This window comes from Lissotriton helveticus, chromosome 7 (genome assembly GCF_964261635.1).
Source record: "Lissotriton helveticus chromosome 7, aLisHel1.1, whole genome shotgun sequence".
NCBI lineage: Eukaryota > Metazoa > Chordata > Amphibia > Caudata > Salamandridae > Lissotriton > Lissotriton helveticus.
In genome coordinates this window covers 129,301,479-129,445,657 of record NC_136068.1, presented here as the reverse complement: position 1 = coordinate 129,445,657, position 144,179 = coordinate 129,301,479, and the positions used below count along the sequence as shown (strand labels likewise).

General features: G+C 46.0%; 1 protein-coding gene across 1 annotated transcript; it reads left to right on the top strand.

The window, feature by feature from the left end:
• Nucleotides 1-51,088: 51,088 nt before the first annotated feature.
• STK35 (serine/threonine kinase 35) lies at nt 51,089-126,673 on the top strand. The gene is made up of 3 exons (XM_078651699.1): nt 51,089-51,765; nt 67,743-68,498; nt 122,503-126,673. The coding sequence occupies exons 1-2, from the start codon at nt 51,270-51,272 to the stop codon at nt 68,462-68,464; spliced, it is 1,218 nt and encodes a 405-aa protein (XP_078507825.1). The 5' UTR covers nt 51,089-51,269; the 3' UTR covers nt 68,465-68,498; nt 122,503-126,673.
• Nucleotides 126,674-144,179: the final 17,506 nt, after the last annotated feature.

The following is a 144,179-nucleotide window of genomic DNA, read 5'->3' as shown; positions in this document are numbered from 1 at the left end:
TGAAAGATTATGAGGCTTTTGTGCAGCAGCATACCCTTAAACACATGTTGGCTACTTTGATTGGGCTTTGGGAGCAGTGTTTCAATGAGGCAGCACCGAGGTTATCTACGATATTAAGGGTCATGTCTACATAGCTGATATGGCGCCAATTCAGGTTTTTGGTAATGTTGCAAGGTTGGTTGCTTAATGGTGTAGGCTGCTTGAGAAGAGCCCGAAGAGGGTGTCTCCATTTCCGATGAGGGAGGTGCACCCCATATATCACCCTGAAATACTAGAACTATGGGATCAGCATTATGTTGTTACTAGTTCAAGGGTGGAGGCCTGTTCCAAGAACAATGGGTTTATACTCCATGGAAAAGGAGTGAGGTTTTGTCCCTTAAGATTCAGCTACCTGACCCTAGGAAACATCCTACTGCATTTGATAAGGAATTGACAGAGGCTGCTTCATTGACTGTGATGAAGCTTGCGGATATTGAAATGTTCTTTGCTTTACCGGTGCCCATTGATATCTGGAGGCAGGAACAGACACAGGCCCACGTTGTGGAATTGGGTAGTACCTGGGATCAGATTAAAGCCTGGGACCAAGAAAGGAAGCCTGGTGAGAAGCCAAAAGCTGAGATACTAGCTTTGCCTTGCTGAATTATTACATATATGCACTCTCTCATTCCACCGAGAAGAGTAGATTGGGACGGCATGTCGTCAGAAGAAAGATGAGAGTCTGTCTGACTTTCTCATTCGTTTTGAAGGGGTATTTTTGGATTTTAGAGGACAGATTTTGTCGGTGGAGGGAGGCGTCCAATTGTTTGTCAATAGATTTGTTATATGAACTTGCTTCCTGAGATTGCAACTAGGTTGCAGTCTTCAGAGAGTACCTGGACTACTTCCGCCCCTTCTGTAATATTGAGTATGGCGCAGTATTATGAGCACAGGAAGAATGAGGAGAAGGAGAAGGAGGAGTAAAAGAATAAGGAATTGAAGACGAAGGTGCTGTTGCAGCAGGCTTCTAGGGGGAATGGTAGAGGACGAGGTGGTTTGGACCGGCAGGTTCCGCGGACCAGCCGGAATGCTACACATGTAGGGCCAAACCAGTGTGCATATTGTATGGAGGAGGGACACTGGCCTAGCGAGTGTCGAGTGTTGTTGCAGAAAGTCACAGCCCCTAGAGGACGAGGTTCCCGTGGATGGGGACGTGGCGCTGGTGTACAGGACGGAGCTCAGCCGTGTGCGGCCTCACAGGATCGTCCAAACATTAACTAGTTCTTTGGCAACAGGGGTGGTCCGTACTATCACGACGACTATGATATGGATGAGGTGACGGGGATGTCCCACAGCTAGGACAGCCAGGGTTCGGAGTGAGGGATCAGTTCAGATACCTGTAGATCAGTGCGGTCCTTATGTTACAGCAGATTTGCATGGCTCAGCTAAGGAATTTTTGGTAGATACAGGTGCAATGAATAGCTCTATTTCCCACTCACTGGTCCCCGGGGCAGCTCTGTCTGGCCATAATAATGTTTTGGTAGGCTTTTCTGGTGTACCGGTTGTAAGCCTCATCTCCGAGCCTCTCACGCTGACTATAGGTCCTCTCACTGTGGATTCACCATTTTTGTTGACATCTAACTGTGGAGAAAATATGATGGGCTTGGATTTATTAAAGAAGTTGCATGCTAGCATTTATTGTTCCCCGGAAGGTGTTTATATGACAATGGGTCCCAATGTAACAAGCACTAAACAGTACCTGTCCAAAGATGCACTCCTTCCTGTGGAATTTAAGGTTGTGCCGCACAATTTGTGGGCAACGGGTGACACGGATGTAGGACTACTGCAGATACCCCCTGTCTCGAGCAAAGTTAAAGGCAATGCTATTTTGCCTTGTATTCCCCAGTATAAAATACCGCAGGCAGGGGAGCGAGCCTTGTTGCAAATAATACAGGATTTGATTAAGTCTGGAGTGGTTGAAGAGACAACAGCTAATGTGTGTAATAGTCCTATTCTTCCTATTCTTAACCCCTTCGACGCTGATGACGAGCTGGGCTCGTCATGGCGTAGCCTCCTCGCACGCTCATGACGAGCCCAGCTCGTCACGTAAAGTGCGCTTTTGAAAATCTCAGCGTACGAGCGGAATTCCACCCGCACGCATGCGGTTAAGAGGGCACCTTCGGGTTCCTTTGACGATAATGTTGATGTTTATCGCTTTGTGATTGACGTCTGCGAGGTTAACAAGATAGTAGTTCCCCAGTTTCTGGTGGTTCCTGACATTACTGCTCTCTTGACGATGATTCCTTCTAATGCCAAATACCTTTCTGTTATGTATCTCAAAAACACATTCATTAGCATTCCATTAGACCCAGACAGCAGGTACTTGTTCAGTTTTACCCTAGCTGGTAAGAGCTTTAGAATTTGTCGAGCTCCTCAGGGCTATACTGAGAGCCCTAGTATATATAGTCAAGCTTTAAAAGCCCAATTGGACTCCCTTATGGTTCCCTCAGGTAATATATTACTTCAATATGTAGATGACCTTCTCATTGCCTCCGACAATGAAAAGGGTTGTAAAGACAGTATAGTTAAATTATTGCTGCATTTGGCTCGACACGGACATAAAGTGTCCTTTTCTAAATTTCAATATTGTCGACAGAAGGTCACCTACTTAGGTCACCTACTGTCGAAGGAGGGTAGGCGATTGACCCCCGAACGCATCAGTACCATTGTTAAAATGCATATCTCCAAAATTGAGAGGGAGGTGCACACTTTCATTGGCATTACTTCCTATTCTCGTCAATGGCTCCCTAACTACTCGCTGGTAACAAAGCCCCTGGTAGCACTAACCACTAAAGATGTGCATGAACCCTTGCCCTGGACGCATGAATGTCAGCAGTCTTTTGAGCAATTAAAAGTTGTGCTTTGCTCTGCTCCTGTGCTTGGTACGCCTGATTATATGAAGCCGCTCGTGCAGTACGTACACAAAATAGCTGGCTGTGCGCTCTCTGTCTTAACACAGGCGTTTGGAGGTAAGCAACGGCTGTGTGCTTATTTTTCTGCCATCTTGGACCCCGTCGCAAGAGCCCTCCCAAGCAGTCTGAGAGCGGTCGCGGCTGTGGCCGTCTCTATAAGACAATCGGCTGGGCTTGTACTTGATACTGACCTCACAGAGATGGCACCCCATGCTGTGGACACCCTTATGAATGAGACTAAGACGCAGCACCTCACCAGTGCGTGTCTGACCAGTTATGAGCTAACTAGTTTTGCACCACATGTTATGATCAAAAGATGTGTCACTCTGAACTCAGCCATGTTCTCCCTTCTGAGAGTGGGGAAATTGACATACATGATTGTGTTTTCCGGACAGAGGCTAGCCGAAAGGACGGGTAGACCTGTCTGATTTTCCCTTATCTGACCCCCAAGGGGAACTATATGTCGATGGCTCTTGTTTTAAGTTACCAGATGGCACTACTGCTGCATATGCGATCACAACACTGCACACGGTAGTTGAGAAGTCACGAGTTCCCTATCAGTCAGCACAAGCAGCAGAACTCGATGCCCTTATACGAGCCTGTGAGTTGAGTGAGAGATTGGCTGTCAATATTTATACTGACAGTCAATACACATTTGGAGTCGTCCATAATTTTGGATGGCTCTGGGTAGAGGGGATTTCTCACTACCCGCAGGATGAAGGTACAACATGGCCCCATTATTCATAGGCTTTTGTCGGCTTTGACAATACCCAAGAAATTAGCGATAGTGAAGTGCAGCGCCCATATGGCAATTACTGATAATATGGGTAAAGGGAATACAGTTGCAGATCAGACAGCTAAGGAGACCGCCAGAACGCAGATGAAAACGATGTTTGTAGCAGGTCCTGCTAGGTGGGTGCCCGAGGTTACCATATTTGAGGATTCACTGGAAAGAGTCAAGGAGATACAAAGTGAGGCAACTATTAAGGAATTAGCGGTATGGCAGGAAAGCACAACACATTTGGATGAAGATGGATGTTGAACAGATAAGTCAGGAAAACAGAGATGGATGCTGCCAGATGCATATGTTCTCCCCGTAGTCACCATGGCACACACGCCATCTGATATCGGTGCTAAAGGTATTTGTAAGCTATTAGACCCTGTATGGCAAAACAATAACATCCCGAAGACAGGCGCCCATATGGTAAATATCGTATGGTGTGTATGACGCACAATCCTGGAAAGGGTACCCTTACGCCACCTGGCAATTTTGCACCCCCTACTTTCCCTTTTGATGTCCTCCAATTATATTGCATAGAGATGGATCGAGTCAACAATTTAAAATATGTGTTGGTGGTTGTTTGTACGTTCAGTAAATGGGTTGAGGCTTACCCCACGAAAGAAAACACAGCAATAGTGACTGCAAAAGTACTCCTGAGGAGTTTTTTCCTCTCTTCGGCTTTCCCCATTTGATTTGGAGTGACAATGGAAGTCACTTCCATGCTAAAGTGATTCATTTGGTGTGTGAGGGACTACATATCAAATAGAACTTTCATGCTGCAAATCACCCCCAGTCAGCATGTTTGGTTGAGAAGTACAATGGTACTCTCAAACTGAAATTGGCAAAGATTCAGGGGAGTACAGGGTTGCAGTGGCGAGCTGCTTTACCATTAGCCCTCTTGTCTACAAGAATGACAGCTTCCTCTAGAACAGGATTGTCACCCTACGAGGTTGTGTTGGGGCGCCCGTCAAATGTCTGGGGCGTCTGAAATTTTCCGAGATTGAATATCCTCTGTTGGTGGACTATTTGTATGAGTTAACTAAAAGTCTGCGTTCTATTCACCAACAGATCTAGGACACACTTCCGCCAGCACCTGAGGGGCCTGGGAATGATATTCGGCCTGGAGACTACATTCTGATGCACAACTTCCAGAGGAGGAAGGTGAAAGGGGCCAGTCCAGGTGCTCCTCTCCACCTGCACCTCTGTGAAGGTTGCCAGCCGAAAGAACTGGATTTATTGCCAGCATTGCCGCAAAGTGCCTCTGCCCTTGCCCTACGATCAGAGGGTACGTGAGGGCATCGGGGACTCTGAATCTGAGAGAGTCCTGCAGTTCATCCCATTTTCGGATGCCCAACTCACGTGGACCCAAACGTAGGATGAGAATGATGCAGTGTTGAATGCGCACTGCCCCCTGAGGTAAAGGCCATTCAGGAGCCCCGTTCTACTGGCCCATCTGTGCTTGAGTCCCAGTCAATTGGACCCTCTGTGTCTGAGCTCACTGAGCCCCTCTTTCCTGACCCCTCTGCCCCTGGAGCAGTTAGGTACAATTTGCGCCCTGATCGAGGAACAGTGCCCCAAAGGAAAAGTCAGATTAGCAGGAATGGACTCGACAAGTCAGGCAACAGTAGCGTAGGGTGAGATGAGATTGGTGCATTGTTCGGACACTAGACAGGGTAGCTCGAACGTGCTCCCTTTGAGGGGGGTACTTTAACCTGTACAGCATGGGATTTTCTTAAAGAGCTGGTCCGACTGCTCCACCGTCGGTGCACAACAGCAGCAATGTTGATGAACAATAGGAGTCTGCCATCCAGGCTCTAACAGACGCTGGGAACATTTGCCTTTTGTCCATGGTTTTCTTGCATTCTTTCCCCCCTTGGTTCCACAATGTATCTGTTTGGCCGACCCATTACTCAGGAGGAACAGCCATTTACAATACCGCATATAGAGTGGGATGAGGCTAGTTGGTCTGGTTGTTTCATGAAGAGCAAGATCGTTTTTGTAGTGATTGATGTGATTTTCTTAATAATAGTACTTGGAGTAGCATGGTTCTTGGAGGAGAAATACCCAGTACATTCCCTGGTTGGTACAACGCCTGTTCCCCCAGAACACATTTGTTACTTTGGCCCCTCACAAAGGGGAACATAGCAAAACATATGTAGACAATGTATTTTTGCAAATGTTGCATCAGGCCCATGATCAACTAACGCTACTAATTGCTGGATCTGTGGTTTACTCCCCTCAGTAACACATAAGAGTGATATCCCGTTATAGATGCCATTATCCAATCTGGAAAGTTGTGAGGGGTGGTTTGAACTGTTTACTATGGTGCACTATCACTTTCACTCTTCTGCTATGAATACGACATCTGCTGATTCTCGCTCAGTGGTAGAATATATATGTTTCCATCAAGGGTTTATTTCCACGGGGTCTTGAGTACAAGGGACAGCAGGTATATTGTCCCCTTCAGCTTGTATAAATATATATGAGAAGGTAAAGAACAAAACATGGCTTCGAAATGAAATGTTGGATTTTCAAGGGTTCAATGCCACTGAATATTTCCGATCATTCCAAATACGTAATATTACTAAGGAAGAGGCGATGCGGGTTTCAGTAGTCAACACAACAGCTGGTTTCTGTGTCCAGGGAATAGGGAAGGTAAAAGTAGGAGACTGTGTTGGGCATTCCCAGTTTTTTCATCCGCCCGTCGCCAACATCAACAGGGAAGGATGTGAGGGCGATCTGGCTGTGACATCTGTCACCCCATTGATCGCTAGGGTTTATTCAACTGATCTGGCTGGCTAGGCGGGTGTCCCCTTCCTCCCTCACCGCTCCATGTGTGTCCCTCCTGAAGATGTGCGCTCGTTCGCAGAGGACGGCTCTTCCCCGATAGAAGAACCGGTCTCCGGTCTGTCTCCTGGGTATACCAGTAGCTGCGCTACCCTGTTGGAACCTCCAAACAAGTCTCAACAGTCTCCAGGGTCTTCTGGACCGATTGGGAGAGTGACCACCCCCTTCACTTTGGGGTTAGTATCATCCTAGTCTGCTGTGGTACTGGTTGGCGGGGAGCTTCCTCCTGGTCCTCATCCAATGCCTACGTCTCTCCATTATTGAGTAACGGTACAGGCGGTTGGTACGTTCACTAATGGTCTGAGGTGAATCAGGATTAAAAAAGAAAAAAAGTAGTAGAAAGCAATTGCAATTACACCTATACATTGAGTACGATTAGTAGCCTGTCTTTGCTCCCACCACATAACGTTTATTTTGTTTGTGGGTCTCAAGCTTATGTTTGGCTTCCTAGAGGGTGGTCAGGTACATGTTACCTCTCTTTCCTTCTTCCCCAAGTGTATATAGCACCGTCCAATCACCATAAGGACCATCGATTGCAACGTAGGAGTACATACCTATCCCGAATCAGAAGGGTTATTAACACAGAAGATATAGATCAGACAGACACCACTTTGCAGCAGTTTACAGATGCCATGAAGGGTAATATACCCTTTTGGGGCCCTATGTCCAATAGCCTTAACATTCGTCAGCTCACAAGAGTTGTGGAAGGGATCGATAATACAACAGCTGGAATTTTGACAAATATTACAGCTAAGCTCCAGGCTACGAGGCTTGTTGCCTTACAAAACAGGGTGGTGTTAGACGTCATCCTTGCTGATCGAGGTGGGGCTTGTCGCATCATTGGCAGTAGTAAAGTTGTATATACATACCTGACCATGCCCCTAATGTATACTCTGTCAATCAGAAGCTGCACCGGCTCGCGTCTGACATTCACCAAGAGAACGGTACTTGGACACTCTCTGGATGGTTCTGGGGCCTATTCGCGTCTTGAGGTTGAAAGATTCCTATTTTTCTAGATGTAGTTGCTTGTCATTGTCTCCCTGCTTGCTGTGCTCATTGTGTAAAGACTCTTAACGACCAAACCGAAGGTTCCGGTACCTGACACTAAGACAATAGCCATGATAATGCAGGTTATACAAGATCTCATGTCACTAGACGAAGGCATTTTTGAGTATTGATACAGCCGATTAACTTGTAGTGATGATATGTATCTCTTCATCTATGATGTTATTTGTTCTTAGGCAGTAACAAAATGCTTAGCTAATGCTAAAAGGAGGGTCTGTTGGACTGGAAAAAATGATTTGCCGAATTCTCTATGCACTGTACGATTTAAGTTAGCATTCGCTGCACCATTTTGTATTTAGCCACCATTTTGAGCAATGATCAAAACTAACTTCTGTCTCATGTTGTGTCTGCCTCACCGAAAAGCAGCTGCCAATGTATTATTTGTTTGTGTATATTAGAAACGGGTAGCTTGGTGCAGAGCGGGTGGGCCAAACTCCGGCGGAAATGTGTAAAGCATCCGCGCAGCACACACAGGCGACAAACAAGGCACACTACAAAAAGAGACTCCACACCAGGTTGCAGGAAAAATAACTTGTGTATTTATAAAAACACATTAGAATGCAGCACACAGGTGCATAACTTCCGTGCCAGCCGGCACAGGGTAACAATTCACGGGAGACTCTTTACAAGGCAGGGCCAATCGGGCCGCTGCCAGAACCAGCACAAGGTACAATTAGAATAAAGGTAAGTGCAAAGAATAAATGTAAAGTCCATCAGCTTTAGGGGAAGGCATTAGACATCATCCTGAGCATAAGTGCATTATACATAAGACAAAGGCCCATTTTGCATAGACATATTAGCACCTTAGGGGTAGAACACCACCTTAGGCATAGCATTAGGCATAAACATCTGCATGAGGCATCATTAGGACGTAAACCACCCATCCTGTAAAGAGAACATCATGACATCACAATAGGCAACATCACATGCAGTAGGCATCGCATGTGCCCAAACACCTCAGGCTTTGTCAGTGGGCAGGAAAACAGTAGGCATATAACAGCAGGCATGAAAACTCATTATGCATCCGAACCCATGAGGCCTAGAACATTAGGCATAAAACCATGAGCAGGGGCATCATCATTAGGATAAACACATTAGGCACAGATGCAGTCTGTAGACATGATGACATTCCTGGGAGTGGCATATTCTGCACAGGGTCCTCAGTGTAACTGCATCATATCAGCATGCGGCATAGAATAAAAACAGCGTTGCTGGACATTAGTATTAGGCGTCAGATTAGCATAGGCCACCCTGGGCATAAACAATCCTGCATGCGCCACATTGGCATACAACACCTTATTAGCATGGCTGCGTTAGGCCTAGATGATGAGGCAGAAAACCCCTTATGCCTAAAACCAGCAGGGGAGCTATATCTTACATAAAATCAGCATTCAACCCCCTTATGCTGTAAATCATATGGGGCCTAGCAAGCATAAACACTGTGTGCCCCAATCGTTGCCACTGCCCACTGTCCAGCGGGGCAGTTGTGTCAAGTCAGTCCTGGCCCGAGAATGTCCAGTGGGGAGCCCCTACTCTGGGACTTAACCAATATTGACCCCAAAAGAACACTGGGCAAGCTGGAGTCCCCTTCTCTGGGGCTCAGAAGTCAGAAACGTCCCTCTTGGTGCAGCTGCCCACTGTCTGGTGGGGCAGCTGTGCAGAGCGTTGCCCGGGCCCTCCTGGTGCCCCTCCCGGCACCCACGAAGCTGCCCGGAGCCCCCACTCACCGGGACTCCTCTAGTGGCCTCCGCTTCTTGGCTGCAGGCAGCAACTCCTATCTGCACCCGGGTCCCACTCCCGGGGGCCCAGGACTTCGACAGGGAGCCGGCTGGGCTCCAGCTGCATGCGGGGCTCGCCACATTCCTCCGGGAGCCCCGCCAATGCCAGCAGCACCTCTCCGCTTCCTGGCTTCACCCGGGCCCCCTCCTGGGGCCCGGGACTTTAATGGGACGTCCGCGACTCGGGGAGGCAGGGTAGGCCTCCGTCCTCCTCCTCGGGTCGCCAGCGCGGGGTGGGCTCCCACCTGGCTACTCTTCAGACGCAGGCTTCCTCAATGCGGAGTAGGCTCCCGCCAGCAATGCATCCTATTCTGGGTGCCATATGGCAGGGTGGGCTCCCGCCTGACGGTCGCTGCGCCGGCGTCTTTCCTTCTAATGCGGGAATCCCACCGCTCACGGGAGCCCCGCTCGGCCTCGCTATCACTTCCTGCCTTGGTTCCGCCCACGCCAGGCAGCTTGCAGGTCTTCCAGGTCGCCGCGGGCAGAGCGGCGGCCCACTCCTTGTCAACAGCCCGGGTTGCGGCTGTGAATTCTCAGCAGTTCTGAAGTGCGGGCTAGGCTCCCGCTGGTTTTAAATAGGCAAAAGGGCAGCAATACGCGGGGTGGGCACCCGCTTAATTCAAAGGCATGCAAAGCACCGCCACTATGCGGGGTGGACACCCACTGCAAAAACAAAGTACACAGGCTGCAGAAACGTGGGGTGGGCACCCGCTAGCAAAACTAGGCAAACAAATGCAGGCAGTTGTGGTGGAACTCAAATATAGCGCCTGGACAGCACAGTGCTGCAGGAATCAGCTTCTCTCTCCTGGCATTACAAATATGGTGCTCCTCTTGTCTGGCATTACAAATATGGCGCTCCTCTCGCCTTGCATCCAAGCAATTGGTGCCCACGAGGCGCTAGGGGAGCAGGCAGGGAACAGTCCATTAAAGTATAGCACTCACCAGATATAGCGCTCACCTACCCCTGGCAACTTGACTATAGTGCTCTCCTTATGCAGGGAATGCAGTCAGGGTCCCACGAGGCGCTAGGATGCAGGCAGGGAGTACAGTCCCTTAAGTGTAGCGCCCACACTCCTCACCTCCTGGACAGTCAGGCGGACAAACTAGAGCGCTCACGAGGCGCTAGGGCGGGAGAGCAGGCAGGGTGTCCTGGGTCAGTTCAGCAGTCAGGGGGCACTCATCAGTATAGGACAGCTGTTCCTGGAAATAGGCATCCCTCATAGCGTGGCACTCCTCCTGGTATACAGTCTGCCCTCCAGTACAGGCTCTTACTAGCCCTGTGGACAGCAGAGGGGTACAGTTGGGCACAGGGGCCAGCACACAGGACCATGCGGCGCTACCTCCTGGCAGAGTGTCCCTGCTCATTCAGATCCACGCCCAGTCTCAGCACATGGAGGCACAGCCCCCCTATTTATATGCCCCTCACTCCACCTACCACAGTGCCAGAAGCTTGTAGAAGCGTCTGGGGATACTGGTCCTAACTGGTCTAGGGGGAGGCGACTAGACTGGCAACCCAGCTTCAGCAGACAGGCACAAACACACAACAATGGCGTCCATTTTAAAAGGAACCCTTCTGCAAAGGTGAAAATAACTCTGCGCACGCCATTGCCCAGCATGTATCACTGCATCTCGCACCACACATGGCCTATACATTTCTCTACCATGGGGGAGATATCCTCTAATGGGGGGGAATTCCAGGAAAAATGGCCATGTCCAACAGTGTATTTCTCCACGGTTGAGTTTTGCTGTGCTAATGAATAAACTGTTCTTATTATCGCATACCTTTCTGACTAGATAGACCTGCTCCCTCCGCTCAGAGCAGCGAGAGCAGGCAGAGTAACCTTGACTGCAAGATAATGTGTGCCCGGTCCCAGGATTGCAACCCATCCTTCTGTATCTCCTTTGTTCCCCAGCTACCAACTGGAAAATTCCAGTCTGAGCGTGTCTTTAGGGGTATTGGGAATGTACTCTATGCATTGCAATGTTGACTGACGTCAGTCTCTCTGCAGCAATCTACGGGGGCTGGTCAGACCAGGCTCCACTCGAGTGTACTTTCGATAAACGTCTTGTTTTGTTTGTATTCTCTATTGTCTGACTGACGCTTCATTTGTATGGAAGGCTGAGAGGTGGTCGTGAATAACCCGGGTGACCCTAATCAGGTTAATTCCTTCACCTCAGAATGTCATGGTACATGTGTTTGTTTACATAATCCGTAGGTAGCAGCTGTGCCTTCTTCTGAGGCAGGCTGCCTCCTGTGTTATAATTTCACCCTTTGCATAAAACAGCTATTTTAATTTCAGGTTGTATCCTCACAAGGCTTGTTACATGTGCACCACAAACCCCGGCGTCTGCCCATGAAGCCTTGCTTGCACCCCTTGTTTGTGGTGGCCTCCTCTGTGGGTTGTGGGGGGGGGGGGGTTACATATACTCGAGGCAGCAACCATTAGCTGTTATATAAAGCTGAACATGTTTTTGCATTTTGTTTCTGCGGTGTAATTTGGAAGTGAGTCCAGAGCCCTGCTGAAAGAGTTAAAAACCCCAGTATGGGACTATGCCCCACACTAGACGTATTGGTTTCCTCGGGGTACTATATATATATGCTAATGAGCAAAAACGTCATACAGGGGACTGTGTGGCAACATAAACTATGATTACACAAACTTGTGTTTAGCTACCTTAAAACAGACACTGAATGAGTTTTGGAGATTTGCAGAGATGTCACTACTTTATGTCTGCAGCGCATGCTAATGTGTCCAGGTGGCTATTTATGCCTATTCGGTACAACACAATTGCTTTGTTGGCATTGACTAGACACACTGCTTCAAACTACATTGGCATACACAAAATTGCCCCCTTACTCAATGAGTTAGTATTTAAAGACTACATAAACAAAATCGTTAAATCTAGTCCAGTATATTTATTTATACCTTTTTTTAGAAACTATTTAAAAAGTTTTTAAATGGCGAAGAAAGAATACACAATACAAACAATTACAAAAATTTGCTACACAATTAACAAGACACACTTCCAAATTATACAAATGGAAAACATCAAGTGTTACATCCAACAAACAATACACATTGCAGTGTCACAGTTTTGCAATATATTAAACCATTTCATAATCAAGAAAATTATTTTCATGAAGAGAGCCAATTCAGTTGTAAGAGCATAAAAGCATGTGGCAGTTTTGTTTTGAAACACACTAAATGTTGTAGTTAGCTCTTGCTCGATTTGCCGACGCGTTTCAAGTTCGGGCCAGAAATGTCCAAACTATCATCAGGGCTCTGTTATTTCTCTGCATGTTTCTACGAGGTTGACCTGTAGTGATTTCTATTCATGGACACAGTCCTTATTTCAGGTATCAACAGGGGACACTTTTACACAAAAATAATCTTAATAAAAACGATCTTGCAATATAAGGAGGGGCGGAGGAATATCTTTTCTTGCCTTTAATCCTGTAGTGAGCACCAGTGTGGGAAAACGTTGTCTTTTCGTCAAAGGTTTCACGTGTACCTGTAGTTTTACCAAACAGGGTGCCGCCTCACGCCCCCAAACCACAGCCCCAGCTGGGGCTGCGGAACGTCGGAAACGCCTTTCTTTTTACTCTTCGCGTATTCCGATTCCTAATCCGTAGATCTCTTTAAGAGCGGTCTGCTTCTGCTGCGACGCATTTCAAGTTCGGGCCAGAAATGTCCAAACTATCATCAGGGCTCTGTTATTTCTCTATTGGGATGTAAAAAAACAGCGTTTTAATACAACCTGTTTGCCTCTTCTCAAGGATAACACCGTTTGGATAAAAAATAATAAATGTACCTGTATGTTTCTACGAGGTTGACCTGTAGTGATTTCTATTCATGGACACAGTCCTTATTTCAGGTATCAACAGGGGACACTTTTACACAAAAATAATCTCAACATGTTATATAGCATTTCTCCTTCCCCCTACATATACTGCTCCTGCTGATCACCATAGAAAGAGATTCGGTAGAGGAGTTGTAGATTCTGAAGACACATCTGGACAAGAGGGAGTGGATTTTCTGAAAGTGTTTCTTCCCTTTTGGGGTCCAATGATCAATAGCAGAAACATCAGACACCTGGTTCGTATGGTCGATGCTACCATAAATGTAAGTTCTGGAGCATTGAACAATTTGACGGCTGAACTTCAGGCGGATCGTCTTATGACTTTACAGAACCGGATGGTTCTAGATATTGTTCTAGCACATAGAGGAGGAGTCTGTAAACTGATTGGGTCTAGCTGCTGCGTTTATGTTCCTGACAATGCCCCTACAGTATACCAAGCCATCTCTAAGCTACATGTCATCTCTGAGTCCATTCATCAGGACACTGGAGATTGGTCTGTGATGGGATGGTTCTGGGGACTACTGTCCACTTGGGGATGGAAAGTGTTAACTTTCCTTGGAATGATTCTACCAATCATCTTTTCTTGTTGTCTCTGTTTACAGTGTGGCCCAGCTATTTGTGGACTTTGTGCCACCGTCTGTGTTTCTAAGCCAGTAGCGCAGAAAACAGTGAATATTAGGATCATGTTGCAGCAAAAACTCAATGACCTCATGACCATTGATATTGACTCAGACTAACGTGGGTCTCTTTGTGCTTTGCCTGAGTATGGCAAAAGAAGGGTCTGAGGTTACGTAGTTTTCGATTTCGCTTCATATTCAGCCGCCATTTTGTGCTTAGCCGCCATTTTGTGTTGCCTCACTCAGTCAGCACGGCTAACGCGGTAAACGTGGTGTTTTTGCCTTTTCCAGCTGCTACGTGTCTTTCCTCATTAAAGAATAACTCTTGCTCATGTTTACGAAACCGATGTCAGGGTCTGGCCGAGTTCGTAAAGTAATGTCTAGACTGATTAATCCATGTCATACTCCACTGTTTGAGTCCCACCATTCTTCTCGAGGACACCCCATGGCAGTGCCCTTGAATTGCATATAGAACCGATCGTTGAATGTAAAGTAGTTCTTCTGTAAAGCTATCGCTGCCAATTTAAGGATAAATGCCGTCGGCACCCTGTGTGGTTTTTCCCTTTTGTCTAAGTACACTTCCATGACCTCTAATGCTTCTTCCTGAGGAATTTGTGTGTACAGGGATGTAACGTCCATAGTCGCCATGATATGTTTGGATGGGTCAAAACTAGTGCCCTCCACCTTTGTTAAAAAATCTGTAGTATCTCTGAGATACGATTTTACCTCCGTCAAGAAAGGCTTCAAAAAGAAATCCACGTACTTGGATATTGGTTACAAGCAAGAGTCACAGCCCGACACAATCGGGCGCCCTGGTGGTTCGGCTAGGTTTTTATGTATTTTTGGTAGTAGATAAAGAACCGGTATGCGCGGAAATTTCTTATTCAAGAATTCGAATTCTTTACTACCCAAAAAGCCTTCTTCTTTCCCTTGTGTTAAGACCTCGGTGATCAATTCCTGGATATGCTTTGTGGGATCCTCATTTAGAGCTCGACCGATTGTGTCGGGCTGTGACTCTTGCTTGGAACCAATATCCAAGTACGTGGATTTCTTTTTGAAGCCTTTCTTGACGGAGGTAAAATCGTATCTCACATGCCCAGACATTCTGCAATGATATGATCCACAGAGGATACCCACGCAAGCTTTTGAAAAATTCTTACAAAAGGGCGAGATTTACTCCTCGGGATACATTACTACAAATCAAGGAGAAGAAAGAATTGGAGAGATTGGTATGCGTCACGACCTTTGGGCCTGACACACATAAGCTTAGACAGGCGGTGCTTAAAAACTGGCACCTGTTAGAAGATCTAGAATGTCCCTTCCCGCGCCCCATTTTTGCATACAAAAAGAATCAGAGTTTGGGACAACAAATCGTGAGAGCAGATCTCCCAAAGCCCCCACCAAAGCACGATTTGCGTGCATTATGGGACATGAAACCATTAGAAGGGCACCATCGGTGTGGCAATTGTGTCTCGTGTGGCAGCACTATCAAAGGCACCAAATTCCAACACCAAGGAACTAAATGGAAACATCCTGGTTTCTCAAATTGTAAAACGAAAAACGTAATTTACGCTATTATTTGCCCATGTTCTAAGATTTACATAGGCAAAACAAACCAGCAGGCCAATCTCCGAATAGGACAACATAGGTCAAGGATTAAAAATAAAATCCTCACAGCCCCGGTGGTCGAACATTTCATTGAGATGTCCCACAATGAGAATGATTTCAGGTGGACCGTCCTATACACAATGAGTCACGTAAAGCGCCCTGCGGATATTGACAAGATGCTACTCGAGAAGGAAGCATACCTCATTTTGAAATTTAACTGTACAATGACTGGCTTGAATAACATGTCAGAATTGTCAAGAATTTGAGACTTTGCGACATACTGCTAGGTTGTCACTATCAAGACGATTTTTCGGCGATATCAACTAGGCCACATTATTCCTCTGATTGAGGTTCGTATTTAATTGCCAGAATGCGTGGCTGTAGTGGAACATGTTTGCACCTCGTCAAGTTTAAATGTGGGTACCTACAGATCAATACTGTTATGCCATTCATTTTGTGTATGTCAATATTACAGGGTCCAGCCCTCCCTCAGTCCCGCTAAGGACCTATCTCCTTTCATGTGCCTCAAACTACATTGGAGCAGTGCTGCTGTCAAGCCTGAAACAGGCAGTTCCTGTTTCCCTGTTCGGTCTCTTGCAAATCTAGGGCCAGATGTAGGTAAAATTATTTTACCACCTCTTAAATACCGAATCATACCGATTCGGTATTTAAGAAGTGGTAAAATATAAGTACCGAGATGTAGGTAAATACAGATGTGCATTTACCGAATCGGTAAAATTCGGTATTTACCGATTCGGTAAATACCGACCGGTAAATGCCCATTCATTCCTATGGGCTTTGAAGCCCATAGGAATGATTGGGCATTTACCGGTCGGTATTTACCGAATCGATAAATACCGAATTTCACAAGGGTGCAGGGGGTGTCACTTTGACACCCTCTAGCACCCCCAAAACGGGTTCAGGTGCCATGTGGCAGGCATACCTGCCCTAAGGGCAGGTCTGCCTGTCATATGGCATAGGTGTGCATGCACACATGTGCATGCACACCTGAATCGGTATTTTACCATCAACTTGTATTTGATGGTAAAATACCGATTTTGTAGGGCTTGTGGGACTCAGAAGAGTCCCACCTACATCTCGATTTTACCGATTCTGTAAATATACCGGTCGGTAAATTTACCGACCGGTATATTTACAGATTCGGTAAAATTACCGAAATGGCCTGTTTTCAGGCACCTACATCTCAAAAGCCAAATACCGGTCGGTAACGGCCGAATTCGGCCGTTACCGACCGGTATTTGGCTACCTACATCTGGCCCTTAGTCTCCTCCCTCAGCAGCCTTTCATTGGGGAAAGTTATTGCTTGTGTGTGTATGTGATGGCAAAGTGAGTGGGGAAACATCTTGGGTTCATGTGCACTGCAACAAAACACATCTGTACCATAAATTAAGCCAAAGATTTATAAAGTCACGGGAGAACAGGCAGCAGCACTGAGATCTTTGAGATGCTGTATTGTACACTCAATCAACTATAGGAAACAAGATTCAACATAAGATAGCAAAGGATTTTAAAATGCATTGCTGTGCAAAAAAAGTCTCTTGAGTTTTGGTCTTTGTTCGAGAGAATACTATAAAACTTTTAAAAGTATAATTTAATAAGTAAAATGACAACTGGTACTGCGACCTTAAAGAAAAGACTGCAACTATAGCTTGAATTTTTCAAAAAACAATTGTAAATTAAACACTCTTCCGATAGCGTGAGTGTTCTACAACTTTTATCTTGTGTTTTTTTACAGCCTTAGTGAAACCCCCACCCTCTGCCTGTGTACCCTCTCCTCCATACTGCTTTTGTGTGTTGGTGGTTTGCAGTCCTTCATATTGCGCTCTCACCAGTGTGCCTTTCACTTCTGTTATCTCATTCCCTTCATGCTTCTCTTGATCCAGTCTCTCTTGGTGCTAACCTACAAATGTACAACTTATGCTTACAGTAAATTTACATTGTCCATTTTAGTTTTTACTATGTAATCCATAAGTAAAGTGCACTGATTCCTTTCAAAGCTGCGTAGCACTATTTAAGAAACTGTAATTAAAGAAATAACATGTTTTTCAGGCGCTAGATAATGCTGCAGTAAAAAAATACCACAGCACAAATTCAGCACCTGGGGTCAAACACCACCTTTCGATGCTCACTAATAATAGCAAGATATACATCTATCTGTGCAACCCACTCAATACCACTCTAGACAATGCGACTCCCTCCACAGCACAGAATGCCACACCTCCCACTCAACTCCACACCACTGCACTCAAACAAAGCCAATAAATATCACATAGACCTCCACATAATTTCACTACATTCAATACCACATAATAACTAGCCACATAATTTCAATGCACACCATGCCACATAAGTGGCATTGTGTGTCCTCATGTAACGTAACTGGTGCTATGTAAAGCGCTCTGATACCCGATTCGGGTCAAGTTCGCGCTATATAAAACTCTGTAAAAAAAACAAAGTACACTACACATAACTCCGCTCAGCACAACAAACAATTCCACTCCAAAGCACATAATTCCACACTACATACACTCACTCAACTCCATAACAGTCTTTTAGGTACGTGTCTCTTCACACGCTTACAGTCTACTGCTGGCGCAGGGTCGTCTTTCGGATCCCTCTGCCCGCCCTTGGGGGTTTATTCCCGGGGCACAAAAGGCTACCGTTCAGCTACCTGCGGACATCCCGAACGGGTGGCTGCTGTGGGGGACGATGCCCTGATCAAGAGGGTATGAGTCTTGCGCCCTAACTCGGCGGTGATCGACCAGTTTGGACTCACTGCCCCGCGGAACGCGCTGGCGGCCGGGACTAAGATGGCGGGCGAGGCCAGGCATCAATAGACCCTTTACTGTTGCCGCTCTAGCTGCTCGGGAACGGACGCCCATCTACACGGTGTGAGCACAGACTGGAGGTGAGCTGCCAAGAGAGGTCGCCGGTGCTAATGGGCTCACCCCTCACGGCTACATATGCAATCATTCTTCACACCTGCCTGACCCTAAAATGGCGGCCGCATCGCGCTAACTGGTGGAGCTGACAGACCTTTGCGATCAGCCCCGCTGGACCACTCGCCTTCTTCTTCTTCATGGCCAGATCTGCTGCTGCTTTTTTAGGTCAGACTGGGTCGCTCGGGGGGAGGCCATCTGCAAACTTGTATTCCTGCCACCTGTGTCATTAGTCTTGAAAATGGCGGATTGGGACAGAGATCCGATCGGGAGCTGCTACATGTCAATAAGATCATGAAGGACTGAGCCAGGTATCGTTATAAGGCGCTGGTGCCTTACTACATTCCCCGATGAGGAATTGTGCATCATTTTAATTCTGGTGGATCGCTCGCCACGACTTTTAACTTTACTGCCTGACCTCAATATGGCAGCGTTGTCGTTTTGCATCCTGTTTTCCAAATCTATGTGGGTTCCTTAATGAGGTGCGGAGAGTGAATGCTGATATTTATTGCAGCCTGGGCAATCAGTAAAGTTATTTCTATAGCGGGGTTGCTTATTGTGTCAGCTTTACCACCGTAACTCTGTGCCCCAGCGTGAACTGTTGGGTCCTGTGTTACGGTGAGGAGCTCCACTTTGAATGAGGCGTGGCACCGATACATCGCAGTGCGGTGGAGGCAACCGGAGCTTATTGAGGTCGCCACTTCAAACGACAGCCCCCGGCCTTCTCTGCCTGTGCAGTAGGAACGGGTCCCTTTGAGAGCCAACGGTGAGTGCGGGAGCCGGCTGCCAGAGCCGTATGGGTACAAACGGCGGGGATGCGAGGAATACAGGCAGTGTCTTGGGACTACACAGTTGTGTACCCGAAAATAAAACTGGGTTGGTATCATCATCTCGACACCATCAAAATGGCTGATTTCTGAGCAATCCTCTCCATTACCAACCAAGATCTGGCATCCATTTTGTGCTTCCTCTTTCATTATCAGAAATAGAAGAGGTATGCACTCATGACAAAGTGGGCATGGAAACAGAAAGAGGAATGTTCTTTCAATCTTTGGTGGCCATCTTGGATTGGGCAACCCTTTTGGTGCTTCCTCTTCCACTATGGGAAATAGAAGAGGTATGCACACATGACACAATGCTGCTTCTCCCCTCTACCTTTCTGCCTGTTTTTAGACTTGTTAGGTATCTCCCTTTGGTCCTGTTTTGACCTCTCTCCTATCGGTTTTATTCTCACTTGATTTCCGGAATATGCGCACCCCTCTTATTTTACTTCTGTGTGCTATCACTACCCTAGTGGCCCCTTTTTCTATCCACCACACCACGTCTTCACCTCATCTCCTTATTATGGCTCTCAATCCTTGCAATCGAAATCGACAAGGTAGCTCCACTCCAAAGCAAAAAGAAAAGACCCACCCCATCAGCTCCTTGGTTCAATAAAGCTCTCTATGACGAAAGGAAAAACCTTAGAATCTTGGAGAAACATTGGAAACAATCTCATTCCACCCCAACCTCTCTCTTTTACATTCAGCAAGATCCAAATACCACAAGCACATCTTCCAGGAAAAAACATCACATTTCAGATCCCTCCTCGATTCAGCTAAAAACAGACCCAAAAAACTTTTCGACCTCATCAAAAACCCAAATAATTCTCCCCAAACCATCAAACCTGAGGAGGGCTCAAAGAAAGCAACTGAGTTCACTATATTCTTTGATCAAAAGGTAAAATCTCTGGTGGAACAGGTCACCCACCCCTCGCCCATTGAGGAGCGAAAATCCTTAGTCACTTGGCAGAACTTTGCCGCCATCCCGGAAGATGATCTCCTCAAATGCATCCTCGAAACCAAACCCTCCAACCATTCTTCTGACCCCATACCCAGTGTCATCGCCATTGATTTCTATACCAGCACTCTCTCTTATTGGACCAGGCTAGTTAATCTCTTCCTCAGTCAAGGATCCCTCCCAGTTGTCCTCAAACCAGGACAGGTAATCCCCTTCTAAAAAAAATTCTGCAGATGCAAACGACCCCAGTAACTTCTACCCCATCACCAATCTCCCTTTTCTTTCAAAGATCACAGAAAAATGCATTGCAAAACAACTTTCCCAACACATTATGGACAATAATCTTGACATGTTCCAGTGTGGCTTTATTCAAAATTGCAGCACTGAAACAGCCCTGCTGCGAGTGATCGATGTGAGGTAATGGGTTTTTAGGAACCCGCTGGTGTCAGGGGATAACACCCGAAGACCTCTGAGTTCCCTTGTTCCGGACCACAGAAACACGTAGTCTTCTAGTCGCAGTCAAAGATCAAGTTTTATTTGTAGCTACCAAGTAACACGTGTCCCAGAAGTACACCACACAGAGAGTAGGTTCTTGGGAGACTGTTCGTTTTTACAGAACCAGCCGTCTCCTTATATATCAAATATATGGCTTCAAGCAAGAATTCTTGAGTTTATGGTATGGCAACACACATATTTCTACAACAATACAAAGAGCGAAGTCATGTAAGCAAGCCCATATTTTAGATGTCCAGTTTGCTGATAGATTACCCAGTTGGATCGGGAACTCCCATCAGATATAGATGAACCACCAATAGAGGAAGGTACAACCCAGCCATAAAAGGGCCATAAACAAGATACGGGGACAGGTGCGTGTTTGAAGGAAACATGGGCTGTATGTAGTGAATGGTTCGTGGAATGTTATGCGTAGATGCTATCGTATTCGGCCACTGGGCGAGGAGCTGCCTAAACAGGTTTGGCCGAAGACAGTGGAGTCAGTTGGGACAGGTCAGGGGAAAGTCACGAAAGGTGGACGTGTCTATTTGGATCAAGCTCGACCTTTAATTGACTTATCATGAGGGCAAGATGCAAGATGGATGCCGTTCACAAAATGGAGTTTAAGGGATGGGACGGAAACTGTGATTTAGGGGTGTTGGCAACCCTCGATTGTAACGCAAATACATAGGAATGATGTCCTAATCATTATCGGTTCGTAGACACCAAAATCGTCTCGGTACGTTGAGGTTTCGTGACACGGGTATTGGACCTCGATATCGGGAAAACCACAGGGTCCGGATTTTGGGAACCACAGACCCTCCTTTTGCCCTCATATAAGGCAATAACTCATGCTAATCTGAGTCCAAATCGGTATGAAGAAATTCGTGGAGATGTTGCTGGAGCATCATTCTGCTACTCAGCTCGTCCTGTGACACAGACTTCCGTACACAAGAGGTAGCACAGAGGCCACATAGTGCAGGAGCACACTGTATACACAAGCAAAACATGAACAGAAGTGCCAAGATCATCCCGATGAAAATCAAAGTTTTCCATCCCCAGGCAGTGATCAGTTCCCAGAACCACCCCAGCAGGGACCAATCCCCTTTCTCAATGTGAAGGGAACCAGATATTTCGTGTAGATAATTCCTGACCCGCGGTGTCGTCTTTACTCACGACACCTCTAGCTGTCCTTGTCCGGTGGTAATCTGCTCGGGCCGTGTAGGTAGGAGGCAGCAGAAATGAAATAAAACATATACCTGAGAAATCAGGGGGCAACCACGTGTAGGCTTGGTCGTGGCAAACGAAATACGTGCCTTTAGCTGCCAAGAGTATCGGGGAAGTTCGGGAAGCAAATACATATGTTTCCGTGCTAATGCTCTTTCCTAACTGTGCTGTGGGGTTCCTACCAATACCCTGTAAGCATAAGTGACCTCGGTGGGGAACTATCCAAACTGGGCGAGATTTCTGTGCTGCCTGGCTCTTGACCAGGTAAACCCCATGTTTGGTCACGTTCCAACGGGTGTAGGGACTCAGTTCATCTTTGGGGATTGTCAGATAGGTGTCGATATCCCTACTCATGTTCCTTATCCCTGCAATTAGTGCCTTGTTACTGGAGTCGCTCGCAGCGGAACGGGTCGGGTATGGTTCTAGGGTGAATAGGAACATGGTCTGGAAAGCCCACAGAGAACCATAGTAGCTAAATGGCAAAACGAAGTATGGGATACCCTTATCGGTTGTGTGTGGCATAAGTCCGCATATCCAACAGTTTGACGTGTTCATTATGGACTGGTGTTGGTGTAGAAGCTGGATGAAAGAGTTGTTTACAAATTCGAGTCTTCGGGCAGACTCGTGTTCAGGTAAAGGGTGAAAGTAGTGTGGAGAAATAGTGGGAGGAGGTGGTGTCTGGGTGTCATTCGAAAAGGTAACTTTAAATACGAACAAGGTATAACCAATAAAAAACACAAGTATGCTACATAACATTAAAACACATAATATCAGGAATCTTCTTCTAGACAGTATCGTGCATAACTGTTTTTCGAAGTTCGTGAGTCTGACAGGTCTCTCTACCCTTGGAAACTCCATCCTCTAGTTGCTGCCCGTGGTGGTTGATTGATTCTCCCAGGGAGCGCGCTCTGCTCAGTCCGGGGTAACTCCCGTGGACCAATCAGAACCGTGGACCTAGAACTTCCCAGTTGCACTCCCCAGACTTCAACCGCGACCCTAGCAGCAGAACCGGATGGCGGTTCGAAAAATCAAAAATGAGCTAGTTCCCTTGGGACGAGAGAGCTGAAAATTCAAAAATAGTTCTTAGGGGAGAAGAGGAAATTACATTAGATCAAGCTTTTATTAGTTCTTTTGTCTAGACCGCAGGTTGTATCGTCGTTTCCCAGGTACGGTGTGATCTTCAAACAGCGTTTCAGGGTCAGTAGTGTCCAATTGCATAGATGGTGACACAAGTCCTTGCAAAATATGATCACTCTTCTTTTCGGTGCTAGTTTCTTTCAAACGGGCATCGCTGAAAGGGATGAAGCGAGGTACGGATTCTGTCTCAGAGTCAGCAAGTCCTTTGTTGACCCACTGGTCGTATGGAAGGGGTAGAGGGACCCGTTTGCAGTGGGTCCCATGTACCCAGTTCTTCTTGCCTTCAACCCGAACAGCAGATCTTGTTGAAAGTAGTACCAGGTGCGGTCCGGTCCACCTCGGTTGTCCGTTGTTGGTGCGCTGAAAATTCCGCAACAAAACCCACGAACCGGGTTCGATGAGGTGACCTGGATCGTCAGAGGCTGGTGGAGAAGAACTGTGAACCTGTTGGTGTAAAACACGCAATTTAGTTGTCAATTCGCACAAATAGTCAAGCAGTACGGGGTGCTCTATCTCGCTCAGTTTCTTGGGTCTTGGCACGCCCCAGACGTTGGCTGGGCGGCCAAACACGATTTCATGGGGGCTAAGTCCTAACCTGGAGTGGACAGTCGTCCTGGTTGACAAAAGTGCTAGAGGCAAGGCATCAGGCCATTTAAGACCTGTACTGGCTTGGATTTTGGCTAGTTTGAGTTTCAGAGTGCCATTGTAGCATTCTACTAATCCAGCCGATTGGGGGTGATTCGCAGAGTGGAATTTTTGGTGTATGCCTAGACACTCACACACTCTCTTCATCACGCATCCTACGAATTCACTTCCGTTATCACTCCAGACAATTCTAGGCATACCGAATCTAGGGAAGAACTCTTTGACAAGGGCTTTGGCAGTCGATAAGGCGGAGTTGTCCTTAAGGGGGTACGCTTCCACCCACCTTGAAAAGGCGCAAACAACAACGAGAACGTATTTCAGGTTGTTGCACCTCTCCATGTGGATGAAATCTAGCTGCAAAACCTCGAACGGGTACGTTGGAGGCGCAAAATGACCAGCTGGAGTTGGCGTTCCCCTACCGGGATTGTACTTCAAACATACCATACACTTTCTGACCACGTTTTCTGCGTACTTTGGGATATTGCTATTCTGCCATACTGGGGCCAATAGTTTACATATTCCTCTCGAATTGATGTGTGCCATTCCGTGACCCATCGTTACCACTGCAAGTACGTATGCATTAGGTAGTAACCATCGCTGGTGTTCCGATAGTTCGACCCAACAACCATTCGCATCCAATCTACCTGTGCTTTCTCTCCATTCATTCATCTCGTTCTCAGTGGCCTCGGCTTGTATTGATTTTACGCTTTCAATGGTGTCCTCACACATTCCTACATCAGCAGTCCATCTAGCGGGACCCATGGCATACATCCGATTCATTGTGTTCCTTGCAGTTCCTTTCGCAACCTCATCTGCAAATGCATTTCCGCGGCCAACATCATCCTGAATCTTTCTGTGTGCACTACATTTTATAATGGCGACTTGTAGGGGCAAGGTGAGTGACTCAAGGAGCTCATTAACTAGCTGGCCATGTTGTATCTTTGCACCATGGGACGTAAGGAACCCACGTTCACGCCATAATCTCCCAAAACTGTGAGCCACACCAAAGGCATATTGGCTGTCAGTGTACACATTCACTCGCTTTCCTTTCGCCAGCACACATGCTCTAGTAAGCGCTATCAACTCTGCAGCTTGTGCAGAACTGTGGGGAATGCGTGCAGTCTCTACAATGGTGTGTAACGTCGTTACGGCATATGCTGTAGTCGTATCACCATTCGGCAACTTGAAACATGAACCATCAACCCATAGAGTATCATTGCATTCGGGAAGGGGAGTGTCCTGTAAGTCTACTCTCCCTTTTGTCTCTTCCTCTGTCCTGAAACAGCAGTCATGCTTGTCAATCTTGTCTGTCTCTGTCGGGATGGGTAATAACGTAGCGGGATTGAGTGTATCACACCTCTTTATATGGATGTGACTTGCTAGCAGGGTAAGTTCGTAACTGGATAGTCGAGCGCTAGTAAGGTGTTGTGTCTTTGTCCTATTTAGTAAAATGTCTACTGCATGCGGAACCATAACGATCAGAGTGTTATTCATGACTAATCCAGCAGACTGTCGAATGCAGACAGCTGCTGCGGCTGTTGCTCTTAGACAACTTGGCAGTGCCTTAGCCACTGGATCCAGAGTTGCCGAAAAATACGCGCATGGGCGCTGTTTGTCCCCAAAGAGTTGCATTAAGACTGATAATTAAGCATGGGCGGATTTTGCGGATCCACGATTCGCGGATTCAGCGGATTCACGGATCGTGGATCCGCAAAATCCGCGGATTCAGCGGATTTGCGGATTTGGGGGCGGGGCTTCCTCGAGCGTGTGGGCGGGGCCAAACGGACGGGGCTTCCACGCGAGCGCACATGCCTCTTGTGTGTCTAAAAGGTCAGAGACCGATCAGAGCAGCAGATTAAGAGACAGAAGCCCCTGGTCACAGGAACAGCACGGGGGTTGCGCTCGTAAAAGTCAAAGATGCCCAGCCTCCCAACGCTCACGTTTTTTTTTGGGCTGCTGAATGAGTCACTGCATTTGCGCTTCAACTAGTTCCAGCGACCAAGTGTGTGTCACTATGCAATCGCGCCGAAGTGCGCAGGGGTCCCTTGAGTGAAATGTCCATCATAGTGGGTAAATGGCGGGAAGACGGTGCACACCTCGAGTGTGTGGGCGGGGCCAAACGGACGGGGCGTCCATGCGAGCATGCCTCTTGTGTGTATAAAAGGTCAGAGACCGATCAGAGCAGCAGATTAATTTTTGGGCTGATGAATGAGTCACTGAATTTAAGCTTCAACTAGGGCACATGCTTTATTGATATTTGCAAGTGTTTCCTGTTGAGGTTTATTTTTTTGTGCCAGGACCGTCGTGCCCGAATGAACCCTGCCCTTCATATTTATTCAAGAAGACACCACTGTTGAAGTAATTTACGATGGCGCCGGCAAGCTGCCAGCGCCATCCTGCAAAAGTTACTTAATTAGCTTCAACAGGAAGCTCCAACTGCTAAAATAAAGCAGGCGCTCGAGCCCCTGCTGTATCTTATCTGTTAGAGCTTCCTGTTGAAGCTAATTAAGTAACTATTGCAGGATGGGCGCTGGCAGCTTGCCGGCGCCATCGTTAATTAGGCGCGCTTGAACTTTTGACCGCAAAATCCGCTCCGATCGCGGATTGCGGATTTTCGGCAAATCCGCGAGAGTTCGCGGATCGCGGATTTGCCGAAAATCCGCAAAATCCGCGATCGGAGCGGATTTTGCGCTCATGCTTACTGATAATGCACAACCTTCTTTTTCGTGGACATACAATGTAAAAGGCTTACTGTAGTTGGGGTTTCCCAACACAGGAGCCGAACACAATGCATCGCGCAACTCGCGGAAACTCGTCTGACAATCTTCAGACCAAGGCATAGGTTTAGGCGTGTCTTTGCGGAGTAGTGACAGTAAGGGTTTGGCTAGTAGTGAGAAATTCGGTATCCATTGTTTACAATACGATGTAATGCCCAAAAAAGCTCGGACACCTCTCAGTGTCCTTGGGGCACTTAGTTCTGTGATTGCCTGTATTCTTTCTGGTGTCAGTCTCCTTCCCTCCTTCGACAAGATGTGACCTAGGTAGGTTACTTCTTGTCGACAAAATTGCAGTTTTGAAAGGGAGACTTTGTGCTTCATGTCACATAGGTGACGTAATAGCGACAACGTAGCTTCCTTGCAAATCTCTTCAGTGTCTGCAGCGATCAGTAGATCGTCTACGTACTGAATCAATGTTGACCCATCTGGCAGTACAATTGTGTCTAGTTGTGTTTTCAGAGCCTGACTGAATATTGATGGACTTTCGCAGTAGCCTTGAGGAGCGCATTTGAAGCGGAAGCTTCGTCCTCCTAAATTGAAGCCGAAAAGGTCTCTACTCTCTTCGGCGATCGGGATGCTGAAGAAAGCGTTCTTCAGGTCAATCACCGAGAACCAAGCTGCTGAAGCTGGAACCATTGTCAATAAAGCAGTAATGTCGGGGACGACTGGAAACTGCGGTATAACTACCTTGTTTACTTCTCGGAGGTCAATCACAAACCTATACACAGGGGGCTGTGAAGGATCAGTACGTTTCAAGACCGGTAAAACTGGACTGTTACAAATGTTTCCTGTTGTTTCCTCGATAACATCTTTATCGACCAAATCATAAACGATCGTTAACAATGCCTGTTCGCAGTCGTTAGAAATTTTGTATTGGGGAATACGTGGCAATCTGACGTTTGCTTTCAAAGTTATGACATACGGTGCTATCTCTAAACGACCTACATCGTTGGAACCATTAGCCCATAGTATATCTGGAAGTGATGACAATTCGGTTGGGATACCTTCTTTTGACAAGTATATTGGAGAAATGACTTTTCTCCCTAAAGTAAGCTGTACTCCCGAGGGAGAACAGTACAAAGTCGCGTACAACCTCTTTAGCAAATCCAATCCTAACAAATTTTCACCGCAACCTGTTGTAAGAATGAGGGGTGCTTCTAATTCACAGGGGCCAACAGAAACGGAAACAGGACTAGAGATCGGGTTTCTAACAGGGGCGCCAGAGAAGCCTACTGAGACATTCATTTCGCCAGACAAAGGTGCGCCAGGAAGTTTTGAGTGCATAATAGAACTTTTTGTAGCACCAGTATCCAGCAGAAATGGCTCTGACACTCCTGAGGTAATTACCTCGACATAAGGTCCATCCTGATCTACTGGAACTGAAACAACTCCCTCTCTTTGTCCATGGCTGTCCTAGTGATCGTTACCCTCATTGTCGTGTTCGGTGTAATAGTCGTCAGCATAGTACTGAGCTGACTTGGACGATGAATTACCCTGTTGATCAAAGCTATTCATTGATTTCTGAGGTGGAAAAGAAGTTATATTCTGAGTGAAATTTCCACGGCCTCTACCTCTAGAGGCATGCTGAACACCTCTTTCCCTTACACCTTGTGCACCGTTTAAACGTCGTGCAAGAGCCGGACAATTATTCCTAAAATGGCCCTCTTCTTTGCAATACGCACATTGATTCGGGCCATACGTAGGACGCTGATGGGAAAGCTCGTTTCCTTGCGCGTCTCTAGAGTACTGCAGATTCTGTTGATAATTAGGCTGGCTAGCCATACGAGGCTGATAGGCCTGTTGGAGAAGAACTTTAGTTTTCAAATCTTTCGTCTTTTTGTTTGCCTTGTCTAACTCGTCTTTACGCCTATTTTCATAGTACTGGGCTGTTGCTAGAATCTGCGCTGACGTAGAGACAGCCCAAGCACTTTCTGAGTCTTTTAGTTTAGCACACAATTCAGGAAGCAAATTGTGTACAAACTTGTCTACAAACAGTCTTTGGCCACCCTCGGTAGCCATATCCTGACCACTATGGTCAGTGAAGGTTTCCTCAAATCTCGTGAAGAAGTCAGACACATTCTCGTCTTTCTTCTGCTTGCACGCGGATAGCTTGTCCCAGTTTACACGTACTTCAGGCATAATTGTCTTCATGTATGCGATAATTCTACCAGGAAGTTCAGCTATTAACGGCTCAGGCTTGAAACCACCGATTTGTCTAGCATCTGTAGTCGCAATGTTTGCCCATGAGTCACCTAATTCTTGGTCATGATCCGTATGACGTATCTTACTCCATAAAGGATGTGGAACAATGTTTTTTTTTTTTTTTTTTTTTTTTAATTGTGTAAGTCGTTTATTGCACATACAGCTATTAGAATTACAGGTGTTATGCCTACAACCTCAGCGGGCCGGCCTTACACTGTCCCAGTAGGAGCTGCCTTGTGTTGTACACAGCCATTTAGCCGACATCCTCCGGACCGGCGGCACATTAGCAGCAGACATGTTTTAATGTTCACACAGTGCATCTTGTTTCTCATAGCATATATTTACCCTTACATTTTACTTTTTCTTGTCCTCATTCAGAACTTTAAGGACCTTAACCAAACCAAGTAACCCTACAAATGTAGTCCCTGTGTCACAGCATTCTCCACTCCTTATATCAACGCTTCCAATACATCCACATTCTCTCAAACTGTAAGATCACAAAGTGCACCATTAACATCAATCAGTTCCTGCCGATGCCTGCACCTGCAGATAATCCTTTAGATACATCCAGAAGTCCGTGGGGCAAGATCCAGTCGGCAATTCCTCCCCGTAAGTTGCTAGTGTATCTTGACAGTAAGTCAAATCTGTTAGCCAGTCTTTCACTCTTGGCCCTTGTTTTACATTCCAATGCATTGCCACCCGCCTCTTAGCCATTAATAAAGCAATCACACAAAACTTTCTCTTTTGCGCTCTGAGCTGCGGCACCAGTCCCAAAAGACAGACCAGTATCGTGCAGTCCAGTGTTTCCCCAATCATCATACCAACCTCTCGCACCACCTTCTCCCAGTACTCTCCAACTAGGGGGCAGCGCGAGGCTAGGTGTAGGAAATCCGCGTGTTCCTGCCTGCATCGCACACAATTCGAATCTTCCCGTAACCCATATCTGTGGAGCCTCTCAGGTGTATAGTACACCTGGTGTATGTATTTATAGTGTATAATCCTGAGGTTCCCGTTGGGTGTCAGCATACTGGTAAGAGAGCATGTTATCTCCCAATCTTTCTCCGATACTGCATCATTCAGTTGCGCATTCCATTTATTTCTCATATGTTCAGTGTTGACCCCCACGTCTCTCTGTAAACTCGTGTAAAGTCTGGACACCAGGTGTGTGGCCGCCGGGGCCGTAAGAAGCAATTGTAGTGTGTCTAGTGTTTTAGGCTCTTCCGGGAACGTAGGAAAATGATCTTTGACCGCTCTCTGCAATCTGTAATATGTGAAGCTGAATAATAACGTCGGGTGGCTTATGTAATGTAGGCTGTTTAGTGTTCGGAAAACCCTGTCTTCGTATAGGTCCCCCAATGTGTCGATGCCTGCACGCCGCAAGAGATCCATCCCCACCTGTTCCTGTGTGACCGATAGAGCTGGGTGATTAGCCAGTGGCAGTTTCGGCGCATATATCGGCAACTTTCCGGAAGCCCTCCCCATCTGTCTCCAGGCCTCAATCGTAGTGTTCACTGGATTGATGTCTCGATCATGTATTCTAGGTCGCCTGTGTGTCAGTATGTTAATCAGTGGTATCGGATCAGCATCCCCCGACTCCACTGCTACATGAGACAGGAATGGTATTTCATGAAACCAGTGATGTGCAAATTGAGCTTGGGCGCAGAGGTAATACAAATACATATTTGGGATCTTAAAACCTCCCTTTTCGTAAGGTAGTGTCATCGTTTGTAATTGTATTCTAGCATGCTTACCTGCCCAGAGTAGACTCAAAATCATTTTAGTAATATTTCGGAATACCTCTGTTGGAGGTCTAATGGGGATGTTTGTAGATAGGTACAGAAGTTTGGGCAGTATTACCATCTTCACTATTGCAGCTCTATCTGCTAATGACAATGGCAGCCTGTTCCAACGTTTGATTTTGTCATCTAGAGATGATATCACTCTGCCGTAATTAGTTCTTATTACTAGTTCTGGGTCCCTGTGGAACCACACCCCTAGATATTTAGTGGGTTCTTCTTGCCATTCCAGTGGGTAATCTAGTGTAATCGGGGCAGTGCTGTCTGTCATAGCCAAGACTAGGGACTTCGACCAGTTTATTTGTAGTCCAGAGTGTTGCCCGAATTTAATGTATTCGCGTATTAATGGGTTGAGGTCTTGCGCAGGGTTTTTGACATATACCACCATGTCGTCTGCGTATAGTGAAATGTGAATCGGACGGGACGGGAGTTGAATTGCAGATTCGTGATGATAGTGTTGTCTAATTTTGCAGGCTAGTGGCTCCAACACTAACGCGAATAACATGGGAGATAACGGGCAACCTTGTCTTGTTCCCCGACATATGGCAATCGGCTCTGAAACGTACCTGTTTACCCGAATACGGGCCGACAGGTTCGTATACAGCATCACTATCCATTGCGTGAATATGGTTGGGAAACCCATCCTTACCAATACCGCGTGTAGAAAAGGCCAGGCTATTGTGTCGAATGCTTTAGCCGCATCTAATAGCACCGCTACAGCTTTGATGTTAGGTGCCAGATAATGTGCCAGGGCAAATAGCGTCCTTGTGTTGTGCGCAGTGGATCTGTCCGGAATAAAACCTGACTGGTCCGGCCTGATCAGTAATGGCATTAGTGGCTTAAGTCTCGCGGCCAATAGACTTGCTATGATTTTCGTGTCTACGTTAATTAGGGACAAGGGGCGATATGAGTCACAGTGCTTCTCGTCCTTACCCGGTTTTAGCAGGGCTATGAGCATTGCTTCCCTCATGGATGTCGGTAATGTTTGTGCTTCGTGTGCTGCCCCATATAGCCTGACCAGATGTGGCGCCAGTGTGTCAGCGAAAGTTTTGTAGAATTCTGCCGTGTATCCGTCTGGCCCCGGTGCCTTGTTGTTTGGTAATAGTTTTATCGTGTCTAGAACATCCTCCACTGTTACAGGGCGGGCTAAATAATCCCTATGAGCGTTCGATAGCCATGCAATTTCAATGTCAGCCATATATGTCTGCATGTCTGCCTGTGTCGGTGTGGGTCTCGCTTCATAAAGAGTACCATATGTGGACATGAATTCCCCCAGAATCCCATTTACGTCTCTAATGAGTGCTCCCTCTTGTGTCTTAATCTCTGTTATATGGTGCTGTGGTCTACCCTGGCATATTTTTGTCTTGCCCGGCCTCCCTCCTTCTCCATAGGCTCTCGCTGTAGTACGTTTGGAAAGATAGTTTAGCTCGTCTGTCGCGAATTGTTGGTGCTCCTGCAATAATGTTTTGATGCGTGCTAATAGTGTGACGTCCCTTGATTGCGCGTATTCCTGTTCAAGCAGTTGTATCGCTTTTTCTCGCGATGTCAGCTGTTGTCGTATGTCCCTCAAAATCCCCGCTGTGGTGCTGATACATACCCCCCGTATTGTGGCCTTGAATGCTTCCCATATGAGACAAGGATCATCCGAAGTTGGGCAGTTTAATTCAAAGTATTCCACAATTGCCTTATGTAGTGTGTCCGTGTATAACGGGTCTTTCAGAGCTCCTGCATTAAATCTCCACGTGTAGGGCGGAGGTGTGTAGCGTGGTATCTGCAGCTCTAAGAGCACCGGACTATGGTCCGATAATGTTCTAGGTAAGTGACTTATCCCGACTGTCCATGTTAGTAGTTCACTCGTGCCTAGCCAATAGTCCAATCTGGACCAGCTATTGTGCGCTGCAGTGATATGTGTTGCCGCCATCACCCCCGGGTTCCACGTTCTCCATATATCCGACATCTGTAAGTCAGTAAGTGCGTCTGTAAGCTTCAGTCTCGCACGTTTGTGTGGTTCTATTGTGTTGTGTGATCTGTCCAATTCGTCTTGCAATGCTATGTTGAAGTCTCCACCCCACAGTACGTGCTCTACCTGGAGTTGTGTTATCTCCTGCCATATTTTTGTGTAGAATCCAGGGTCATCTACGTTGGGGCCATACGTGTTTACCAACGCTAATCGTTGGCGTCTCACCAACCCAACCACTATTATGCTCCTCCCCTCTGCATCTCGCTGTATAGTCGAAATCTCAAAGTGCACTCCTTTACGTATGAGAATGCTGACCCCACGAGAATATGTGGAATAGTTTGAGCTAGAGATCGACTCCGCCCACCTTGCCCCTATCTTACTGTCTGTGCCAGCCGCCTGGTGCGTCTCTTGCAAGAACACTATGTCTACATGTAACCTATCCAAGTAGGCAAAAATCTGTCGTATCTTCTTTGGATTCCACAGTCCCCGAATGTTCCATGTCATGTATGTAAGGGTGGCCGATGATGTCATGTTAATGCTAGTGGAAGGCATCTTGGTGTAGTGAGATACAAAATTCCCTTGGTGCATACATTCGGTTACGCTCTGTTTCGGAACGTGGCGTATCTCGCCAATCATTTGCCCTGATAATTACGGAGGTCGCAATGCTTCTCAGACACAGTGACAACTGTCGAACAACTCTCATTTTCCCATCTCTCCCCCCACCCACTTCAGCGCCCAAACTTTGCCAAAGCCATCCCTTTAATACAACTAAATAACCTGTAGAACTGTAATAGGGGCGCACCCTCTTGGGGGTGTCGCCAGGTGCACACTTCTCCATCCACATGGTGGATGTGGACAGGTGCCTATGTCAAAATTAATACTTTTGTTTGTTCAACCCGTGGTAGCACTCCCCGCCCCCCGTTACCTCTTAGTTTTGTACCACCAGCTCTGGAGTCTATCAGTACATGTTACACCATATGTATCCCAGTGGTCACAGTCTTGGGCTACTTCCCGCTCACCTCCTCCCCCCACTTCTCCGGTACCTGTGACCATCGATTCAGTTACTCACTGCTCCAAGCTTTTGGGCGGCAACGGATCATTTCACAAGTCTGCTTGCTGCTGTCCATTGACCATAGTCCTTTCAATTCCCACATCGTGTCTCGCTCACTGCCGTCATCCCGTCGCTGTAGGAGTCCATGGGACACGTATATTCCGTTACATTTGAAGTTGGCCAGGTGGTAGCAGCGTGTCACATATCCCAGTGTCTCATGTTGCCACCGTCTTGCAGTTATTCATCGTCGCTACCGTGGTTTTCCCGCTCCTGCGATTTTCGCCGTTTGCCCAGTTTTTTAACATATTCATGCGCTGCTTGGACTGTGAGTAAAACAGTGGGCTTACCCGCCGTGACTACCCTGAGTTTTGCTGGGTAAAGCATCGCATACTCAACACCCAGGTCCCGCAACTTCTTCTTTATCGGTGCGAATTCTTTCCTGGCCAGTTGAACTGCCATGGTGTGATCTGGATAAAATTGTAGTGCGTTGCCTTGATGGTTGATGACGCCCTTTTCTCTTGCCAGTCGCAGGACAGTGTCTCTATCTCTGTAGTTTAACATTCGGGCTATTATCACCCGAGGCGGCGCTCCCGGCTTAGGAACAGGCGCTAGAGAGCGATGTGCTCTTTCCACAAGAAAGACTGACGATAAACTATCCGCTCCGAACAATTCCTTCAGCAGTGTCTCTACGTATTCCTCCATTTTCCCTGTGTTGGTGGTCTCCGGCAGGCCCGCTATCCGTACGTTGTTGCGCCTGGACCTGGCTTCCTGGTCTTCCACCTTTGCGCGTAGTATCTCCACGGTCTTTTCCAGACCTCCACATACCTTTGAAGTGTGGGCTGAGGCATCTTCTACACTTGATATGCGTTGTTCCGCCTCCACCAACCTCTCACCGTGCTTATCAAGTTTGGCGGCCATGTTGTCCACCCGCAGCACTACATTGTCTAATTTGTTGTTCATGTCGTGAAGGCTTTGTTGGATAGCACGTAGAATCTTCTCCATGCCTGATCCCTCTCCTGACTCGCCGTCTCCCTCTGCGTCCGACAGCCTCGTAGCGCCGCTTTGTTGTTTTTTCCCCTAGAATTGCAGTTTCGATTGTTGCTTCTCTGGTTTACCCATAGCGCAGGAACGAGGTGGAGCGTTGCGTCGCGTTTTTTCAGTGGCGCCACTGGTTAACTCGTTAGTTGTCTGCTGCTGCCGGTTCCTGGGTGTAGTCGACCTGTTAGGTCCTATGTTGTTCATCTGTTGCACACCAGTTGAGTGAGTCGTCCCTCTGGCGTTTAATTCTCTTGAGTAGACCCTTGTTTGTGCGAGTCTCCCTGGAAGGGCACCTGGCTTTCAGTATGTTGTGTAGTTGGAATCTGCCCTGAAAGCCTACTCCCTCTGTTTCCCCGAGTAGGCGGAGGGTCAGCGCGGTAGTAGCCACAGCTGTGGCACCTTTAGAGTTGGCCGCTGCCTTCTCGTTTGGTTGTGTTTGGCGTCCTTATTGTGGTTTTCCCTCCATTAAATGACAAAACTGGCGCCCCTCCCCCCTCACTCCTGGCGACACAGCCTTGCTTTATGTGTTTCCTGCCGTCTCAGTCTCAGTGCCCGCAAGTATTCCCAAAGTGCCGCCTGTCTCCACCTCCGCGCCGATTATTTCCGCCCACCGGCGATGTACGTCGTTTCTTGTTCAGCGGTAGGCTCTGGACCGGGTTCCGTGAACGCTCGCAATTATGCGTTCCACTGCAGCCGCCATCTTGCCTTTGTTTGGAACGCACGCCAACTCACCGACTCCCTGGCGCTCCTGGGCTAACGTTGTGCTCGTGTGCCTCACTCGATTTGTCCCTCCGCCTCGGAGCAGTCAGCGGTGTGTTAATAATCGCTCCCTGGTGTCCCTGTTGGGCTCGATGTCCGGACGTTCAGATTTCTTGCGCCCGCCATCTTGGCATCTCGCTCCGTCCGGAGCCGTTTTTGAGGCATAATTGTACTGTCGTCGATCATTCACCCGGTTTCTCCGCACCAGTTTGCAGACATGTCCCTCCTACCTCCTCGGTGTCATTTTCGGAGGTTTCACGGCGGTGCACACGGGTTTTTGTCACATGTAAGGCACCTGTCCGGCGGAGCTGACTCACGAGTCAACCATCCCGCTGTGCGCCCTCTAGCGCCCCCCAAGGATGTGGAACAATGTTCCCAAACAACATGTCTATATCCGCTAAATTCATTATACATGAGCTTGCAGTTTGGGACAACTCCTTATAATACCCAGTCGGGTTTTTACGGGGATCGGGTAGTGTCTGCTTGAGTGCTAGAACTTCGGATCTTTTCCAGGGGACATGTACCCATACACGCTGGAAATGAGGCAGAACCGGTGGAACTGCGTTTGCATCACCTTCCCTCCACACCGGAGGAACCTCTCTCATAGGGTACTGTCTCGCTCTTTTCCTACTATACGTACCACTGTCAGAGGATGACCCAGAATTACCACCTGTACTTCGATGTGATAATAATATCTCTACTGCTCTTTCAACGTCGGGACCAACTATCATACCCTCCCCAAATTTAAATCGTAACCTACACAACTCCTGCAGGTTGCTCTTCTGACCATTATCTTCCAAATCCTCACACAGGAAAACACACATCTGCTCAAAGACGTATCTTTGCGTTGGTTCATCCCATTGACGGAAAACGTTCATGACAGACTCTACATCATATCTCGCTGTATCCATAGCCCAATTTCGTGCTAACTTATTCAATGTTTCCCTTTCCTGATAATCAGGCATTTGGCTTCGTAATTGTCTTCGTTCCGTGTTAGGGGTCGTTTTAGGCGACCGAAAAAGTGGTGAAGGAAAGTTAGTAACAATGCTGGCCATTTTATGCCAGACGAAAGGTGAAAGTGGAGGAATAGCTGGTAGTAGAACAGAGTCACGCAAAGCAGAAACAGAAATGTTCGTAGAACGAGTATCAGAGAGACTAGAAGGTGCGCTAGGCGAAATTTTAGAAGGAACGGTAGGAGAAATAGATGTGATCGGTGAGCCTTGAGGAGGCTGTGCCAAAGAAACAGGAGCCAGCTGAAGAGTAGCTGGTGAGTGCGGTAAAGGAGCCTGTATTACAGCTACCAAAGGTGCAACGAAAGGTTGCGGAGGTGCTGTGGCATTTTGTGCATAGGGTGGCGGAGAATTTAATAGGTGGGACATCAATGGATCTTTCTCGGATCCTTCCTGTTGACCTTTTCCTCTATTTGGCAGCATTGGGTAACATTTATCTATCGCTAGTTTCTTGCTCCTAAGCATCTGTTCGCTCTCCTGCTCTTCCTCGTTATCTCTGTATGCAACGGCAGCTTGCACCATTGACATACCTCTTTTATTCTTTTTTGCTAGTCTTATTTCTTTCTGTTTGGCTTCCTTGCGCCATAAGCGGAAAGAGTCAAACATTGCCGGCCGGGCTTTCTTCTTGAACAATTTGACCTCTAAGTTATCTAATATTTCTTGGTCGAAACTACCATATTGGGGCCATTTTAAAACACCATCCTTGCGGGTGTATTTTATCCATACCTCGTTATATGTGATAGGACCTACGCCGTGCTTCACATAGAGTTCATACATTGGAGTTCCAATTGGAGGAACCGGACAAGAATCTTCCAACTGGGAGTCCTTACTACAACCAAGACAAAACAAGTTTCCAAGTTTGCTAAAACCAGGCATCTTCGCTCACTGGTCTAGCTTCAAACTTCAAAGGATTATCTGTTATGATATTTCTCGTGAATACACGAGTCCTTCGGCTTTGGGGCTTGCAAGTTCCAAATCAAGTCGTATCTCAAGGATACCAAAAACTAAGAACAAACTAAGGACTAGGAGACGCTCCACTTATACTTAACTGAAGTATTTGAAGATCGATGACGTCGCTAGAAGACTCGTCTATCGTTTCGCTCTACCAAGGATCACTGGGTCCAAAACAAGGCGATAGTCAGGGCAGCAGTCCTTCGTAGCCGTCGGGACGCGGGGAACCTCGCAGCAAAGACCTTCGGAACCACGTCGACATACAGGGGTCGCTGAAGTGGCTGGCCGTCCTCCGGAATTTTCACACGAAGCTCCTCACGAACATCTGGCTTGGACCGTCACCGCTTGATATCGCCCCGAGTTGGGGTCCAACTGAGGTAACGGGTTTTTAGGAACCCACTGGTGTCAGGGGATAACACCCGAAGACCTCTGAGTTCCCTTGTTCCGGACCACAGAAACACGTAGTCTTCTAGTCGCAGTCAAAGATCAAGTTTTATTGGTAGCTACCAAGTAACACGTGTCCCAGAAGTACACCACACAGAGAGTAGGTTCTTGGGAGACTGTTCGTTTTTACAGAACCAGCCGTCTCCTTATATATCAAATATATGGCTTCAAGCAAGAATTCTTGAGTTTATGGTATGGCAACACACATATTTCTACAACAATACAAAGAGCGAAGTCATGTAAGCAAACCCATATTTTAGATGTCCAGTTTGCTGATAGATTACCCAGTTGGATCGGGAACTCCCATCAGATATAGATGAACCACCAATAAAGGAAGGTACAACCCAGCCATAAAAGGGCCATAAACAAGATACGGGGACAGGTGCGTGTTTGAGGGAAACATGGGCTGTATGTAGTGAATGGTTCGTGGAATGTTATGCGTAGATGCTATCGTATTCGGCCACTGGGCGAGGAGCTGCCTAAACAGGTTTGGCCGAAGACAGTGGAGTCAGTTGGGACAGGTCAGGGGAAAGTCACGAAAGGTGGACGTGTCTATTTGGATCAAGCTCGACCTTTAATTGACTTATCATGAGGGCAAGATGCAAGATGGATGCCGTTCACAAAATGGAGTTTAAGGGATGGGACGGAAACTGTGATTTAGGGGTGTTGGCAACCCTCGATTGTAACGCAAATACATAGGAATGATGTCCTAATCATTATCGGTTCGTAGACACCAAAATCGTCTCGGTACGTGGAGGTTTCGTGACACGGGTATTGGACCTCGATATCGGGAAAACCACAGGGTCCGGATTTTGGGAACCACAGATGATGCACTGCATATACTCGATTCGGGGGAATTGTGCCTTCTGATTCTTCTTCACCTCTCTGAAGCCTTTGACACTGTTGATCACAACACCCTCCTTAACACTCTTCAACAGAGAATGGGCGTGGAAGGCACAGTACTCAAATGGTTTGCCTCATTCCTCTCAGACAGATCTTAAATGATCAAGATTGCGAACAGTCTCTTGGCTCCACTGGTGGTTGGTCAAGGCGTCCCTCAAGGTTCTATCCTTGCTCCCACTCTGTTTAATCTCTATCTTGAACCATTAGGGAACCTCCTAAGCAAAACTGGAATCCTCTACCATCTCTATGCGGATGACACCCAAATCTACCTCAAGGTGTCTTCCTCTCATGATCTCTCACTACTCAACTCTACTCTCAACTCTATTCACAACTGGATGTTAGTTCACCAACTCATTCTCAATCCCTCCAAAACTGAATTCCTCCTCTTATCTAGCTCTCTCTCCCCGACTCCTGTTCAATCCTGGATGGGTCAGTTGAATTTACTTTACAGTAAACCCGTCATTCTTGACTGCGCTAAATCCTTAGGTGTCATTCTTGATAAAAAACTCAACCTAATCTCACACATCAACTCCATTGCCAAGAGCGCATGTTATCAGCTGCGCCTTCTATGGGGGATTTGTCGGTTCTTCCCGTAGAATTACCTCAAAACCTTGGTCCAATCGCTAGTTCTCTCTAGACTGGATTATTGTAATTCTCTTCTGACGGGCCTTCCCAAATCTCACCTCTCCCCCCTCAAATCCGTCCTCCATTAAGAAGTCCGCTTCATTCCATGGTCCAAACGAAGTGACCATATCACTCCTATCCTGTCTTCTCTCTGATGGCTTCCCATTGAGGCTAGAGCTATTTACAAAATGACGTGCATCACCCACAAAGCTTTGCACTCTTCCTTCCCTCGCTATTTGGCGAATAAACTGAAATTGTCTGGAGGCTCAAGACCTTCTCGGAATGCGGAAAAGTTCCTGCTTGAGTCCCCCCCTTCAAAAAGGAAAAATTGATGGCGCAATCGTTCTCAGGTAACGGTGAGAATCTGGAACTCGTGTTTCCTCCTTTGCTCCGTGCCATCACCTCCATCCAGATCTTCAAAGCGGACCTCAAATCTCTTCTATTCCAAAGACACTTTCAGAACTAATTCCCTCATTCTCAGACCCCGCCAGGAAGTTCTTTAGTCATTGTAAATTTGTCATATATATTTTTCTTTGTACATTCTGTGCTTGCTGTGTTTGATATTGTGTTCCTTTTGCCTGAGCTGCGCGCTGACCGCGGCTAGGGAGGACAGTGGCAGTGTCTCCCCGATCCGCTTGACGCCAGATAGCTTTCACCAGGTCAGCTAAAACGGAATGAGCATTTATGTTTCTGAATTCTGGAATCTAAGGTTTTAATATTCACGCTACATGCATCATTTTAAAACGCATTGGTTTTGCCATATATTTTTAATAATCCTTTCACACGCTGCTTGGTGTATGGGGGGTGATTGAAACTCACTTGCACTTGAGGAAGTCCGTGCTCGATGGTATAGCCTGCCCGCCTCGTTCCAACTCGGCAATTAGTGCCGTAGAGCGGAGGGCGGACAGGTAAGAGCCTGACATTCACTACACTTCCGCTAGGTCGATCCGGTAGCGGTCTAGTCTCCCACAAGGAGGGGCTACTTAGGCAGCGAGGAGCTGCGCGCTGACCGCGGCTAGGGAGGACAGTGGCAGTGTCTCCCCGATCCGCTTGACGCCAGATAGCTTTCACCAGGTCAGCTAAAACGGAATGAGCATTTAATGTTTCTGAATTCTGGAATCTGAGGTTTTAATATTCACGCTACTTGCATCATTTTAAAACGCATTGGTTTTGCCATATATTTTTAATAATCCATTCATACGCTGCTTGGTGTATTGGGGGTGATTGAAACTCACTTGCACTTGAGGAAGTCCGTGCTCGATGGTATAGCCTGCCCGCCTCGTTCCGACTCGGCAATTAGTGCTGTAGAGCGGAGGGCGGACAGGTAAGAGCCTGACATTCACTACACTTCCGCTAGGTCGATCCGGTAGCGGTCTAGTCTCCCACAAGGAGGGGCTACTTAGCCCTCTCGTCGCCCTGAGCGTGCAGCGGTCGCGCGCAGGGGAGCGCCAGAGGACGCGCCGGAGACAAGCCAGAGAAAAGCCCGTCTGTGCCCGTCCGTGACTGGACGGGACTAAGGGCCATGGGCTCTGTCTCAAAGGGCACAGACGCTATTATGAGCCACTGCCTTAGGTATTCCTCCCAGGCGCTTAGATATCTACAGCCAGACCCTCTAATAGGTTGTGTTGTGCACTCCTCCCTATGCCCTGAAGGTCCTTTCTCATGTTTACATTGTTGCTTCCAGGCTACTTTAGACATTGGTGGTATTACTGAGGAAAGCAAGCCACCTACTAGGCCCTGTCCTCCTATCTCTCCCCATACCCTTCCCTCTAACTTCAATATCGAGGATACTGTGCCTGCGAATAGTTTAAAGAGTTTTCTTTTAAACATTTGCTCCCTACCAAAGCACCATCTTGAATTTTGGGATCTGGTCAATACTGTAAATCCAGACATTTGTTTCCTCACAGAAACTTGGTTAAAGCCCCATACAGTTCCTGCCATCACGTTGGGGGTCCCTAAGGGATATAAGGTACTTAAACTCGATCGTCCTGTCAAAACGGGGGGAGGTATTGCTATTGTGTATAAAGAGGAGGGCCTGAAGATCTCCCTGTTAGAACAAAGGAGCTGTCCCATGATGGAAATTATGGTTTTTAAGATTACTTTCACTCCCAAAACTCACTGGACTGGGGCACTAGTGTACCGCCCCCAGGCTCATGTGTGGGCTTTTCTATTTCCCTAGTGGAATTTCTGGCTCCTTACCTAAAAGCCAAAGAAGATTTTATTCGCCTTGGAGATTTTAATATTCATGCGGACCTCCCTAGTCATCCTGATACTGCATTATTACTTTCAGATCTTAAACTATTAGGGCTAGAGATCCAAAATAATGATCCCACACACATTGGTGGACATACGCTGGACCTAATTTTTACCAACCGCTTGAAAATTAAATATTGGTTAACATCTCAAGTGTGCTGGTCCGACCACTATATGGTGGAATTCTTCTTCTGTGGTTTTGCCCCTTTACATCAGAAGTCTTTCCCTGATGCTTTGCGGAGATCCTGGCGCAAGGTAACACTGGATGAACTTCAGAGGGTCTGGAAGGAACCCATATTTACAGAGATAGATGATGTTGAGTCTGGCTTAGTCAAGTACAATGCAGCTCTTTTAGAAGCAGTGGACCTACTGGCGCCACTGAAGCTTTGTAAACAGCATTCAGTAACCAAACAAGAGATATGGTACACTGAAGAACTTAGAGGGGAGAAGCAGAAGTGCAGAAAGCTCGAAAAAGCTTGGAGGAAATCACACATGGATACGAATAAGAAAGAGTATACTGATGCCCTGGCCTCCTATCATAACAAGCATTGGAAATGCAATAGGTCTCGCAGCATTAGAGTTAGTGCTTTTAGAATTGTTTATGGGTTTTTTTTGTAAATCTTTAGCATTTTTGTTTCCTGTAGCCAATGCTAAAGAATTACAAATAAAAAAAGCCATAAACAATTCTAAAAGCTCTAACTCAAATGCTCCGAGACCTATTGCACTGTGTGAGGGTGAGTGAGGGTGAGTGAGGGGTTGAGGGTGAGTGAGGGGTTGAGGGTGAGTGAGGGGTTGAGGGTGAGTGAGGGGTTGAGGGTGAGTGAGGGGTTGAGGGTGAGTGAGGGTGAGTGAGAGTGAGGGTGAGTGAGGGTGAGGGTGAGTGAGTGAGGGTGAGGGTGAGGGTGAGGGGTTGAGGGTGGGTGAGGGTGAGGGGTTGAGGGTGAGTGAGGATGAGTGAGGGGTTGAGGGTGAGTGAGGGTGAGTGAGGGTGAGTGAGGGTGAGTGAGGGTGAGTGAGAGTGAGTGAGAGTGAGGGTGAGTGAGGGTGGGTGAGGGGTTGAGGGTGAGGGGGTGAGGGGTTGAGGGTGAGGGGGTGAGGGGTTGAGGGTGAGGGGTTGAGGGTGAGTGAGTGAGGGTGAGGGGTTGAGGGTGAGTGAGTTGAGGGTGAGTGAGGGTGAGGGGTTGAGGGTGAGGGGTTGAGGGTGAGGGGGTGAGGGTGAGGGGGTGAGGGTGAGGGGTTGAGGGTGAGGGGGTGAGGGGTTGAGGGGGTGAGGGTGAGGGGTTGAGGGTGAGTGAGTGAGGGTGAGTGAGGGTGAGGGTGGTGGCCCGATGGGAGAGAGCAGCCAGGATGGGAGAGAGTGTGAGAGAAATGGCAGGATGAGAGAGAGATGGCAGGATGGGAGAGAGAGATGTCAGGAAGGGAGAGAGATGGCAGGATGGGAGAGAGAGATGGCCGGATGGGAGAGAGTGTGAGAGAAATGTCAGGATGTGAGAGAGATGGCAGGATGTGAGAGAGATGGCAGGATAGGAGGATAGGCGAGAGGGCGTCAGGCAGACAGAGAGAGAGAGTGGGAGGAGCAGTGACTCTGTTACAGACAGATCGAGGGAAGTAGGGAGAGAGGTGAGGGGAGGGAGAAACGGCGGCCGCGATTACTGACACTTCAGGAGAGAGGGCGCGTGAGGAGAGCTGAGAGTGACAATGTCAACAAAGGACGGGAGGGCATGAAGAAAGGAGACCCCCTTGCAGAGGTGACGGGCAGAGAAGAAGAGACAGCGACTGGTGAAGGGTCATAGACAGAGGGCAATGGGAGAGAAAGGAGTTACTGGCACTGTCCGCGTGTGTCTCGCTGGGTTCTGCTCACCACGTAATGGGCTAGTCTCGCTCAAAGAAGGCTAGTTGAGGACGTAATCGAACACTGAAGCTGTTCCCAATTAGCCAGATAAATATGTTAAATTTAAGATTATGTGCAAGAGTAAGTAGTCTGCAGTAAGTGGGGTGCCAGGCACTGTGTGCCACCTTTGATGGTTTATATGAACCGGGCAAGGAGCACTGCTCAAGTGAGTAGCGCACAGACAACCCACGCCTACACCACCCATGAACAGCGCTTTCCCGACATTTCTTCATAGCAAAGGGGCTTAAACCTGGTTGGTCACTTGTCGTAATAGCCGTGATTCTCAGTAATTGCTGCATTCGCTCAGAGGATTGCTAATAATATCAGACATAATCTGATAGGATAACATGTGTGTGGTTGTGTGCGTGTGTGGTGAGCATCAGAGATTCCCCTCAGACATTCCCCTCACACTTGGCACCAATTCTGATTAGGGATGTGCCCACCTTTGTTTACCACAGAGTAAGGTCGTTTGACCCTAGATATCAAGTTGGTCAGTGTCAAAAAGCTGTTCAGTATATGGGAGTTGTTTGTTACGCCCGTTTCCGAGATTCAGGCCTGACCTTTAAATGAGTGGCGACTTCGTGTAAGGCGAAGTGACCATTAATTATTCGTAATGCAGTAGCTGCGGTCTTCCCCCCTCCTTACATGTATAGAAAACGGCTGGATGCCCTGCGAACAAAGACACCGTGTGGTGGCCCATAGGCGGGTGAAGTTAAAGCCGAAAAGCAACCAATCACATGATGTTTTGTGGCAGCGTCACACTGGTAGTCGTTTTTGGCGCATTAAAGAAGGCGGCTTCGGTTCCACAGCTCCCCGCGCAGCCCTGCAGTGCACGGCACACCAGAGCGCGGGACGCCTGGTTTCTGCTGTCAGCTTTTGTCGCAGTATTGTATAGCTGCGCTGCCACGAAGGGGGAAAAACACGAATCTCTTCAGAGTGGCGTGTGTGCGCGCCGGCGCCGCAGGTCCCCAGGCCTTCTCCGTGTGACTGCTTAACCGTAAAACATGTAGTGTCAGAGGCCAAGTGCTCGGAGCATGTAAAGGTTTAACAAGCTGTGATGTGGGTCACCGAGCTTGCAGTGACGCCCTGCAGGCCTGTCTTCCACACAGCTGACAATCCCTGTCCCTTCTGTAGCTGAACAACCCTGGCCCTGTCTGCAGTCCTCTACCTGCAGACTCAACCTGTGCATGCCGAGTGCTCTTCAACCAGCGGTGTCCAACCTAGGTGCAGAGGCTGCATCCATGCCAGAGCCAGAGCGGGTAAAATAAACAAGACGGAGGGAAGAGAGGGGAGGGGGGAGGAGAAATGCGAGGGGCCAGAGCGGGTAAAATAAACAAGACGGAGGGAAGAGAGGGGAGGGGGGAGGAGAAATGCGACACGGCGGGAAGGGGCAGGCAGGATGACTCAGGGGAGGGGGCGGAGCGGGGCAGAGCGGCATGTGGGTGTGAAGAAGCCGGGCCTTTGAAGTGAAGCTAAGCTTCACTTCAAAGGTGTCGGAGGAATGCGGGCGGCTGTGCACGCGCTTTTAAGCTCAATGCACATGCGCATTGAGCTTAAAAGTCACGGGCACTGCAAGGAATCGCCACGATTCCTTGCAAGTTAGATAAAGAGTCGATGAGCCCCTATAGTCTCGCTTGCTCGATGCGCATGCGCATCGACAGGCGAGACCTAAAAACCTAAAGATGGCCAGACGTAGTTGTCTTGCGTCACAGCTGGAGGAAGCAGGCAATACTCCCAGAGAACTCTATAAGATCCTACAGTCCTTTATAAAACCTGTGGCCTGCGAGAGTCCTGATGAGTTCTCTCAAACCCTGTGTGATGAAATATCATTATTCTTCGAGAATAAAATAGAGCTTATATATGAGAAGATCAAGCAGACAGAGACTGTTGGAAGTAGTATCTTCAACTCCTCCTCTACATCATCTATTCCTCCTATGCCTTCTGTGTGCGCCAGTATCTCACGTATCTCACTTATCACATTTCCGGAGATTACTCTTTCTGAAGTCACTTCTCTGGTTGGTCTAATTAAAACAGGGTCCCCCTCAGATCCCTTGCCAGCAAAGATGGTGGGTTCTTTAGGGAACCTGCTCCTACCTGGAATTCAAACAGTGATCAATCTTTCCCTCAGAGACGGGTATGTGCCAGGTGAATGGAAGAGAGCGGTGGTGACCCCTATTCGAAAGAATGCAGCCTTGCCATGGTCAGACCTTTCCAATCTCCGTCCTATTTCCCTACTTCCTTATATCGGTAAGATGACCGAGAAACATGTGAATACCTATCTATCTAAGTTTATCGAGGCAGCGGGCGGTCTGGACCATTCTCAATCTGGGTTCAGACCTAACCACAGCACCGAGTCGGCCCTCCTCTCCGTGACCAATACCATCAGAATGGCACAGGATAGAGGAGGTTCCATGATCTTGGTGCTGTTAGATCTATCAGCTGCCTTCGATACGGTTTCACATGATATTCTTCTCGGTCGTCTGCAGAAGGTGGTAATAGGCGGCTCGGCTCTGGCCTGGCTAAAAAGCTTTCTCGCGGGTCGATAACAAACCGTCAAGCTGGGCTCCCATTATTCGATCTTTAGGGAGCTCACTAAGGGGGTCCCTCAGGGCTCATGTCTAAGCCCCACACTTTTTAATGTGTATGTGGCCCCCTTGGCGGATATTGTGAGAGAATATGGGTTCACCCCAGTATCGTATGCTGACGATACTCAGCTTCTGTTCCCCTTCCATACCATGACACCGGCAATTAAACATGCTTTTGCCACCGGTATGAGAGCAGTATCTGACTGGATGACCTCCAATTGCTTACAATGCAATGTGAGCAAGACGGAGGTCATGCTTTTTGGAGAAGCCCCCCTCTTTTGGTCGCCTGAGTGGTGGCCCACGGATTTAGGAGCTGCTCCCTGCCCTAAGCAGACAGTGAAAAGTCGAAGTAGGGGAAAAAAAAGTAGGGGCACTGTGGGTGGAGCATCAGGAGGCGGGAATAACTAGAGTATTGGATCAGTGGAGGAGTCAGAAGTGAGGCTAAAAAGAGCAAAACATACCGATTTTTTGTATGTTTGGCATCCACAACCAATGGATACACGTTTATTTTAGGTTTAATATATTAGTTAATTACATTAAAATACATTTACAACGTGGGATACATTTTCAATCACAGAATGTCCTAATTACGCTTATAAGAGGAACCAGGTGCCGTTTGTCTCCGAGCCATGCCGGTTCTTTCATCAGCACTTCTCTTCCCTTTTCCTAACCATTTGTAAACATAAAATTTGGGAGTAAATTCTATGACAGGAGGGCCTACATGTTGGGGAGCACTGTTGAGTACATCATTCAGTGCCCCTCGGTCAATGCAAAATTGTAGTCCTACATTTTTTATGTGCTTCACGCAACATGTAATGAAGCCAGCATTAGATGCCTTCTGGTTTCCTGTTATTGTATCTAGAACTAGCAATCAAAAATGAATATATACACCTAAAACAACCCAGACCTGTTGGTTTTGCAGATGCTTTTAGCATTATCAGATGAATGAGATACAATTAATATATTAGTAGTTTGTGTAATTACTGCTCAAGTTAGTTAGCATGAGAATTGCAAATGCATCAATTCTGAAATTATGAGACTCAAACAGTGGTAGAGTCAGAAATAGGTAGTGTTCCTCGGATTATCTCAATCAGTTATTTTCTCCCCTTGAGACTACTATCCTCTGCAATCACTATTAGACACCTTCATACTTTGCCTCTCCAAAAGCACTGTAGGTGTCTAGAAATACCACCCAACAGAGACAGCATGAGGAAGGTCAAACATGAATGGCAAAATATCCTAATTTGCAAATCTTTTCCACATAATTATGGCTCTGTCATATTTTCCACATAATACATCATCGGCCGCATAATCTGATGGTTTTAACAAAAAAATTGTATGTAGCTCAAATGGATCAAAACACGTGACTTGTGTTGCTGTGAAGTAGAAAGCCCTTTACAAAGGTTGACTGGTCAACATACTCACTGCTGCACTTGTATGTTAAACTGGTATTATTGAGGCAAAAGCTTGCAGAGACTGTAGGATGTGTAAAAAAGTCAAAATAATAAAGTATCAGAAAATGTACCTCACATTAGGCTGCAGCCTTTCTTTGCTGCATAATTTAGCCAACACTGCAGCGTCATTTTGTCCTCCATTGCTGCATAATTGCAGAGGGCCCCAAAGCAGGCAGCACATGTTAAAAGTGCTTATGCTTGTGCATGAAGCAGAGATGCCTGCACGTTCCTGAGACCCGCAATCCTAAAAGAATAACATAAACAAAACAAAAACTGTAGCCCACTTTTCACAAAGTGCAAATTACACAGACCTTTAGCAGGCAACTCCCATAAAGTAAGGAACACCCCTCTTTTGTGTGCATCAAATATCTTCTAAAACACACTGGTTTAGGAACCCCTTTTTGTAGCTGCATAACATCCTTTCTGTCTGACAGCAAAGGAGCCTCTGATAATTAAATCTATGAAGCTGGTTTTACAGGAGCTCACGATTTGCAGGTGACTCTCAGTTTGTGATATAATAGTTTAATTCTGCTTTAGTCTGTTACTCCTATAATCAGGGGCCCATCTGGTTTTACCACTTGTGCACTTGCTTAATGTCTCGCTGACATCTGCATTTACTGCAGTGTTCACTTAACTATTGTTGTAAATGCTAGTTTACATCACTGACACCTTTCCAGTCAGTGCTTTGTGTACTTTTCTAGGCACACATTTTGTGCAGCAATTCAGGATTAATCTTAATGTCATATCCAGTTATTTAAACCCTGCACCCAGCAACAAGGCCTAAAAGACACTGTAGCTGAAGTGGCAACACCTGGCCTCTTGGGAGGCCGCTTCTCTTACCCCCTGCCAGCCCACCATAAACTGGAGTGAGAATGCACAATGGCCATAAAATTGGCTCTCCTTTCAGCCTCCCCCATGAAGACCCATGTCTATTCACACCCTCCCCACTGCCCCCATAACCTGAAGGTGATGACCCAGCAGGGGCTGACACTGCTTCTGGCCAGGCAGGCCCCACGAGGCAGGGGGCCCAGACCAGAATGCTCGAAAGGCCAGAGCAACATCAAGCTCCCAGCCTCAAAATACAGAGGGTCAGGAGAGAGCCCGGGATGCTGGCGCCTCATTACACTGGCCTGGTGAAGACAGTTAACAGAGGCTAAAAAAAAACGGTCCATAGGTGCCCCTGAAGCACCGGCCTGTACCCCATGCCCGACTGATCGCCTTCCCAATCTGACACTCTCACTAAATGAGGTGTAAATCACACCACACACTCTAGCAGCAGGGCCATTAAAGGTTGTCTTTTTCGTGTGCTGACTGATTGCTCCTAGAGTGTTGATTTGCAGGCCCCTGCCCCCAGACACAGAGGGGAAGGGGGAGGAGGTCTTGTCAACTGCAGATGCTTTCCTTAATGTGCAACACACAGGGCTGGACGATCACACGATCATTTTTTTTATTCGGACCATTCCTGCCGTCCTGGGACGCATTTTTGAAATACAGAAGTAGGGGAACGGACTGTGTTAATTTTTAAAAGTAGGGGCACGCCGTGCCCTTCCGTCCCCGCCCACTTCTACCACTGGTTCACCCCAGTATCGTATGCTGACGATACTCAGCTTCTGTTCCCCTTCCATACCATGACACCGGCAATTAAACATGCTTTTGCCACCGGTATGAGAGCAGTATCTGACTGGATGACCTCCAATTGCTTACAATGCAATGTGAGCAAGACGGAGGTCGTGCTTTTTGGAGAAGCCCCCCGCCTTTGGTCGCCTGAGTGGTGACCCATGGATTTAGGAGCTGCTCCCTGCCCTAAGCAGACAGTGAAAAATCTGGGGGTGCGGCTTGACCAGGCGTTATTACTGAAGGAACATGTGAGTCTGGTGGCGGGAACCTGTTTCAGGACCATTGGGCTCCTGAGGCGTGTGTTTCCATTCCTGGATGATTGCCATAGGAAAACACTGGTTTAGACATTGGTCGTCAGTAGATTGGACTACTGTAATGGACTGCTCCTTTCAGCCAACGAGGAGCAACTGAGCCGTTTGCAGGAGGTCCAGAATACTGCGGCCAGATTAGTTCTTGACGCTCCTCCTAGGTCCCCGTCACGCCCTCTTTTGCATAAGCTCCACTGGCTGCCTATCCGCCAGAGAATTGAGTTTAAAGTGTGTTGTGTAATTCACAGATGCCTTTATGGATCTGGCCCTAAATATCTGGCTGAATTATTTCAGCCATATATCCCGACCCGCTCCTTGCGATCTAGCAATTTATTATTTCTGCAGATTCCGCGGATTAAGAAGGCAAAACAAGGCGGTCGTGCATTGTCTTATAAGGGCCCTACTCTTTGGAACACTTTGCCCCTTACTTTAAGACAAATTACTAATCTACATGCCTTTTAAGAAATCTTTGAAGACCTATTTGTTTCCGGCTGTGTAAGATCTAGAGCTTTTTATGACTATGATACAGATCTGGCATCTTGGAAGACCCTAAAAGCGCGGAGATACCTCTTGGTGTCGATTCCGGCGCTATATAAGAACATAAAATAAATAAATAAATAAAATAAATAAATATGACATGCTATTTTTCTCCAGGAAGTTTTTTTGTCATTGTAAATTTGTCATATATATTTATATTTTTGTTTGTACATTCTGTGCTTGCTATTGTGTTCCTTTTGCCTGCGTTGTTTTGATTCTACGGCCTGATGTTTGTTTGTTCCATTTTTGTAACAGTTCTCTCATGTAACGTAACTGGTTCTATTGTACAGTGCTATGACACCTTCGGGTAAAGACCCCGCTTTTTAAAAATACATTAAATAAATAAATAGCTAAAAGACATTAACATTGACAACGCCTATTGCTCTCGGATTACTATTACCTATTGGCTTTGCCAATGCTTGTTTAACCTATCATATCCTGCTTTGCTCCAGACCTTGTAACCAATGCTCACTTGCAGTGCCCAATGTGTGACCCACTGAGGCAGCGCCTGTTACGTCTCGCCCCTTGTCCGGCCTAGCACCACCCGCCCCCTGTCTGCCTTGCCCCTCACACGCATAGCCAGACCACGCGCGCCCCCTTCCCCGCGTGGGCATTCCCACTTTTTCAATCTCCCGCGCGCGCTTGCGTAGCGGTGCTCTTCCGTGAAGAGTCAAGAGAAACACGCCTGCATGGCTGGTCCTACCAAGAGGGGAGGGGGGCTCCGACAAAGGTCGGCCCATATGAAGGCTAGGACAGGTAAGCAGTCCATATTCCCACACCCGTATCTCTTAATAGAATAGATCAACAGCTTTCTGTCGTGCAGCGGCAGCTGTCTTCACGCGGTCATCAGACAAATGTTCTCCAGTGACAGTGATCCCTCCTCTTATTTAGAGGTAGAATGGATTCTGCTGCTCCAACTTCATATTTGAAGTGACAGAGAGGATGATACCACTATACAAAAAGCGCAGGAGGGAGTTAATTTTCTTTATTCTGTCCAACCTACCATCTCTCCCCACTTTGGTGTTTGGTATCGTAGTAACTGTCCACATAAAGAGTCAGTGTGAGCCCAAGCCAAAGCTGTCCCTCGCTGAGCTGTCCTCTAAACAGTTTACACACCCCTGCACTATCCCCTTCACTTGGTCTCGACCGCTGTTTCCTTCACTCGCTCGCCGTTTAAGTTACTGGCTCAGATAGTCCGTCTGAGAGGGGCGCGCGCATGTGCTTTCATTGTGTAGTGCGTTCGAACACACACACACACTTCTGAAACCCCCCTTGTGATTTGTTCCCTCGCAGCCGCCGTGAGCCGCCGACTTGCCAGCAGACGCAGGAGCCGGTATGAGGGCAGGGGCCGGGCCGGCACAGCCATGGAGACCGCGACGCTTAACGGTGGCCCCCGCGGGACAAAGAGCATCGGCGCCGCTGAGCGCAAGAAGCGGCGGGGCCCGGCCCTGCGCCTACTGCAGCCCCTCGTGAACTCGCCGGAGCCCGAAGCCATGGAGACCGGCGTGAAGCAGCAGCAGCAGCGGAGGCCTCAGACGCCGACCTTCCTGCCAGCCCCGTCCCGGCCCCGCTACACTCTACTGGCCGAGATCGGGAGAGGCAGCTACGGAGTGGTGTACGAGGCGCAGGCCCGGCGCTCTGGGGCCCGGGTGGCAGTGAAACGCATCCGTTGCGACGCGCCCGAGAACGTGGAGCTGGCCCTCTCCGAGTTCTGGGCTCTGACCAGCCTCCGCCGCCGGCACCAGAACGTGGTGCAGTTCGAGGAGTGTGTCCTGCAGCGCAGCGGCCTTGCCCAGCGCATGAGCCACGGCAACAAGAGCTCCGAGCTGTACCTGCGCCTGGTGGAGACGTCGCTGAAGGGTGAGAGCCACAGGGGGTGTGGGAAGTACGAGAGGCCGGGGATTTGAGGCCTGCACTGGTAGCGACAACTCTGACCTGCGGCCATTGTTGGAATTGACCTCCCAGAAGGCCCGGGGAGGTGATTTGGGAAAGAAGTTACTATGGGTAGAGGGGGGTTGGGTAACCGGTATGGGACTTCCTTGATCCTACTAATGTGAGGCCTGCACGACCGTTCAGTGGCTGTTTGAGGGGGTTGAAAGGTTACCCTGATCAAACAGAAGTAGTCCCCGAGCTATGACAGGTGCCAGGGCTTGCTGACTCGAGGCCTGCATGCTGGGCGAGACCCGTGGCAGGAGAGACAAAGAGCCCCAGGCCTACAGTCACCACCACCACAAGGGGAATGGGGCGAGACCCCCTGTAGGCATTTACTAGAGCCCTCTTGTATGGATGGGAGGGCCATTTGAGGTTTGGGGAGCCCGGACAATGACTGTGCCAGAGTACTGATATTCGAGTTGTGCCATGGCAATATCCCTGTGCAGTGTCCTGAACTGGTGCCAGTTGTGTGGGGGTTAATTTCGCACTTTACTCGTCCTCATTGTGTGGGTGTAGGTGTATGCTGGGGTTGTGGGTTGATGAGCGATAGTGCGGGGCCTGAGTGTGGCCTTCCATGACCTAGCCACTGTAAGCCTTTACCCTGGACTGACACTACAGTGATGGTGGTCGTTTGAAGGTTGCACAAGAGATAAGAACGCACTGCACTGAGGAGAAACGGCGATCTTTGGGGGATGGGAGGGCGGTCTGGTGTGATGGTCAGAAGTACATACTGGTGCCGAAAGGTGCTACAAACCTCACTCTTAAACACACAGCAGCTTAGAACACACGCTGTGGCCTATGAGGTGACTATAGCTACCAAGTTTCCCTAGTCCGTAGGTGGTGAGCTGTTCAGGTAGTTTTGTTTTCTTTGAATTCTGAAAATTCTATTTCCATTTTTGTAATGGAATAAACAAGAATACAAGTCCCCTAATTTAAATAAACACTTGAACCAGAGCAACTAGTCACGTATGGGCTTGTGAAACTTGGCGAAGAACTGGGTGACACAGGGAACAGATGACAGAAAATGCTTTCTTCAGGAAAAAAGTACTTCTGAATCGCAGACTTAAGAGGAACAATTCATTGAACAGCTGCTCCTAACAAAGTTCATCCTTGTTAGACCGTTCTGAATGGCTCAGAGAAGCTCACCTCTGATTTCCAACTGTAAATAGCGCATAATGCAGCAAAGTATGTTATTACATTTATTAAGTGCGCATATACCATAATGTGTCTTGGCGCTAGTAGTCCAAAGTGAGCGAGGACCTCTATTTGTTAAACAGCCAGATTTTAAGGGCCTTCCTGAAGGCTATCGGAGAGGGGAGAGTTCTAATGAAGTTAGGAAGGCTATTCCACAGCTTAGTAGCCCCTAATATGAAACTCCTACCACCCCAATTAGCTTTATGGAATCTGGGAGTGGGCATCAGTTTTGCACCTTCCGAGCGGAGATGTCTGTTTGGGACATACCAGTGTAACGACCGGCTCAAGAACAGAGGACCGGTACCATGAAGTGTCCAGTATGCGATGCAGAGGGCCTTAAAATACACCTGATTGAAAATAATGAAGCTCCTCATGGAGCAAGTGCAATTTTTGAAGATGCTTTCAAACCGATTGAAACTTGGGAATCCCTAGGAGAAGCCTGGCCAGCAGCATTCTGAATCGTATGTAGCTTACATAGCTGCTTCTTGGGCATGCCAAGGTAGAGCCTTTTGCAGTAGTCCAGTTTGGCAAGAACTAACAATGTGACTGCGGTTTTCTTGCTGTCTACTGGTATGAAAGGTAAGATTTTCTTAATCATCTTAAGAAAAAGCTAGAAGAGGAGACTGCATTGACTTGTGCCTCAAAGTTAAGTTTCTTATCTGTTATCACACCCAACTACTTAGCCTTGGGAGCTGGAATACGAGCTGCCCCAAATCATCCGGCCACCAAATCTGTGACCAGCTTGGGGAAAAGTTGCCAAAGAGGACTATCCCAGTTTTTCTTGAGTTCAACTTGAGGCAGTGTGAGCTCATCCAAGAGCTGACTGCCAGCATACACTCCCTAAATCTTTGGCCCAGCGGTACACTTTTTAAAAATAGGCAAGACTATTTGTGTGTCGTCTGCATGTTAGTACCAAGCCAAAGGGTCTGATAATTGCCGCTAATTCTGACACATATATAGTAAAGAGTGGAACTCAATGAAGAGCCCTGAGGAACCCCACATGGAAGAACAAAGGAAGGGGCATCATAGCTACCCAAGTCAACCAATTGTGTTCTCCCAGATAGAAGAGACCAGTGTTGGAGTATTATCCGTTATGCCGATAGAATTCAGATTGAGTAGCAAATTGTGGTCAACCTCAGTATAGCAAACAAGGACACTACAAGTCCTAAATGTACAGCATTACAGAATACTGCACACACTGAGCGGGTAACAAATCAAACATAAATGCTTGTAGTGAATCATGTGGCACACACATCCCACAAGAATTTTTGCACACAATACTGGTGTGTGTGGGCACTTTCTCATTATCCACCTGGTTATAACTGCTTGTTGCACATACACCTACGAATGATATTTAGTCGCACATTAGTTTGCTTATCTCACAATATCCAAGTGCAGTGGAGCCATGCAATTGATGGAAAAGCTTAGGAAGCCGTCCCACTGGCGCCCAGTCTATTATTTGTGTCGTATTACTACAAAGGATCAAGGGCCTTTTGCTTTGTGATGCATTTTTCAAAACACAATGCATCGCAAAAGTATAGGTGTATGCCGTGCATCAGTCTGAATCTCTAAGATGCTCCATTTTTAGAAGAGCAATTAAGGCTGATTAAGTGATGTGAATGATCTGTATCAAAAGAATACAATGGCGGCGTTTTGTCGGCGAGATGTTATCATTTGTGAAGTAAGGCATCTTTGGGTATGTACCTATCAAAAGGATCCTGGTCTGGAATTAAATGCCTACTCTGGAAATGAATGTTGCAAGTGTTACGAAAGCCTTTGCTTGTTAAACACCAGAACCTTGGAAATCCAAATGCAATCTTTTTTGCCCTACTTTAGGAATGTATTCTCCCGTAGCTTTCATCCCATTCCATTTGGTATTCTTGATCTCTTCATATTAATTGCAGAATCCAAGGAAAGCTTTCTGGATCTGTTCAGCCTCTCCTATGACTGGCGTGTACATCCGAGACTAACATTGTATTAATGTTTTTTTTTAGATTTTCTAGCCTTACTAAGGTTCTTCCCACCCTAGCTTGTTTTTCTGTCGCTGGGCTGTCTGATATTTCAATGGATCAATGTGAATGTGGAAAAAAAGTAATCCAATTTGATTTCTACTTTGAGCCCAGTCCACTACCTTATTGTACACTTCACCTGGAGTACTTGCCCGAGCTTTTTATTTCAGTTTTTTTAAATTTCCCTTTTGTAATTGCTTTTGTTTTTCGCTCCGATTTGTGTTGATGCCACCCAACTGTGCATTCAAATTAAGTCAGTACAACCAACCATACTAAATGGACTATGGTTGGGTGTCATCGAGCTTCCAGTAGGAACTACAGCTAGAATTTTAAACCTTGTTGTAGCCATCTCCATAATAGACTTAAACAACTTTCTTCTGTGTCTTTCATATACCTTCCTGCTCACAAGCTTCAGTATGTCTTCGATGATGTTTGTACATCAGCCCAGTAGCCTTCTTTCCTCTTAGCAGATGTTCATTTTTTTTTTTTGCTGCACACTTCTGCCTTTGTGTCCTATTTTGTGACTTTTCTTGATATACGTGCTTGAGCAGAGGAGGTTATTTCCTTACCTTCTGAAAACATCCCATGTTGAGACGTGGCTGAGTGCAACTCAAACACATTTAGGAAAACTCTCGCATACAATCTTACTTTCCAAACAAATGGGAGAGAATCATCCAGTCACGCCCCCAAAAGAGAAATCTAACATGTGGATATTCTTCCCTAATGTTGTATTTGGGTGTGAGTAACTGTGGTGAAAAGGACCTATTTCTGTCAGTGCAGCAGAAGACTCATTATTTTAGTAGGTTGGCACATCCTTTGTAGTCGGCCGTACACACCAAATACATATATATATGTTCAATTGGTGGTGGAAATATCTATTTCTAGAATTATGGTCCTTTTACATCGATGCAGTAAAATGGCTGCACTGACCATTTTCTACACTGCCCTTTCTGTAGCCCAGTATTTTCATCATCTCATCTGCCATTGCTCTTGCATGCTACTGTAAAAGTGGCAGTTTGCGGGGGCAAGTGGAACCTATTTGTAAAAGCAGACAGTCTGCTAAGTAGATGGGCTTAGTGGGCCCATTTCTGCCCGGCGAGCATGCATGTTTTTTGACTTATTTCAGACTACACTAACTCTGCATTAATCAAATATTACTGCTGTGCATACTATAATGCTTAACTGCCATATCCCCCCCCCCCCCACCCCCAATAAATTGGGGCTCGGTTCCTCTATGGGATCAATCCTTCTGCAGAGAGTTTAAGCATGGGCATTAATGTGTTGCCAAGCACTCGCTTCGCTGCTGCATAGAACACTGTCTTTTGAGATAGGGTTCAGAAAGTAATTTCCTGTGAATAAAATGGTTTCCTTTCAAGGTTGTTGTTCACTGAGCCCTGTTGAATGCGAGTTGCTCAAACATCTGAGAACATTTTTAATGGAATGTTTTCTTTCCTTTCAGTCAATGCTGCAGCTGTACCCCTCTCGTAACATTCATTTATGATCTGCCTTCTTCCACTGCCCTTCCACTTAATTTCAGAGCTGAAGTAGAGGAAGGATCACTTATTTCCTTTACCCAAAGATTTATGCAGAGCAAGGAGTAACTACCTACACTCTCTTCAAAGAGTGTAGAATGAGGTGAAGGTCTGAACTCTGTGCCTCGCCAGGTCAGTTTCTGATAAAATTTAGTTAGCCTTGGTGTCTTTGCCTGGTGCGATCAGTTGCACTTCCCTTGGTTGTTGTGATAACCTGCTTCAAAGACCTATGTTCAGAATATATGCACAATTGTCTGTCCATATTGATTTGATGCGTTTTGCTCTACATAGTTTACTGATTCAAGATTCAAAAGTACTTTATTCGGTTAAAAAGAGAAAATAACCATAAAAGTAGCATGTAAGGTGCAATTTACAAAAGGTCGAGTAAGTATTTTTCCTTTAAAATCACAAAATAAGCAAAACAACAAAATTAAATCCATATCAACAATATTAAATTCATATACACAATAAAAAAGATCAATCCATTTGCATTGATTTACGACATTTAAAAGCCAATTTTAAAAATTCTGCAATAGAGGCAACCATGAAAACAGTATCCATTTTCTGGCATTCTGTAAACGCTAGGCGGCATCTGTAAACATTTAGATCTTTAAGAATAGGAATGATAAGTTTCTTTCGAAGGAAGGTATAAAATTTACAAAAGAATAAAATATGTATATCCGATTGTTTGGAAACATCATCGCATGGACAGAAACATAAGTCCTTCAACCAACAATTCATCACGGGGAATGATAATGTCCTAAAAACTATATTCAATCTAAATCGGGTCAAAAGGTACCGTTCATGATTAGACATATACAGTGAAAGATATGGCTGCAAATTCTCTCCACATATAATATCCTGGTGGGCAGAGACAGTCTTTTTCCTTGCCTCCGTTATATTTCTCTTTTCCTTGAGGTAGGTCATGCACAAGTATTTCAAATCGCTTCTGGATATACATTCCATTGATTGTGGATCCTCAAAGTATTGGGGGCAATTTATTTTTTCAAGAAAGTCTCTGACATAGCCTATCCATTTGTAATCCCTGACATTGTCCAATACCATGATATCCTTAAAAATGGCACGATTAACCACACATTCTTCATTTGTCCAGACCCTATGCCAAAGAAGAACTGGCTGAATTCTAATAATGTCGGTGACATAAGATATTCCCAACTCAACATGGCATATCATTGTTGCAGTACTTTGGGGTACAGACAATATGTAACATAAAAACTTATTTTCCAGGATTTGAATTGGGGTGATATTTGAATAACCCCATAATCCTGCCCCGTAGATGGCTACAGATATACAAGTTGCATTATAAACGGTTAAAATCTCTTTTATGGGTTTTTTACCTAATTTCTTCATAAAACATTTTAGGGCCATAATAGTCTTAGAGAATAACAGAGATCTGGCATGAATTGCTGTTGTCCATGAGCCGCTTTCATGAAACAGTATCCCTAGATAAGGGAAGGTGGGGGTCCTTTCTAAGGGATTGGAGTTCACAAAAATTTGCTTCACATGCTTGTTTGTTCTAGACCCGCAGTACATAGATAAAGTTTTGGAACAATTGATTCTCAAATCTAAATCAAGCATAAAGGTGTTAAAGGCTGTAACCAAACTCTGTAAAGCCATTGGGGTTCGCGCCATTAGGACAGCATCATCGGCGTACATCAGTGCAGGGACAGGCCTACCCTTCACCATAGGCATGTCCCTGCCCTCCTGCACGAGATGCTTTTCCATTCCATTTATGTACAACAAAAATAGGAAGGGGGCTAAGACGCACCCTTGGCGCACACCCCGACCAATCCCAAATTGTCTACTGCACTCACCATTTTTCCCAAATCTGACACTGGCAGTGGCCCCAGAATAAAGCTCTCTCAGAAAACATATAATGGCATTGTCTACTCCCAAGTCAGCCATAATTGACCATAACTTAATGTGTGACACACAGTCAAAGGCTGATGATAAATCAACAAATGTGAGGTATAGACGTTGTTTTTTGACCTTTATATACTTCTGCTGCAAGGTAAAAAGGTTCAAGCCTTGCTCTATAGTCCCTAGGCCCTTTTGGAACCCAAATTGAAAGTCACTTAACACCCCAGTTTCATTGGCCCAGCTTTGTAGTTTAGCTAAAATCACTCTTCCCAAGATTTTTATAGAAGAGTCCAATAGGGAGATTGGCCTATAGCATGTACAATTAAGCCTGTCCCCTTTCTTGAATATTGGGACTATTGTTGATGTAAACCAGGTGGGTATTGGGCTGTTTGCCAAGACGGCATTAAAGAGCTGAACTAACAGTGGCCCCCATAATTCGATGTTAGCCTTATAGAGGTCAGCTGGTATACCGTCTGGTCCCGCTGCTTTGCCTCCCTTGGTCGCCTTTAAGCTTGCTATAACTTCGGGAAGGGTTACAGTCAGGGTTCTAGACGTGTCTAGATTTGGCAGCCCCATCTCCAGGCCTACTTCCGAGGTTAGTTCCACAGCCATATAAAGGGAGGAAAAATGGGCCACCCACTCATCTTCTGAGATGGCAATTTCCATGCGTGCTTTTTGTTCATATAGGAGGGGGGTGTTAATAACCCTCCAAAAAGCAGCCGGGTCCTTCGATTTTGATGCATCGCATAGGTTGTCCCATGCCTCCCTTTTTATCGAGGTCTTCCTCTCCCTTAATGCTAGGTTATAGTCCTTTCTTGCAATTCTAATTTGATTTACGTCCTTCGGTCTATTATGAATTGCATATCTAAGCTTTGTTAAGGCTCTAGTGCACTTCCTATCAAACCATTTCCTATTGGACTTTAGGGAATTTTTCCTATTAACCCACAGTGCTTCCTTAATTTTACTAGAAATAATGCTAAAATGGGTTATTATTTCACATTTCTCTGCATGTTCATCTAAACAGATGGAGAAGCTACTCATGCAGTTAGTCAGTATTTTTTGCAGAAAATCATCTGGGACCAATCTGCTCCATTTAAGGTTATAACCATTTTGAGCACCCACCCTTACATCCTGGACCATTTGGTTCTGACATTCTCTAATGTCAGCTACGGTAAATAAATTTTCCATTTTTAATACCTGTGGCAGATGATCACTCAATGGTAAATCCATGATATTTGCTCTAATCAATCTGTTTGCAGAGCTAAATGTGCATAAGCTAAAATCGATAATGGTTGAGGCCCCCCGCCCAACAAAGGTTGGGGCAAACATCGTTGTGTGGTGTGCTAATTCATTTACAAAGCCGAGGTTAAAGTTTACTGAACATTGTTCACAAGTACTTTTAATGCTTCTTTTCACTTTGTAGGTACATAATATCACCGCACAAATGCTGTTGGTGTATGATCTTTAAGAATCCTGAAAGTAAGAGTTTTTTTGGATAGTAGAACGCATGCTGATGTGCTAATTTGCTTTGAACTTTGTCAGACAGCAGCTAAGCGCATGGTAGCGGTGTCCATGTCTTTCATGCCTTCTGATGAAGACCAGAAAATGTAGGACCATGGAGTATAAATGGTTCTTTAGAAGTACCATAAACGAGCTGACGGCTGACAATCAGTGGCTTGAGCCTGATTTAGACCAGCAAGCTGTAAATTATTTTTTTGCTCGAGGTGACCAGAGCCATGCAGAAAGTATGTTCTTGTCTACCCGCTTCAGAGTAGCGTGATGCAATAAGATTGCAGCCGGTTAGTTCTAATCCGCGCTTGAGCTTGCTGCAACGCTGCATCTCGGTTCTCAGCAGAGCAAACAATGCTGCGTAGTCTGAGGTATTGGCCAATGCCGTGCCTGCATTGTTTGTTGCTATGCCTCTGATGATACGGGCAAGCATTGCTATTTGCCTACCAGATCTGGGCATGAACACGAGACCTTACGGGCAGATGCTCTGCTCACAGGGACGACCTATTTTCGAGTGGGTAAAAGGACCACTGGGACAGATGCTCGACTGACGCAAGTGACCTACTTCTGAGTGGGAAAGAAGGCTTGCTCATACTGATCAGCTGAGCGATTTTTATTCAGCCTGTGAATTGGAATTTCACATTAGGAGGCTGTTTTTAGAGAAACTATACATGGTGTTTCGGATATTTCTTTAACTGAATCTGTACTACGAGGCTGTAGGGGGTGAATGAACTATTGAGGAAGGGTATAATGATGCTAAAAGAAGAGTGAAATTGATCTGAAAAGGCGAGACAATTTCTGAGTTTCCGCAAGGAAAATATGTAGAGCACTGAAACTCGTGCTACTATGGACAATAAAGACCGGCCAATAAAGCTTGGCATGTCGCATTGAGACCTTTCACCAAACCAGAGGATCATTTCTCTTTACATGATATCACATTTTATTTTAATTCTTTTTAATGCACTATTTAAAAATAAAAAAACTATAAGATAAGTTTCCCTAAATCACTTGGAACGTTTTTCCACTGCCTCCAGGATTAACCCATCAAAGGTCAAATCAATTTGTGTGCCCTTCTTTACAGTCTACTTGATGTCTTATTCTGTGTTTTTTTTTTTTTTTTTCTTTCTGGTGTTACAAATGACTATTCTTTGACAACCATTGGAGATGAGATTTAAATAGATTAGTCTTGAATAAAAGTCCAATTAGGTGGAAATGTCTTTTGTTGAAGTGATGGTGTTGAATTTACTCCCAGACGAAAAGCAGGAGTCAGTTATCTTACAAAGGGCCAATACGTGTTTCACAGCGTACTTCTGCTTCCTCAGGGCTCCCTTGCAACCTAATAAACAGTATCTAATTGCAACCAAACCTCACTTCATGGTTTAGCACATTCCCACCTTTACACCATCAACGGTGTAGTAATACATTATGGCCAAATATGGAAACCATTTCGATCCACAATGTATGTTAAATAGGTATCTGCGGACAACCCCAGAACTACAGTTTATGGTACTTTCTACCACTATCATACATTACAACTTGCAGTTATTCACTCCCCCACCACCAAATACTGTTGATGCACACAATTCCCATAATCCGTTTTATTGTTTAGGCTGACGTACTCCTAAAAATGAGAGCCAAACTATAATTCCATCTGGTAAGACTAGATTAGTTGATTATATTGCCATTTTAACCATAAGAAGGGCTCTATCAACGACATTCCTTATCACTTAAATATGGCTATTTTTGTGAACCTGCACAGCGTATAACAATCTATTTAGGCATCTCATTTCTAAGGCAATGTCACTGTGATTGGTGGCATTGTTTCCACTCCTAACTGTAAATATAACAGTTAATGTAAAGGTCCTACCCGAAAAAAGATCATAATGTATTAGTTCAATCGGGATCTACTAAAGTGCTTAATGGCAATCGGATATTGATCTTATAACCTCAATCCTGACAAACCTGCCTTGAATACCATTTTATCACTCTTCAACCTAAGGACCTTAGTTCTCAGTTTTAAGTGTTTTATTTGAAATCTTTAGTAATTAATACAACTATTCTTACTGTGTCCAAACAAATTAGATGACAATCAATAACATTCTGAATGTCTCATAACATAAATTTATATACATACCTAAGCAAACTTATCCCTTTCATAGCTGATACTGTCATTTTTTTGTCACGTTCATGTAAGTAAATGTTATTAAAAAATAAAAAAAAGAACAAGAAGATACTTTCACAGTGAATCAGAATGAGCTTACACCAAACATTTCACTTCAACTTCCAACTTTTCCTGCTCACCTCTTGCATCGCAGGCTGTTCTTGTAACAGTACATCAAACCTTCAGTGCCCAGAGCTACCCCTTGTATCACAAGCTCCTGTGGTGGCGTATGACACCATTCGCACTACAGTCCAATATCGAAAGAATTCCAAATTCCATGACTGCTCATTGGTCCATTTCTCCTACACTGATGGTCATTTTCATCCTGGAAAGAAACTCTTATTATACAGAGACCTCACGGTACAGAGAACCTCCTCTGTTTTACATTAACCTACACAATATCCTTCTTACGGAAGCTCTTTAAACATCGTGGTACAGTTTGAGTTTAAAAATAAGAGTGATCCCACAAACATTCCATAATAGACTAATTTATTAGAACTGCTGTGTGTGTGGCTCACACACACACTTGGGCAACTAGCAATAAAACTGAAATCGAACCAGTGTACTGAAACTCTTGCATAGTCTGCTTGATAGGGTTCCGCATCGTATCCAAGGCATGTGCTATTGTTGAGAAAACTGTACATGTTATTTATGGTAGCATCCACTATATCCCAATGGTGGTCAAATACTTCCTAATAAGACCTTAAAACAACATAAATATTAATTTTAACTTTGTTGCCAAGAACATATATAAACCATATTAAAGATGCATATTTAAACATCAAGTGGTCCCATAGTCCACTAATCTTTAACCTAAATACGTTGCAGCTAGTATCCATGGGAATCAAACCCATACACTGATCATAATTTCCAAACATCTACTTCATAGGCATTCACAACATAATCTCACACTATTTATTATGGGGAAAGCTATCTAGTCAGATATTACTTACATTACCCATTGTATTACTGCGATAAGCTAGATATTTTCAATGTCCCATGTGTAATTTTGAACAAATCTTGAAAGAGAATATTGATTACGTAGCTGCATTGGTATGATATTTGAATTATGACTACATTTCTTTACTGCGGTCTTATCTTAAATATCATACAGACCCTAAGAAAAATGTTGACTGGAATCAAACTCTGACCCTCCACCATTCTCCTCTCCACACTTGTTCTTCTGTACCACCTGGTACCAGGTAGGAACAGGCCAATGTATTTATGCTAATTTTGTGTATCTCCAGTCTTAAATCCTAAGAGCCATATCATGAAACACTATCCTAAACGCCCTTACAATTATAGTAGTCTGGTATATAGATCTGTCTGAGACCCTTTCCAACCATACATCTTACTAATCTGTGTCCAATTCTCAATCTATGCTCGTGATCTCCTCTAGGATTCATTTTAATGTGGTTGATAGTCAAAAAATAAATATTACTTCTTTAACCCTTTTACCGCGGCGATAATTTCGCCGCGGGGCGTTCTATTACGTGGGTGGGGGCACGTCGGCCAACGGACGTGCGCAGCACTACCAAGGTAGTGCTCGCGACGGCCGTTGACCGACAGCAGCAAGGAAATGGTTAATATAACCTGTGCTTGCTTCAAGGTGTATATAAACTGGGTATTTCTCATCTCAATTCCTGATTGTGTTCATATGCGTGCTCCACCTCTCCTTAAGGGGTTGTGTTCCTACATGTGGTCCACTCCCACATATGATCAAATAAACACAAAATGTAGTCTTGCAGTTTATATAATGGTTCATTGTTTTCCTTCACTGTATCCAGTAGAAGTCTTTGGTTTTGTCTCTAACACAAATTTTTCAGCAGATGCAGCTACCACATTTAGAGCCTCCCATAATATCTGATAGATGGTGCATTAAGAATTGAAATAAAATATGATTTTCATGTAGTACAGGGTGTCAAGAGAAATGCTCCTAGTTTGGTGATGTGTATATTGTGTGCCATATAGGTTACATGGCTTAATGCGTTTGAGCAAGTGCAGTGTCGTAAAACCAGAGTACCTGTTTGTTTTTACCGCATTGTGACCTTATCTACCAATATGATTATGATCTTAGTGGTGGTGAAATACCATTTACTGCATGGGCCTGTGAAGTTTGAGACTGCATGACTGTCAATTAATGTAGTTGTTTCCGTTGCCATTGTAATGTTACAGGCCGTGGCCTTGAGGGTGGAGGCTGTGACTAATGCATGCATTGGGCTAAAAGTTCACCATCATCCCGGCAGTCATCCCGAAGTTGGACTTCTTAGCCTAGCAGAAGCCACTGAGCCGCTACATCCACTTAGATGTTTATTAAATCTTGTCTCTGTCAACCCATCAAGCCTACAATCGGTTGATTTACTTCATTGATTCAGATCCTGCTTCCTGAAATACTTTATGAAACGTATTAGTTTAGACTTTTATTGGATATTGATGTAGGTGAACTGCCCGCAAGCTTTTATCTAATCTACACATCTTAACCGCTTGGGGAAACTATCCAAACACTAGTGTTTGGTACAGACACCCTTGCTGTTATGGTGACAGACAAGCTGTGCTCAGTTTTTCACTTAGTAATGCAGGACTGTGTGCTTCAGACATGACAAAGTCTGGAGCGATTTGGGTGCGTGTGGCTTCCTGTGGTCCATGCCGCTACTGGCACTCCATTTCATGCTTCTGACAGCAGTGAAGTGAAGCTTCAGTATTGTAGCTGCTGCCTTGTGCATTAAAAATGAGGCCAGGTGTGGTGCTACTACCAATCATTCATAAAGCCTCTTCAATATTTTCACGCAGAGCAAAAATGTTAATCTCTACAATTTCCATCCCTCAGCTCGTAAATGCTAGTGTCTGAATTTGCCTGAGGAAAGAGATCCTAAAGATTTAAATGGACGCATTTTTGAAGGCTGCTCAAAACCGGTTTGTCCACTGACAAGCTTTGAAATGAGCATGTGGCTGCATGCACGTTTCTGGAGGGAGTTTGAAGAAACCTGCAGGGCTCAAGTGACGGGCACATGTTACATTTGTATAAAGGGCATTCTACCCAGATAGTTAAATAGCACATTTAATTACATCCCTATTTCACCTCCGCCCACTGTCGGTCTCCTGAGAATTCCTTAATATCAGATGTGGTGGCCACCTGCCTAAGGCAGTGCTGTAGAACAATGACTATTTTACTCTCTATATAGCATGGAATCACTCATAAACACATCTGTAGAAAATGTGGCTCTTTATTACAGGAATATTTTGAGTTCTCCCTAAGGGTTCTGATTGTTTTCTACTCTGCCTCCCCTAACAAGTTTCCTACGGGGAAGCTTGCACTTCTCCTTGAAGACACTGAATCTAAATTTGTGTACACCCAACAAATCTGTTTCAAGGTTGAAGGTCCGGATCTTCAAAGAACTGTACAGCCCTTTAAAGCATCCTGGGCAGTCCAGAATTCTGGGTATTTCTCGTGTGCTGAATTCTGTTCGCAGGAGGCCATGGTGCGCATCTGGGTATGCTTTCATATTTCTCTGGATATGTGATGTAATCCATGTACAAGATATCTGCCATCACTATAGAAACCAGTATGCATGGTAAATCATTAAATGGTCTACTGGTTCAAATAATCTAAAGCTAAATCCTTTATAGTGACTGACAAATCCTGCTTTTGCCACAATAGGACCTTTGAGAGGGTTCTGTTTGCTCTTTCTGGTCCTTGAGACAATGCATAGGGATGGACCTACCTTTGGAAACCGTGTTGAAATATAAATGCCTGGGTGTAATTTGATTCAAGAGGTGCTTTTACGAAGCTGTGCGAAACAAATGCGAAATAACATGCTAACTACTGCATTCTGTTCATTACGGAACTCTCTCAAAGGCCTACATTGCCAGCCACTCCTGCAAGTTATGGCTGCTAAACATGTTCTCTCAAGTATGGAGCGGAGGTTTTGAGAGGAAGAATTGATAATTCTATAGCGGGGACATACTGACGTGTTTAATCTTCCTTGCCATGCCTCTACTGTTCAAATTTGTTGAGTTTGAACTTTCGGAATCGGAGCATAAGCAGCTTGGGTGCTTATTTGAAATTTTGCTATAAGCTAAAAAAATCCAATAACTAGCCTAAGTTCTATTGTGTGGAAGGCCATAAAGTGACCCAAGAAACACAGTTACATAATATTCTAAAAACCTCGCTTTAACTACCTTTTTTATGTTGGAGGATCTATGGGCCGTAACCCTTGCACAGCCAGCTTTCAGCAGTCATACGTTAAACCGGTCTCATCCCTCATGGACAAAGCTGTGTTCATGAGATCTTGTGCATTTATAAAATAAGTTCATATGGCCTCCTCCAATCTCATTCATACTTGGGGGTCCCTTTTGTCAAAAAGTCAAGCTTAAGTTGTTGAATCTGTATCTAGTGTCGACTTTGTAATTATCCCAAAGAAGTAATTTACAATATTGTCTGTACCTGCCCAGGTCTAAAGATGGAACGGAAAGGCCTGCTAAAACAGTTCTTTTATAAGGAACCGCATACACTTGCTCTGTAAGCAATTACAGCTTCCCTTTGAGGAGAGGATGCAGTGTTCTGTGGGAAATTCCTCAAGTTTCTGTGAATTGCAGATTCAAAATTAGCAAAATCAGATGTATTAAAGGAGTATGCTGCATGCATTTCGTGGTTGCTTTGTCTTTTATCAAATGCATAGCTTCCTTTTTGGGCCCTATGATGGAAAAGCCAAAGTACCAAGCACTTTCTCTCAGAAGAATCGCTTGAGGGTAGCCATTATTTTTTAGTTTGGGTAGATTTTACGTTTAGTGTGTTTAGTATGCCTTGCTAACCGGTTTATGCACCTTTCCTTGAGCATTTTGCTTTTTTGTATATCTTATGTTCTTAGGAGGATTTGCTAACCAATTTAAGCACCTTTCCTCAAGTTCTTGGCCCTACATGATTTTACATTAGTAACGTTATTAAGTATGAATCTTGCCATGTATGACAACAGGGAACTTATGCCAATTAAGCACTTTTCTTTGTATATTTGCTTTCAGAGTTATGTTGCATGTCTGCTGATTCTCCGATTTGGCCTTGTACTTGTTGCGTGATGAATCGTGCATGCCTTGTATTTTAAATTTATTTTTATTCTGGTATTGGTTTTGGTAATAGGTGTTACATTTTTAATTACTGACAGTACAAATATACGTAAACAAATGTTGCATGATATTTTAGCTTGTAACCTTGACTAAATTGTAAGGTTTTTTTAATTAACTGATCAATAACGTTTTTTGACCTCACTGTGTAGCCAACGCAGGCCATTGTTCATCATTAACTGTTGTACTTTGTATGATTTTCGAGCACCTACCTGCACCTCTTTGGTAATGTTAAACAAGGTTGTAGAGTTACTTGGGGACAAGCGCACTGGTAAAACCCTCCAGGCACTTGACCTTAAGTTCTCCAAGTAGTTGCTCCCTGTGTACATGTGATGATAGTCAATTGTTGGATAATTTGTGATGCTACTTGCACCACCTTGCTTAATGCCTCTTGAACGGGATAATGTGCTGTTTCATATATTGTCTCTTTAGAATAAGCACACATTGTTCTTATTGCCATCATGCTGGTTGCCTTTTTTTGACTCTCTCCTTTTATTTCAGGAGAGAGGATCCTTGGCTATTCGGAGGAGGCATGTTACCTATGGTTTGTAATGGAGTATTGTGAGGGTGGTGACTTAAACCAGTACATCCTGTCTCGAAGGCCAGACCCTGCAACTACAAAGCGCTTCATGCTCCAGCTCACCAGTGCCATTGCCTTCTTGCACAAAAACCACATTGTGCACCGGGATCTGAAACCAGACAACATCCTTATCACTGAGAAGTCTGGCTTACCTGTCCTCAAAGTGGCAGACTTCGGCCTGAGCAAAGTCTGTGCTGGTTTGACTGCACGGGGCAAAGATGGTAGCAACACAGATCCTGAGAATAAGTCGGTGAATGTGAACAAGTACTGGCTATCGTCAGCCTGTGGATCAGACTTTTACATGGCCCCAGAGGTATGGGAGGGACACTACACTGCCAAGGCTGACATCTTTGCCCTTGGAATAATCATCTGGGCCATGATAGAGCGCATTACTTTCATTGATGCAGAGACCAAAAAGGAGCTGTTGGGAACTTACATTAAACAGGGGACCGAGATTGTTCCCGTTGGGGAGGCGTTACTAGAAAATCCAAAGATGGTGCTGATCATCCCTCTGAAGCGCAGGACTTTGATGTCTGAGGGCATCAAGCAACTCCTAAGGGACATGTTGGCTGCTAACCCGCAAGACAGACCTGATGCTTTTGAACTGGAGACCAGAATGGACCAGGTCACGTGTGCTGCTTGAGTTCAGTTTAAAAGGCTTGCAGTTTACAATATAGGTGAGTGAGGTAGCGGTAAGTGATGATTCCCCCAAAAGTATAATTGCTACCTGAGCCAGATCTCAACACAAGGTGTGTACTATTCATCTAGCTCACTGAAAGAAACCTGCTTAAGCTTGAGGTATAAATACAATATAAACATTTTTTTTCACTAAACCTTTGATTTCCCCCTTGACTATTCAGTAGTTTCAGGTGGCTTCTATATTTGGAGATTAATCGAACCAGCCAAAGGTTACTAGGAATGTTTTTCTTGGGACTGTTCACATTGAGCGACTAGAACTGCAGAAGTGCTGTTGATACTGTGCACGTTATTGTTTGTGGTGCTCATGACTAGTTGAGACTCCAATGCAAGTTCACTTAGGCAAGACACATTAGATCAGTCATTTTACTTGGTTAAGTGTTATGGGAGATTAATTTTAGGAAGAGATGAGTACGCCAAATTGCTGTGTCGAGGACTTTGTCTTGAGAGTTGGGTATTTCCAGTTGTTTCTGGGACATCCTTTTCTATAAATGTTCAAAATCCAATAAGTATAAGCTGCTGAAGTTGTGAGCATGAGTTAAACCACTTTCCTTGCTTGATGTTTGTTGACTTTGAGCAAAGAAATGAAATGAAGTGTATTTATAAAGTGCGATTGCAGCCCAGGGGCGTCCAAGCGCTAATGTAGGTGTGATTACTGACCAAGCGGATTCTACCGGGAAATTAGTGGTGAGCATTAAACCGAAAAGTTTTCAATTGTTTGCGGAAGGAAAGAAGGTTGGGGTTGGACCGGAGTTTGAGGGGAAGGGAGTTCCAAAGTTTAGCGGCCTTGAGGGAGAACGACCTGCCTCCAGCTCTTGCCCTTTTTATTCTGGGCACTGAGGCCAGAAAAGCCTGACTTGATCGAAGACATCTGGTGGGGTGGTACTGAGTTATTAGTTTGTGGCCAATTGCTGGTCCTGTATGCCAAAATGCCTGATGGGAAAAGACCACATGACCGCATTGATTAACCTTTCTGTCGTCTTCTCTGCTCGGATCCTTGTTGTTCTCTACTCCAGTTATATTGAACCTAAATGAGCAGAGTCTGAACTCTGACCATAGAAACCCTTGGGGTTGGTGGGCAAGGGGCGTTTGCAGCCTGGTGTTTCTCTGTGTACTGCTTGGGTCATTGAACTTTCTGTGTGCAGTACTCCCAAGGTGCCATAGTCTGGTTCAGGCTTGTAAGACTTTCTTCGTGAAAGGTGGTTGTGGGCTAGAGGTGGAAACAGTTGATGACTGAATACTGTGGCCATTTATAAGTCGACCACATACTCTTGGAGAGAGTGGTTTGGCTACTGCTGCCCCTCCAAATTGTAACTGCAAATCTAACCTCAAATGATTACACTCCTACTTGGCTGCAATATTTTTAATTAATAGCTACTGATCTGTCTGACAACCCTTGTTAAAATCACTTGCTACTTACAGCACCCTGTTGATAGTTCTACCTTCTAGGCATACTACACTTACTCGCTCCACGTAGATCCTTTCTTTTAGGCTTTATAAGGTTACCAGTTTTCTGTGCATGTTATAATACTTATGCTTTGGTTATTTCTGTGGATATTGAAGCTATGAGCTGGCTTCATTCTAGAGTTGGGGTAGGTAATTCCACATTTCTTGCATTTTAGAGCAGTACCTTTTTTCTCCCTCCTTTCTTGACTTCTGAGTAGTGCTGTGAGTGGATACCAGCAACCCTCTTGACATTGTCTGGTCTAACAGCTGCAAGTTTACTACATGCAAGGTTTTAGTAGATTTGAATGGAGCATCTCTTATCATTGTCGTCTTCTGAGCACTGTTCTGAAACTATCCGGACACCAACCATCATTGCCATATTTCGTCTAATCAGATAAATATTTAATTTCTTGTTTCATCTCATTCTTTTTCCTTGCTGTTTAACCTCCAAAGCATTAAGTGAAATCTCTTGTCATATTTCAAACAATTTTAATTCCACCTATATAAACCTTGTTAGCACAGCCTTGGTCAACTTGCTAATAACCATGGCCTCTAGACTGATCAGATCACTTATTATTTGGTTTGTTAAGCTTGGATTGCAACGTAATTAACAACCAAAAACTTCTAATAACCACTTGAAAAAATTATCCCATTAACACTCTGCAAGCTGCTAATCTCAATCTCTGATCTCATCCCTCTTACACCAATCATTCCTCTCCTGTCTTTGGTAGACACTAGTGTCCCTTTGCACTTGAAAGCTCATCCCTGCCCCAGTGCTTCTTTGTGCACTGAACTGAATGCAAACAAAATAAATATGAAATTCGAAAATACTATTAACTTCCTCAGTTGCCCAAGCAGTCCTCCTAACAGCACTTGTTGGCAGACAAAACATTTTTGCAACAAACACTATTCTCTACTACTTACAGGTCTTTCTCAAGGACCGCAATGGAAGTAAGGTATTATTCAGAGTTTTCAAACCCACTTCCACATAACTTTTTATTTTTGACATAAGTCAATTGAGCTTGGTTATTCCATTGAAAATATTGATGCTTCTCCGCTGACAACCTTACCAGGCTTGCTGCAGATCCTTAGTAGGTCCCGTGTTTTAGGATGCCTTCAGGCCCTTGGCCATTGACTCCTGGCTACCAGCGTCCACTCTTCAAAGTAGCCATATCTAATGATCTTGTCATCCTCTAACCAGGTTTCCTGATCCCCTTATACCGAACGTGCCCCCCCTTCTGTTATTTTTCTCCCTTATCTTGGAAAACTGAGAATCTGCTGCTCCTTGAAAAACCACTCTATCCTTGAGGTTTTCAAATAACTGCCCTATCTCCAACTCGTATCTTCCGGAGGATTCATTTGAATATATAATATTTTCCACCATGCTCAGCCTTTGAACTGATCCTTCTGGATTGTTACTCTGCCACCATGCCGTTGGTCTCCCTCAATATGCTGACTGTACGAACTGTACTTTTTTTTTTTTTTTGTCCTCTGAGCGGTTTTAAGGTCTATCCTGACCGGATGTCATTCAAACCTTACAAAGGTTGACTTATTTCTTGTAAAACATATGAACGCTTTAATCCCCTCACTCTAGAAGTGCTATGCAATTTGAATGGGTCTCCTGTCTCCTCCTCCACACTGTCATAGCCCTGCTTTGTTCACCAATGACCATGTTAAGAAAAAATATTGCACCATGTTACAGCTTGCATTCCTTTGCAGGGAAACTGTTTCATGAGCATCCAGGTCTAAGAAATAAATGTGCAACTGGTCCGAGTACTCATTGATACCTAGCAAATTTGTTAATCATGCACGTGCTCGACTAATAACCAGCCATGTTTTGAGAACCATGTATCCAACACTGCTCCACGCCAGAATGTTACTTCAAAGTCTGCCTAATTCATAAAGCAATCTGTGAAAGTAAGCTGGACTACAATGCTTCTAAGCTAAACATGTTTGTGGGAGTCTCAATAACAGGATCAACACAGAACAAGCTGGTATACAAATAATGGGGAAAAATGGGCGAATATATTGTGATTCTGTTTTTTGAGTGGTGTAGAATTTAGATGGTACATGTATCTCTCATTAACTAGGTTTGGGTAGGTGGTTCAGTGAGGTCAGTCTGAAATCCCTGAATTGTTATTGAGAAGGGAAGTATATCAGATTCTCCGCTTCTTATGCACATGTTAACCGAGCCGGTCTTCTGACATTCACTAGGGTTTGGCTACAAGTGGTAAAATGACTGTGTACATGCTTTTAACCTCAAGCTTTGACCTACATTGGAAGGGATCCCTGTCCAGCTGAAATTAACTTTTTAACCTTCTGGGCATATACATCCTCAAATGTTGCAATGCAGAAAAGTCGTTGGATTGCCATATGGGGTACCAGTTGTTTTTGTTTTGGGGGGCAGGGGGGCTTGTGGTACCCCTAGTATGGTATGTGTTTTGTCTCCTTCAAATATATTGAAACCCATTTTTGATTATTTGAAGGCTACTGTGGGTAAGAAAGTGATCAGATCAATGAGGAATTATGTCCCAAGAAATTGATGATTTCTTTGTCATTGGCAGAAACAAGTAATGTTTGGATTCTACAGGGTCTAGACAAACTGATGTTCCCAGGTATAGAAAATAGTTTGAACTGGGCAGCAACGAATCAAATGTTTAGGAAACGCTAGTCATAACTGAGCAAGACCAAGAAACCTCGGTGACTCTTATTATGAGATCTTTCCTTTTTAATGTTTGTGAAGAAAACAGGCGGAGATATGCTTAGTAAAGCCAAAGAGCACAAGGTGCCAGGTACATACTAGGTGATCATGATGCTCAATGTACCTGTATCGTTATTAGTTTGTTTTTTTAGATTTCTTTTCAAGCTTTGTCATAAGCAAAATTTGCAAGTTTAACCTCGAGGAAGAAACTTGACAAAGGCGTTAGCAATCATTAGCTACGTTTGGCCAGACTAAGCTTGCAACAGCCAGGCTGAGATTCAAAATATGTTCATGTTGACTCCTACCAGATGTTTATGCATACTGGGCCAGGTGTAAGCATCTAATCTATAGGATTTAAAAACTCAGTTTACTGCAATTTGAACATCGAAGGGATAACTGTTGCTAGAAAGGTGAAATGCCCTTTTATTTGCACCTGCACGTCAGGACCTTGCGTTTTCTGCAGAACGGGGAGTCATCAGCACGCAACTCATTAATACTAATTCAACACTAATCCCTTAATGGGTTCCGAAGTAGCGTGCTACTTTCCAAAGAAAGCGCTTCAACACCTCATTGGGGGTAACAAGCACTATATAAATGCAAACCTTTTTTCCCACTTCTATCCCTCCGCTATCCTTCTCAATCCAAATAACTGATTCATATCCACCGCTCAAATTACTTTCATATTTCACTATACTAATTCAACACTAATCCTTTATAGGTTCCGGAGTAGTGTGCTACTCGCTAAAAAAAAGCACTTTGCCTCATCCGGTGTAGTAAGCGCTATATAAATGCCAATACAATACAATGTAGGCCACGCGTGATTCTTGTGAGTCTCTTTTTCAGAAATGTTCCAGATTGCATTAGTTAATCAGGTGTTAACCATTCCAGTTCCTTTCAAAAACTGTAGCCCCACCCCCCAATTGAAATATAGGCTAATCTGTGTTTTTTAAAACCACTTTGCGTTTGTAGTGGGAAAACATCTGGTGAAGCCCCACAGCCCTGTGGTAGCGCTTTTACCGTTTCTTGCAAATTCCGTCGAATGTGATAATCCTTTTTAGAAGGAACGTTTGGACATTTTGGGGAAGAAAGTGCTGCCATGCAAGCATAGCTGCCTTTCTGACTGACCTCTGTCCCCGCTGTACTTCAGCTGTTAAAACTACTTGCAGTTGTTTGTACATTGTCCTCCAGAAAGGATGTCTGGTGCTTCCCTGTAAGTGTTGGCGTGAATCTTCTCGTTTGGTAGTTGTACTGGTGGCTTTATCACAGGTAAGTCCAGCGGAGTAGACTTTGAATGGAGGTGTCTGACTCAATTGCGTCATCGTTTTTCTCCCCTAGTGTATCTTCTGCTGCTTTTTGCTGCTGCCATCTGAGGCCACTCGGGCTTTAATAACACGATAACTTATATAACTGCCTAATGCCCTCTGGATAGGGAGCTGTCTGTTCAGATATGTGGATGCTGATGGCGTGCTAACAAACTGAGGAGGGAGGGTAGAAGGGGCAGAGCAGCTGCTTCCTTTGTGAACAGTGTTATTTTGGTCCTCCGGCACATTACTGCACATGGTGCGATTGAGCATTTACGCACACCCCCTCCTCATTTCATCCCACTTTAGCCATCTTCACTAGCCTGACCCCCCTCCCCGATTGCTACATCCAAGCACTCTTTAAATTCAGCTCGTGCCATCCTGCCCATGTGCAGTGACTTTTTTTCTACTAGAGTAGCTGCTGCATGTTGGCGTTTTGGTCCTTCCCGGTGTTTCAGTAAGTGAAAACATTTGATTGACTTTTACATGCAACGCTGGACATGGGCCTACAGGTCAGTACTTGGGCCATCGTTGTTAAGAGCTAATTGTTTTGATCTTTAACTGCTCCATTCATCCTTGGTTTTAGTTAAGTAAACTTGCCGTTAAGCATCCTCGTATTTGTAGCAAATGAGCATCTTGGGCAAGTGGTGATGGAAGTGTTTTGTTTTTTTAAGACTTCGTTGGCAGGCATGGTTAAATTAAGTTAATTTAGCCAGATGTCTATTCCAGATTCGGCTGAGCGTGTACGTATGAGCCTTTGCTCAGGGGACGCGATCGGAGGTGCCAGGCACTCATCACCTTGCTGCCTCAAATGTAACTGTGTAAAGTCAAGGGACTATCCCTGGAATACCAACTCACTCACTCACAGGATATACTCCCATTATTATTCAACTCACTGGTCACAGACTAGTTTATAATGTTTACAGTCTTTTTATTAAAACACAATATATTAAAATTTCAGTATAAATTTAATTAAATTATACTGAAAACATGAAATAAAAATCATTTATCACACTGTGCACTGGTTTAAAAACAAAATTTGAAACATTTTCACATACTTCATATAATAGGGACAAAAGAACCTCTTCAATATGGTCTTATCATTGATAAAGGAAAGATAAAAGAAGATAAGAAACAAGAAGATAAGAAAAAAGAAGATAAGAAAAGAACACAACCCCTCGTACAGATGGAACACCTCTTATAGTTACAGATTATCAGATTCAAAAGCCTTCACAGTAATTCATTAGGATTTCCGGTATTACAATATGCAAAATATCAGGAATCCCCTGGGCTTGAATTCTATTAAAAACAAAAGCGTCGACGCGTTTCGGTGTATCGGCCCATGGATGTGGTCACACCTTCCTCAGGACAAATCAAGTTCATTTGGGGTCATCTGATTCGATTAACAGATATCCTTTCTGTGTGTGAGAGAAGTATCAGTCAATATATTGTAGTTTTTTGTGTATTGACATGATCTTATAGCTCTAACTAGGAAAATACCAGTTACTCTGAGAACATCTCGTTAGACACTACTGTGTCTTCAGATAAACATTTTCTCTAACATTATTCGCTGACTTATTTACATGATATCATCTCCGTTCCCTTCTATATCTTACAATCTCTCATTCTCTATCCGATAAACTATGGGGTTCAGTTTTGTCCCCACGGCGGGCATTAATAAATTCCAACTAGAAAAAGATTTAAGATCATTCTTCAGAAATCAGACTACGTAGATTTTTTGAAGATAGGCCACAAAGGGACCCCCCTAAGGACTCAGGTTTGAGGGCGAAATCCACCTTCACACCGAGTCTAGGAATGGTAGATAAAAATATTGACATTTTTGAGAGTATGGTCAAAATGGAAATAGGCACAATAGTCGAGAGGAAATGTCATTTGCAACATAACATTTCTTAAGATCAGAGAGAAGCACTTGACTCCTTGGCCCAAGATACCCTCATAACTATAAAACCAGCGGACAAAGGGGGAGGGGTTGTGGTCTTCAACACAATAGACTACGAACAGAAGGCCCTATCCCTCCTTTCCAATGTAGACCACTATGCTATGGTAACCCAACATAGATTGGATTTGTTAAAACGAGAAGTAGCATCACTTCTAACAAATGCTATAACAAATGGAATGATCACTGCGGAGGAGTTTAAATTTCTAAGCAATGAGAATCCTAAAACACCTGCCTTTTACGGACTCCCCAAAGTCCATAAGAACATGGAGGACCCGCCATTAAGACCGATAGTGGCCTCCATTGATTCACTTTTGGAACCACTGAGCATATATGCTGACAAGTTTCTGAAACCCCTAGTACAGCAACAAAAATCCTATATCTGAGACACCTCAGACATGATAACCAAAGTGGAGGGTTTACACTTTAAAGAAGATATGGAATATATGGTGACTCTTGATGTAGAGTCACTCTACACAAATATACCACAACAAGATACTATAAGTGTAATTAGAACATTACTGGAAGAGACAGAAATAATTGGTGCAAACAAAGACTTTATAGTCCAGTGTGTATCAATGGTATTACTGAATAACATCTTTCTCTTCAAGAAATATCTTTACATTCAGCGAAAAGGGACCAGCATGGGCGCAACTTGCGCACCAAGCTTGGCATGTATCTATGTGAGTATATTTGAGGAGAAGCATGTATACAATGAAATCAGTCCCTTCTATGAGAATATTAGAAACTGGGTCAGGTTTATTGATATTGTTTTCATCTGGTCAGGAAGTGAAGAGACATTAAAAGTTTTTAACTTGGATCAACCTAGGGGACGTAAATCTAAAATTCACAGCCTCATATAGCAATAGAAAAGTGGATTTTTTAGATATCAGTATTAAGGAAGAAAACAATCAGCTTGCGGTGGAACTGTTTAAAAAAGACTGACCGGAACACTGTTTTACATTATAACAGTTACCACCCGAAAAGCCAAAAAGACAGCATCCCATTCGGAGAATTTCTCCGATTGAGAAGGAACTGTACATCTTTGGATGACTTCTACAAACATGCAGAAGTCACCAAACATAAGTTCATGGAAAGGGGGTACCCCAAAAAACTTATTAACCACTCACTAAAAAGAGCTCGTTACTACAATAGAGAGAACCTGTTCGATAAAAAGGAGAAAGACCTGGCCATGGAAAAAATTGTGATGGTAAGTCAATTTTCAGGGATCGCCAATCAGATAAAGAATGTGATAAATCACAACTGGAAAATACTAAATGAAGGAATGAAAACCAAACTCCCCAGACCACTTTACGCATACAGAAAAAATAAAAATTTACGGTCTACTCTGGTACACACATACAGAGACGACTTAGTGGAAGGACAAAAAACATTAACAGGAACCAAGGCGGTAGGAAACCATAAGTGTGGTTCTTGTAGTGTATGCGACCTGTGCCTAGTGACAAAAGAAGTTTGCCTGAATGGAGTCAAACACAAGATTAGTACCCTCAATAATTGCAGGAGTAGAAATCTGGTATATCTGATTCTATGCCCATGTGGCCTCGGCTACATAGGGGAAACTGGAAGAGAACTAAGGGTCAGAATAGGAGAACATAAATCAGCAATTAGACTCAATAGGGAGAATGCTCCCTTGGTAAGCCACTGGAAAGACCAAAAACACAGTGAGACAGACATACTATGGGTAGTACTGGAAAAAATAAAAGAACAGACAAGAATGGGCAACAGCAACAAAAGACGCAAACAACAAGAACAATGGTATATAATAAAATGTAATACCATTAAAAACGGGTTGAACACTAGAGAAGAGTGGGATTCCCTGATTTAAAGGACTCTCACCACAATGGATGTCTGTATAGAAATTATCCCCTGCAATATGACCGCTACAGGCCTTATACCTCTCACGTGTGAAGGTAGTGACACATAGAGCGTACATCTGGGTGCTTTGCCGTAATGTGATACAAGGCAATGCCCACATGTAGAAATACGCGATGATTTAGAGCTTAAATAAAGTGTACTCCAATATAATTGTATCCCACAGTAAACACACTAAATGAACCCTCCAAAACCATTCTCAAATCAGATGAGCGGTAAATCCGAAAATACATCTTTCCATCCATACTTTATCTAATAATCTCGGATTTCTAAATAGAGAATAACCGCCTCTAAAATGGCTGCCTTAGTCACGGGCCATAAACCCTGCATGAGTAGAGGAGCCGACTCGTAAAATGTGTAACCGGGCATTTTCCAAAATTCGACTTAGCGCTAGGCCAACAAATAGAAATATAAGATTGCCGAGAGTCCGAATAAGAATTACATTCCCAAATCGATTTACTAAACAATGTGCCCTGTATACTATTCCTGAACATCTATGACGTAAACTGTAGATTATAACTTTCTAACATGGCCGCGATACTTAGAATACCTCTCCACGCATGCGCGGAAGGGTAGCGGCAATGCTGTAGCGCAGCTGTGACATATTAAACTCCGGGCGTGTGCACATATAAAAAACCGGGCTATGCTCGATTCGAGTAAGGGAAGAATACGAGATTGGACGTACCCGTGGCCGTTACTACACGAAAACTAAACAGGTAAGCAGGATAAAACAGTGGCCACGCTATTGTATTAGACTAAATACTACTGCTTAGAAGGGAACCCTTTATTTAAAAACAGTACCTCATTAGAGGAATGGGCGCTTCAGAGACCAGTAAAGTCTATTCTCTGAGCAATGTGTAACACCAACTAGGGGGGTAGAGTTGAAATACCTTGACTATCTTTCAATGCAGAAACGACCGGGTTACAGATAGGATTCAATGCCAAGCTAATGGCAATAAAGCAGAAACTAGATGCCCTGAACTGAGAGCAGAGAAGTAGTTATATTATTATCTGATACTAATTGGCCAGAGAACGCTAGGATAACACCTAAAACCTACCTAGCAACTAATATTAAAATAGAGCTGCCATGCGATGAAATAAGTAGAATACTCATCCTGCAATGACACACGAGGGAACAGTAAACGTTAACAACCTCCGACTAATATAACTGATAGGAAAAAGGGAAACAGTGCCTCCCTGGTACATATAAACAAAGTGACTCGCTTCCCCTACAGATTGATCTGAGTATCCACTAACCGTTATCAAGAGGCGAGTGGCGGACAAGCAACAAAAGGATAACCACGGGGAAGGAAATACCCTTAATGAGAGGAGGTATGTATAGAGTTCACTATAAGTTTAAAGATCGGCAAAACGGGAATTAAAGTAGAATTAGAAGATGTCCAATCACTTTATTTTCTATTAGGGGTCCTCATATGAAACAGAGTGAAGACACAACTTATAAAGCTTCGTAACCTGCCTTTGATTAATGAACCAAGGAAACCATATTCACAATCCTTCATCATGAAACAACGGTAAATGCTAGTCCCGTGCATGATTTCTATACATTAAGATTGTAGGCTCGACCAACAGTTACTGATATATACAAATTTTGTTGGTAGATCCCATCAAAGCTAGTATCAAATTGATCAAACCCAGATTCCGGCAGTGTGGAGATAGTGTCCAACACCGGTACGGGACCGCCTGTATCCTTAATGAAAGGTCAGTATTACTAAGGGTATGACATAACAGAGAAAACAGAACTGGTCACTGTCTATATTATAATGGAGGGACTAGATATTGAAGATGTGCCATAGTTTATCGGATAGAGAATGAGAGATTGTAAGATATAGAAGGGAACGGAGATGATATCATGTAAATAAGTCAGCGAATAATGTTAGAGAAAATGTTTATCTGAAGACACAGTAGTATCTAACGAGATGTTCTCAGAGTAACTGGTATTTTCCTAGTTACAGAGCTATAAGATCATGTCAATACACAAAATACAATATATTGACTGATACTTCTCTCGCACACAGAAAGGATATCTGTTAATCGAATCAGATGACCCCAAATGAACTTGATTTGTCCTGAGGAAGGTGTGACCACATCAATGGGCCGATACACCGAAACGCGTTGACGCTTTTGTTTTTAATAGAATTCAAGCCCAGGGGATTCCTGATATTTTGCATATTGTAATACCGGAAATCCTAATGAATTACTGTGCAGGCTTTAGAATCTGATAATCTGTAACTATAGGAGGTGTTCCATCTGTACGAGGGGTTGTGTTCTTTTCTTATCTTTTTTCTCATCTTCTTTTATCTTTCCTTTATCAATGATAAGACCATATTGAAGATGTTTTCTTTTGTCCCTTTTATATGAAGTATAATGTGAAAATGTTTCAAATTTTGTTTTTAAACCAGTGCACAGTGTGATAAATGATTTTTATTTCATGTTTTCAGTAGAATTTAATTAAATTTATACTGAAATTTTAATATATTGTGTTTTAATAAAAAGACTGTAAACATTATAAACTAGTCTGTGACCAGTGAGTTGAATAATAATGGGAGTGTATTCTGTGAGTTAGTATTCCAGGGATAGTCCCTTGACTTTACATTGTCCAAAGTACCCTGTTCCCTGGAACCTGTGGGGTCTTCTCTCTTTCTTTTTGTCAAATGTAACTGTACAGTTCCTTGACAGCCTTTATTTACACTTTTCTCCACTCTAAAATTTGCTTATAAGTATGACAGCCAGTGTGCCCAACTGTCTGTGCTGAATCTTATCTGGTGCCAGCTGTGCATCCTTGCCCTGGCAGCTGGGGCATACCCTCACCATATACACTTCACCTCCAACCGGCACATCTGCCAAGTAGACGATAAACAGTACTGGATTGGCACCTCTTGGCTTGATTTACCCCCTCCCCGTACACCTTTTTGTTGCTGTGCACCTAGCAGTCTCCGGATACCTGTTGCTAGGTTAGATTCTGTTCCTTGCTGCATACAATTTTATGGGCCTGGTGTTTATATCCTTTATCTGTTCTCCAGTTCGAAGAACAGAAAACATGGCTTGAAGGGCTAATCTCCTGCAAACCATAGAGTGACAGTACAGATGCCCTCCCTCGAGCACAGTCGTTCCCATGAGCCTCTTTTGACAAGCACAGTTTGGTCAGGGTGTGGCTGCTGATACATGTTGCATGGTAACGGCTCTTACAGGCTGCAAATCGATGCTGGCCCATAGGGAAGATGTCTTTACTGATTTTTTTTTTTTTTTTTTTTTTTTTTTTTTTTTTCATGCTACTTATCCTGGCATGCCTGCAGTATAGGACTGAAGTGGGTGGCAGTGGAGGAAGCACCATGTTGCACATGCAGTTGACTTCCACGAGACCAGAACCACTGCTGAATTGGTAGAGCTTAATGTTATGCCAATGCTTTGTTGTCAGGCCCTTCGGTTGGCCTGTATTGCTGTGGTTTTGCTGTAGTCCAGTAGTTGCTTTTCAGTGGTCGACAGCACTATTGAACCATAGGATCGGAGACACAGGTGTGTTTTTTTTTTTTGGTGTTTTTTTGGGGGGGGGGGGGCGGTTTGTTTCAGTAAATGACTCCTTGTTCTACTTAATGTAGCGGAAAGATGGAACTTTGTCTGTGAATGGTGCCAGGCTCATGGTAAAGAATTCCTCAGCTAGAACAGTCTAGTCTTTAGGAGTCCTTTTATCCTCTATGGGCAAGTTATTGAGTGTTTCTCAGGGCTTATACTACTTGGCACGATTTTGCAGAACTGGTTGAAAAACGAAATGACCACCAAACTATTGATTTTTGATGCACCCGGTTTGTCCACTCTTTTAGGGTAATTATTAACTTGGGCACTTGGCTTCAGGTAATGCAGCAGCCTCTTGGGTTGTGATACTAGCGTCTATAAGTCTTCCTCTAATTTGAGCATATAGAATGGCCAGTTGTGCTAGGCAGAAGTACATATTTGCTCCGAAGTGACCACCATCCCTTGGCCAGCACAGCTCATTGGCTCACTTCTGATGTTCAGCTTACCCAGCATAAGCTGCAAAGTGCATGTTTTAACTGATTACAGATCTATTTATAACGACTGCAATGGGATTAAAAGGTTTTTCCTGTTCTTCCAATCCCTCATCTCATCGGTTCTTTAGGGTGGCTATGCAGTCTCTAACATGTCTACATTAGCATAGAATGGCCAAGCAGTAGCGAGGAAAAAATGCATGGACTAAAATATTTATGCATTCTAAAGTACTTCAGAAATGAAATGACTAAAGTGCTTTTACATTAAAAATCTACGAAGTTTTCCTTCCGTAGTATAGCTTCTATACTAGGGAACAATGGATATAAGAGGTGGAATTGTCCTCTAAAGTGTTTCACTCAATTGCTGCTACATTGAAACAACTGTTTTACGCTGTTCATTTATCCACAGACATTAAAATGGTCTTGTTTATTTTCTAGGTTTAGTTTCACCTCCAGGTTGTCCAGACATTGCGATTAAAGGTTGAGGGTTTAAGTTCCCCCTGTGGTACTTTAACTACTTTGGCTTGTTGGGGGTTTACATCAGGACCCCTACCTTGTCCTCTGTGCTCTGCTCCTAGCCTTTTTAGGTCTCGCGACCTATTGCTGCGCGCATGCGCATCGAGCGGAGCGAGAATTCAAGCGGCAAACATCATGAAACCACCAGCTTTTTGCTGGCGTTTTCATGGCGTTTTCATGCAGTTCATGTGAACCACGTGTTCAAACATGAACGCGCATCAGCCTCCCTCCATTTGCCGCACAGCACATCAAAGGGCTTCGCCCAGCGTGCGCTCTGCGGCTTCTCCTCCCCTAATTAGTCATTTTCGCCGCTCCCCTGGCCGCCGTCTCGCATTTCTCCTCCCCCTCCCCTTCTCTGCCTTCCTTTCCCGGCGCACGCATTTTCTTCCCCCAGGCCGTGTTCCCTCAGATATGCTATTGCATATCGTTTGCTACCTCTTGTATTTGTTGCTCTTGATACTTGCACAACTGTCACTATTGCCTCATGTAACGTAACGTTTGCTTTTGTAACATGCTCACTTGTAATTTTTGCTTCATGTATCACTACTGCCGCCATGTAACGTTTGCTTTTGTAACATGCTCATTTGTAATTTTTGCTTCATGTATCACTACTGCCGCCATAGTACTATTTTCTTCCAATGGACTTTGACAAACGGCTAGTTCAACTAAATTCAAGCGAACTAAATGATCTTCAACCTCACTGACAGACACAGCCTTTTACTTGTTTTTTTTACAAGCCAAGCCGGCGGTAAACTGAGGTTTTTTTTTTGCCAAGTTTTATATAGCTCGAACTAGACCCGAACTGAATCAGGTATCAGAGCGCTTTACATATTTTCCTTCTTTGCTTTCCTTTCTTTAGAGTCCCCTCCTTGCAGCTCTGGAGCAGTTTAGGGTTAAACATCATCCAAGCAAGCAGTGTGACGTAGCATCATGTTCCCTCTTTCCCTCACTCCAATTCCCTAAAGTATTCCCCCCCCCCCCCCAAACAGTCCGAAAAGAACCAGTCAAACTGACTTCGGTTTGCAATCCAAGTAACATTCGCGATAATGTCACTTTCTTCGGACCCAGTTCCTTGCCGCAGAAAGGACGATTACGACTTCGGTTTACGGAATGTCGGTGACACCAGCCAGCAAACGAAATACTGGCTTGACGCTTGCTTTGAGAAGATACTGATAAGACCGACAGATGTTCAGCTTTCTCGGAGGCAGGATGTAGGTTTCACAAGAAGCACTGATCATCGACCCGCCTGCCCGCCCATACTCACTCAAAATCTCAAAGATCTCCAGGGAAACGTACATAATTCACTTGTTAAGCCCAAACCTTTGTACATGAACGGATGAAATGCATCACCATGTAGAGAGAATACGCAATTTAAAAGAACGCTGCAAAACAAGCACTGCCCAGCACTGATTTATTTGCAGAACCGTTTGGAAAGGAAGTGATAAGGCGGAAAGAATAAGTGTTTCTACCATGGTCACTGTCCCGCACGGACTCAAAGGAAGGATACGATAAGCAGACAAGGAAACACACAGATCACCCTTTTTCCTCTCCCGACCCAATGGGGCGCATGATTATACAGCGACACAGCCCATTTTCACGACCAACATTTTTGGTAAAAAAAAACTGACGTTACAGATAAGATAAATAACTTGATATCTAAAATAAATAAAACGAGCAAATGGCCAAATCTATTGTGCCCCTTCTCAGGACTTTCTGGTCAACAGAAATCATCACATCTATTTGCCTGCAAGGGTTTCATGTGTCAATCTTACAAACTTCTTAAGTGAGGGTGTAAATCAGATACATTTATGTACATCTTCCTCCCTCCCCCGAAGTAATCCGGCTGCCCACGAAGCCCGAAGGACCAGAAACATTCGGAATTAACTGACCAAACTTTCTGGAAACTAACCGACCAAGCAAACAAGCATTGGCATAGCCAATAGGTCTCACTTGTAGGACCTTATAAGTATTTAGTTACAAGGATATTTTGCTGCAAAACAAAATACTTATAAGGTCCCACAAGCGAGACCTATTGGCTATGCCAATGCTTGTTGTCTCAGTGTGCTATACCTGATCTTAATAAAACTAAACCCATTCCTCCCACAGGATTGTAGATTGAAGCAGACTAATACCCCAGTTACACAGCTTCGGAGGACAATATTGCAGTTGTTTTTCTCAGTGGGCCCATTGTGTCTGCTTACTAGCTTAATCTGTTCTGTTGTGCTGCTGGATGTACATCTTTTCTCTGTTTATTCAATACACTGGTAACTTAAGTGTCTGCAGAGGATGGGGTGGCGGTGTTGGGGTTATTGCTTTTTTGTCGACTCCCACCTCGTACACGTTTGCTAAACAGTCCTCCTAGGGAGCTGGCTCTTGGTGGTTTTTGGGTGGCTGGCATATGGTAATACTCCTGTTAATGGTGCCTTCAGGGGTATTGGGTCCCTAGCACTCCTGAGTAGAGTCCCACTTCTGTAATATACCTTTACTTGAGCTTTGTGCAGTATTTTACCTTCAATTACTTCAGAGTTGAAGACTAGCTAACCAGTACAGTTTGATGAATAATGGGAGGTTGGAATGCAGTTTTTAAGAATGCCAGTTATTTTTTTTTGATCGCAGCGTATGAATTACGTTTAAAAGCCTGTCAGTTATCTTCAGGTGTTTTCTGAATTGATAGTGACTGAGCCACTCAGCCCAACATTTGAGATCTGAGTTGGTTGTCCTGTAAACTGGGATATGCCACTCTTGAGTGATCATTGGTAAATCTGGTGAAAAGACATATTACAGGTGTTAGAACCGGGAGTCTCTGGTTGGCAAAGGTAAGTACCTTGGCCCAAGTAGGGACCCCTAGCTCCGGTCAGGGCGACGGAATAACCCTCTGAGATCCCCTGCTCACCCTCTAGGTAGCATGGCGCGAGCAGTCTAGGCTAAACTCGGAGGCAATGTGGATAACATTTGCACTTAACACAACAATAATCCCCAATCCACCACAAACTGAGACCTCACAGGTAAGTATATATAAAATATAACTTTATCTAGTTTCAGCATGTAAATGAAGCAGTTGCATGATAATCACTTCTTTAGAACACATAGCATTTTTAGCTTAAAGGTTGCACCTAATTTTCTAGGATGGTACTTGTAAATAGGCAGTTCTGGTCATTCAAAACAATAGTCTCAGGTTCCTAATCAAAAATAGTCTCTAGTCTCTTAAATCAGCACTTAAGAAAATATGGCCACTGATTTATAACTGTGATGCTCTCAACATGAGCAAAGAAAACAAGGCCCACGTGTACTTATATCTGTGGGCTTCATGCTCTGTTTAAACTCCCTCGCGAGGCCCAGGGACTCTTTCTCGTCCCCGGGGCAGCCTCGCTTCTTCCTGGGACTCAGGCGCACCACTGCGCACCAGCCGTGCAGACTGCACGCGTCCCCGCCCCGGCCGGTCCCCTTTCCTCTCCCGCCCGCTCTCGACAATCCAACGAGCGGCGGGGGAGGCGGTGAAGCTCACCTGATGGAGGGACGGCTGGCCAGGGGTGCGGGACGCTTCCAGGTCCCTCGGCGGGGTCAGAGCTCTTCCCCGGTCCCGGCGGTGATTTTGGGCAATTCTTCGGCACCTCCCGCAGCTTCAGCGGAGGCAGCCAATCCGGTCACGGCCCTCAGTCGAGCCCCTCTGAGCGCGAGGCCGCCAACCAATGGCAGCGCGGCCTCGCCGATGACGCTCCGACAGCTCAGCCAATCACGGCGCCAGAACGCTGATGACGCTACGCCACACGGGCCAATCCCGTCGCGGCGTTGGTGAGGGGGCTCGGCTCCTTCGACCAATGGGAGCGCGGCGGCTTCGATCTTCGGCCCCGCAGCTCCTGGTCACGAACAGCAACTTCTAGGGGTGATCCTGGCCCCGGGCTGCGGCGGTGATTTGGCGGCAAAGGGTTTTAAAGGGGCGCTGGTCAGAACTAGACCCCCCTCTCGACCTTGCCACCACCTGGGAGCAGATTTCACGAGGGGAGGCTCCACAAGCCTCCAACCCTCACGATTAATGTGCCGATGAGCACACCGATCCCCTCCTCACACTCCGCAGTCCAGCACCACGCGTCTCGGGTCCCAACAGCACGATTTTGCAGCTGTTTTCTGGGATAGCTTTAGGAACCTTTAGCCCTGGGTTCCAAGCAGGAGGCCAGCTCTTCTCAGGCCCTTGGAGATTCAGTTGTAGACACAGCACACAGCAGAGTCTTGGCAGTTTCAAGTAGGCAGGGTCACAGCACACAGCAAAGTCCCTTTCTTCTCCTTAGCTTCCAGGTGGACAGCAGAACAAGTCAGCCCTTAGAGCACACAGCAAGGCAGTCTTCCTTCAGTTCTCTAGCTGTCCTCCTTCCAGCGAGGGTTCCTTCTTGCTTGCAGAATTTCAGAATCTAACTCTCTGCAGACAGGGGTCCTTTCCTTATACCCCTCAATGTCTTTGAAGTTCTTTGTGCATGGAGGCCCTGGGTCCAGTCTAAACCAGTTCTGGGGGTTGCGGAGCACTGAGGTGTCTCTGGTTTTCTTCTTCCTGTCAGCTTCAGGGCCAGTGGTGTCAGTTGACCACCAGGAGAGAGCTAATGTGGGGGAGGTAGGCAGGCGCAGCCCAGCACTTATCTGGCATTCCTTCCTCCCTCCTCCCAGGCAGATGTGCCCTTTCATCCCCGGGATGGCTCCGACCCTCTTCTCTGGGGCTCTGCAGCCCCTCCCTGTCACATCCAGACCAGGCAGACATTCCACAAACCCAGGCACACAGAAAGGTTTAGACAAGAGAACAGCCACTTTCTAAAAGTGCTATTCTCCAACACAGGATTTAAAAACACCCTTCACTAAAAGATGTCATTAAATTCTGAGTCCAGGGATATCTTTCACTTATGTCCCATCTTGTTCCTATGGGGAGATAGGCTGGTATCACATGGGCCCAGCCCCCCTCCATGTTACTCTATGGAGCAAGATAGCCTTACAGCAGTGAGCACACAAAATGGCTGCAGCCCACTACCAGAGCATAGTACCTGCTCTAGCACATGCTCTACCTTATCCATACACTGCACCCTGCCCAGGGGGGTACCTTGAGCCTTCCATAGGGGTGACTGATGTGCACAGACAGGGAAGGATTAGGCCTAGCCAGTGGGGACACTGGCCAGGCTGACAAGGCAGTCACTGACTGCACACAGGCTCTGCGCTGGCAGGCCTGAGTCACCATTTTAAAGCTACTCATGTGGGTGGCGCAATCTGCGCTGCAGGCCCACTAGTAGCATTTGTCATCACCAGCCCTGGCACACACAGTGCCCTTTACTAGGGACTTCGTGGTGATACAAATATGCCAATCAGGTATACTCAACCAATATCACAATTTACAGAGGGAGCACTTACACTCTGACACTGATCAGCAGTGGCAGAGGGTCCAAAGCATCTAAATCAGCAAAAACGAAATCCAGCACAGCATCAAAACACATGAGTCCGAGGCAAAAAGATGGGGGAAGAACCACGCCAAAAGGTGTCAGGTCTAACACGTGTCCCCTCCAGCTGAAAGTGGGGAGAACTACCCAACCTCTTGGGAGTCCTCATCACTAAGGCGGAAGAATCTGGACAGACCGTCAGCATTGGCGTGTTCTGTACCAGGGCGGTGCTCCACCGTAAAGTCCATCCCCTGTAGGGAAATGGACCACCTCAACAATTTTGGATTCTCACCCCTCATCTGCATTAACCATCTGAGGGGCCTGTGGTCGGTCTGAACACGGAAGTGAGTCCCAAACAGGTAGGGCCTCAGCTTCTTCAGAGCCCAGACCACAGCGAAAGTTTCTCTTTCAATGGCACTCCATATCTGTTCCTTGGGGATCAGCCTCCGGCTAATGAAAGCCACAGGTTGGTCTCCTCCCTCATCATTGATCTGTGAGAGTACTGCTCCCACGCCTTGCTCTGAAGCGTCAGTTTGCACAATGAACTCACTGGAAAAGTCAGGTGCCTTAAGCACTGGTGCTGTGCACATGGCAGTTTTGAGGGTGTCAAAAGCAGTTTGACAGGCCTCAGTCCAATTCACTTTCCTGGGCTGATTCCTAGATGTCAGCTCTGTCAAAGGGGCCACAATGGTGCCATAGCCTTTGACAAACCGTCTGTAATACCCAGTGAGACCGACAAAGGCTCTCACCTCAGTCTGCGTCTTGGGGGGTTCCCAAGCCAGAATGGTATCAATTTTTGCCTGTAGGGGCGCCACCTTGCCGCTCCCCACCTGGTGTCCCAAGTACACCACCGATCCCTGCCCTATCTGGCATTTACTGGCCTTGATAGTGAGGCCTGCCTTCTGCAGAGCCTTCAACACTTCAGTGAGGTGTTGCAGGTGTTCCTCCCAAGTGGAGCTGAACACCGCAATGTCATCCAGGTAGGCTGCGCTGAATTGCTCCAGCCCTGCCAGTACCTGGTTGACTAATCTCTGAAATGTGGCGGGAGCATTTTTCAACCCAAAGGGCATGACACGAAACTGGAAGTGTCCTTCCGGCGTTGAAAATGCCGACCTCTCCTTTGCCCCGTCAGTTAAGGCAATCTGCCAGTACCCTGAAGTCAAATCAAAAGTACTCAGGTACTGGGCAGCTCCCAACCGATCCACCAGCTCATCAGCTCTGGGGATGGGGTGCGCGTCAGTCTTCGTGACCGCATTGAGCCCACGGTAGTCCACGCAGAACCGAAGTTCTGGGGTGCCACCGGGGGTAGCAGCTTTCTTAGGCACTAAGACCACTGGGCTAGCCTAGGGGCTGCTGGAGGGCTCAATAACCCCAAGCGCCAACATCTTTGAAACTTCTTCCTTGATGCTAGCTCTGACCTTGTCAGCCACCCTGTAAAACTTCTGTTTCACAGGCATGCTGTCTCCAGTGTCCACGTCGTGGACGCACCATTTGGTGACACCTGGGGTCAGGGAGAACAGTGGGGCGAACTGACCCAACACTTGGCGACAGTCCTCCTGCTGTTCTGGGGTCAGGGTGGGGGAGAGGACCACACCATCCACTGACCCATCTTGCTCCTTGACTGCCAGGAGGTCAGGGAGAGGATCACTATCCTCCTCCCCTCCAACATCTGTAGCCATGAGCATAGTTACTTCAGTCCTCTCAAAGTGGGGTTTGAGGCGGTTCACATGTAGCACTCTCAGGGGCTGCCTGGGAGTCTTCAGGTTAACCAAATAGGTAACCTCGCTCTTGCGCTCCACCACCTCATATGGGCCAGACCACTTGTCACGGAGCGCACAAGGCTCCACTGGCGCCATCACCCACACCTTCTGACCAGGTTGGAACTCAACCATAGAAGTGTTCTGGTCATACCACCTCTTCATTTCCTCCTGCCTAACCTCCAGGTTCTCTTGAGCGAGCTTCCTGAAGCGCTTGGTCTGGTTGCGGATGGCCAGCACATAGCTGAACACATCCTGAGGGGTTTTCCCACGGGATTTCTCCCACCCCTCCTTCACCAGAGCCAGAGGCCCTCTGACAGGGTGGCCATACAGCAACTCAAAGGGACTGAACCCTAAGGATTTCTGAGGCACCTCCCTGTATGCAAACAACAGGCATGGCAACAAGACATCCCATTTCCGCCTCATGGGCTCCTCCAGGCCCATGATCATGCCCTTCAATGTGCGGTTGAATCTCTCAACCAAACCATTTCCTGGAGGGTGGTAAGGAGTGGTGAATTTGTATGTCACCCCACACTCACTCCACAGGGACTTCATATATTTAGAAATGAAGTTTGTCCCGCGGTCCGAAACTACCTCCTTTGGAAATCCCACCCGGGAAAAGATCCCCATCAGGGCACGGCCCACCACTGGGGCGGTGACTGTCCTGAGCGGAAGTGCTTCCGGGTACCGAGTGGCATGGTCCACCAAGACCAGGATAAACCTGTTGCCTAGGGCTGTCTTGGGATCCAGGGGCCCCACGATGTCAATGCCCACCCGCTCAAAAGGGGTGCTCACCACGGGAAAGGGTTGGAGGGGGGCCACGCGCCTCCCTCCACTCTTGCCACTGGTCTGGCAAGACTTACAAAAGGCAGAGACGTGCGTCTTCATCTGGGGCCAGTAGAAATGGGTGACAAGCCTGTGATAGGTCTTGTCCTGCCCCAGATGTCCTGCGAGAGGCACGTCATGAGCCAGACCCAGTAGGAAGTTCCTGAAGCGCTCCGGTACCACCAGCACACGGGCTGCGCCGGGCTCCGTGAACTTAGGCTCACTATAAAGTAAGTCATCCTCCCAATAGATCAAATGCTCCTTGGACCCCAGGCCTGCGGCCTGGTCGGCAGCCTGCTGCCGCACACCAATGAGAGAAGGGCACTCCTTCTGAGCCTGGCAGAATTCCTCCCTGGAGGGACCACCCTCTTGCTGCCACTGGGACAGCTCAGGCAATTCCCCTAGTTCGGCCACCTGCTCCCCTGTAGGTTCCAGGGCATCCCCTTCCGGGTCTGCCTCCTCCTGGACCGTGGGAACAGTGGGGGCCGGTTTCCCGCGCCCTCTACCCCGTCCTCTCTTGGCAGGTCCCTGGGCCATTGTTCCAGGCTCCAGCTCTGTTAGACCGCCCTCTCTTGCTGTCATTGCACGGGTGGACACACAGATCCACGCAGGCAAACCCAACATCTCCAAGTGAGTCCTGTGCTCCACCTCTTTCCATGGGGAGCTCTCCAGGTCATTACCTAATAGACAATCTACAGGCAAGGCATCACTTACAACAATCTCCAAAATACCGGAGACTCCTCCCCATTCAAATGGAACTTTCGCCAGCCTGCAGTAGCGCACTGAACTGTCAGCTGCCACCACAGGCCGGAGTACCTGGGGAACAATTTGCTCTTCAGACACCCACTGACACCTAACAGATGTCACGCTGGCCCCTGTGTCTCTCAGAGCCTCCACCACCTGTCCATTGATGGTCACCTTCTGCCCGTATTTCTTAGTGTTTTGGGGCAGCAAGGTTTCCTGGGCCATCTCTTGGTCTCCTAGAGAGACATGGGTCATCAATGCTAACCCCTCCTCCCCACTAGAAATCAAATCCCCTCCCAAAGCTACACTGGCTATCGCCGGAGCTGGAGCTGGAGCACCAGTGGGTGCAGATTTCTTCTTTGGACAGTTTGGAGCAATGTGCCCCACCTCCCTACATGCATAGCAAGTGAGGGTCTTCTTGTCCTGCGGGCCCTTATGGGGCCAGGACTTCTTAGACTTGGGGGGTTGAGACACCTTCGGAACTACTTTGGGGCCCTTTAGAAGACTCCTTTTGATTACCCGTGTCCCCCCCCACTCTTCTGCTGGGGACCCTGTCCACCTTTGGCTGGGGTACTTACCACCCCCTTGTGGACCCTGGTGCTAGTCCACCGGTCCGCCTCTTTAGCAAGCTCACTGGGATCAGTTAACTTACTATCCAAAAGATGCTGGCGCAGCTCTGGGACACATAAACTACTTAAGTGCTCCCTACTAATCAAGTGACACAACCCCACATAATCAGTAACTTTGCTGCCCTTCATCCAACCTTCCAGTGCACGCGTGTACATACTCACACACTCCACCCAAGTACTTGAATCAAGCTTCTTGAAGTTCCTAAACTTCTGGCGGTACTGTTCAGCAGTGAGCCCATACCTGAGGCACAAAGCCTCCTTCATGGCGGAGTAGGATAAAGCATCCTCTGCGTCTAAGGGTGCCAAAACATCCCTCCCTGAGGCCTCAAAATGCTTCCACAATCCTGCTCCCCAATTCTTCTCAGGCACCTCATTCATCTTTAAGGCAAGTTCATACGCTCTGAACCACGCATAAATATCCTCACCCCTCTGATAATTCTGTACCAGATCCTTTGGTATGTATACTTTACCCGCCTGTACTGGTTGTGCGCTGCCACCATTAGAACTGGACCCCCTCTCTTTATATTTGAAATCCAATTCCTTCATGCTCCTCTCATGAGCCAATTGGAGCTTCTCCTCTAGAGCGAGCGCCTGCCTTCTCTCCTGCGCCGCTCTCTCCTGCGCCTCTTTCTCAACTTCCAGGCGCAGTCTCTTCTCTTCGGCTTCCGCCTTGAGCTTCAAAAGCTCAATCTCATGGTCCCTAACTCTCTGATTCTCCTCCAACTCCTCTGGAGAAATAATCCTACTGGAGTGGGTGCTGCCGGCCCTAGACGCTGGCTTCGCCACTGGCAATTCACTGGGCAAAAACCCAATCTCCTGTGCGCCACCCTCTTCAATAGTAGCTTCTGGGTCACCATGTTTGGCCTCCCACCAGGCCCTTAGAGCTGTCCGCAGCTCTTCCTTATTTGCGCCGCCCCTCACTGGGCATTCAAGCTGTCTGCAGAATTTTCTCAGTTGCTCCTTGTTATAGGTGAGCAACTCCTGGATTTCAAATTCCACTTCCCCTTCTGCATTCATGCTTTGCGCGTTCTGAGACATGGTACCCCCTACCCTTTTTCAACTAAAAAGGTTTCACCAAAAAGAAAAAATCCTGCGCAACCTGTTCCGCTAAACTAGACTAGTGATGTACAAGAAATCACTGCAGGTCAAGTGCAATTATTAGTTCAAAATCCGCACCGCGAGCCACCAATGTTAGAACCGGGAGTCTCTGGTTGGCAAAGGTAAGTACCTTGGCCCAAGTAGGGACCCCTAGCTCCGGTCAGGGCGACGGAATAACCCTCTGAGAACCCCTGCTCACCCTCTAGGTAGCATGGCGCGAGCAGTCTAGGCTAAACTCGGAGGCAATGTGGATAACATTTGCACTTAACACAACAATAATCCCCAATCCACCACAAACTGAGACCACACAGGTAAGTATATATAAAATATAACTTTATCTAGTTTCAGCATGTAGATGAAGCAGTTGCATGATGATCACTTCTTTAGAACACATAGCATTTTTAGCTTAAAGGTTGCACCTAATTTTCTAGGATGGTACTTGTAAATAGGCAGTTCTGGTCATTCAAAACAATAGTCTCAGGTTCCTAATAAAAAATAGTCTCTAGTCTCTTAAATCAGCACTTAAGAAAATATGGCCACTGATTTATAACTGTGATGCTCTCAACATGAGCAAAGAAAACAAGGCCCACGTGTACTTATATCTGTGGGCTTCATGCGCTGTTTAAACTCCCTCGCGAGGCCCAGGGACTCTTTCTCGTCCCCGGGGCAGCCTCGCGTCTTCCTGGGACTCAGGCGCACCACTGCGCACCAGCCGTGCAGACTGCACGCGTCCCCGTTCCGGCCGGTCCCCTTTCCTCTCCCGCCCGCTCTCGACAATCCAACGAGCGGCGGGGGAGGCGGTGAAGCTCACCTGATGGAGGGACGGCTGGCCAGGGGTGCGGGACGCTTCCAGGTCCCTCGGCGGGGTCAGAGCTCTTCCCCGGTCCCGGCGGTGATTTTGGGCAATTCTTCGGCACCTCCCGCAGCTTCAGCGGAGGCAGCCAATCCGGTCACGGCCCTCAGTCGAGCCCCTCTGAGCGCGAGGCCGCCAACCAATGACAGCGCGGCCTCGCCGATGACGCTCCGACAGCTCAGCCAATCACGGCGCCAGAACGCTGATGACGCTACGCCGCACGGGCCAATCCCGTCGCGGCGTTGGTGAGGGGGCTCGGCTCCTTCGACCAATGGGAGCGCGGCGGCTTCGATCTTCGGCCCCGCAGCTCCTGGTCACGAACAGCAACTTCTAGGGGTGATCCTGGACCCGGGCTGCGGCGGTGATTTGGCGGCAAAGGGTTTTAAAGGGTGCTGGTCAGAACTAGACCCCCCTCTCGACCTTGCCACCACCTGGGAGCAGATTTCACGAGGGGAGGCTCCACAAGCCTCCAACCCTCACGATTAATGTGCCGATGAGCACACCGATCCCCTCCTCACACTCCGCAGTCCAGCACCACGCGTCTCGGGTCCCAACAGCACGATTTTGCAGCTGTTTTCTGGGATAGCTTTAGGAACCTTTAGCCCTGGGTTCCAAGCAGGAGGCCAGCTCTTCTCAGGCCCTTGGAGATTCAGTTGTAGACACAGCACACAGCAGAGTCTTGGCAGTTTCAAGTAGGCAGGGTCACAGCACACAGCAAAGTCCCTTTCTTCTCCTTAGCTTCCAGGTGGACAGCAGAACAAGTCAGCCCTTAGAGCACACAGCAAGGCAGTCTTCCTTCAGTTCTCTAGCTGTCCTCCTTCCAGCGAGGGTTCCTTCTTGCTTGCAGAATTTCAGAATCTAACTCTCTGCAGACAGGGGTCCTTTCCTTATACCCCTCAATGTCTTTGAAGTTCTTTGTGCATGGAGGCCCTGGGTCCTGTCTAAACCAGTTCTGGGGGTTGCGGAGCACTGAGGTGTCTCTGGTTTTCTTCTTCCTGTCAGCTTCAGGGCCAGTGGTGTCATTTGACCACCAGGAGAGAGCTAATGTGGGGGAGGTAGGCAGGCGCAGCCCAGCACTTATCTGGCATTCCTTCCTCCCTCCTCCCAGGCAGGCAGATGTGCCCTTTCATCCCCGGGATGGCTCCGACCCTCTCCTCTGGGGCTCTGCAGCCCCTCCGTCACATCCAGACCAGGCAGACATTCCACAAACCCAGGCACACAGAGGTTTAGACAAGAGAACAGCCACTTTCTAAAAGTGCTATTCTCCAACACAGGATTCAAAAACACCCTTCACTAAAAGATGTCATTAAATTCTGAGTCCAGGGATATCTTTCACTTATGTCCCATCTTGTTCCTATGGGGAGATAGGCTGGTTTCACATGGGCCCAGCCCCCCTCCATGTTACTCTATGGAGCAAGATAGCCTTACAGCAGTGAGCACACAAAATGGCTGCAGCCCACTACCAGAGCATAGTACCTGCACTAGCACATGCTCTACCTTATCCATACACTGCACCCTGCCCAGGGGGGTACCTTGAGCCTTCCATAGGGGTGACTGATGTGCACAGACAGGGAAGGATTAGGCCTAGCCAGTGGGGACACTGGCCAGGCTGACAAGGCAGTCACTGACTGCACACAGGCTCTGCGCTGGCAGGCCTGAGTCACCATTTTAAAGCTACTCATGTGGGTGGCGCAATCTGCGCTGCAGGCCCACTAGTAGCATTTGTCATCACCAGCCCTGGCACACAGTGCCCTTTACTAGGGACTTCGTGGTGATACAAATATGCCAATCAGGTATACTCAACCAATATCACAATTTACAGAAGGAGCACTTACACTCTGACACTGATCAGCAGTGGCAGAGGGTCCAAAGCATCGAAATCAGCAAAAACGAAATCCAGCACAGCATCAAAACACATGAGTCAGAGGCAAAAAGATGGGGGAAGAACCACGCCAAAAGGTGTCAGGTCTAACAGGCTTCTTCAGGCTGGAGTATATGCCCTAGTTTGCTTGAATTACAATGAAAAGAATTTGAGGTTTCCAATTGAAGGGCCTTCAGGTAGTGTGATGTGGTAAAGTTTGAATCTGTTTAGGCACGTCTGCTTCTATAGCCGGCACGGAGTTTCTTGCAGTGGCCAGTGTAGATCATGATAATGCAGTAGATATATTAGACTGAGCAGTCAAATGCCTGTGTTTTAGGGAGGCAAACAAGTGTTTACTCAAGGTATGCCAATGGTCCTAACTTTTTAGGAAGTAGATGGGAGCTTTCTAAAGAGGCTGCCATTATCAGCATTTCAATTTTGGCTCTTCATCCTGTGGAGTATGTGGCCAAGGCACACCGTGAAGTTGAAGGGATTTTATAGTTGCCTCATTTTTCTTGGTTTGCTATCAATTTTAGTGCTTCTTGAGGTGTGGTGCTCTGTTTGAACTCTGCATGGTATTCGTAGGTTTGTTTAAGTGTTCCTATGGTCTGACCTATCGCTCCTGTATGGACTCAGTTTGGCATGCACCCTGGTGGATCACTGAACCTCAAACTGTGTTCTGGCATTCTCAACATTGGGGTTCTGACCACTCCTAAAATATTACGCAGTCGCAGTTGCTCATATTCTATTGCTTCTCAACATCTCATGCAGCAACTTTCACCACACTATGGTTGAAGCATGTCTTTGAATCTCAAGCACCTCTTCCTACATTTCCATATCAACTGAGCCCTCTGAAAGGACATCCAGGAAATATACTGAAAGCTCCATGCTTCAAGAGCTTGTCATGGGTATTAAGTGCTAAATAAAATGTGCAATACTGACTGGCCTCTTTCTAATAGATTCTTATCCTGTTTATTATCCTAGAGTTCATTCTATGGACTTGCTCAGAAAAATCATAACATTTATGTAAACATGCCAGTGCTGGGAATGTTGTGGCCACAGTCCTAACCGCCTCCGGGTCCAACCCCGGTCGCTTTTGTTAGAGTGATATGTTTTGTTGTTATGTGATAAGTTAGAGGCATATGTCAGTTATTGTAGCTAAATTGTAGTTCTTGTGGTTGAGTTACAAATTGAATCATGCGAGCTGTCCCAGCATGAATCCTAAGGCCAGACTGTCATGGCTTATGCCTTTGACCATCATCCGAGTGTCGGAAAGTTCAGTGTCTGTTCACCATCCAGGTTCTGGCCTCTTTTGAAATCCTTGAAGTAAAAGGGACCTAAAGCTAAAAACAAAGAAGGTATTGTGACTTATCCAGGATGGCGGTCACTGTTAAAAGGTAAGTCCTGCTGCAATCACCACATCCTGTGGTCTCTGCCAAAGTTGGTGGAGATCACTCCTTCTGGCATTGATGCTGTCAGCACATGTTCCTTCACTCTGTTTTTGTGCCAAAGTCTTTGATACCTTTCTTAGTACTATCCGAGGCCCACCTCCTTTTAAATGCCATGGTCGAAATATTCAGGCATGCTTTGTTCCTACTCCAGACTGCTTTTGAGCCCCTTGGCACTTGGGGCACTGGTCGGGTTCTGACCTGCGGGTTCTGTATATCCCTGCTATTCTGCACCCTGGCATAATCTATAATCTTTCTAATTACAAGAGAGGGTAGTAGCGTTCCCTTAAAGGAAAGAGCCGCACATCAAAATGAACATATTGTACAAACTAAATGTCGTGAATAGTAAAAAAGTTTCTGTAAGTACAGCGGGGTGCTTGGCTAGCTGAAGGCACCCACCACCCAAGAGTGCTATTAGCACATTGACAAAACAACCTGCGGCTTAAATAACAGAAAGATAAGCTAATTTAGCACACCCATCGTCAGTGCAATGTGGTCCAAAACGAGAAACCATATTCTGGACCCATGTTAATCCAAATTCAATAAATCGATCTAAACCATCTTGAAGTTGTACATGGCAATCCAATAATGCACAGGACCCGAGTAGTCCACGAGACTTCTGTAGAAAACTTTTTTTTTTTTTAATTGATTTTCAGACAAATTTCCAGCTTATAAAGCAGCCAACTCGTTGTTTCGTCTGTACTAATCGGTATTCAGACTTTCTCAAGGCTATTGATTGATTGATTCTTAATAAATCCGTAGTCAAATTAAGATTGATTAAGGGTTGGCAGACGGTGGATAGAATATCCACACGTAATATAGACTAAAAATCAGAGCGATCACCGCAAGTAGAAGACAGTGGTGAGCTGGAAATACAGCCAAATCGTAAATACACAGAAAATGGCTAGTGAACCCGGAGTCCTAATAAGGTGCTGCGGTTCCACTGAGTTACATACCAAATGTGGTGGACCAACTCCATAAGGGGTGGCCAAGCTAAAATAGAAAAAAGTCAACAGAAACCCCACTGAGACGGAGTTCAAAATAGCTACAAGTTAAAGTTGAGGAGCAAACGGCCCGACCATGATACGTCAAGTGCTCGCAAGTCACCGCCAAACCAGACACTCGTATTAACGCTCGAGACTTCGTTTTCTATAGAAGTCTCGAACTACTCATGTCCTGTGCATTATTGGATTGCCATGTATAACTTCAAGATTGTTTGGATTGACTTATTGAATTTGGATTAACATGGGTGCAGAATATTGTTTCTCGTTTTGGACCGCATTGCACTGATGATGGGTGTGCGGTTAGCTTATTTTTTTGTTATATAATCTTTCTGATGCCACCCACCTCCAGCACCTGCTGCAGAGTCTGGTGAAGGCAACTCTGACTCAAAGGTTGGTAGTGCCAGCACCTCTTTAGGAGCAGACCCTGTCAAAAACCAGGGCTATGCTAAAAAGGGAAGCTCTACTGGTAGTGAGTGAACAGTTTTGAGATAAACAGGTTTCCTGTCAGCAGTGTTTGAGTATTATGCTTAATCTTTGGTTTCAGAGATTTGTTATCGCACCCTCTCCAAATGCTGGTAAACAATAGGACACCTACTACAGGGTAGTGAGGCAACCAGCTTGCTCCTACTCCTGTAGAACCCAAGTGGGCAGGATACATCTCCTGAAACATAGGAGGTCCTGGAGATCCAGCTCCCACTGAGGTGGCCTCTTTTCAAATGGCCAGTTATACTTGACCATCTCTTGCCTGATGTAGAAGTGTGGTCCAAATTCTTTCTTGAGGTCCTACAGCCTTCCACTACGTAATCCGAGCTCTTGCTACTTTTTATTGTGGCTGTATTGGGCCCAGTGACAATTGATCTAGGACACCCGAGCTCCTTTCAGCTGCCACCAGAGGTAGTCTGTGGGATCTTTCTGCTTGTCGCCCTGCTACCAAAGCAGTCTTTTCAGGAATGTGGAAAAGATGTGTTGCTTAGTGTGCTGATACCAAGGTAGATCCCATGCAGTCTCTCTTACCCCGAGTAGTTTGTTGCCTCCAATTTCCTGGGTGTTTGTACACTTGTGCTTGCTTAAGAACACTTCCTTTTGTTTTAAAAGGACAATATCTTCCAACTAGTCTGGTGAACCCTAACCAATCCTATGCTGTATATATAATTCTTGTTTACATTTCACTGTAACAGTGCATCTGCTAGTTTGGTTTTAGCCTAGCAAGGTCACCCACTAAACCTGCTACAAAGTTAGTCTCCTCTCAGCAGCTTTGTGGAATTTATTTATGACCCCATACTTTCTGTGACTCCTACCAATTCTTCCTTCTCCTGCTTGTTCAGTGCTGTGAGTTTTGCACAGTGCTCATACTGCAACCAAATGTTTACTTGGACCAGCCTCTGTTTTGGATTTCGAAGCCGGTTGCACCGGTGCATCTCAATCTTACATCACCTGATTTATTTTATTATGGCTCCACGCATTCCAATGAAATGGGTCCTAGACATTTGGTGTTACCTTAATGTCTTAACCCAGGGCAGTGGTTTGTGGTGTTGAGACATATGGTACTCCTAGTTGTACGATCTAAGTTTTGCCAGCAAGATATGGGGGTGCTGGTTGGGCTTCATTAACCCCTTTACTGCGGCGAACGTTCTATTGCGCGGGCGGGACCATGACGGCCAACGGACGTGCGCAGCACTACCGAGGTAGTGCACGTGACGTCCGTTGGCCGTCACCAGCAGCAATGAGGTTAAGAAGGGCCCCTCTGTGTGCACTCCTTCCAACCATTGCAGCTGAGCAGCCAGTATGTAAAGCTCAAAATCCAGCCCCATTCCGTCATGGGGCGCCGCAGGGTATTTAGTGAAACTCCGTCTCCCCAGATTTGGTCTCGCAATAGAAAGTAAGTGTCAAAACTACCCCTCAGGCATTAGGAGTGGTGTAGGTTTGCGAAGAAATATAGGATATGGGGCAGCATAACCATTTTAGTCGGGGAGATCCTGGCCATTATAGTGGACCGGAGTGATCTGAGCGCTGTATCTAAGTTGCCCTCCCTCAAGTCTTCTAGTGAGTGGAAGAGCCGGATGCCGAAGGAATTTAAATGTCAGATGCCCAATTAAGGTCCGCAGGTAAGCCTGGGGGTATGGGCAGGTGTCCAGACATAGGTTTTGCACTTATTGACCCGTCAGCATCCCAAAATCATCCAGGAGCCGCAGAGCAGTGTTGGAGCAGCATTGTCTAAATCAATAGGTCATCCGCGTATAGGGAAGATGAGTTCTCCGTCTATTGTTCACCCCATACCCTCCCCGGTGGAAAACGCAGCTAATGGTTCTATTGCCAGGGTGCATAGGAGTGGCGACGGGGCAACCTTGGCGGGTACAGCGTGCTATCTTCTTCTGTGGGGAGATAGTCGCTCGTCCTGACTTTCACTGTAGGATATGTGTATAATAATCGGACCCATTTCACCCACCACTTCACCCATCCATCCCCTATGCCCAAGAACTTCATGACCTTGAAGGTTGTCCCAGGTCACAGTGTCAAAAGCTTTCGCCAGGTCGATTGACGGAATAGCAGCATGTGTAAGGAACCATGCTTCCAGGTGGTAGACTATGGAGTATAATCTAGGCTTATTGTATGAGGTATTGCTGGAGGCAATAAACCAGTTTTCGTCGGTGCGTATTAGGTTCCTCCTCTATTGGAGCAGTCTGAGCACTAATATTTTGGGGAGTATTTTAAAATCCTTATTGAGCATGGAAAGGGGCCTGTAGTCCTTACACTACAGGGGCTGTTTTCTTGGGGAGTGGGATCACTATTGGTTTTTTTGTAGTTTCAGGTAAGTGTCCAGGTCGTAAGGACTGTTCGTACAGAGTCACTAGATGTGGGGCTAACTGACTAATATGTCAGACAGAACTCCACAGTGAGACCATTCTGGGCCCGTGTTTTTTCCAGTGGCCATGGAGTCAATGGCCTCTCTAACTTCCTGTAGCGTCACAGGACCGTCCAGTGCCTCTCAAGTCTGTCTACTTTGTGAAGTTGTAACAGGGCAAAAAAAGGTTCTTAACACAGATTGTGAGGTCTCCAGAGGGGCTTCATACAGCATCTCATAGTATCCCAGGAATAATCCATTAATCTTTTCTGGTCATACACAGATGTACCGATTTCAGAATGGATATGTGTAATTGGGGTCCCTCAGGTCTCCACCCTGGTCCGCATTCCCTTCCTCTTCCTGCACCATGTCAAGGTATTTCCTATAGTCATGGGATATTTGCCTCTTATATCGTGTTTGTGTGTCCTGTAGATGTGTATGGGCTTGATTTGTCTATTCCCTGTGCATTGTCCAGATCTCATAGCTCACCATCTATGGCTGGCAATTCTAAGTAGTTCCCACTGTATTCCAGTTGTTTGCCCCATGCATTGACCCTCTCACCACAATCTTAAATGCTTCCCACTCCACTAATGCAGAGGACGCCAAGTGTTCATTATCAGTAAAGAAGGTTTCAATGAGGGATTGCAAGGATTCACCAAACAGGATAACGTCCAGCGACCGAGGGTTAAGTCTCCATGTAGGGATCAGGGCCTATGCCAGAGGGATTGGTGGGTCATCAGCAGTGGGCTATGATCGGAAATGGTTTGCGCTAGGTAATCAGAGTGTGTGATAGAGCCACTAAACCTTGGTGAGCGCAAGAAGGCGTCCAGCGTGTGGAGCTGGTGCATAGGGGAAAAGGAGTACTGTCACTTGCATGTTGGACCCTCCTTCCTGTCTTCCAGCCCCCAATGGTTCATCCATCCCCGAAACCTCACAGTTGTGTGATGGGACTGCACCACAAATAAGGGGGAGGGGCCTGGGGGGGGGGGGAGAGACCGTACAGCTTCTGCCACACAATTAAAGTCCCCTCCCAGTACCACATGGCCCACTATCATATCCGCTATTTGGGCGGAGAGACGAGCCAAGAAGGCCATCTGGTCTTGGTTGGGTGCATATGTGCAGCCCAATGTAATATCCTGACTGAATAGTCTTCCTGTGAGGAGTACATGCCTGCCCTCCTTGTCTGTTAAGGTTCACATTGGATCGAAGAGGACCCCCTGCTCTTATCCAGCTCAACGCCCCTCTTGCATATGCTGAGACAGTGGTAGCGAAGACCTGTCCTCTCCATCGTCTGCTAAACTTTTCAACCCCCCCCTCCCTTAAGCAAGTGTCTCTTGTAGAAGAGCTATTTGTACCCCTTATCTTTTCAAATGATTATGTAGGTTGTGGCATTTAGACATCGATCCCATCCCTTTGATCCATGTTAGGAATTTCAGTGTGTGTGGTGCGATGTTGGCATCCTTAAGTTGATCCATTGACTCCCTCCTCTCTTGCCCCTACCCGCCTCTTTCTCAGAATAAAAGAAAAAGCACCCCACTGCATTTTGAACAAATCCTACCATATGCAAAGAATCCCCAACCTACAACTCCCCAATCCCATAGCAGTTTGGCAACGGCCACTCAACCAAACAAATTATACATCTCCAGTCCAATAAAGGGGGGCGGGGGTGACCACTTATTAACTCACAGGTGTGTGTGATGTGCACTGGCCTCCGTGTTTGTCCAGTCTAATCAGGTACCACTAACCCAGGGGGGTGCTGTCCTCCCCCCACCCCCAAGGCTGTGGCTGTTCTTGGCGAGTTTAATGGCTATATAATATCTTCTGCTGTCTTTGGGGGTCACTATTGGCATGTTTAGGCTGTCTCCTAGGAGTCGGGAGTCTGAACCTTCAGTGTCCCTCACAGAGCATGACCCAGCCTTTAATAGGTATCCTCCCTCGTGTACGATCTCTGGTACCGCTGCAGTTCCGCTGCACTCTTATGCTCTGTTTGAGAAGGACTCTGCTTTTTCAATGAACTTCGCACTAGTCACATTTTGAGTCTTTTTCTGGGCCCTCTGTTCCCTGGGGTCTGCCCCCGTGCTGATGGTGGTGGGATCTCAGTTCTGTATGCTTCTATCCATTCCCATACAGCTTTGGGAACCTCACAAAAATGGGTCTTTCCATCTAGCACTATGTGGAGCCGGGCAGGGAAGGATTAGCGAGTATTGGAGGCCTTCTTTCCTCAGTGTTTTCTTGACCTCCAACAACAAAGCATGCTTCCGCTGGACGTAGAGAATAGTCGGGAATATAGAGATTTTACTTTTGTTCACAACAAAGGGACTATCAGTTCGAGGTTTGTGTAGAAGGATATCTCTGTCCTTATAGTGTAGTAGCCTGGCCACTATAGGCCATGGAGGTGACCCGGGGCTGGCCGGCGTGCTGGCACCTGGTGTGCTCTCTCAGGGGTGTAAAACACGGTTAAACATCCCGGCGCAATTGCTGTGTTGAGCCGCAGCAGTTCTCTGCCCTTGACATTCTCCAGTAGAACAAGGATCCTTATGTTTCGTCAACTATGACCTTAATCTTCCACCCTGTGTTCAGTCCTGACCCTGTCCGTAAGTTCAGCCACCTGTTGTGTCTGCCTGCTTTGTTTGGGTCAGCTCCACAAGTTCAGATTCCACCACTTTCACCCTTTCAGCTAGCCTTTGGTGTCCCTCTCAGAGGAGCCCCAGCCCTACAGAAACAATACTTCTGTCCTGGTGTAGCGTCGTCTTGGTGTCTGAGATGGCGTCCAGGATCTTAGACCGGTGTTGTATTGGGTCTACCTGGGGTAGTGTCTCCTGGTTTCCCTGCGTGCAGTCTCTTGGGTCTTCCTCTTGTTCTGGGGTAACCCCCATTTGTTTCATCCTGACTTTGCCCATCTTCGTGCCCTTAATTGAGCGTGGTTCCTATATTTTCAGCTGAGGCCTCAAATCACTACTCTAGATGACTCAGCAGAAGGGTACGCACCCCTGAAGTCCAGATATGTCGTAGGGCCTTATGTGGCTGTCTGCCTTCAGTGTGGCTCATTATCTGTCTGCATTGCACCTCACTATTCAGTATAGGTCCCAGCGGTGTATCCGCATGGACTCACTTATATACATGCAGGGTATGCCCCGGGGTGGGGGCTGGACTGTGGCCCCAACCAGAGGGCCAGGTCAGCACCTGTCAAATACTGTAGGCATGCACAGCCTGCCTCAGGGGAGCCAGATGTGCGCAGCAATCTCAGATCCAGTATCCATTCCTCCCCGATTTCCTCACTCTTTGAAGGTAGAGGGAGGGCCAGTAAGCAACAGGGGGGGGGGGGGGGGGGGTTTATCCACCTTCTCCCACATAAAAAAAAAAATCACAGGGGGCATTCCAATACAGCTGGGGGGGGGGTGGAGGAGAGAGAATCTCGCCGTTATTTACTGCCACTAGTATGTGTTGTCCCTTGAGTCCCAGGCCTCCTGAGTTGCAGCGGTCTGCTCCCCCTCAGCCGAGCCAGTCCTGCAGCCGCTAGTGACCCCAAGGCCTGCGCTTTCTGCCTGGGCCCACGCCCTGCAACAGAGCAAGCAGTCGTCCGAAGGGTGCTCCGCTCCAATGGAGTCTTTCGTCACCTCCGCTATAGGGCGAGCAAGATTTGCTGGGCCTGAACTTTTGTCTCCACCACCCCCTTGCAACTACCGCTGGGCCTGAGGTCTCGCCAGCTGCACTTACCGTTCGTCTGTTTCACCAGGTTGCCCCGCCGGCCTGTGCTCAGTCCCGATGCCAACTTGCAGGGCCTCGAGCTTTAAGGCCACACGAATTCAGCCTTGCCACGATCTTCATTCGCCCCAGCCTCACCCCAGACCATGTTGCACATGGCCCAACGCCGCGACTCCACCTACCACTGCTATAACTACGAGGGCAGGTCAGACCAGCAACTGTGCTCCCAAGTGTGGGGCGGCCGGGCGATTCTCTGTGTCGTTCTGTAGTTATGCGCCCGCGGGGTTGGGTCTCTTAAGTCATGGCCCCATGTCTGCCTTGTTTCCTTCATTTTCTGGGGCTGTTTGGCCACCACTTTCACTGGGCTTCCTCTGTAGGTTCCCCTCTGGGGTCAGTGCGCGCCCCGCCAGGTATCGGAGTCCGGAACTGCACCGGATGAAGCAGGATAAATATCAGGCCAGTGCGGAGCAGCCAGCTCAAACGTCTGCCATGCAAGAAGAGTATTGAGATAACTGTAAAGTTAATTGGAAGCACGGGATCAACCAAGAGTTCCCGTAAACTTCATTATCCGCCTTAGGATTGCCTTACCATTGAAGCTCTTTCAAGTATGACCACCACTATTCTCAGCAATGCTCAGGGACCTCATGGGGGGGGCGAGCCTCTTTCGCCCCAACCAAATATCTGTTGATGACTTCGAACATAAATTTGTACTGATGGAGGCGAACTATTATCGTTTCAACATAACTTGTTATAAACTATATATTGAGGATATGATGATTTTTTTTCTCTTTTTGGTCTGGATCAGAGAATTCCTTCCGTGATGTTTTGCAATACTTGAACAACTCACAAAGACATCTTGCATTCCTGTGCTCATTCCATTATACAGAGTACTTTCCTTGACCTTACCATTAGGCAAGCAAATGGGAAACTTTACACCTCCTTATTTAGGAAACCAACAAAGGAATACCCTACTTTCCTGTAAGCGGTATCACCCCAGAGCTCTACGAGATGGCCTTCCCTGCGGTCAGTTTATCCACCTCATAAACTCCACACATGAATGGTTATTTTAGAGCAGCAAATATCTTGCTGGACAGATTACTTAACAGAGGCTAGCCAAAAAAAGTTAGTTAAATCTGCCATTAAGCAAGCCTTTGATTGCCCCTGGGGAGAGTTGCTCCAAACTACAGCCAAAACACCCCTTAAACTTGTGTTTCCACATTTTGCCCACTTACAAAATTGGAAATCTTATCACAAAGCATTGGCATATTATAGAAAGTATGGACTCTTCCATTGAACTGCCCATGTTTGCCTTCAAAAGGGGCAAAAACACCTAAGGATCATTTAGTCCATTCAACAAACTGGGGCACTGGCTCCAACACTAGTGGGACACTGGAGGACAGTTGGGGTATCAAGCCTGTGAAAGGATCGTACCGGTGTGACAACTGTGCAGCCTGCAAATACACAATAGACTCTCACATTTGAGTATGGTACCACCAAGCTAGACCTCAAGTCCTCCTTGAATTGTAATTCTAAAAATGTAATTACCTGTTTATGCTGCCCATGTAAATTGTGGATATAGGACAAGCCCTGTAACCCGTGAAGGAGAGAATATTCTAGTATCACAGCAGCATAAGATGCAAATTATTCAACACTCATTTGGTAACACATTTTTTGGAACATAGTCACACTGCGGAAGACCTTGTCTGGCAAATCATCAATATGGCATTTATTCCAGAGAGGTGGCGATCTCACACATTTTACAGAGAATGGAATGCAAGTGGATTGAGGGATGTGACTGAATACACCAAGGATTGTACTGGAGGAGTGGCGTACATATGTGGCTGAACGGAGTACCTGACTTGAACATTGAGAAGTGATAAGGCTCTGTACTTAAACCTGTGGTGGCCGATTTATTCTGCTCTGGGACGAAAATAAGCCTGCCTGCATCGCCGTTTTTTCTCCCCCTCTTCGTGTATATATTTTATTTTCCTATATTATCTGCATGTTTTGAACAGCGTCCCCTTTTTAATATGCTGCTTAGTTCCTTTTAATTTTAGTTTCCAATCACTGTACAAATAACTTTACAACATCATTCCTTTAATATACTGTCTTGTTCTATTGCACATTGAAGGGAATGTCAGTTAATCGACCCCGTCTCATTCTCTTTATCTTAATTTAAAGTAACTGTACAATATCTCTTATTGCATATTTACGTAGTTTTCTGTACGGCTTCTGTTCTATTGTGCATTGAGGTAAACATTAGTCAATTGACACCCTTTGCCTTGGATCGCATACGCTTCATGCCTCGCTTTGAGCCCAGCTATGAAGATGAAGAGCTTTTCTGTCTTCACTCTCACAATGATCGAGAAGTGAGACTGATGCTAGCGCCCCCCCTTAGTATTGTCTCGTGCCAAGAAGAAATTGGCCCCCGACGTTCCTGATTAGTTTCTTCCGCAATTCTTCTACCAATTAAAGGGCCACTACTCTTTTCCTCATGAGTATTGCCTAAAAGCAATAAACCAACTTGCCCTGCTTTGTATGCCTTTAACATTAGTCATCGCAAATCTTGCCTTTGAGCATGTCCATGATTGTGAAAACTTAACACCAAGAAGGCAATCACTTATCTGTACTTAATTGTGACCCATTTACCTGATTTGCTGGCATTCTTTCCTTCCTTTGTGCTTAGTACGTCATACTGGGGCCCGAGTAAGTAACACTTATTTTTTTTTTTTTTTTTTTTTTTTTTCGAGCACCTTGGGTGGTTTGTTTGTGTCTATATCAAATGTACAGGCCAGAAGGAGACAATTTAAGGTGGTGTCAATTAGTATTCCTGAACATGGCCTCCATCGTCTGCCTGGAAAAGTAGTCATTTTTGTTTTATTTTTTAGGTGCCCCTTTATTTCTTGGTCCTGATGAGACCAAATATCCGTAACTGGGTTGAAACATTTTCTTCTTTTTTAATATATTTTTATTTTCGGTGTTGCGCACACTTTATACATTATACACCAAAAGTTACTTTGTGTTCCATCAATTCCTATCATTTATACATAAACAGTACATTTCATCACAAAGTTCAATATGGTTCAACTAAGTTCAGCAAACTAATTTATACTTTCATTGAAACCATAAATTCCTTCCATCAGGTTCTATATACCCCCAATCCCTCCTTCAATCTTTTTATGGGATCCCATATTCTTAGGCCTAGAATCCTTCCTCTTCTGCCTTTCCGTGCATAAATATTCTTCTCCATATTGTATGCTGCCAGTAGGTTAGCCAGCCAGGTTTGCATTGCCGACGGGTTTTTATCCAACCATGCCCTAGTAATGGTTAGTCTGAGCACTGCCATTGCTACAAACATAATTTCCCGCAATGTATCAACCCCGTCCGGACCAACCCTTAGCAGGATGGAGTGAGTTTAGTTTGAATCCCCAGTGACCTCCCGAGAAAGGCCTCTATGTCTCTGACCAGTGTATGCACTTGGGGACAAGTAGCGAATATATGTACACTATCAGCTTCAAGGGCATTACAGCGGGGACAGGTAATACCCGTAGTCCCGCCCCATTTTGCTATCCTGTCTGGAGTAAAATAAAGTGAATGTAGGGTTTTATAATGTTGGGACTGTAGGGGGCATGAACACAGGATTGTTCTACCTAGGTCCAGTGATTCCTGAAACCAACCTGTTTCCCCACTAATTTTCTCCATCCATTAATTGCTATATTTTCCCAAATCAGTTTTCTCTTTTACCAAGCTTGCATAGAAGGACCGAATCGTACGATCCCCCAAAAGTCTTATTTTCTCCAGAATCTCATTCCTGTTGAATCCAGCTGGTCCTCCCTGTTTGTTGTTTAAGAAGCTCCTAATCTGGAGGTACTTAAAAAAACCTTATCAATACAGTATTTGTCTTAAATCTATAAACCGTACTAGCCCATCAGTATTAAGTAAATACCCAATTTGTGCAATCCCCCTTTCCGTCCATTCTGACATGGTTTGATCTGAAAAAATTGCTGGAGGGAATGACCTATTTTTATACAATCTGATGTATCTGATGTATCTATTGTATCTCCCCAACTTAGACTTCTTCAAGAAAGCATTCCAGACCCTGATCGCAGCCATAATCGTCTTGAACCTTGTTCTTTTAAAATATCCAAAATCAATGCAGTTTAAAAAAGTTTCCCACCTCTGCCCCTAATACTACTGCATATACTTGCGTAGAAAAGTTAACTCTTTAGGTCAGTCCCTCCTATTAACCCTTGCATATATTGCAGAGCTGCTGCCATGTAGTAAAGTCTAAAATCAGGGGCTCCCCATCCTCCCCTCTCTGGAAGGGAAATAAACCTGTAAGCCCTGCGGGTCTTCCCCTGTGCCCAGATAAACCTGTTGCAGATTGCCTCCAATGCATTAAACTGGCTTCAAAAAATAAAGGGATAGATCTGAAAAAATGAAGAATCTTGGGGAGAATCATCATCTTGATTACATTAGTGCACCCCACCAGCGAGAGATGTAAATTGTTCATCCTCTCTAAATCTGTTTTTACCCCTGATATTAGTGGAGCCATATTAATTTCTACCACCGCATCAAGATTTGCTGAATTTGCCACCCCAAGTATACCGCCGACCCAACTACCCTAGCATCATTACATCTAGAGTAACTATTTTCCACAATCTGTGTTTTTAGAGCTATTCAGACTGTAACCCGAAACCTGTCCAAAACATTGTGCCTCTTCTTCCGTCGCCCTGATAGCAATTGTGGGGTTGGGTGTCAGAATGGCCACATCATCCGCGTATGCCAACGTCTTTATCCGGCAGCCATTCATTGCTGGGATCTCTGGATTATTTTCTAACCTGCGCAGATACGGGTCCAGATAAGGCGCGAATAGCAGGGGAGATGATGGACAGCCCTGCCTGGTCCCTCTGCTCATCTTAACTGCTCCCGAGTGCCCACTGTTAACCCTGATCTTAGCCGTCGGATTTTTATATAGAGTCTGTATGGCCTTTATAAAGCCCTCCCCTATGCCACTCCATCTCATCACCGACCATAAGTAGCCCCAGGAGACCCTATCAAACGCCTTCTCTGCGTCTAAAAAAGCGCTGCCATAGGGTCTCCCAGGGTACCTGCTGCATCAAACATAGTAATCACCTGTCTGACATGTGTCGTCCCTTTACCTGGAATAAACCCGTGCTGTGTGGGACTTACCAGACACTCAACAACTCCCGAGTCTTTTGGCAAGCATTTTCGAGTACACTTACGTCAGCATTCATCAGAGTGATCGGGCGGTATGAGCCGGGAGCGGTTAGTGGTTTACCTTTCTTTGCTATTACAATGATGTCAGCCCCTCCCCATGATTCGGGAACCGATTCACCCTTCTGTGCCAGCAACATAATGTTAAACATATCTCCTATGAGTGCTGTTCGGAATACTTTGAACAACTCTACCGGAATCCCATCCGGGCCTGCTGCCTTCCCTGATGGTAGGTTGCCAAGAGCCGAAACCATCTCTTCTATCTGAAATGTAGCTTCTAGTCCCACCTTGTCATCCAGAGGGAGCTCTGAAGGCCGCACCTCGCTCAAATATCTTTCTGCCTCCTCCGCACCCTCAGTATTATCTGAGGTATAGAGGTCTGTGTAAAATTGTCTAAAGACTTCCCTTATCTGGTCTGCTTCTGTAACCGAGTTGCCCTGGGTGTTAGAAAGGCGATCCCAGGGGAGGCAGAAGATGTCTGACTGACCACCCAGAGACCCACCTCTCTTTCTGGAGTTGGCCGAGCGCCGTCGAGAGGCCTCCTGGGTGAGGCTCCTCTCCTAGAATCGTACAGCCGAGCAATCCCACCACTACAAATGGACACCACACCAGATGATGGATACTTAAAGACTTGTTCAGCAATCAAGGCAGGTTCTCTCAGCAATATATATAAACAACCGGATCGAGGGATCCTTAATGTCTCGGTGATTGGGGGAATCGGGTAGCGGGACAGTCTTAGGACCAGCCTGGCACCAGAATGCCCTACGCTCAGCTCTCGATCCTCGAGCTGGGGGGGGGTTCCGCAAGGTCGAGCCGCGCCAGCAGGGCTCCAAAGATGGTTCCAGCGAGGTCGGGCAGCGGCAGGGCCTGCAGGACTCCGAAGATGGTTTCAGCGTAACAAGGTCTTCTCAGGGTCAGCCGCGATTCGATCAGCAGGGCGCTCGACTCCAGGATACAACTACTCACACATTCCAGAGCTGCCCCAGATATAGGTCTGGAGTCCTTTGATGTCCGGACCCTCGCGCCTGGGGGTCGGAGGGGCCGGGATGAGTGTCCAGACACCCAGCAGGGGGGTGGAGCCAGCGCCCAGGGAGGCCGGAGGGCGATCGAAACCAGGCGTCCGGGGGCGGCTGGAGGGCCATCGAGACTCCCCTCCTCCTTGATCCGTCAAGTGGCCGCTTTACCACCTGGTTGGATCTTGGTGCCTCGATGTCGGGGCTTCGCTGAGGTCGGGCTGAGGTCGGGCCGAGGCCACGTGGTCCGGACGTGGAGGGCCCAAGAGGGAGTCGGGGCCTGAGATGGCGGCCCGGGGTAGGGCCGGACCAGCAGAGTGGGGCGAGTAGGAGTCGCTGTGTTCCTGAGGGGGAGAGCCGGGGGTCGCCGGAGTGGCGACTCTCGTTGAAGGCTGGAGAGGGTAGCTTCAGGGGGGAGGACAGGGGTCGATGTCGTCCAGGGCCCGCCATGCGGGAGGAGGGGGACCACGCCACGAGGCCGGGTCCAACACTGGGCATCTATGATTTCCTTAATTTCAGATGCCGCTCTTTTCTGCCTAATCCGAATGGCTAAAATATGGCCCACTCTTTCACTATACTCGTATGCATTCTCCTTTTTAGCCAGGTATTTCTCAGCTGTTTGGTGATTCCTTCCAGGGCATCTGCTTTAAGCGCAATAACCCTAAGCATATTCTGATCTAGGGGGGAATGCTGCCGTATAGCTACTGCTAGATCTTCTTCAGCTCTGATAAGGTTTTTACGCAATTCTTCTGCCTTTAGCTTCTCCTTCTTTTGAGCAGACAGTACAAAACTCAGTGTCTTCCCCCGCCCCCTGGACCCCCGCCTTGAAAGTATCCCACACTACCCCTGGGGGTGCAGTCCCTCTATTTATATCCCAAAAATCCTTAATCCACTTCATCTTATATACCTGATATTCCTGATCCTGTAGCAGCGCCCTCTCAAAAGTCCATTGCACATTTCTTCTTTGAGCCTGCCCCAATCTTAATGTCAAAACTAATGGGCTATGATCCAATATAATACAGGGCTGCCGTTCAATTTTTGACCCACCAATCAAACTATATGAAATGAAAAAATAATCAAGTCCAACCATAACTTGGTGAGGGGCCGAGAAAAAGGTACTACCATCTAGATTCGGATGCCATTTTATCCATGGATCTTCCAGGGAATTATGAGACACCATATCTGAAAGTGCTCTAAGTTTTTCTTTTCCTCCCTGTATACTGTCTCCCAGGTTGCAAGAATGAACTATCAGGGTCATGCAAATTAAAATCACCACAACAGAAAATTGGCTCAGGCCACTGTGCCAGTTCAGCGTCCAGAAACTGAAAAACATCTGGATCGTCCTCTGTGGACCCATAGATTGAGACCAATGTGATAGTCTCCCCTTTAAAAGCCATCTCCAACAGCACCCATCTCCCCATTGATCTTCTTTTTTCCTTTTCACTAGTGTATCTCTGTTCCTACCCAGCACTGCCACCCCTCTGGTTTTGGTCCCTTGATTAGATTTGGCTAATACTGCAAACCCCAACTTCTCCATAAGATATGCTTTAGTACCTTCTATATGGGTCTCCTGTAGACAGACCAAGTCCAAATGCAGTGCAGTCACTCTGAGTCTTTTATTTATTTCGTTAAGCCTGCAGACGTTTATCGAGGCTATTCTACATGCCATACAGATAGGTTTTGTATCCAATAGTTAGCACCACTAACTCGTAATGAAAAATCCGCAGCAGTTGATACCATGTATTGCCTTTCATGTACTGTATACCCTGTACCTTACTTCCTACCCAAGTGTGCTGTATCATCAACCTGAAACCGTGACTTTGCATACCATTTCCTCCCTCCTTCCCACCCTGTGGAAAATTGAATTTTGCCATGTTATGTGTGCCTACGTGTTCCCCATCCTATATTATATGTGCATGATCGATATGCATGTATCTCCCTATGACCGAATAAAGACGCAATTATAGTTGTGTCCAACTCTAGTATGCCAGTTATCCAGTCCCTGTGAAAGCAACGTGAATTAGGCTTCCAGGCCTATGTTGCCAACGTTTTCCATTGTGCACGTTAATTCAGAATAATGTCCCCGTTTCTAGGCCTCATGAGGGCCCGAACACCAGATTCAAGCTCCAGTTTCCTGAACCTGCTCCGAGGAGCGATGCAGCCCCCACCTGCATCCCTGACCCTTCACTTACTTCCTGCCGCGCAGCGCGGTGCCCGGCCTGGCTCTGCCTGCCTGCCAAGAATATGTTATGCCTCTAGTTATCAGTTCAGCTCTCAGTCTTCGCATTCCTAAGCTAACGAACCGCATAAACATCTTCAGCTATAGTCTAGTCTTTCTGTCTCCATGCAAGAGAATTACTATATTAATATCCATAGAAGATCCATAGCACACGCAATACATGAAGAATATATGCATGCACCAGCCTTAGTGTCAAGTAGCCTTTACCCTGATAACTTTTAGATTCTATCAACATGTACTCCAAACACGAGATACCAGATATGCTATAGGTACATGTCGTCCTGACATCTCAGACTTTCGTCTCCTCTTCTAGTGCAGAAGTCAGAGCCCCCAGTTCTCCCTAGATACACGTCATTGCCCGTTTGCGCGCACCACTAGGTTAAAGGTTCCAGCTGCTCAGGTAGCCCCCTCCATGTATCCACCCACTTCATGACACTTCTGTGACGTTCTCATCACATGTCTAAGTGCACACCCTGTGCACGCCTACTTTTCACGCCCATGTCTTATCTTACGCTTGTCACTTGTTACGCCTACTGTATGTAATGTAATTATGATGTTATAGTATATATAGCTTGTACTGTTGATGAAGCGTCGCAGCTGCCTTCGATGTCACTTTATTTCAGGCTGTCCCGATCCTGTCCCTTCCCTTATGCCTGATTAAAGCCTGATAACCTCAGATTCCTCGGATCCTGCCTCTTATTTATTGAGCTATCTGTTATTATTAATGTATTCAAAAATAGTACCGGTAATTATTTATTTACCACAACCCCCCGGCCCTTCCCACCCTCTTAATTCCCCCCCTCCCCCTTACAGGCAAATAGGTCGCGAGACCTATGTGTGGTCGCCTTAAATTGTGAGTCGCTTCCCTCTCCCACCTTCCTCCATCCTGTGCTATGCAACCCCAGATTCTTACACCTATCTACCTATATACAGCAGTGTATTTAAAAATAACATAGATCAAAACATTCATATATGGCCAGCCCCTTACCCGCCTTTCTTCTTAATTTCTTCCAAAAAATGTTGAGCTTTAATTTCTGAGGAAAACATCCATATTTTCCCTTTTGCAACTACCTTGAGCCTTGCAGGGAAGAGGAGATATGCTTCTGACCCAAGGCCCTGACAGGGTGCTTTCTGACCCAAGGGCCTGAAAGGGTGCTATCAGCTGCCTGAGTTTCCATCTCCGCTCCACCGTGACGTGACAAAAGTCAGGTCTGGCGAAGAAGGTGGTACCCTCCAATGAGCGCCTGCTATCTGGTCTTGCCTTGTCTATGATCTCTTGTCTTAGCAAAAAATTCCCTAGGTTGACAAGTATTGCCCTGGGTAGTACGCCCTGACCTTCAGCCCCTACACCCCCCGAAGCTTGGCCTTTCTTCCTTGCAAAAGGGAACCGGTGTGCCCTCTGTACCTCGTTCCCACTGCCACTGGGATTCTGGAAAGGCCCCCTTTAGCAGGTTCATCACAAACTGTCTAACATCTTGCCCTTCTGTCCCTTCTGCCACACCCAAAAGTCTGACATTGTTGCGTCTCTGCCTATTTTCAAAATCCTCCAGCTCAAATCCTCTGTTATCTTTTCTTGCTCCCTCTTAAACGACTGCCAGTTCCCAAAGTCATCCTCCAGTTTGCCTGTGCGTTCCTCGACCTCTGTTACTGTGTCTACGACTTCATTATACAATTTATTCACTCTCCTCGGAGCACCCTGAATTTTCTTTGAGGCCTGCTTTGCTCTGCGGCTTACTGTTCTTGCCTCTGCTTGCATCTGCTTGAGAGTGCTGTATAAAATTTAAAATGAGTCTCGTCGGGTTGAGTAGCCGAGTAGTCCCATGTTAGTCTCCTTTCAGTGCGAGGGGGAGACCTAGAGGTATGCCTTCTTAGTTTTGAAGCTCTCTTCCTCTGTGTGGATTCTTTACCAGAGGTGCTAGACCCTGAGGCTGTTTCCTCCTCCTCCAAACTTTCTTCGGTAGAAATTATTGATTCTGAGTCTTCATTCACTGAGAAAAAGCACTCCCCTTCTATTGAGCCACCTTCACCCTTTTCTGTTACATGTTTGGTCTTGCTTCCCCCCCCCCCCCCCCCCCCGGATTGCATGTATCAGCCAAGCTATCCCTGCTGCCCCAGGTACTAGCTGGCTGTCTTTGGGAGTTCATCTCTGCCTCCATCATCAAAGCCCCCAACATATCTGCATTTCCCACGTCCGTGCCAGCATGCCCCTCGTTGCCACCGCCTACCGTGTCATGCACTGGCTCCAGAATCGATCCTGCCGTGTGCGTCTCTGCTGCCGCTTCTGAGCCTCGGCCAAGTTCAGGCTGTTGCATGGCTTGGCAACCAGATTCTCCCCAGCCGCTGACGCTTCCGCAACGTCCTAGAGGACGCTCTTCCTGGGCTCCAGCTTCCCATGCACATCACCGGGCTGTCCAGAAACCTTCGTGGCCAAGATTTCTATCAAGGTAGGCTGCCGCGATGCTGAGTCTTTACCTTTCGATGTCTCTGCTCCTTTTGAAGATTTGTCCATGATAGTGCTCTGCGTGGCTGTCAGTGACATTTCTGATTACTCCGGATGTCTTCCCACGGATCTTTTTTTTCTCTTTACTAATGGGGCCAGTACTTTATGAATCGCCCTGTGAGCTTTCCAGACACTTACATCCGTACTCGATGTAGCCGGTGTTGTCACTTTTGTTGCCGCTGGATCCGACGAGTCTTTTGGCTTATCCTGCTTTGGTGGTCGAGGGGGCATCTTGTGCACCAGGTCTTGCTTCTTACTAGCATTCGCCAACGCTAGGACTTTCCCCTTTAGCCAGTCCCAACTCGACCAACTCCAGAGGAGCTTCTTGATGTAGCCGTACTCCTTCAGACCACCTTGCCACCAGCGTTCAAAGGCCATCAGGGGGTCCACAGCATCCTACTCATTCCTTATCCTAGCACCAGGTAGGAGAGGGAGAAAATGCGACTGCCTAGCACAACTCAGCAGCGGCCATCTTGACTGCTCGCAATTTTCCCTGGGTTGAAACATTTTCGACGCTTGTAAAACAAACCAACTAGAGATGCCCTTAAATGACACAAGGGCATGGAGTCATTAAAAATAATCCTTCATGTTATACTGGTATATAAGATTGTTTGAATGGGACACATGTCAAGCTTTTTTGTTGTATTGGTTTTTGTTTGGTTCCCGCTTTTCACATGGAACACTATGCAAATGGAAAATCTTTCCTCGCTGGATTTTATTGACCAGCAGCATCTGGGCTCCAGGAGGCAGACCCAGACACTCCCTTCACCTGAGCCAGCCTAGCGCATCTGTGTACCTCACAGCGCAGGACGCACAGTGCTGCGCCAGGGGCCAAGGGCTGGCAGGTCTGTGTGCGCACGTCTGCCCCAGGCTTGCCCTCCCTCTTGGTTGGATTCTCTTGCCATCCCTGGTAAGCCTACTAATCCTCATATCTTTATGAAATCATAGATCGTCTTTACTTTCTTGATAACATGGTGAAATGTAAATTGCCACGAGACTGGGGGCTAAGAGCACGGAATCTGGAAACGCCAATAACTTCATTACTTATCTTTCCGACGCTATGAGCTTGATTAACAATGAACTTGTAAATGTCGAAGCTAAATTGGTGGCTACGAAAAGTGCCTTGCGTAATAAGCCATTGTTGAGCCTTCTACCCTGTCAATCAGCTCATGAAGAATTACACATAATGCAGCTAGACCGAACAGAACTATCTACATATCCAAACTGTTAACTACATGGTTGGAATTTACAAAACTTTCACTCAATGAAGAGCTAATCTCACCTCCCACTAATCTATGCAGACAGTCTGTGAAACACATTGCAGCAAAGCCCAAAAGAGCTACTAAAGCAGACAAACCGGCTCTAAAGATCATGGTGTTATATCCATGGGACAACCCCAGGAGCATGCATCTTTGCCCTACAAAGATATAGAACTATTAATAGAGTTCATAATTCGATAATATTGAAGAGGAGTTATAAAGAGAGCAGCGTAATTAAGGATCGAATGACATCACTTGAACAAGACCTTCCGGGCCCATGTGAGCGACAGACCATGGGACATCAACGGATAGATTTGAGGCACCAGAGTGCCTTTTACTATTTGCCAGAGAAGAGCCAAGCTATGAAGAACACGCAAGTTGCATCTAAATCCCCCAACTGAAGGAGCAAGGAATGATCTTTTTGCTGCACCACATATGCAGAATACTAACCGTGATAGGGTGGGTATCTATACGAACACTTGGCAAAGAAAGTACAAGAAAGTTTGATAAAGCTGTCGAGACATTGTTTACCCCCAGAGGCAACACCGTATGTAATTGTGTTGAAAGATGTACCAAAATTAGCCTCTTTCACCATAGTCTTGGAGGGACTTGCACAACAAGGTAGTCCATTGGCTGTCATATCTGATATGTGAGCCAAATGACAAAGCCATAATATACTTAGTGGGACAAACATTGTGGGTGGGTTATTCTAGAAAACCAGTCCAGCGGGACTGTTGTAATCCACTTTTGTCTGCCATCTATGGTCGCTCATTTCTGTTTTGCACAGTAGGCAGTCGAGTAGAATAGCCACTTGGGAAAAATTGCTGGAGTTTCATTGGGTTATTTTTATAAACCACCCAAAGACTCTTCTATCCGAACTAACCCTGAACAGGGACAACTTGTGGTTGATGTGTAAGGGACATGTCTTGCTGGGAACTATGATTTGGGCAGTTGGGGTGAGCATGACTTGCAATATGAACCCCTGGAATATAGCAGAAATCGACCCAATTGAATGAAAATAACACCTAATGGGCTTATGACCAAAATAGTGCCCAAAACCTGCCCTCTCATACAAGGCAATGTCTTTTAGAACATGGAATATAGCGAGTGCTAAAAATTGGGTAATGAGTGGCATGAGCTAATTGGAAATCACAATTTGTTTGCCTTCAAGAAACGTGGTACAGGGGTTAGTTCTGTATTGAAGGTTAATCCTCTATGGTTACACCAGCTACACCAATGCCCTGTGGCAGAGCAAAGTGGGGCCTAGAAGTTTTGTTATCGACCCATATTCCACTAACCTTGATAAAGGATTTTATCAGTTCACCCTTTTTAGGTCGAGCCTAGAGTCCAAGATCTGCTCTGGTGAAGATCTGCTGTAGCTCAATACACGAGGGAAGCCTCGCTCTTATTTTCATTGGCTTGTGTCATTGTCCTTCGGTTAAATGCTGCCTTTGGATTCGTTTATAGGCCTGTTAGTCCATCCTTATTACGCCCATGTCATCATTTGTATCTTCCCATGGCTAGTGGCCACTTAGTGTTGACGTTGGGTGTTATTTAGACTGTGAGCACTATTTTTTTAATGAGGTTCTCCTACTGTCTTCTCTACCCCCCTTGCCCGTGCCTTCTTACCACCTCCCCCGTCCGCAATACCGTTGTCCAAGCCTTCTCGCCCCCTTCCCCCCCCCCCCCCCCCGTTTGTCCGTGCCTTCAACCCTCCTCCCCCCCTGCACTCCAGTTGGCCTGCCCCCCCCGTAGCAATACAATAGTCCTCGCGTAAATGCGAGCCGCATTGCAAGTGCTTGTTTCAGTTCCTATACCTCCAAACTGAGGAAAAACTGGGCTTTGTGTTTAATTACTATAATAACAGATTTGATTGTTCTAAAAGCTCTGTATTCACTGACTTGAAGGAAAATCTGCATAGGTTTGTTGCCAATATTAAAACCAATTTTGTCTATTTGGATGGCGATTTTTAATTTTGGCTCTTGTCTGGCTTCGACAGAAAAAGCTTGTGGGAAATCCTTCGATAATGGGAAAGGCTTGTCACACTTTTCACACAACATATATATGGAAAAACACTAAATGAAATGATATATGAATATATCACTTAGAATTGATGGTACAGAATCCAGGAAAAGAAAACATGTTACCGACTTTTTGGAAATGGAGGCCATTTTTCAATAATTGACCATCGGAATATCAAGACATGGCCTCAAAATGTTTGGTATCCCTGAGGTAGAGCGAAGTCCTTTCAGTGACTACACATCAATGTGCATAGACCTTTAACATTAAAACCTTCCATAAAGATGGCTCAGTTAGCTCCCCATATTGAAATAAAAGGCAACAGGATAAGCATTTGGTGAAAAGGTGTTGAGGAAACTGCTATCCTTGAAAAGATTGCTACGTTTAGTACAGCAGAGTTTAGAACGTGTACTGAGTGAGACACGTGTCCTCTCAAAACTATTATAACCTTTTGCAAAGTACACCCGCCATTGCAGGCGAATTTAAGTTGACAAACCAACTAGTGTCGGGAGGTTTGATCAGCATTGCACAAGGCCAATCAGAAGTTAGAGCGTTACAGGCCTTTCCTTGGAACAGGGATGATGTAAAATCGGCACACTCCCTATATAAACAAGCTATTCAGCAAAAAGCAAGTACGTGGAAAGGCTTGGCCGATCTAGAACAGGCAGCCGAACTTAAGGACACTACGCTGTTCTGAAAGACTATCAATCAGCCATTTCTTGGAGTCAACGGCCCCCACGGCAGACATGAATGTGCTCCTCGATGATTGGTTAAACCACTATGTGAGAAATGTTAATCCCAGTAATTAAGTGAATCTTCCCTCTGACAAAATCTTTGTGTTAATCCTCCCTATTTAACTCATTTTACACTTGAAGGTGTTTAATCTAGCTCAGAGGAAAAAGTGCAAATGGGTTTCCCCGACCCAGACAGGGTCCCTATAGATGTTTTTCTTTATGCAAACTTTGGGGTCCCATTTTAACACCACTGTGCACAGCTGTCATGAAAGCATACCTTCCAGCATCATGGTCCGATAGTATTACAAGTGTATTTCTTTATTTTAAAAGGGAAATGGGGGATGCACAAAGTTACAAATTAATCTTATTTCTCGGCTCTTCAGTCAAGATGCTTGGCAGAATTATACTTGGAAGATTAGAAAGTAGGGCAAATGATTAGAACGTGCTCCTTGAATCAGAATTTGGGTTTAGAAGTGAAGTCGGAAGTCTGGAACAATGTATCAACTTGAACTTACTTATAAGTATACAATAGCACAAAAAGGTAAACTCTCTTTCACTGCCTTAAACAGCGAGTTTGACTTGGTCCATTATGCCAAGTTATGGAAGACTCTGGAGCTTCTAGGTGCCCCAATAGATATTTCCTTATCCCAATTATATAGCCAACTGTCTGCCCGGGTGCACTATGGAACTAATGGCAAATGTACTTAACGGTTAAGAGGAATTCTGCTTCAGTACTTTGCACCCCTGCTATTCTCCCTTCATATAAAGGAGGTGGATAAGATACAAAACCCACAGCTGAACACCCTCCTCAAATAGGCACACGACCAACCCCAATTCTGATGTATGCCATTGATGTGGTCCTAATTTCATGAACTGCAGACGGCCTGCAAAAACTTATTGAAGATTGTTTCATATATGGAAGGTACAGATATGAAACTAAACCTAGCAAAGACTTTAGTAATGGTATGCGCCCATGGTAAAATCAAGAAAAATACCCATACTGTTAAAGGAGAGGTATTCAAAGAAACCCAAAGCGTTGACTATTTAGGCAGGCCTCAAATTCCACTCGACCCCTCGCATAGTGGAGCTAAATTTAACAAGGTCGCACTTTTTAGGTCCTACTCGCCCTTTCTGGGGAGTAGGAAAACAAACCAACTTTTGTCCTGTCTGTGAAAACGGAGCAAATGTGACAAGATAACAAGATTTAAAGGCATTTTTATTGATCACAAAGTTAATGAGCCATAAAGATGCCTTTAAATCTTATCTTGTCACATTTGCTCCGCTAAAGGTACTAGTCCTGCAGGACTAGTACCATTTTTGGGATTTTTGGAGGCCTGCCTATTAGGCCTACACTTTCACAATACTGGGAACTGGACACCTTATCCAGAAATAGGGATGCTGAACTTTTTGCAATCTGTAGAAGCAATTTTCAGGTTTTCCGCTAAAATCTGAAACAAACTGCTTAGAGTTACTCAGACTTTATAATAGCAAATGCATTAGTAGTGTCACATAAGGGGCTGCTATATGTGGAATGACCGATAGTAGGCTCTTACAGGTGTTGGAGAATCATTTTCTGTGTAGACTATTAGTAGTCCCAAGATCGACCTCTACTTATTGTCCACAAGGAATTGGCAGTTCCTTACATGGAAGAAATTATTAATATTAATGCACTTATAATTTGGCATTGTACATGGTGCAAGTTGGGAACCAAGTTTAAAAAAAGGATTGTCTGGCTTTGGATTTATAGAGAAGAAAAAAAACCTTCTCATGTAAAAAAAAAACATCTCTCGGCTGAGATGGATTAAAATCTCACTGTGGGTGACCCTCCTAGTATTTTTATATTCTAATAAACATGAACTGAAAGCTCCTTTCGAAACACAGAATGTCTAGAAGAGTCTATTAAATCCACAGTCCAGAGATGTCGACTGTCCTACACAACCTGGCATTCCAAATTACTACTTACTTGTTCCAAACATACAACACCGATTCCATCTTACAAGACTACGTAGAGGTATGTTGCTTTTTTCCAAATGCCCATGCGATGGCCAATGTGAGCAAACCACGCAGCACTTTGTCCTGCTCTGTAAATTTCACCGGGGATGCTAGGAAGCGTGTTTTTTAAACCGCTGTTAAGGAACAGAAATTCTTTTATAAAGATGCTTTTAACTATGTATGTGAACTTGATACAGTGACTATGTGTATGTGTTTTGTAATTTCTCTTTATTTCTGTGACAAAAGATATAGCCATCTGGAAAATATATTGCATGAGCCTGATTAATGTTAGATTCCTACATGGCCATAAGAAGTTTGCCACATTTTCATGTAATTCTGGACTGTATTTCTCATATCTTTTTATTGAGTTTTTTTACCTGAGTTTTATTGCATGCAACCTTTATGGACTCTTTTTTTTTTTAATCCGATTTTGGAATTGAACGTAAAGAATAATTGATATATACACGTAGTGACGACTCTTCAATAACTTCTATTGTGAACAGAACACTTATGTACAGCCATTATTGCACTTGTATTAACTGTATCATTAATAAGAACCATTGTTCTTTGAAAATACTTTATGCCCTGGTTCTAGTTGGGAAGAACAGCCCTTGTTTTTTAAGTTAACCCACTTTGAAGCGCATGCTGTCCCAGTCGGTCTCATACAATGGGGCCCCAAGTTTGCCCATTAACTCCAACCTGTAGTATACCATCATAGTAAGCCACTGGTATGTTCAGTGGGCGTCAGTTGGACTTTTGTGTATACTTAATCCATTGTATTGATACACAGCTTTGTTTTTGTGCACTTGTAATGGGTTGCAACACTCCATGTTACTTTCTGTGCGCCCCCCCCATATGTGTTTCTGCTTAAAACATAATCTGAGATTGTCAGTGTCACTACTTCTATGATGCTGTATTTTGGGAATTTGCTATTGTTGACCCTGCAGTGTGCTAACCAATTTCATGTTCATTTTCCAGGTTTGGCGGACCAGGTTGTACTCTCATTGCAGGAAGTGGCAGGCTGCTGGAAACTGGGAGCGAATTGTCTGCATTGCTAACATCTGAAGACTTTATTATTTTTCAACCCTTTTGGTTTGTGAGAGCCTCTTCAGCTGATATGATGCTATGCAATGATTAATCTGAATGGGGGGTAGAAGAGAGGTGGAGGAACACAGGATGTGTTTGGGGGGGGTTGCAATTTTACCAACACTGTACTTTCTAAATATAACTAATGGTACTTCATGGGAAGAGTTTGTTCATCACGTTCAAGGCTGTGTGGTGTAACGTATGTATCGCTCCCTTCCTCTGCACTTGGAAATTATCTTTGCCAAACACCTCCCATCACCCAAAACCTCAAATTCATGAAGTCCATGAATGATGCCTCAGTTGTGCTGCTGCTATGTTAGTCCATCTCTTCCCAGATGCAAAAAGGCAGAATGCAGTGGCCAGGCATGCCTGTCTATGCAAACCTTATTGTGTAGAAGGGGGCTACAGTACTTCTTACCCCTTAGCATGGTCTTTATGTTACACAAGATCTGCCATGGGTCAGTAATGAGTTGCTTTCCTCCTTGTGCATTACTGGTTGCACTTAGTTTGTTAATGTCTGCCTGCTTCAGTGGGATCTTGCTAGCACTTTCCAAGGTGCATGGGAACCTCAAAGCAGTAAAAGTACATGCGTCTTTGCCCTTCATTTGCAGAGTCTTGTTAGACCGCCTGTGTGAGTGAGTAGAGGAAGGTGGCACTTGACTCTTGGAGAGCATTGCGATGTGTCATGCTGGCATGTTTTTTTGCATCCTAAAGACTTTGGGTTGTTGCCAACCACCCACAAATTTGCCTGCTTGAGTATATGCAGCTGCCATTTAGTTGCACACAGTCTTGGTAGAAAGTGTGTGACAGCAGATTCACACTAAACAATGGGACAGAGGAAGCGATTGATCACCCACTCACATGGCTAAACCAGTGACAGTTACCACTCACTGGTCTGTTCTTGAAATTGACTTATAGCTTTTTGTACATGTAGTGTCACCATGATCGTCACCTTATGCCACAGTTATCTTGCTCTTTCTGTAGATCTTCCTGCTTAGGCTGTTTTTTCTTTCCGTGCCCTCATTTGCTTTGCTTGTATACCAATCTGTTCTGCTGGATTTACCTGTGGGTCAGCCCCCTGGACCCTTTGAAAGCTCAGCAAACTGGAAACTGATCTTGGAGTGTATTTGCAAACCCCTCCTGCTTGCATATTTCCTGTGGAAGCATATCTAGATGGAGGCTAGTTTGTCCCAAAAAAAGAGGGAGACTACTAGCATGGACTCACTTGTTCATCTGTTCACCATCTTGTTGGTTTTCCAAACACGTTTGCTGTACCTCAAAGGTCTGGGCTGGAAGGTGTCTTTTTTCGTAATGTCTGCCATGGTGGTGCCCACAAGGTTTTGTGACATTATGGGGCATGCATTTTTTTTTCTTCCAGCAAGTTCTCCATTAAGTTAACCTGCTTTCAAAGATGCCCTTAACCTTGAGGCATCAATGCCTGTTGAAGAAACCCAGGTTGGATAGTGCTGTCATATGGGAACTGGTGTGGGTAGTCTTATGCCTGCTCACTATTTTGAGATTGCCTATGCTGCTGCTCCGCAGGGAGAAGTCCTGCCTGGTCTTGTCCTAATCTTTGTGTAAAAGCCTCAGTGCCTTAAAGGGGGGACATATAGTCTGGTCTCTTGAAACAAATCTCTTGTCTGGGTCTGGCATATGCCTTAATCTTTCAGTTCTACAATTGGTGATCCCTTTTGTTTAACAAGAGCTGGTGCGGTCTGCCATCAGTAGAAAGGTAGATTTGGTTTGCGTTCACCTCCAGCATTAGCACCATAAATGTTAATGTAGCCCTTTGATCCTTTTTTGGTTTTTGAAAGATTGCTCTTTAACTTCCTCCACACATACTCTGACTTCCAATGCAGTTTTAACTTTTCTCTCACCCAAACTGTCCAAATTATTTTTTCTTAGCAGAGTTCTTGCACCTGCTCTACCTCCGATGTATGTGCCTTCTGTGAGCCCTTACCCCTACCTGTTTGGTCACACAACTCTCCTAGTAGGTTGCTTTTACCACTAGCTTTCAACCTTACAGTATCCTAAAAGTGTCATGCCACAGCTGCTTTTCGAAGTGTGCTGCACCAGTCTAGTGTTAGCTGCCTTTGCAATTTATCTTACTACTTCAGCACAGTCACTCTTTCTGGTTTTGCTTACCTGTTACCTGCCTGTGCTGCTGTCTCAAGCGTTTTAGTGATTGTTGTTTTGCAAAACTTGGGAAAGTAGTAAGACACTTACACTAAAATAGTAACTTCCCTTGTTCTTATTCGCAATCAAATGTCCAGTGGTGGTTGAGATTTTGGGCCTCTGAAGGGACCATTGGCTTACTCTTATGCTTCACGCTTGTTGACATTGCAGATGACATTATGTGAACTTGCAGGATTTTTGCTGCAGCCATTGATTTCTCTGCTCAACTGTGAAAATGAGAACATTGATGGCATGTTAATAATTTTCACAATCCCTTTAAAACTAGTGCAGTTTTAAGATGTGCAGATGTACCGCATTCTTGTATTTTTGGGTTAATTGTGCAAAAACCATTTCTCTGGTGTTATTTAATGGTCTTGACGTTTTATAAACCCTTCTTGATATAGTAGACTTGTCTTTTTGTCCTGGTGCAGCGCCAGTACATTCAGAAGTGCCAACCTGTTTCGAATTCTAAGGATTTTGACACTGCCACTGTTCTGGGATTGTTGACACGGATCAGTTTTGTTTAAGTGTGTATTTCACTATCTACAGGCCAAGATCTAGGGAGTTCTGCTGCTCTTGATTTCTGTTTAGTTTTCCATTTTATTCTCTATGCCTGTTTTCTGAGCCCTTGGTTAAGCAGCAATTCGTTTTCTTTCACTCATTGATTTGTATTGCCAATTGTGCCCAGACAGAATCTGCTGGAGTCGTTTTTTTCTTTTAATGTATTACAAAGGACTGGTGGAAGATGGACTCCTTGAGCAAGACTGCATCTGATTTAACTGTCCCATTGAACTGAGTGATCAGTTTTAGCGGTTGCAGGCTTTGGCACCACCAGGTGGGTCGGCTTGTGCTTGCTTTAGCCATCCTATGTTCTCCAATCTTTACAGTGAACTTGTACTACACGTGTATTTTGATAGAAAGACTTGTCACTTGTGAGATTCCTTGTTTTGCACTTGTGCCCCCTCCTGATTATGCATCTATGTTGGTGCCCCCTCCTGACTGGTCACTGTCCAGAATAGTACATGCTACTTGAAAGATGCAGAGTAGTGATTGGATGCTTCTTTAGGAAATGTTATGTGCAAACGGAGGCCTTTGATACATGACCCTGGTACTATTCCACACATGAGAGAATGCAATTGCTGACCTTTTGTGACATTTAGAATTTTCGGAAAAGTGACCTAGAGGTGTCTGAGGACCTTCATGAACAGCTTACGTATTGGGGTAGTGGTGCTCTCCATAAACACGGGTGCTTTTTTCTGATCCCCCCCATAGACGTAGACTTTGGCATGTGACATTTGGTAGAGCTGCTGGCTTCCCCGGTTTAGGGTTTTCTTGGGTGAGGAGCGCTTTGGGTATGTTTAGGCCTGTGAGTGCACCTTAAGAATGCTCAGGGCAATCATTTAGTTCCTGTACTGCGTTAACCTTGTCACAAGTCTGCTTGCGTTAAATCTATTGAAAGACATCAGCACATGGTCAGAAGACTTTATTTTTATATATAAGTAAAAAGCACCTGCAAACTATTCAAGAATGCCTTCTCCCATTCCCCCATAACTTAAGGCCGAGTTCATGTAGAGTGGCAGAATATGCTTAAAATAACATGACAAGGGAACAACTTAAACCCTGCAAGGGAAGACCTTTCAAACTCTAGTCGATTCCTCTGTATTTTTATTCTTCACTTTTTGCACAGAAGCTGGTAATAGGACCTTTGTGTGAACAACTTTATAGAGCTATTTTTTTGTACTTGGTTAATGGAGTTTGCTCCAGATCATTATATTTAAGTTCCTTGAACACTGTGGATACCCTGTTGTGTATGAATGGCCGAGACACTGTAAATTAAAGTTTGTGTGAATAATAAAAATTGGTTTAAAAGCCATATTCAAGCCACAAATAACTTGTGCCTTTTTTGTTTTGCTTTGCTATGGATGGGTTTGTTAGGGTGTTGGGCCAATCTGTATCCACCCTTAGCCTCTGGTATTCGCTTGGTGATGTCAATCAGCCACCAAATTGACAGGTAAACAATTTAAACTATGAATTCATCTTCTTGATTCCCGAACTGTCACTCGTCTGGAAAGGCTTTTCCCCACCAGTTACTCTCCAGGGATGCTAGGTTGTGCCATGTGGTTCCAGCTATGACTCATGTCTGCAAGACATCTCGCTGTTTAATAGGCACCCAACTGAGCACTGATTTTCATGAATGCAGTTTCGAGCACACTATTGGTGCTTCACAGACAGCTTTCAACTGATTCGACAGTGTTAAGATCAAATTTCTCTTGACACACTGTAGTAATCCTAAGATTCATGTTCCCTGATTTAATTACAGGTGACCAAAGAGCAAATTTTATTTTGGGGCTTTGACTGCAGGAGAGACTCTCTTCTACAAGAGGTTAGCCTCCCGAGATGGAACGATCTCCCAAAAGCTGCTGAAGATCCCGTCTGAGGTGTGATGTCTAAGTTTGCTGCAGTACACTCTGGGCCACTACCCTAGTGTGTGGCAACTCTGGTGTCTCCAGTTTCCTCCTAAAACCACCACACCTCCACATCCTTGAGGGTTATGAGCACCCAGAAGATAATCTCAGACAGTCTTCTTCTTACTCCAGTGCTGGCCTTTATCTTGACTTGCAAAATATTTGGATGACTTACTGGCGGAGGCAGAGTACCTGATTTTAGTCCAGGATCACCTGTATATGGATTCTTCTCCATGTGCTTTACCGTCACCGCCCAAAAGTCCATCCTCATTTCAACAGAGTGGTTGACCTTCATAAGTGCAGTGCCAAGCATGGCCTGAATGAAGGCCTTGCCTAGGATCATGGTAGTTCCAGAGATTTAGGTTTCTGATTCAAGTTAACCTCCTGCCTCTGGGGGTCTTTCATCTGCTTCGCTTTATTTCATCACGCATCCTGTTGGTTTCACATGCCAGATGGCAATTACTCAACACCGAAGGAGTCTCTTGGCATCATAGTTGGTCCACCCAGGCATACACTGGTGTATGGACCTATCCATTCTAGAGGTGGGTCTTTTTTTTTCTCCCAACAAGCGAACTTGTGATCTCGCTCTGTGGCCTCACTAGGCTTGTGTGTGCGCGCCTCTGGCCAAAATGTGGCATGGGATCCTAGCAGCATCAGCAAATAAATGAGCTAGTTGTGCGGGATGGTTCAGCTTGACACAAAGGCATTTCTTTCGTCAGTATCCAGCACCGCCATTCACAGCCCCATCTAATACACCAACAGGCATGGTGGCATGGACCTCTGGACCGTATGTTGAGTGATGATTCACATGATTGATCGAATACTGCCACTGGAAGTTTTCCTGATAGCAGCCCATGTGGCATGTAGCTTCAACTTGTGAATGGATGCTCTGTCACATAATTGGAGGATCACACGTGAACAATACACCTTGAAGTGACAGGCGGTATTCACCATATTGGGGTTTTAATCTGTAGATCACTGCCCAGAATGGGCCACCCACTTTTCTCAGAGTTGTTACTTGGCAGAAATGCCTTCATATTGTACTGGTCCCAGGCCCTGTTGTACATGTGGTTTTTTTCTTTTTTTTTTTAATTGATGCTTGATTACAATGTGACAAGTAACACATTTTGATTTGCAGTTATAGACAGACAATGAAAACAGAGGAGGTTCTACACGTATTAGTTAACTTATCAATTGATTCACAATTAGTACTTCATACTGCCACATTCAATTAAGCAAATTCCATTTCCGTAACACTTCCTAATGCATGGTTTTGTGTTTTTTTTTTTTTTTTTTTTTTTTTTTTTTCCATCTAAAGAAATTTCCAAACATTACTGAATTGTGGGCTGTATGTTTTTCACTCTGTTCTTTTTCTGAACTAGATGACCGTGAAATTTACTGACCACCATGGTAGGGTTGGGTTGACCACACCACCATGGTAGGGTTGACCACCATGGTAGGGTGCTTCCTTTTTGCATCTAGGTACCACGAGACATCCTAGTGCTCAGATTTTGTTTTGCTACTATAATTTTGCAAAACCAGCGGTGATGCCTGAAGTTGAGCTACTGATGTTAATTTGTTGATTGTTTGGAGTGATTTGTTAATGGGTGCAAGTGTCCTCTTGTGGGCCTCAAGTGAATTTGTACTGTTGAATTGTCCCCACCACCAGTTGGTTATGCGGCAGGACATTTTTGAAAGTACTTAAGTGCTCAAGAAGCAATATTTTTTTATTATGCTTTGCCTTCTGTGGCTTTATAAAAAAAAAATTAAAACTGGGATTATTAAATGGGTAGTTAATTACAGATGCATATCAAACATTCCTGGTTCTCGCTTGGCAATATGAAACTTGAGTTTTTAAAGTTTATTCATCCATGGATTTGTAGTCTTAGTGTACACAGGGTCTTTGTATTAACGGGAATGTACTGAGTCTAGCTTTTACAGTCTCACTGGGAGCATTTCACTGCTGTCTATTTAACTGGGAATATGCCAGGCATTCAACTGTGCCTCTGTGCTCCCTTGTATGTCTTGATCTGTTTACATATCTTCACAGGCATGGCTTGCTGGCAACTGCCAGTATTCTTTTTAGACTACACAGTGCCTTAAGGAAATTACTTGCCCTGAAACTGCCGAATTATTTTGATCTGCAGTGTATCTGATGAAATAAGTATTGTTACTTTTATTATATTTGTTCCTGATCTTTCCCATTATGTTGGTATTCCTGTCACCTAGTTGTAGAAATGGAATGTTCCACAAGCTGTGAGACTGATAGTTTGGTGTCTTGCGGCTCTGACTTGACCTTCCTGTGTGAATACTTGCACTTGCTAAGGCTCGAGAAAAACGCTGTGTTTATTTTTGCCATAGATTTCCTGGAGGGGTGGGTATGGAGCTTTACGCAACTAGAAGCTTATCAAATATGTTGCGGAGGACGTCTTGACCAACTTTAGCGTCCTTCTGGGAAGAAGCCACCAGTATAATGTCACAGCTGCTTGCTACTGGCCTGATAGGTACATGCCTTGAGAATGCTCCCAAAGTGGACTTGGCTCAGGTAGATTTTGTTCCCTTCCAGGGTATCATCACCAATGTCATTAGCATTAGAATATTCCTGTCTGTGTGTGAGGACCCCAGAGCATGTATTAAATAAATACCATATATGTACGTATAGCATAAAATATGTACACAGTACATTAATACATATATGTATTTACATAGTCCATATCCACCTGATCATCAAAAAGGACTACCCAAAGATGCACGGACTTCGTCCTCTGAGACGTCATCTTAGATTGTGGAACATAAAAATCTAAGGTCACGGGCGTAAACATGGCACTCACAAGAGGGTCACTCAACAGAAGCTGAGAATTATGTTGGATACTGGCAGGCTGAATCGAGCATATCACCAACACTGGCCATGATTTGTCCCATTGAAGACATTAAGATGGTAACCCCTAATTGTCCTGTGCATGTCCTTGACCAATAACTTTGCCTTGTATTAACCGCTACCACGTTTTCCCGCTGTGTGCTGGAATTTCAAAAATGCACTGTTTATGACAGCCAGCTCGTCATCCGCGTAGCACAGGTAACGCCCATGACGAGCTGGCTTTGTCATCAGCGCTGAAGGGGTTAAGATACCTTGTAAAAATTAACTGCATATGCAATTGTTTGTATTATGTTTTGCGATAAAACTAAAGTACAATATTTTTAAAAAGGACTACTAAACTCTTATGGACACTCCACCAGTGAGTATCTCCAATAGACCTAAATACATTCAATGAAGTGTTGGTGAGAAGGGTGGTATGATCGATGTAAGTAACCACGCAGGGCATGTGCAAGAATTTTTTTCAAGAATGGAGGCATCTGCAAATTGACCTGTTTCCAGACGAAGCAACAAAAAAGCCCAGATTTCACATCCAGGTTCTACGGATCGGTAACAAAGAGGAATTGCATTTTTTTATCGACTGGTGGTCTGGGACATTTATGTAGGGGTTTCCTCCCATTTCCTGATGCTGACCGTCATCAAAAACCAGTACTGAGCCTAGAAGAATGACCCTGACTGCTCCAGAATGGCCTTGACAGGGTTTGTACCTGGATCTTTCACCTGTCAAAGACCTCACATGAGACTGTCATGCAGACCAGATCTCCTCTACAAGCTCTGAGAGAAGATTTTCCACCCTATCCTTCCCCTCACTGAGTTTGACAGCATGGTTCCTGAATTCCTGCGGTATGGACACATAGACCTATCGCAGGAGTGCATGGACATTCTTTGGGAGTCCAAGAGGCCCTCAACCAGATGCACTTATGCTTTCAAGTGAATTTTGTTTTTACATGTGGTGTATTCAAAATTATTTCCTTCCTATTTCAGAGCAGGAGGATGTAATATTAGCTTGCCTGCTCCGTTTAGCAAACTCTAGCCTGCGATTCTCATCTATTAAGGTAAATCTTGCAGCCATAATTGCTTACAGAAAGTCCCTACACAAAGGTCCTTCTTCCAGAGTCCTGTTGTGATAGATTTCTTATAGGGGTTGAAGATGTTCTCACCAGTACGCTATCCTTCTCTCCCTAGGGAACTGAATGTGGTTCTTTCAAAGCTCATGGGAGTCCTCATTTAAAACTGTACATAAGGCAACCTTACAACACCTTACCTGGAAAGCTCCTTTTCTGGTAGCCATCAATTTGACACATGGTCCGCAAGATTCAGTCTCTGCACCAAAGAGCCTTACAATGTTCTATGCTAACAGGGTGGCGTTGAGGACTCAGCCAAGTTTCCTGGCAAAAGTAGTGTCTGAGTTCCACTTTAACCAAACAATTTCTCTCCCTACATTCTTTCCAAACCAGTGGAAAAAGCTTTAAACTTTAGATTTTTTTAAATTTAATTTGAAATTCTGTTTGGACAAGACCAAAACAATCAGGCAATCTGACCATCTGTTAGTTAATTATGCTCTTTTGAGGATAGGCCTTATGGCCTTTAAGCAGTCCATCTCAAGATGTTTCTTGTATTCTGTCAACTTTTCAGTTAGCCAACAAACAGTTACCTGCCAGACCCAAAGCCTGTCATAGAAGGGGCAAGACGGCAATAGCAGCCCTACCAAGGATTATACCCATATCCAAGTTATGCAAAGTTGCTACTTGGAGGTCGGTGCATACTTTTACAAGGCATTACTGTCTAGATTCTGACACCAAGGCAGACACCCGAGTAGGGCAGGCCTCCTTAAGAAACCTATTTCAGCGAGGACTACTGCTTTTATTATGCCTGACTTGTCCGCAGGGGTGTGGGATGGGGTTGCTACTCTATTCTGATGCTTGACTATTGATGAGGATCCCATGGAAGATGTTGATGTCGATCACAGATGATGCGACAACGGAGATTTACATTGAGTGTTGCCTGGTTGACGTCAATGGGGGACTTATTACCTTCGTTGACAATGATTTTTGTGGTCTATGTTCGATAATGCGCCGGCATCACCGAAGTCTTTCTTAGTCGTCGGCAGCTTCGACATCGATTCCTGATGCAGAACAGGTCAGGACTTTTCCTCTCGATGTTGACCGAGTTCTCTTCTGCTGCCTCACAGGAGACCTACCTCTTTCAGAGAGGCCATAAAGTCGAATCCTCTCCCTGTCCTTGATGGTCCTTTGACAACTTATTACAATGATGGCAATTATTAGAAGAGTGAGATTCAAGGGAGGCAGAGAATACACACAGGGTATGTATCTGTCCTGGCCTTCTTGCCACAGGCAGGACAAGGGTCAAATAAAGAAGGCATTTCTGAAGAAAATAAACCTTTTTTGGAACTCAAAAAAGGTGTCACTTTCACTCGAGACAAAGGCGTTGAATGAAAGCTGCAAAACTAGAATTTAAGATTTTTTGGCAGAAAGTCAAAAGGAAGAGCTGAAAATCCAGGGTCCTGACTGAAGGAGCCAGAAAGAACAACTGACCTAACTGTCACCCCTGAGGCATGATGGGAAGCTGGGGGTCACGGTGCCAGTTTGTGTGAAAATGCTTTCATTTTCTTTGCTATTGGTTTGCAATGCAGCCTGTGAACTAACAATGCCTCCTTTATTTGCAGTTTACTCTTCATAAGTTGTACTCACTAAAAAACAGAGCTCAAGTGCTACGTGCCCTCTTGTGTTTTTTTTATATGTTTGCAAATGCAGTTTTTGTGTGTTATTACATTGTTTAAATTTAAGCTAAGGTACCCCCAAAGTACTCTTAGGTCTAGAGGAGGGGGAAAGGAGAACAAGCTAAATATACCAAAATACCTCTAAACTGACCACTCTAATTTGTCCAATGGGTATAACTCCATGTCTGTTTATCAGAGATACTACACGCATATCAAAATATCTACAAACAAATATGTTTTCTTTAGAGTTCTGTTTTATTCATCATATTAGTTAGTGATTATTTAATTTATCATAAATTAAAAAAACTTTTTTGTTTTTTTCATACTTTTTTGTTAATGAGAGGACATTAAATTACAATTCATTATTTCACAGTATAGACTTTTATGCAAAAAATTCATATACCCCATGAAACATTTATCAAAACCTAAACCATATGAACATTGTCCACTCATTCAAAACTGTCTCCCCATTCATTCTTCTCATACACACACTCGTACTGTGCAAAATTGTTAAAAGACAACAAACAACTGAGATGTGAGGACTCTATGTAACCATTTGTATCATTTTTGCATGGTAACAATCCTATATATTTTATTTTAGCGATGTTGTTGATCTTTATTTTGGCGGTGCTCCTTGATTGAATTCTCAGGAGTTTGTAGATGGCCTACGTATGTTTCAGTGGAGATTATATTTTACCACCTTCATCAGGGCTGAATAAATACATACTAATAAAACTGGGGGTATATTGTTTTGAATTTATGATAAATGAAATAATCACTAACTAATATGATGAATAAAACAGAACTCTAAAGAAAACGTCTTTGTTTGTAGATATTTTGATGTGTGTAGTACTCTGATAAATAGACCTGGAGTTATACCCATTGGACAAATTAGAGTGGTCAGTTTAGTTTAGAGGTATTATTACATTGTTTAGCCTCCTAGATGGGAGCTGCATTGGTATGGGGGGGGGGGGGATAAAAAATAAAAGTGTGTGTATATGTATATATATAGTTATTATTATTTCCGAGGTTCCTCCACATGGGTAGGAATATGCAGTGGTTATGACTTTTAGGATACCCCTGGAAGATAACTAGGATTACAGGTAAGTAACTTAACCTTACTTGCCTGTAATCCTAGTTCTCTTACAGGGAATCCTCCTCAAAGTCCTAAGCAATCCCCCCCCCCCCCCCCCCCCCCCCCCACTCCTCCCAGGACGAGTTTTGCATGCAGTAGTTCATACAGGTCTGTATTCTGTTTATTCATGTCACTGTAGAAAAAAGAACTGACACAACTGTCCCCTTTGGGGCATGATGGGATACAGAAGCTACAGGAGCTTTTAAAGGTACAGTGCCAGTATTATCTAGTTATACGTTTAATGCAACCTATGGGCAAATAATGCGTTTGCATTACCTTGCAGTTTTCTCTTCCATAAAGACTGTGGTTTTGAACCTATGCTCTGTTTTTCCGTTTTTCAGAAATGCTGGTGTCTGGTAAGCGGTTTAATAAAGGAACATGTCAATGGATAATTTTTAGCCCTTAATATAGGCTGCAATGTTGTGTATATAAATGTACTACATATGCTATAGATGGTACATATTTAATACGTGCTCCTGGCTCCCTGCTAGTCGGTGGGCTAATTCTAATGCTTAGGACTCTGAGGATTTCCCTAGAAGAGAACTAGGATTACAGGTAATTAACTCATTCTTCCTCCACGGCGTATTGCATAATGTGACAATGGTGGCTTTAGCATGAGTTTGGGTGGCATTTAAATGAGTGTTCATAGTGTTCTCTCCTATTGTCTGAGAATCATAAGATACTTATGTTTATGTCCATGTTGTGTAGTGTCTTGGACACAGCTTTGAGGCAAGGTTGGGGTTGGTCCTGGGGCCACCTATTCCTGGTGGAAATGAATGGTTATGGGGCACAAAGTGTTTGCAGCTCCCATTTGAACCTGACCAGTGTTGTATCCCCAAGTAATTTGATTAATTCTGACGGAATACGAGACTCCACTCCAGCCGGCAACGCGTATCTTAACACGGATAGCTGGTATTTTACCCCTTGCAACCGCACCTGGACAATTACGAGTCCCAGCTGTATTCACAATTCGTCAACAGCCGGTTTGCTTGGTACATCATATCAGATAACCGGCACTCTATTTTCTATTGCAGTGGTTGGACAACCTCGGGTCCTAGTGACACACACATTTCATCGCTAGCCCTTTTTTTTCCTTTTTTTTTTTTTCTACAAACCATTCTGAGCTTTTTGAAGTGGTTATTGACGCTTTCCGGCAATAGAACACCCTGCTATAGAACACCGTGCTCTGACCTTTTGAATTCTGAAGTTCGAACATTTCTTGAATAAACATACGGATTTCTCTGAAAATCAGCAAACCGGGATGTTTTTACCTTAACCGGCCTAGCGCGGCAGTACGCCGATATTATACCCTAGCCCAAGGAGTGGCTTTATCATCCATTGACAGTATCCCAGACACAAAGGTTCTGCCGCTAGAATTTGACCAGTGTTATTACCTTGGCTTGTCTTCAACATCCGGAGATACAGGTGTTGAAACATGATGTAGTGTCCTGAGGAAGACTCGTTCAACGTGTAGACGGAAACCATCTCTCTCCTGTATCATTGGGAACATTATTAATACAAATTGCATGTACAAATGATATATCTATTGAAAAATATTTTTGTGTTTTTTTTTTAACCCATCATTATACCAATGAACTGTTTCATGACACTTTTTATCAAACTTATTAAATTGAATTCTCTGTTACTCTAGTGCCTTATGACTTATTTTTGTCTTGCTCTTTGAACTTTGCCAGTACTTGTGGGTTGCCTGGGTTTTTTATTTACCATATACTGTTTGGCCTGACCGAGGAACTGTAGCCTTATCAGGGGGTCCTTGTTTTCTACACATTGTATCCCCAAGTAATGTCCTCCATGTCAAATTCCATATGTCAACGGCTTAAGAGATGGTTAGAACAGTCTTCTCCAATGAGTAGTTTGTGAGCTAGTTGCTAGCCAGCTACCTGTACGTAGCTCTCTTGTGTGCAGCCCAATGAAGTCAATTTGAAGCTTTTGTGTGGTTAAATTAACGTAATGGTTGCATTTCCAAAATATGTTTAAGGCTGTTGAGTGGTAAAAAACAAACAGTTCTTGGTAAACTATTCCTAATATTTTGTTGATGTGGGCATTGCAGGTATGGCAATTTTGTATTACCCATGTAGACAATCCACATTGACAATTTTTTACCTTGATGCTGCCAGCTGTGCCTGACTGCTGGTAATCTTGTATACAGTGGCTACTAGATTAATCTTTTCTGATTTGGTTACTATTGCATTTCTAATATAGGCAGGGAAACGAATGATGCAATTTTGCCGTATCTGCATTTTGGGCATAATATGGGATCTGAAAGACACGTTGGTATTAGATTCCTTACCTTAGAATATCCCCAGGCGTCAGACTGGATCCGGAAATTTTTGCGTAGCAGTACCCTTGCGCGTCGGTAGGCGTCGTCTGCGGCTCCGTGTCAGTCGTGGGCCCCGTGATGACGTCGTCTGAGTACTTAGACGCCGCCTCAGTGTGCTGACGTCAGTTCTTCTTTTTTTCCGCGCCAGCAAGTGCAGATCTGGAAAAAGCAGTAACCTTTAGTCAATTTTTGACTAACTTTTTGGATCATTTTGATCATTTCTCGAAGTCTTTCGACTCCGATTGGTGCCGTAGGGATGCCTGGCTTTAAGCACTGCAAGGATTGCGACCGCACGATGTCGGTCAGGGATCCTCACCACCTGTGTCTAACTTGTCTAGGCGCCGACCACGACGACAAGGCCTGCTCTGCCGCGTCCAGCTCCACACCCTCCTGTCCCTGGGCTAAACGCGACGCCGGAGGAGATAGAGCGCTTCCTCATAGCCATGAGGAAACTCTCTCCGACGACGGGCTCCGTGGTGCCTTCGGGCCTAGCGGACCCGTCTGGGGCCTCTAGCGGGTCGGGGGCTTCGGCCCCGACGCCGTCGGGTGCTTCGACGCCTTCGGGCCCGGCGCCGTGGGACCCCGGCAGACCTTCTTCGGGATCTGAATCGTTGCCGGTGGACCTTACGACCTCCCCGGCGTCGGACCATCAGGTGTAGCCTCCGCCGGCCCCGATACCTCCTTCGTTCCTGTTCCGATGTCGGGACGGCCCCGATGGGTGCCGCTCCAGACGTCGTTTGGGGAGTTTCACTTCTATGAACAGGACCCATTCATTGAGAACCCCGAGTATCAGGAGATGGGTGATGAAGGGGATTGGGAGGGGTCTGAGGACCCTCTGACCCGAGAGTGTCAGTCTCATGAGGACTGGGCATGAGACCTTGGGGAGGCCAGTGGCCTGGACCCCTCTCCAGACACTGGTTTTGTCTCCCCTCCTACCGTGGCTTCGGAGGAGGGGGGCAAACTACAGTGTGGTGTTGATGAGTGCTGCCAAAGCCTTGGGCCTTAAGCTCCCCGTCGCGGCCGTGAGGACTAATCTCCTCACTGAGGTCCTTAAACCGCAGTCAAGCTCGGCCGAGCATCTGCTGCCCTTTAATGAGGCCTTGACCGTTCTTCTGGGCACTTGGTCCAAGCCCGCAACGGGTTCGCCCGTAGATAGGAACGTGGCCAGACGCCACCGCCCAGCCCCGGGCGACCCAAGTTTCCTGTCCACCCATCCTACCCCCGAGAGCCTGGTCATCCAGGCCTCCAATTCCCAGACCGCATTCCCGTCGGCGCCGCCGGACAGGGAATCCAAGAGGTACGAGCAGTACGGCAAAGAAGATCTTCTCGTCCCTTAGTCTGGGACTGCGGTCTTCCAACACCGCATGCCTCTTGGGCCGCTACACCCACTCTCTGTGGGATACGGTTGCGGAAGTGCTGCCAGAGTGTCCGTTGGAGGTACGGTCCAAACTCGGCCAAGCCCTTGTGGAGGGCTGGATACCACCGACTCACTAGGTAGAGCGATGGCAGTCAGACGCCACGCCTGGTTGAGGTCCGCCAACTTTTCGGCCGATGTCAAACACTTTGATGGACATGCCGTTTGATGGCCGTCGCCTCTTTGGCGACAAGGCAGACCATGCGCTCGAGCGCTTTAAGGACTCCAGGGCTACGGCCAAGTCCTTGGGCCTCTCGGCCCCGCGCCAGCAATCGGCTGCCTTTCACGGCCACGGAAGGGGTGTACCCACACGTGCTGCCAGCCACGCTCCGCAAGGTAATACCCAACGCGGTGGCGGCCGTGGGAACCGCCGTCGGGGACAACGGCGAGGTCAGTCCACACCTTCCCTCGCAGCATCTGCCTCAAAACCCTCCTAGTCCGTGCTTTCAGGCCCATGTGACGCCAGTGGGAGGCAGGGTTCGCCATCACCACCTCCACTGGCGCACTGTCACTTCGGACAGGTGGGTGCTGCAGATCGTCCGAAGGGGCTACTCCCTCCCCTTCGAGGTGACTCCTCCAGCTAGGCCACCGCAGAACCACCATGTATCAGGGGATCATTTGCGGCTTCTGCAGGAGGAAGTTACGCCCTCTTGGCCAAGGGGGCCATCGAGTGCGTTCCTGGGCCCAGAAGTAGGGTGTGGTTGCTACTCCCACTACTTTCTGGTACCCAAGAAGGGCAAAGGGGGCCTACGCCCTATCTTGGACCTAAGGAACGTCAACGGCTTCCTCCGGAAGGAGAAGTTCAAGATGCTGACATTGGCTCAGGTCCTAGCTGCCCTGGACCCAGGAGACTGGATGGTAGCGTTGGACTTGCAGGATGCTTATTTCCACATCCCTGTCCTGCCGGCCCACCGGCGCTACCTGCGGTTCACGGTTGGCCACGAGCACTTTCAGTATACCGTGCTCCCCTTCGGCCTTACCAGTGCCCCACGGGTGTTCACAAAGGTGGTGGTCGCAGCTCATCTGCGCAGGTTAAGGGTTTCAGTCTTCCCCTACCTCGACGACTGGTTGTTGAAGGCGGGCTCGCCCCAGACATTCGTCAGCCACCTCCAGACTACGGCAGATCTCCTGCACCGGCTGGGGTTCTCCATCAATGTGCCGAAGTCACACCTGTGCCCCTCTCTGAAGCTCCTTTTCATCGGAGCGGTTCTCGACTCGGCACGGTTTCGGGTTTATCCACCCGAATAGCGGGTCCGGGATATTCAGGCTCTGATTCCCATCTTTCAGCCGTTATCCCGGGTCTCGGTCAGGTTGACGCTGCGGCTTCTGGGGCTGATGGCCTCCTGCATCCTGCTGGTGCATCACGCCAGGTGGCGGATGCGGGCTCTGCAGTGGGACCTGAAGTTTCAGTGGGCCCAGCATCAGGGCAACCTATCCGACCACGTCCTGATCTCGGAGGGCACTGCGAGACAGTTGCAGTGGTGGCTTATGGACCGCGATTGGGTCAGCGGCAGATCCCTCTCCCTTCCCCAACCGGAGCACGTAGTTGTGACAGATGCGTCCCTCCAGGGCTGGGGAGGCCACATGGGAGAGGCGGAGATCAGAGGCCTCTGGTCTCCGGCGGAGGCCCGGCTCCACATCAACCTGTTGGAGTTACGGGCGATTCGTCTAGCACTAAAAGCATTCCTCCCCTCTGTCCGGGGGAGTGTAGTGCAGGTGTTCACGGACAACACCACCGCCATGTGGTACTGCAACAAACAGGGCGGGGTGGGGTCGTGGACCCTTTGCCAGGAGGCTCTGCGCCTCTGGCAGTGGCTGGAACGCCAGGGCGTGACCCTGGTGGCTCAACACCTGGCAGGATCTCTGAACGCCAGGTCGGACGAGCTCAGCCGTCGGTGCATGATGGATCATGAATGGCGTCTGAACTCGTGGGGCAAAGGCCTCTTTCAGCGATGGGGAGAGCCTTGGTTAGATCTATTCGCCACCGAAGAGAACGCGCAATGTCATCAGTTCTGCGCGTTGGAATTTCCAAGGCGGCACTCGCTCGGAGACGCTTTTCGTCGCGAGTGGAGTTGCGGTCTACTGTACGCCTTTCCGCCTATACCACTTCAGCCCAGAGTGCTGAAGAAGATCAAGCGCGACCAGGCCCAAGTCATCCTTGTGGCTCCGGACTGGGCTCGAAGGTACTGGTATCCAGAGCTACTCAGTATGTCAGTCGATCCCCCGGTTCGTCTGCCTCTTCAGGAGGACCTTCTGTCGCAGCAGCAGGGGATGGTCCTCCACCCGAACCTGTCCAGTCCCCACTTCCATGCTTGGAGATTGAGCAGCGACAGTTGAGGCCATTTGACTTGCCTCCTGAAGTCTGTAATGTCATTCTGGCAGCCAGGCGTCCCTCCACAAAGTCGGTATACGCCTGCAGGTGGAACAGATTTGTGGCATGGTGCAAAGGCTGTGGATCCTCTTGCTGCCCCTCTTTCTGAGGTTCTTCTCTTCCTTCTTTCTCTTGCCCAGCAGGGCTCTGCTCTGGGCACTATCAAGGGCTACCTTTCTGCCCTTTCAGCCTTTCTAAGGCTGCCTGATCAACCTTCTTTGTTCAAGTCCCCAATTGTAAATAGATTTCTAAAAGGCATCACACACACATTCCCTCCTGTTCCGTTTGTAATGCCTCAGTGGGACTTGAACCTGGGTTCTTACGTTTCTGATGTGCGCTCCCTTTGAGCCACTTCACAACTGTCCTCTTTGCCTTCTTACTCTGAAGACTGCTTTCCTGGTTGCCATCACCTCTGCCAGGAGAGTGAGTGAGCTCCAGGCCCTTTTTTGTACTCCACCTTTCCTTTCTGTCCATCCGGACAAAGTGGTGTTGCGTACTAAGCCTTCTTTCCTGCCCAAGGTTGTCACGGCCTTCCACATCGGGCAGTCTATCACCTTGCCAACCTTCTTTCCGCCACCGCATCCCTCTAAAGAGGAAGAGCGGCTCCATCGTCTGGACCCAAAACGTGCGCTCTCATTCTACTTGGATCGCACACGCCAGTTCCGGGTGGATGACCAACTCTTTGTTGGTTACGTGGGCGCTAAGAAGGGGAACGCGGTACACAAGAGGACCATCTCCCGGTGGATCATCTTGTGCATCCAGGCATGTTACTCCTTAGCTAAGAAGGAGCCCCCCTGTTGGATTGCAGGATCATTCCACGCGAGCCACGGCGAGTACCACTGCCCTGGGCAGGGGAGTGCCCTTACAAGACATCTGTCAGGCAGCTACGTGGGCATCGCTGCACACGTTTGCAAGACACTACTGCCTGGACAGCCAATTCCGGAGGGATGGCTTCTTTGGCCGTTCCGTCCTCCAGGACTTTCTGGTGTGATTATTGGTTCGCAGACCCACCACCGGGGTTAAGGTAAGGAATCTAATACAGATGCACAAGTTACTACTTGTGTAACGATATATCTGTAAGAGACATTAGTTAGTATTAGATTCCTTACCGACCCACCCATCCTCACCGTTCTGCGAACCGATATCTAAGGTTAGGGTTACCCCCTTTCAGGGCCCTAGTTTCAATGGCACCAGTGTTGGTTTTTAACATGGCTCTGCGTTTCTGGCGCAGAAAAGCTGTGTCTAAGAACTGACGTGCGGAGGCCGTGTCTAAGTGCTCAGACGACGTCATCACTGCGCCCACGACTCCGACGACGGACGCGGAGCCGCAGACGACGCCTACCGACACGCAAGGGTACTGCTACGCAAACATTTCTGGATCCAGTCTGACGCCTGGGGATATTCTAAAGTAAGGAATCTAATACTAACTAATGTCTCTTACAGATATATCGTTACACAAGTAGTAACTTGTGCTTTGCTTCAATTGCCACAACATCCATCATCTACATTCTCCAGATTTTAACCTCAAAAAAATAGTTTCTAGCTCAGATGGAGCTAAAATTACAAAAAAAACTCAGCAGCATGTGTTGCTTCTCGGTGAAAAGCTGTTTGCAAAGGTGGACTAATCCACTCACCCCGTCCCCTTTTCTTTTGCTTAATGCTGTATTTTGATGTCCGTTTTTTTTTTTTTTTTTTTTTTACTCCTGAGGTGAAACCTTTGCCCAGAAAGTGTTTAACATACAAATGACAAAATAATAAGCTCACATGATCAAAGAAAGTGCAGCGTTATGTTGAATAACTTTCCTTTTCTTGCTGCATAATTGAGTAAACCCGGCACATAATTAAGACCTCCCCATCGCATCATTACTGTGACCTTGAATATGTGTGGCTTATGAGTTTAATGGAACATTATTAGCTCTTATTACTAAGAAAGTTGGAGACCCCTAAGCTAGAATCACCGAATTCTCAGAAGCTCATTGGGTCCTCCTTAGAGTGAGCTGGTGCATGTTGACTTTTTTTTTTTACTTGATCTGTGAGGAATTAAAAGACCTGTTTCAAGATGCAACCAAGGGGATTTCAGGTTTCCAGCAGCAGCACACTTCATCACGTCAGATGATGGGAAATCCTATATTCCACCAGAGCAGCGTATCTTTTGGCTTGGAATAATGACAAAATTGCAGCCTGAGCCAGCTGGTAGGATATCCAGCCTCCCTGCTGACAGAACAAAGTGAAAAAAGAGGACATATTGGGAATTTTGCATTAAATTGTGTGGTAGCTAAGATGAGCACAGTAACCTTACTTATTGGTCAGGATGTCTTCTGGTGTTGCTCCCTGTGGTACTTGTGATATCATTGGAATGGATCCACGAACCAATCATGGCAAGTTGGTGCCACTGGGATGATCCCCACATGTGGACAGGTTTTTATCTTCTGCCATGCCCTTTGAGTGAGTAGTTTGAGGAAAGCATACGCAAATGCCCAGGGTCCACAGTTTGGCTGCCCCTCATAGAAATTGGCTCTCCTGTTTATCCAGGGCAACCTTATTTGATTTGCTGTGTGTGGGTGATGGAAAATAGGAGTGAGCAACACCAGGCCCTGGAGAGAAAGACCTAGGACTTCCTGGTAGTTCTGTAATGTCTGCCAGCTCAGGCAAGCAGTGCTGGTGTTGGCCTTTCTTATGTGACAGTCCAGCAGAGACCTGCATGCTCTTGTCCATTCCCAAAAGTTGTAATTGGTAGCAGACCTCAGCAGTGTGCCCCCCTTTTTTTTTTTTTTCCTTTGGTCTGCATGACGGAGGGCTGTGCTGTTGTCTGTGTGCCATTATTCACTCTAGAACTTGAACTGTTAGGCTTTTGGTACCATGCAAACTGGTACCCCCCGCCAACATGTTTGTGCATTGACAAAGCTCACAATGCACTAGTTAAAGGTTCTAGTTTAGAAGTGGTCCACCATCCTTGCAATGGCCATTGCTGTTGCAAGAGGAAGAAAGCAGTCTGCCAGACTGCAATCCAGAATTGCACCGATGGGTGGATTTCTTGCAAGGCACCATGGAACAATTGAAGTAGTTCATGGAGGAGCCGGGGTTGCTGTTGGGCATTCACTGGGGTGTATTGAGCCCAACAGGCAGCATCGAAATGGCTTCCCACTAGGAATTTGAGTTACTTCATACTCCAGGAGAATGGGTATGTAGATGTGTCATACAGGTCTCAGATACAACCTCATTGTACAGGATGGCTGCAAGGACCTGAGCCAAAGCGGTCTTGCACTTGTGCAAGGGGAGGGTCTATTTCATGTAGCAAAGGTTGAGAATTGGGTGGATGTATCCACTGTGTAGGGCATGCCCTGTTGCTCCTAACCTAACAAGACGTGCCTCTTGCAGAAAGTTTAGATTTCAAATGAGACTAGATGATTTGCATGGGATGCTTCTGAATGGCTGGGTGGAAATATCAGTGGTAGTGGAGAGCCCCCTTTACCCTCTCATAACCGGTCTTGGACTAGGTTTGCGGAAATGGAACAGTGAGGGAATTCCTTGTGACCTTTTGTCCTTGGAAGCTGGTTTGTTCTTTCTTTTAGACTATCCTCTTCATGGGATGTTTGGTAAATGATGAAGAGGCAGGTGCCCACGAGGATGAGGACTGGATTGAGTGAAACGCTGCCTGGCCAGTGTTGATGCTATCAGTACTCCGTAAATAGCAGTGAGTTTATTGATGTGGTTGGACCTTGCCTTTTATTATTGAACAGGTTCTTTCTGTCAAAAAAGAGGCGATGTTTTGGCCTTCCAGCTAATTTCCAGAGTTTTGTTCACACCTGGACAGATGAAGACCTTGATTTGGGTGACACTCTTAATGAGTTCTGGGGCATCCGTACAGTAATTTCTGCTTATTTGCCTGTGTGAAGATTAACCTTGTAGTCCTCCTGTACTGCTTGAAATCATGCCATAAGTTCAGCCTGTTGACCATGAAAGCGTTAGCTTAAATGGGACATCTTACCTACTTGTCCCTGTAGGTGAGGAACTGGCCATCACTACCACAGGTTGAGGGATAGGCTTCACAAA

Coding starts and splice junctions, on each gene's coding strand:
- STK35 (XM_078651699.1), top strand. CDS start 51,270: ATGGAGACCGCGACGCTTAACGGTGGCCCCCGCGGGACAAAGAGCATC. Junction 51,766..67,742: donor GGTGGAGACGTCGCTGAAGG/GTGAGAGCCACA, acceptor CTTTTATTTCAG/GAGAGAGGATCCTTGGCTAT.